This window comes from Phascolarctos cinereus, unplaced genomic scaffold, assembly GCF_003287225.1.
Source record: "Phascolarctos cinereus isolate Bilbo 61053 unplaced genomic scaffold, phaCin_HiC Scaffold_4;HRSCAF=312, whole genome shotgun sequence".
Classification (NCBI taxonomy): Eukaryota; Metazoa; Chordata; class Mammalia; order Diprotodontia; family Phascolarctidae; genus Phascolarctos; species Phascolarctos cinereus.
The window spans coordinates 457,603,205-457,722,635 of record NW_027555847.1 but is presented as its reverse complement, the minus strand read 5'-3'; the positions used below and the strand labels follow the sequence as shown (position 1 = coordinate 457,722,635).

The following is a 119,431-nucleotide window of genomic DNA, read 5'->3' as shown; positions in this document are numbered from 1 at the left end:
CAACTTACTAATCAATTGGGCTGAATATGAAGAAGCATGAATATGAAAAAGTTAAATTACAGGTGGGTTTCATTTACCAGAAAAATTCATTTAAATGACATTTTTCATCCCCCAATACCAGATAAATATTGTGTAAAGGAAATCCAAACTAATATTGAATTTCTAGCATTCAGCGAAGGTGGAGAAAATAAACTAAAATCCAATAAAAACTGAAGTCAAGAAATATAAGCAGCAGGAATCATAAAAACTTAGGACTAGTGACACTGAATTCTTTATTTAAAACAGATTAAACAAACATTACCTCTCCTTAGCTCTTCTATTTTTAGCAAGAAATTCCAACAATTTCTCTTAATTCTTGGAAACAGGTGTTTAAAGTTGAATTATCAGCAACAAGTTATAATAAAAGTGTACATAAACAGTGACAGTCTGCTTCCAAATAACTTCAATGATTCCATTATCTTTGGTGTGGTTTAGGAGCAATTATGCAGCCATGGGTCCCTATTTTAGAATCTAAACAGTATGTGCCCAACACAGGCATCTGACCTTTGGAAATATTTTTTGTAGGTATAAAAAACCCAGAGAATTACTCATGAAATATTCTAGTTATTCTTTGTGCCAAATATTGATCTATTCAGAACAATGGAAGACATTCCCCCCCACAGTTACATCATACTTAAAGATCTCAGCCTTTTCTTCTAAAAGAAAAGAAGCAGCTTTCTATACTCTTTGATATATTATAAAAGGTCCTTTAGTTGCAAAAATTAGATCCTTATAGAACAGTCCCAAAATGTACTAAAAATATTTTCTTTCCCAGGAAGGTGAATGCAACCTCACTCTTTACCATCTAATAGCAATAATACCTATTTGACATATTTAAAATGTTTTTTGAAAGGGTACCATGCTCATGATTTAAGCATGCATAAATAATGTATAAGTTGAAAGTAGCACTAGCTAAATATTTGGCAATCTAGAAGAATGTTCCAAAAATATATATATGCTAAATAAGAAAGTATTATTTCTACAGGTTTATGCAACAAATAGTGCCTTTATCTTGTAGTAGATGTGGAAAGGTGAGGCAAGCACATTCTTTAACATTATATACATTTTCTTGGTATTCTGGTAACAGCATCCGGATATGAGGCTTCCAAATAATGGGTAATTAAATTATTAACATTAGTAGCTATTATTTTCTACCACAAAACAATCAATTATTTAGCTCTAGTTTAGGACAGTGATGTAAGTAAACCAATTCATTTCATCATACAGCAAATACAAAATATTCGTGAAGCCAACTTGTCAACAACCAAATTTGCAAAGAAGACGTAAAGAAATTAATGTTTTTGCTCTTTAAATATTTTTAAATTCTAAACCAGATCGCTATATGTTATTTTGTGGGCGGCTGGCTTTTGACTATCCTTCTAATATTTTACCATATTCTTCTTTCTTTAAATCATAGTTTCCATTTGCGACTATGTCATTTAAAACCTTTTTTTTCTATTTACACTTTAAACCATTTCATGGTGACTGTAGGTGAAGAAGTAAGTATACCTAAACATTGCTTATACCAAAAGGCTACTATGATCCTATATATTACCTCAATCTACAATACAGCAAGCCTAAGTCCTTTGGTGAATAATTTTCACAAGAAATATTTCTAACATAGGAGGGAGAATCCAGCAGAATGGAAAGATTTTTGGGGAAATGATGGGTCAAGTCACCCAGTACTATAAAGCAGTTGGATAAAATATGAAAATACATACTTTAACTAATTTACAGCTGCAAAATTTTATATTAAAAGTAGTTAAAAACTAAATTATAGTAGCTCCAAAGCATTAAAAATAATTGGCTCTAAAGAGGCCAACTGGTTGAAGTATTATAAAGATCACTGAGAACTTGTGTACATCTAGCTTCACCACACAGTTTTAAGTGTTAAATGAGATCTAAAGCAAACTTTTAATAGAAAAGGTGAGAGTTGCAAACTAGCAGTGTTGCTAAATTAACAACAGCCATAACTTGGTGGCCATATTTTTTCTTAAAAATTCAACACTTCTACAGCAAAAATACAAGGCCTACCCACCCCTGAGTTCAGCAATTACACTTTTTAAAAGTGCAAGGTTTTATGTAATTAACAGTATGTACAATGCTACAAAATATCATTACTATACACAAATTAAAAACAGTACTTAGAATATCTTTTGCCAATTCTAGATTTAGTTTTTTTGGGGTAATATTTCAATTACTTTCAGCCAAGTCCCTATTTTTTTTTTAAAGCTCCAAATTAAAGCGAATATTCACTGTAGGATTTATTTTTTCAAAGTGCAACCATAAGGCAGTAGTAAAAACATTGTAGTAGAAACTGATTTTGCATAAGTGTTAAAGGTAGTTTATAAAATACATTAAATGCTTTCTTAAAAGAGAACCTAGTTGCAATATCATTAAATTACAATATTGGTGACAATAACTAAACCTATCTTTCAACATTTTTTTATGTAGAAAAGTCATCTAAATGCAAAGGCTTCTGAAGAAGCACCATCAAAAAAAAAGGGAAAAACTAGAGCTGTGTGAGACAGACAAGCAAAAATATCATATTATATTTTAGTTGTTTAAACTTAAATAAAAATGTCCACACTTTTTTTGTCAAAACATTAAGCCTCTGTCAAAAATGTATTTCTTTCTTTATAGTACAGGATTAAAAGACAAGATGGTGCTTACAGATAAAGAAAATTTACAAGAAAATATTTTGACAAAGTTTTTCAATTAAAATATTCCAACATTCAAACTCAACTTACAATAACAAAAGAAATGAGACCACAAACAAAATGGTGTATGGATTTTTCAAACACATAAATAAAAGAAATATTATGAAGGCAGCAGGGCTCATGCTGATGGCTAGCAGGAAGTAATAGAATGTAATCTACTTGGAAAAAGCTTTTAATGTACAAATTATAAGCCCAATTATGGACTGCAGCAATTCAATGATCACTGCCATTTTTTCTTACTTCCAAAATAAAGCCTTGATTAAACCATTCATACCCTATATTACTCATACATTTACTTCAGAGATTGAGTAACTATATACAACAAATGTATTTATTTTCACCATAGGGATAACATATTGTACCTCTCTGCCAATGTTACTCGAAAACCTTTCATGTCAAAACAATCTGACAGCATATAAACAATTCAATAAATATGCAATGATCTTTCATTACAGTCCTTTATAAACAAGCATGTTAATTCATGCTGCTAACGTTAGGATCACAGTGCATAGAATCCAAATATTAAATGGTTGGGGTGACTTTCAAAGTTATGATGGATCCTTCACTTTATTTATAATCCCATTATAACTGATAAACTCATTTCATAGGCCCTTTCATGCATTTATCATTTGGTGGCAGGAGTAAAATATTTCCTGCTAGCAACGTCCACTGCCAGCAATGAACGTCTCAAAACTGCCAAGAAGTCATTGTTATTGCACAATACATGGAGGCCCTGGACATTTTCCAAAAGCTTTAAAAAATAAAAATAAAAAAATGGAATTATTCTGACATTTCCTGACACCTGCATTAATACTTGTATGACTAATAAAGCATGTCAGTTGCCTGGAATGAACCAGCGATCAACACGTGCCCAGAATGCACACGAGTAAAAATGCAGAAAAAGGAAGTAGTCTTCATTGCCTATAGGTCACTTCCAGTCAAAAGTTAAAGTTCAAAGACTGAATGATCAAAGTGCTCATTTTCTCAGTAGGGGTATCTTCTGCTAGGAGGTTCACAATGGCGGCATCAACATGTATCATCTTAAAAGAAAAAAGAAGAAGAATATATTTAAAAAGCATGCACAAATATTTACAAAATATTCTAGTACAGAAATAACTTTATGAGGCAAAAAATATACTTTTAAAACTTGTAGCCCTACTTTGACCCTATGTCTCCAATCAATATGATTTTGCAACAATCTTTAGTTTAAGTCTTGATTATATTAATTTGACAAATCAAAGAGTTACACAAAGATTCAAAAAGAAACTTGTTTTGTGTCTTTTGAGAAATGGTAGCATATGCCCAATCAATTCATGATTTACCATCAATATTCACTCTAAACTAGGGGTGGGGAACCTGCAGCCTCGAGGCCATATATGGTCCTCTAGGTCCTCAAGTGAGGCCCTTTGACTGAATCAAAACTTCATAGAACGAATCCCCTTAATAAAAGGATTTGTTCTGTAAAACCTGGACTCAGTCAAAAGGCTGCACTCGAGGACCTAGAAAGCCACATGTGACCTCAAGGTTGCAGGTTCCCTAACCCTGCAAACAATTAAGTGAAATAAAAATCCAAATGATATGTATTACTTTTCTATACAAATACACAAATATGTATATGCACATAACAGGAAAAAAATCATGTATTTGTCAAACTGTTAATGAAAAAGTGGAAGTTGCCTAAATTCAGAGTTTACTAACCTTTCTTTAGAAAGGTCTCTTATTCATTAAAATTTGCACAGAGTTGGGGTACTATGGTGTGAAACATTAAATATACTATTAAGACTCAGTTATTGTACTGATTGGTTTTCCCGAACTGCTTTTTTCTCCTCTGTTTTAGTCTTTGTTATAAAAAGGAGAAATTACTTATGTACACTAAAAAGATATAAACAAAACAAAAAAAGTCCTTAGAGTTCAAAGGCCAGAGAAATCAATTTGTTTATGTATTAAAGATAAATAAAATAATTATAAGACGGCATAGCACCAAAGAAATTCAAATAATTCAAGGGTACAACTGCGAAACTATTGCTCCAAATATATCATCTGTTGTCACCAGCTTGTCAGGATTGATAGACTGCTGACACAGCCAGTCTTGGTAGGAATGGTTTAGTGGCAATCAAAGGATCAGTGAATCTGCACCTACCTTCCAGAAAGCCTAAGAAAGTCCTGTGAACCAATCCTCTAGAGATTCTGATCCTGCTGATGAGTGGAGGGAGTATAACTATTGGAAGGAAACTAAGTTGCTCTCTTCAGTCAAGTTTGTAAAGGAACCAATTTAGCCCTATTCCTCTTCATATATGCTATGATCTCCTCAAATGAACTACTCATACTTTGCACTTGGTTTGCACTTTCTAATCTCTCAGCATCTGCATATGACCCTCCTGGAAAGCATTCATTCTCTCTTTCATAAATGCTTTTCCTGATCCCTTCCCTCCTCAAATCTCTCAAAGCACTTGAAAGCATATATTCACATTCTTGTTATAACATGTATTTTGGATTAAAGAGTATTTACATACATTTTATCTCCCCTTGTAAGCACTCTGAAATCAGACTTTTTTTTAAAATAAGCTGAAGCATTTAATACAGTGCCTTCCACAAAGGTATTTAAAAGACATTTAATAAATTGAGATAGGAGTTGTTGGGGGGATACACACTTGGAGGATAAAGCTTACATTTAACAGAGTCCTTCAAAAATAAAACTGAATCATCTTTCATAAATTGAATTGGACTACTAATAGGTAAGAAATGAGAGGTCAAACAGAGAATATTAGTTGTAAGACCTAAATGAGATTCTTTAGAAGTCTAAGATATGAGTTTTTCAGTATGAAGAAGATAGAAATATCCTTTTGATTCTCCAAAGCTAAAGAGTATGAATATGAAGGGCTGGATGGAATGCAGCCTACAGACTCTAGACATTCCTAAAAACTGAAACCATGGACATCCTACCCAGAATGAATAGTCTATAACATATAGCAGATGTAGTCTAGTTTCATAGTTGAAGACAAATCTCTTATTTCAGTTATTTGTTGGATCAATGAACATACACTGTAGTAGGAAGGAATTATCCCCATCAGCTTTCAAAGTAAGGTCACACATCAAATTAAGTCTGTCATGCATGACTAGCAATATTTTGAAAATCCCAAGAAAGAGATCCAATCCTTTGGTCAGATAATTTTTTTTCCTTGTTGTTTGTTTTTTGGAGTGAGGGTGGATGATGAGGAGAAGACAGAAGTGATGCAAAATATCCTAGTAGATTAGTATCTATCTTCTAGAAAGTAATGGTAGCTTCTACCATCCTGACTTAGTGCTTAAAAGCTAGTAATAGGATTTAGGCGGTATTTGGTAAAATGAGATAAAAAAGTCTTACTGAGGTATAACTTTAGCTTATAGCAAAAACTAGTTAAAGACTTGTGGCTTAAGAAATTAGATATCCTTCTGAGGGAGGCTATTTCTAGATCACAGTTTAAAAAATAAGAATAATAATCTTTGGGCCAAAGAAAGAATCCCTTCAACGAAGGCTGGTAAGAATTTACCTGGAATCTTGCAAATCTAATCAAAATGACTTTAATTTGGAAAAAGGCTGGGGAAAGGGGAAAAAAACCTGCCTTACCTTACTTCACCGAAGTAGATAATACATAGATAACGTAGGAAGAATAGCAATAGAAAACAAAAATCCAAGTAAAGAACCCTTAAGAACAAAAACCAAAAAAATTCATGATTTATAATGAAAACAAATCAAAGTGAACTAGAGAGAGTCTAAGCAAGAAGACAAATTTGATTTCAAAGATATCACTGAGACTATTATTGTTTGTTTAAAAAAAAAACAGGATATGAACAGGGTGAGGGATAGTGTCAGGACTGGAAAAAGGCAAATGCACAGATTTTTCCAAAATAAAGTGAAAAGAATGGATGTCTCATATATAACCTATATCAAACTGCTTGCCAATTTTAGGGAGAGAGGAGGAGAGGGAGAGAAGGAGAAAAATTTGGGACTCAATTTTTAAAAAATAAATGTTAAAAACTGTCTTCACATGTAATTGGAAAAATATGAAGAAGAAAAAAAAACAGTGGATGTCGGAGTACTATAGTGAATCGGACTTTGATTCCAAGAGAAATTTTCAAAGGCATTATTATATTCAAGGTGTAATGGTAATTGAACCATTCAGAAAAACGATAAAAAGAACTAGCTTGGCTTTATCAAGAACAGATAACATTAAGCAAGACCAAGATAATTTTGTATGTAGTATCTATAAACAATGTACAAGAACAATAACACCAAAATAAAAACTAATTCTGTGTAATTATATGATCAAGTCTGGTCCCAAAGAGAAAAAAACACACCTTTGTTTGCAGAGGGCAGGAACTATGAATGCATATAAAGTTCCACGTGGCTATTTGATTAACTTCGAAGAGCCACTCCCCATCCCACCTGCACCCCATTCCCCCAACCCATCCTTTAACATTTTGTTGCTGTTGTTTAAAAAGACAGAGAAAAACGAAGGTGGTGGTGGTGGGGAGGCTTTCTGAGGAAAAATGAGGGTAGGAATACACTTGGAAATGAAACATAAAACAAAAGATGAATAAAAACTTTTTAACAATCCAAATCATGCTAGACTAACCTAATTTTCTCTTCTTTCTTTCTTTCTTTCTTTCTTTTTCTTTTTTTAACAAAGTTACCAGACTGGGAAATCAAAGGGTATAGATACAGTAATCTAGATTTTAGCAAAGCAGCTGACAAAGTCACATTATTCTTGTAAACTCCAGTGGTCCCTACTACCTCCAGGATCAGATATTAAATCCTTCTGTTTGGCTTTTAGGCCCTTCATAACCTGGTTCCTTTTTGCCTTTCTAATCTTTCTTCCCTATACATACTCTATGTTTCAGCGACTCTGGTCTCCTTTCTGTTCCATACATTTCATCAGTTGAAAATGCAACTCTGTGTATTTTCAATGGCTGTCCTCCATCCTCCTTTTTTTCTACCTCTAGACATCTGCAAGAAGCCTTTTCCAGTACTCAATGTTAGTCCCTTCCCTCTAAGATTATCTTTAATTTATCTTATTCTTTGTTTGACATAGTTGTTTGCTATTCTCCATCCCTACCCCCCCACCTCCAATTAGATTGTGAACTCCCTGACGGAAGAGACTATTTTTGTCTTTCTTTGTATCTCTAGTGCTTAGCACAGTGCTTTGTCCTACTCTAGAGTCCAACTTTATTAAATGTTGACTGAGTCTATTTCAAATTATCAAACTATCCCATTTGACCCAACATACCTACTACTGGCTTACCCTGGATACCAGACCATGCTTCAGTTTCACATCCTATCTAGTGATCCATCTACTCTCTCTGCCTACTCCTGTGGGGAAACCTTCCTATCAGCTCCCAATTCCCCCCACCTCCCACTCCTCTGGCATGTTCCAAAAACAAAACTCTTTTTCCTGGTCACCTTCCCCTACAGATACTGCCTATCCTTGGAGTAAGTTTCTAGAAAGGAGAGACTATTTCTTTAAAAAGAAAAAAAATTTTTTATTGCTGGTGCTTAACATAGTACCTGGCACACAGTAATTCCTTAATAAATGCCTTATGACTTATTCATTCAAGTCATGACAAACAGGGCAATTTCATTTCTTCCTTGTTAAATTTAATATACATTTTTAAAATTACATAATAATTTCACAGTTTCATATATAATCCTCTTTTTTGTTTTCTGAATAATGGAATGTTAGTGCTGATGACTTTTCACAATAAAGCTTAAAATAATTAAATTTTATTAAATAAAATTATTAACACACTAATAAATTTAAAAATAAGAAATGTAAAAAAAAGATCCAAAAAAAATTCAAAATAATAATAATAAAAATAATAATAAACCATGCCACAGAAGACTCATTTTCTTTAAGATAGGAGAATGCTGATGGGACATGTCACATATTTGGGTTTCAGCAAGGTATTTATCAACTTGCTTATGAAATTGCTTTGAAAAGCAAAAAGAAATGAACAGGGATAATGCAATGAGGCCAGTTTGGAACTGGACGACTCAAAGATCCAACGAGTGCTGATTAATGGATTTATATCTACATGGCAGAGGGTCTTGAGGCAAGTTACATGGTCCTGTTTTCCCCAATATTTTTAAAAACAATAATCTGAAGACATCAATGACATGCTTATCAAATTTAAAAAATGACATGGGGCTGAAATGATTTAACTAATACATAAATAGCTTGACAGAATCAGGATCCAAAAGACGGAATGGTTGGAATAACGGACTGAAAGATGAAAGAAATTACAAGCACAAAAATTAAGTCCTACACAATCAGTTTCAAAGAACTGCACAAAGGATGGGGAAAATGTTCCTGAAAAGAAAGTTACATGAAAAAAAAAAAGATCTAAGGGGTTTGCCAAACCAAAAGCTCATGAAAGTCAAAGCAATCAAAGCAGCTAATGTAATCTTCATCCGCCTTATGAAAAGTATGATGTCCAGAGCAAGGACTACTAAAAGGAAGATGCTTTGATGTAAATGTTAAATAAATTATTATGACAGTCTCACTGTACTCTGCCCTGGTCAGACCACATCTGGAACAGTGTATGCAGTTCTGGACACCATATCTAATAAGAGGTATTAACAATCTGGAGCAGGTAGAGAACAGTGTGTCATGGCATAAAAAAAAATCTACTGAAGGAATTATGGCTGCTTAGCCTAAAGAGAAGGTTTTAAGAAGGATGCTTATCTCCAGAGGAAATAACTACTATCAATGGATAGAAGTGATATGGAGGCAAATTTTTGGTTCAATATAAAGAAAAACTTACCAGAGGTGTGCAAAGGTCATATAGGTGGCCTTAAAAGGACTAAGTTTTTTTGCCACTGAAAATTTTCAGACCCTAGATAAACTCTTCTCAGGGATGTTAGAGCTTATTTATAGCTAACATTTGTGTTTGGCCTAAAGGATGGACAAGATTACCTTTGAGATCCCCTTTCAATTCTGTAGTTCTATGATCATAAACAGACTAAGACTAAATATAGCCGGCTAAGAGTAAAATATAAAGACTTTTCAGATAAACACCAACAATTTCTTTCTTTCTTTTTTGAGGCATTCAGGGTTAAGTAATTTGCCCAGGGTCATACAGCTAGTAAGTGGCTGAAGTCATATCTGAACTCAGGCTCTCCTTACTCCAGGGCCAGTGCTTTATCCACTGCGCCACCTAGCCACCCCAACAATTACTTTCTAAACAGGAAAGACAATAAAATCTGGAAAAGCAGGCATAACTTTCATACCACCTTGATATCCTTATAATTATCTATACATAATTTTTATACCAAAATCTCAACACATTTGAGCACTAACTGCTCCACAGAAGCTACAGTTCTGAAATGGTACCAAAGAAGAAAGAAAGGACTGTGATCTCTGAATCGGGTTTTTTAAAGTAGAAATCCCAACCTTGTGGGTGAAGAACATAAAAATTTACTCAAGCAGCAACAAAACCATATTGACCTAGGTTAAGTGTAATCCACGGGCCTGGAATCAGGAAGACTCCTCTACTTGAGTCCAAAGCTGGTCTCAGACACTTACTAGCTGTGTGCCCTTGTGCAAGTCACTTAACCTTATTTGCCTCAGCTTCTTCATCTATAAAATTAGCAGGAGAAGGAAATGGTAAACCATTGAAGCGCCCCACAAGGGGACATAAAGAGTCAGATACAACCAAAACCCACTAAAAAACAATAACAAAGTCTAATCCCAAATGATGATATCCTCCTTGTGAGGTCCCTGACCCAAGGGAGTTACAAGGGATAGACTGGCTCTATGAAACTGTACTGTCTCTCAAAACAGCAAAAGATGGAAGTTTATCTTAACAATAATGCTATTAGTCTCTCTCCTCCAAAATGGACAGTTAACTAGTGCCCAGTTAAGAGACATTTTAATGTAATGTGAAATGGAGCTATGAAGGACAGTGAACACAGACACAAAGGTCATCCCGGAAAGATTTTTTCAAATGTATTGGAAGAGAAAAGGCTCTTTTCTTGGTGCCACTTTTCTTACCCCTCAGAAACTATTTACTCATCCACAAAACGGAGATAACAACTGAACCACTTACCTCACAGGGCTGGGAGGAAAATGCATGGTGAGCCTTATAGTGTGATAGACATATAAGTATATTACTACTTCTGACAAAATTATGACCCATTCATCTAAGCACACCTATTGGGCAAAAAGTTTCCACTCAGTTTAGCAGATTTTTAAATAAAATAGTTGTGTCAATACTTTGATTCTAGACTCTCCACTGACTTTTAGCTTAGTAAAGAAGACTATACTATGAAGGAAACTAACTACAACAAAGTCTGGTACAATACAAAGTCATTATTAGATTTTAAATAGATTATCATATATTAGATAATAAATAAGTTTCTAAAGGTAATTAAGACAGAAGAACACTCAAACATTAACACAATCCTATCAACCTGAACAAAGAGAAAAAGAAGAGAAAACTTAAGAGTTATGGAAATTATAAATAATTTAGAAGGTATGACACCTAGGCATCAATTCCTGAGGGAAGCAGTAGGATAAAGAAAGCTTATATTTAATAAATTACCATAAATTGATTGTTTTTTCCTACCAAAATTATCTACTTTAGACCAAAGGAAAACACATAGCATCAATACTTATACTAAAAAGAATTAGTTTGACTTATAAAAGCAAAATTTTCCTACCAACATTATTTCTGAGCTGAAAATTTACAGAGATTTCTTCTATTTTTACATATACGGTAAGTGCTCAAAATATTAACATCATTTTATTTGTTCATAATAGCTAGCATTTATATAGCATTTTAAAGTTTGCAAAGTGCTATACAAATACTATCTTATTTGAGCCTCATAACTCTGGGAAGTAGATGCTATTATCATCTCCATTTCAGAGATGAGGAAACTGAGATGGCCAGAGATTAAGTCACATAGTGTCAGCTAGATACGAACCTAGGCTTTCCTGCACTATCCACTGACCTAACTTAGCTCCTTTGGATGGTAGTCATCTATTTTTGCTCACCAATTGGAATCCAAAGTTGTTGGTCTTTTTTTTTACCCCCACCATGCAAAAAGATAACTTAATTAAAATTGCTAAAAAAATTCCTTATACAACACGGAACAAGGATTTCAAACCATAAGCCCCCTCCCACTAACTTGACTGTATGCAATATAATTCTTCTTACTGAAATGTTATTTTTTTAAAAAGTCATTTCAAATTGAATGCTTACCATGATACCACCACTTTGTTTTCTTTGGATTCTTGTTACATGTTCTTACATAGAAAGAATTATCTGGTGGTCGCCTCTGAAACCAGAAAGTTTAAATGGATAAAATAAATAGCTAAAAAAAAAAGGAAATTAAGTGAAATATTCTAAATAATCCTTAGTTATACAAAATCTTCGTGTGTGTAATATTTAGAGAATGGACAGGAAATCAATATGTATCTGTATGTGATGTCAATGACATAGCAAAAAGAAAAGAAAGCTTTATATTGTGGGAAATTATACTATTGGTAACTAAATTGTTTAAATGTCACACATGGTTATATGTGTTCTGTGGATACAGAAGAGCCAATATGGAAGAGAGAATCAGATTTTAAACATGTATGTTTAAACATATAAACACACATACACATGTTCATCTATAAAGGAGGAAATCAAAGATTGCAATGACAATTCCTTATGGCCCCTTTGTAAACAACTGATTTCGTTTTCTCTTTCTTTTTTTAATGACTTTTAATATAATTAGTGTCCTTAAAAAACTAATTTAGTAAACACCCAATCATCCAAAGAATTTGGGAAATTTGAGAACCACTTAAATAAAGTGGTACTACAATGTAATGCTATTAAGAACATGTCATAAGACATCAAGGCTTCCATACTGTGTTATTTTTATATATATATATATATATATATATATATATATATAATATATATATATATATATATATATATATATATATATATATACTATGTATGTATGTATATATGTACATATAAAATAACCTATGCTGGAATTTCCACATTAAAAAAAAACCTTCAAACGGCAGACCAGGGGCACATGTTCCTGGGGCATAGGGAAAAATCAGCAAAGCCAAAAAAGTTACAAGAGAAACAGTGAATCTAAGAGCAATTAAGGAAGAGGTGAACATGAAAAATCTAACATTGAGCAGAAGAATTATGTCCAAGTTCAAGGCCATAATTATAAGGCTCTGGGAAATGGCATTTATAGGCAATGATGGCAGTTTGGGAGAATGTTCTTCCTCCTCTTCTCTCTCCTTTCATAGCAACTATCTCATCCCTTCAATTTAATCACTAAATATTAATATCTTCCCACCTACAATCTTCTGTTACAAACTGCATATTTAGACATACTATCAAATCAATTTCTCTAAGCTAATAAGGGAATACACACACACACACACACACACGCACGCGTGCGCACTCTTAAAAATTTTAAGGAACAGGTAATCAAGGTCCTTTCTTGTTATGTGAGAGTTAAAGATAGCAGCTCTGTGTGGCATCAATAATGAAATGGGAAAACACACTTGGGAAGCATATTGCATTCACATAACTAGCTATAAGGGAAAAAAAGGAGAAATATCCTCACTCTCTGAATTAGCATAATATGCTTTTACTTTTAAAGCACTCACATTTTTCTCTTTTGATACTTAAGAGAAATCATTTTAAAGTGTAGGATTGTAAAACATAAATGGATAAAACATCTGCCCTAACTTTGAAAATTAGGAAACTTAACAAGGGTTAAATGACTTGTTCAATAACACTAAGTTGATTGTGCAATTGGTTATCATTCAACATAATTATAGAAAAAATAAGAATGAAACTAGGATATGAAACTACTTCAGAATGAAAACTGACTCTTCATATTAAAGTTGTTATTCAGGTAAATACAGTTTTACAGAAAACCACTTTAAAGAACTATAACCACCTTTTAAAGTATCAACATTTTGATCATTGTTATGGTAATCCTTATATAATCCACATTTTCCTAGACTTGGAAGAGATGTATTTAACCTCCTTTGAATGACTCAGTCATCCATTATGTCTTGGGCTTGAAGACACCAGTTTTGCCTACTCTTTAGTTTTTCTTCTTTCTTCCTTCTTTCACTATCCATTATTATGGTGCCTTCCTCTAACAGTTCTCTTCCTTCCCCCCAAACTCCTCAGTTTAAGGGCTTTCAATTTGCTAAGGAAGGAGATGGAAATCTGAAAATCAATCTTCATAACAATTCTGTATTAAATGAAGGTAAATAAGGCTTTGAGTAAAAGGCCTATTGTGTTTCCTAAGGAGCAAAGTGCTTTAGTCCCAAAACTTGCACAGGTATTTAGGGTATTTGATGCTCAAAAGCATTCTTGCTTTACTTGGTTTGGGGCCACCATTCAGAAGTCTGATGATGCCAGAAATCTGAACTCCAACTAAGCTGGATGTTATTGAACTCTTAATCAGCTGTCCATGCCAGAGCATGAAAAGATTATTTTGGTTAAAAAACAACAACAACACAAAACAAGCTTATATTAGCATATGTCACACCAAGGAAGCAAGTAGGAAAGATTAATTTTGGGGAGTGTCAAATGATCATACGAAATGAATGCTGAGGAAGACAACAAGGATTAGAGAAAGATAGATGAGTTATAGGTCATTGTTTTCTGGTTTTTAATGGCAATGATGATTTCTCTTCTGATTTCTTAACAGTTAACAAACGACTTTGAAGTCCCAGTAGCACTTCTAAGCCAATGTAACCAACTGCTTATTGGACACCACAAATTCAACATATCTGAAATAGAACTCATTTTTTCCCCCAAACCCACTCCTCTTATTAACTACCCTATTTCTATCGGTGGCATTTCACTATTCTTGCAGAGATACCTAAGTTTGAAACCTCCAAGTTACCCTTGACTTTTCCTTCTACCTTATCCCCTTTATAGCCAATTAGTAGCCAAGTTTTTAAAATTCTCTCTCTCCATTATCTCTCCCATTCAATTCCTTCTCTCTACTCACATGGCCAATACTCTAATTCAGGCCTTATTATCTCTTGCCTGGACCACTCCAAAAGCCTTCTCTGATTAAAACTTCTCCCTTTTTTAATGCATCTTCCACACAGCTGCCAGTGATGTTTTGGCAGCAGAGGTCTCCCTATGTCACTTCCCCCCTCAAAAAGCTCCAGTGGCTCCTTATCGCCCTCTAGAACAAAATAGAAATTCTTCTCTTTGGTCTTTAATGTTTTTCACAATCTGGTTCCTGCATATTTTCCTAGGCTTGTTCTATGCTACTCCCTCCTTCATGCACACCACACGTCAGCCACATTGACACACTTGCTGTTCCAAGTATATGACAATCTTCCCACTCTATGACTTTGTATGTTATAGAATTCACCCCTTCCTCTTAGAATCCCTGGCTTCCTTAAAAGCTTGGCTCCAGCACCCTTTCTTACCAGAGACCCTGTCTGGTCCTCTCAGCTTCTACTGTCACATTAAATTACTTTCACATTTGCTTATATGTATACCTATTTTGTTCAAGCTATCTCATTAGCGGTAGGGACTCTGGTTTTTGTCTTTGTATCCTAGTGTCTAGTACATTTAAGTGCTTGATAATTGCTAACTGTTTGTTCCACTTCTCTCAGCCTTTCCATCTTCAAGCTTCTACCTGGGACTCCCTTCTATCAATAATTTCATCTTCTCACATGACTTCAACTATTACCTTTATTTGGATGACTCCTAAAGTCCCCTATGTCTAACTTTTCCTCCAAGCTTTAATGTCTTACATCTGTAATTCCTCACTGGATATTTCCAACTAAGTAATTATACAGTCCAGATCTCAGGTTCAACATGAGAATAACTCAACTGCTTTCCCCTTTAACCTGTCCTTCCTATCGTCCCTAATTTCTGTTAATTACACTGCTGTTTTCCCAGTCAAGTATGTTTAACCTTGGCATCACCCAACTTTTCTTTCTCTACACACATTTATCAGTATTTGTCAAATCCTTTCATTCCTGTCTCCTTTCTTGTTTTCTGGACCATCCTCAGCATTACCACCACTCAATATTTGTCCTAGTCCTTATTCTTCTCACTTGGTACTACTTTAGTAGCCTCCCAAACCAAATTCCCTGCCCTTAAGTTTCTTTCTTCCTACACACTATCCTACCCCACCTCCTTCCATGATCACATCTCTGGTCATCTCATTCCCCTACTAAAAAAAACCCTGTAATTCAAATCAACTGGCATTCATTAAGCACATCCAATGAGCAAGGTACTGTGCTAGTACTGGGGATACAAACATGAAACTTAAACAGTCTCTGCCTTCAGAAAGTTCATAGTCTGCTGGTTTTTAAGCGCTTAAAGAGTGAAGTTTAAGTGCCTTATTCTCTACAATCTGACTCCAACTTACCTCTTCAACTGTCTCTCTCACTATGCCCCTTTACATATTTTATGGTCCCTTAACCAGGATATGCATCTTGACTTTTCCCAACTCTGTGCCCTTGTTGATACTCTCTATCACCCCTAGAATACTCTCTTTTCCCTACTCCCATTTCTACCTTTTGAAATCCTCAAAGCCCAATTCAGATGTCATATCTGTTCTGAAGCTGCCTTTGATCCTTCCACTAAAAGTAACCTTTCTTTAAAACTTCCACAGCCCTTAGTTTGCACCTCCTCCCAAGCACTTGTGATTTCTATATCCTATTTCAGAAAATCATAGGATCACAGATGTAGAGCTGGAAGGAGCCTTTGTCCATAGAGTCCAATCCTCTCATTTTACAGGTGTGGAAACTAAAGATGAAAGAAGTTAGATGACTTACCCAAGCTTACATGGGTAGCAAAGAGGTGATGCCTGAGCTCTGACTCCAAAGTCACTGCTATTTGTACTGCACTATGTTCTTGTGCACATATCCATTTCCCTTATTATACTACAGGAAATGGACTACATTATTTATTTTTCTACCACTCACAACATTTAGCATAGTATCTTGCACAAAGCAGGCATATTTATGAATTTGACTCCCTCCGATTTTACAGCTATCAAAGTGGTAGAAGAGAGCAAAAATCAAAAGTAACTCCAGTCGCCAAAATAATGTTATCCTTCCTTTGAAATTTCACTTGGTTCTCTTGTTCTATTCCCATTCTCCATACTTAGGTTGCTCCCTCTTCAAGATAAATTCTCCCCACAATTTGCTTTTCAGCATCAGCCTATTAAAATATTACTATGGCTCCCTATTGTTCACTGAGTGATCAAGCTAATAATTTTGCTTTGGTCCAAAGACCCTCATTCAAATAGTCCCATAATTATGTTTTAACTTTATATCCCTCTACTTACTAGGTCATGAAAATTAGAACTGCAAGTGACTTTAGAATCAACTAGTCTAATCCCTCATTTTAATGATGACTTAAATACATCCATTTTTTTTTCCATCAGGATGTTTTTGTTCCTTGCTCTCTTCTCTACTACTCAAAATCCTATACTTTATGGTAACTATTTATATAGTTAACTACCATCTCAGCATATGCTGATCATTTCCTGCTTGTAAGGCTGGTATCTTATTCAGGATATGCTCATTTCAAATGCAAAATTCTTTAAATAAAAGGGAAATTGGCAAGCAATTGACTTTGGGCAGGCTTGAAGAGAATTTGAAGGACTTGAGGAGAAAGACAAAGACATGGCTGGTAAGGCAGAGGTAAATAAGAAGCTATCAAGATAAGGGAAAGGAAATTCAATGTGCTTAAGGAGTTAAGGAGAAAGACATCTAAAGTTAAGGCACTCACACAAGCAGTTGACCATAGCAGTTCTGTCGGAGGAACTAGCAAGAACACAGACTAAAGAACTCACTTTCATTAAATAGGAAGAATTCTGCAGTAACCTGCATCAAATGTGATGTTTGTATTTTGACATAGCTGAGTGGCTCAAAATGCAGGTTAATTACCTACCCTCTAAGAAGATAAAGTAAAAAAGTGTAAGGAACCCTCCACTCTCCAACTTTAGAGAGAATGAGGTGCTCCCTTAAGAAAAAGAGAAGAAAGGAATATGGAAAAGCAGAGGGGAATCCTGAATGCAACAGAAGATCCACCAGCAAACACTTAGAACTAATCAACAAATAGGAGGCTATTCTTAAAGAAGATTCCTCTAGAAGAAGCAAGTGCTCAAAATAGTTATGATGCCTATCCAGTGGTACTGTTAAGTGACAGACAAGCAAGGGTGAGCAAAGAGGGGAAGAGAGGAGGATTGATTTATTAAGCGCCTATTATGTGCCAGGCACTGTGCTAAGCACTTTATAAATATCTCATGTAATCGTCACAATAACTCTGCAAGGGAGATGCTATTATCATCACCCCCATTTTACAGTTGAGGAAACTGAGGTAGCGGTTAAGTGACTTGCCCAAGAAACAGTGTCAACAAGTATCTGAAGCCACATTTGAACTGAGGTCTTCCTGACTCTAATCACCTCCAAGAAGTGATAGCAGACAAGCAGGTTTCCTGCTTTACTGGAGTACACAGTCAATATATGACTTAAGTTTCCAAAATCTGTCATATCTGGTGCTTCACATGACCACAAATGATACTGACAGAAGTAACCTAAAATACACTGCCAAAAATTACAAAGTCTTAGGCAACAAACTGAAGATCGTGGGGGATGGAGGGTCGTAAATAATGTTTTCATCACTACTGCTCACTAGAACCAAGGAAAGCAGAAGAGAAAAGGAAGATTTGGGAAGGGAGAAGCTAGTTAAGAATAGCCTAAAACAAAGAAATAACAGACTCCAGGGTAGAAATAAAGTACATCTAACAAGGTCTAGAAATAATGTATTTGTCTGGAATTTTGGAAATATAATCAAAATACTTTTCATTGGAAACAGAAGGGGGAGACAAATAATTACCCATGTCAAACAAGAAGGCTAGATAACAGAAAATAGCTGCAAATAGCTTTGTACATACCAAAAGTTTCAAGAGATAAAATCTAAGAAAGGAGCCATCAATAAAAGCCATGTTTTCAAATGCCCACATAGAAATGTACACATGTGGTTTAACATGCAATAAGATTCATGCCTAGAATATGGTTCTGGGAGGTTATGCTTATTCCAAAGGAAAAAAGACAGGTAAGAGATATGGAGTACCTTTAGAAGACATACTCACATTAAGAAATCCAGGAACTGGAGAGGGAAACACTACAGAGTTATTTGGATTAAGATCAAGAGAGGTAGAAAGAGAAGATATTTAGGCATCAAAATATACTACAGACTATTTGATGAAAAAGAAATACAGTTGTGGAATTCAACAAACAGATCACAAGTCTGACAAAGAGATTTGATAGGGGACTTCAATTATTTAAGTATCTGCCAAAAAGCAAAGCAGATAATTTTGTGACCTGCCTTAATTACAATTTCACCTTCCAAAGGCAGAAAAACTAAAAAGAGGAAATTCTATTCTGGACCTTATTGTTACCAAAAATGGAGGAAATGAATGGTAGAGATGACAGAAACCTTAGAGTAAAGTGACCCCTCATCTTAGTACCTGTAACAAAGCTGCAGTCAATTTATGGTGGAGAGGCAGATTTCAAAGAAATTGGAGAAAGAATATGTAGGATCTCATAAACAAAAACTCGATCTAAGAAGAATGGGAATCCAGCTCAATAAAGTCGGGAATTTCTCAGGAATACAACTGGAAGTTACAAGAAGTATTCTAATGGGACAATAAAAGGTCTTTAAAAAATGGATGTGGATGAATAGGAAACTTGCCAATTAACTTAGGTTTTTTAAATGACATATAGAGAAGATGGAAACAAGGACAGGTAACTAAGGATGGATACCAAAGTACAAAATGGTACTGTAAAAATGGTGTCAAGAGATTTGGATCTCCAGGCTCTGACCCAAAACAAAAATGACAGGACCTTGGCTAGGGATGGAATATACCCAAAAGAAACCGGTAAGAATTATTTGCCTGGATTTTGAAAACAAAAACAAGAACAAAAACCTCTCAACTTGGCAAGTATAAGACTAGGGAGGTAAGGATAGACAGTAATTTGTCAGAAAAAGATCTGAGGATTTTAGTGGGTTGCAAACTCAAAAAATGCAACAGGAAAGACAATGTGATAGGCTGCATTAAGAGAGACACAATGTTCAGGAATGAAAATGATAGTACTGATCTATTTTACACTGGTCGGTACTGTGACCACAATCCGAAGTATTGTGTTCAGTTCTGGACACCACATTTTAGGAAAATATTAATAAGGAGGGCCAGGTGAGTAGAGGGCCTCAAGTTCCTGCCATATCAGGATCCACTGAAGGAAATGGGGATGCTTAGCCTTGAAAAGATTTTTTGTTGTTGGCGCGAAAGGGTTTGGTGGGAAAGAACATGATAATTTTCTTTAAGTATTGGAAGTATCATACAGAAGAAGAATTAAGACTTACTTTATTTAGTCCTTGAGGGCAGAACAAGGGGCAACACGTGGAAGTTGCAGAGGCAGATTCAGGCCTGATGTAAGGGGAAAACTTCCCAACAATTAGTACTATTCAAAATTGGAAGATGCTGCCTCAAAAGATAATGGTTTCCTTTTCATTAGAGGTTTTGCAATGAAGGTCGGATTACCACCTGCCAGGTATTCTATACAGGAGATTTCAGTTTAGGTATAGACTGGACTGGTCCTAAACCCCTACAACTCAGACACTGTGATTCTCTTGGGGTCCTATGTGTAATGTATTGTTTTGAGGTATTGAGATAGATAAGATTTCATGAAGCCCATGAGGATCATATGACACATCCCACAGATTAACTAATTACAAAACATATGAGGACAATGGAGAGGTGCAAACATACTCTGAACTAGAATCCATTGCACCCTTTATCCTACTGCCCACCATGCCTTGTCAAATCCCAACTTTAGTTTACTCCCACAATCTGCAGTTTTCAATCATATACATGTACCCCTCAATGGTGCTGGAAAAATCATGAAACCAGACTACCTGAGGTCACTACAAATTTATGTTACTTAATTTCAACTGGGCCCTCATTGCAGCAAGGCAAGCCTTTTATATCTCCCTAATTAACTCACTGTCCATTCACCAAGATGGCTATTCCAAATCTTTTCATCCTCTTCATGCCTCCCATAGCTTCTTCCTTCCCTCTAGGCTGAGGGTACTTTGCCTCATGCTTTAACAAAAACAGTGAGGGTCTTCTCATCTCATATAATTCAGATATCTTCTTCCACTATATTCTGCTTCACCCCTGTCTCACATGAAGAGGTTGCCATTCTTCTTGCCAAATACTTCCATATACACCTTTGATCCCATACCATTCTGTCCTCTCCATCAGAGAATTCCTAACTCTATATTTAATCTTCCACCTCTTTCTATGTATTAGCTATTTCCTTACTGTCTACAAACATGCCCATGTCTTCCCCCATCATTCTTTAAAAAAAAAAAACCTTCATTTGATCAGACCATTCCCACTAGCTATATATAAGCTATAAAAATGATCTCTCTTTTTATGGCTAAACTCCTTAAGAAAGTCATCTACATTCGTATCTCTACTTCCTTTCCTCTCATTCTCTTTCAAAACCTCTGCAATCACATTTCCAAATTGTTCATTCAAATGAAACTTATCTCTCCAAATTTACCAAAGATCTTTTATTGCCAAATTTAACACCCTCTTCTCAATCCTTATCCTTCTTCTACACCACCTTTTCTTCTACAATCTCTCATACGTCAATCACCCCAGGATATCTTGGTTCTCCTCCTGTGTCTGAACATTCCTCAGTCTCCTTTGTTGTATCATCCCAGTCATGCCCACTAACCATAGATGTTTGCTAAACTATTGTCCTGAGCCCTATTCGCTTCTCCCTCTATACTATCTTGCTTGGTGATATCATCAGCTCCCATGGATTCAATTATCAGACTTATCCAGCCCTAACCTGACCTCAAATTTCAAGCCACCAGCTACCTATTGTACATTCAAACTACACATCCTATTAGCGTCTCAACATGTCCAGAACAGAACTCATCATCTTTCCCCCAAAATCTCTCCCTGCCAAACTTTCCTATTACTGTTGAGAGCACCACCATACTCCTAGTCACCCAAACTAGAAAACTAGATGTATTCCTCAACTCACTTGTACTCACCCCATACATCCACTCTGTTGCCTAGTCTTACAGTTTCTACCTTCATAAACTCTCTCATATACATCCCCTTCTCTACATTTACAAAGCTACCACCCTTGTGCAGGCCCTCTTCACTTCACACCGGGACTATAGCAATAGCCTACCAGTTGTTCTCCTTGCTTTCAAAACTCTTCCTGCTCAATCCATTCTGCCAAATTGCTCTTTCTAAAGAATACGTAAGACCATGGCACCCCTCTACTCAATGAACTCCAATAACCTCCAAATATATATACAGAGGATTTCTTTATATATATATATATATATATATGTATACACACACACATATATATATATATGTGTATATATATACATGTATATATATACACATATATATACATATATATACACATATACATATGTGTGTGTGTGTGTATATATATATACATATACATATATATATGTATACATATATATACATATACATATATGTATATATATATGTGTATATATATATACACACATATATATATATACACATATACACATATATACATATACGCATATATATATATACATATATATACACATATATATATATATATATATATATATACACATATACATATATACATATACATATATATATATATATATATGAAGAAATCCTCTGTTTGGTTTTTGAAGCCCTTCAAAACCTATCCTACCTTTCCAGTCTTCTTATACTTTGTCTTCCACATACATACTCTGAGATCCAATTACACTGGTCTTCTTGATGTTTCTCAAACACACTATTTCCTGACTCCTTTCCTTTTCACAGTCCATCTTCCATGCCTGGGATGTTCTTGCTCCTCACCTCCACTTCCTGCCTTCCTTTAAGACTTAGCTCAAATACTGTCCTCTTCCAAAAGGCCTTTCTCTATGCTACCTCTCACCTATCTCCTTCCCTCCTCCCATCCCCTCTCTCTGCTAGTGACTCTACTATGAGATTATCTCCCACTTACACTATATATCTTATATGTACTTAGTTGTTTTCAGCTGCCTCCCCTATTAGAATGTGAACTATTTGACAGCAGTGACTGTATTTTTGCCTTTGTATCCCAACTCTTAGCACAATAACTGGCACATACTAAGTAAGCTCTTAAACATTTATTGATGTTAGTGATGATGAAATAAAGTGCCATTCCAGTTGCAGAGAATGGGAATGAGAGAGAAGACAAAATCAGGAAAGGCTTTGTGGAAGAAGTGGCCTTTGCATTGGAATTTAAAGTATGAGTAGGAATCCAACGTATAAAGAGAGACATTTTGGAAAAAAGAACACTGAACAAAAGGACAGAGGTTAGAAAGAACAAGATGTGGCCAGAGGATAGAGTATTTCCATCTGATTTGAATGTATGATATGTTTACATGGAAGGGAGAAATTATGAGAAGCATATTGATCTAGAAATGAAAGGGATCTCAGAAGTTATCTAGTTTGACCCTCCCCTACTCCATTTTATAGCTGAGAAAAGTGAGGTTCAATGAGGTAAAAATCAACTTGTTCCAGATTACACAGATAGCAAGCATAAGAGGTGAGATTTGGACCAAAGTCTGACTCCTGGGCTAGTGTTCTACTGACTGTTGTACCATGATTGCCCTGGTGCCATATAGCAGCACATAATAAAGTCAAAAGATCACTGGACTTTAAATGCCAAGCAAAGGAATATGAAAATTAATGCAAAGGCACCAGAGGGCTAATTAAGATTTTGAGAAATGAAAATTCTATGAATAAAGAAGATTAGTCTCATATCAATATAAAGGATGGAGTGAGGGGAAAAGAGACAGGAAGAGCTACTGGAGGCTACTGCTAGAGTAAAGACATTTGATCACAATGGCCTCTATCAAGGTGGTGGCAATAAGTAGGATGGAGGCAGGACTCTAACCAAAAATGATTACTTATAAGAGGAAAGAAAGAAGAAAGTGCCCAAGACGAATACAAGGTTTTAAATGTAAGAAACCAAGTACATGGAGATACCACTCACAGAAATAATGAGGACAGGAGGAAGAGAGAGAAACATTACATTGATTTTGGACATGGTGTGTTACTGATACTTCCAAATAGATTATGTCCTATAGACATAGGAGATGAGGATTTGGAGCTCACAAGGACTAGAGATAGAGTTCTGTAGTCATTAATGTATAAGTGAGAGATAAATCCATGAAACCTATTCTTAATATAAAAAAAAGATTAAAATTTCTTTTCTCATATAAACAAAAGAGTGTGTGTGTGTGTGTGTGTGTGTGTGTGTGTGTGTGTGTGTGTAAAATAGCAGTCTCCCCATTCATGTGGGACACATGGGGGAAAAAAATCTATGAACATCGTGTTGTCCCCTTATCTTCAAGCAGAAACAAGTTAGAAACATAAAAAACTGAGATGGGGGGGAGAGAGAGACAATTCCTAGAGCTGACTCAGAAGGTCTTCGAGATGTAATTTCTTAATTGGCCCACTTATTCTTCCCTTAGCACTCCTTTTACTACTTTCTCCCTGTGAGTCAAATAGGAGAATGAGAAGAGGAAAGAAACAGAGAAAAGGGGGCTTCCAATAATCTGTGTAGCTATGGGCCAAAAAGGATCTACCTTGTCCATATCCCCCCATCCTCCCTCTTACCCCTACCCAAAGAAAAAAAGTTGTGGGTTCAGGGTAAAAGGAGTTTTCCTCTCTGTGTAGTCATAAAGAATTGTGGGAAGGAGTTAGCAGAACCAAATTGAAGCTAGGGGTTTGGGGGAGCAGAAAGAAGGAAAAGAAAGTGTCTGACCTCCTCATTAGTGGGGAGAGTGGGGAGCTATACAGCATGACTTTTGGGAAACTTGTACACTTTGCTCTTCTAAGCATGTTTTAAGGAAGTAAAATTCAATATCATGATTCAAGAGCACCAGTATAAAGCCTGTTTAAAACAAAACATTCCAAACCATTTAACCTTTGACTTGGAGCAAAAGGTTTGGCAAAGCAAAAATAAAGAATTTTCAATTTATTCCTCTATAGAAAAGCAACATTCCCTATAGTTTATAATCAAAAGCATATTTTCTTCATTAAAAAGCTAATTAGATATTAAAATATTTGATTTACCTAATCTGAAAGCAGATGTATTATCTTGAATAATACTGAAAAGTCCTACCTTTTCTTTGCAGCTGGAAAGCATGCTAATAATGCTAAGACAAACTGATTGCACTGAGAGCGCTGGGGACCAATCTTCTGTTAGAATGGATAAACAGATATGACCATTGCTATAAACATGAGGATGTACAGGAATATTGTCACCAGTAAACATGACCTAAGAAAGAATAAAATTCCATTAACACTTATGATTCTAAAGGACACCAAAATCCAAATCAAATTCTCCATTTATGCCTAGAAATATTGACTTATAACATAATGTCAAATAACAGACTTCAAACCTTTCAGTAAGTCAGTGCCAATTTAGGTATAACAACCATACAAAATAGAATATACAAATAATCTGATCTATGCTTTTTACAACATACTGTTTTCAAAACCCTCTTAAGCATTATCATAAGGGACAGGGATTAGACTTGTAGTTTCATTAGCATAGGGAACTTCCTGATGACAATTTCCTTTACCAATACAAGATGGCACCGTCTCTGCCAACTCACAGTCTGAGAAAGTTACCTAGAGCACTGAAAGGTTATTTGACTTATCCAGGGTCACAAAGACATTATGTGGCAGAGGCAGGACTTGAATGTAGGTCTTCCTGGCTTCCAGGCTAGCTCTCTATCCACTATGTCATAATACTGCTATTTTTAAAATTCATCTAAAAATAATTTTTCCTTTAAGACAACTTCCTATGAGAATTTTTCAAATTCTACTCATTATTCTCTATACTAAGTGGAATTCACTTAAATTCCAAATGAAAGTTCTCCATTTGGGAATAGTACCCTTATTCTCCCTATCTTTACACCCACTTCTTCCCTCACATACCTACTCAGAAAGACAAATTGGTTTTTATTAAATCAGCAAGTAATTATGTGGCTAGAATTTACAACAAACAGGCTGAAAAAATAAAAGCAGGAACTACACCAAACTTTTAAATAGTGTTTTTGACTTCTCTGTTTGGTCACATCTCTCAAATGTTAACTTTTTCTTTAAGGTACTGTCTTTTTCTTAGCTTTTCTTCTAGTCTAATTTCTTAACCTTTCTTCCTCTCTGGCCCCCATATCTCTTCAACTTTTTTCTTCTTTCTTTTCAACTTGACTAGTTTTATCATAATAGGAATTTTTATTAGTTTGCATTATGGAATTAATGGGAACAATGACATTTTCCCCTTAATTAAGCAGTAAGGAAAGTAATGGGATAATTGATGATAATCATAAATAGCAAAGGATTTGGAGCAAGAAAAGTCCTTAGAAATCATCTTAGAAATCAGCACCCTCATTTAAGAAGGAACTCAGGCTCAGAGAAGTTCAATGACCACCCCCAAAAACCAGGAATTGAAGTCAAATTAGAAGTTTAATTTCCAAATCCAGGGCTCCTTCCACTATACTATACTCAATATAGTTAAAATAATACATCTGAAATGTAAAATAGTAGAAAACAACAGGTACAACACTTAAAATTAAACAAGGACAAGCAACATTAAGATGTTGGTACTTAGCAGGAAATGGTCCTAACTAAGCTTCAGTTTCCTCATTTATAAAATGAGGAATTAGACCAGATGACCTCTGAGATCCAAGCTCTAACTCTATGATACTATGAAATATTATTAGAGAATGAACATTATTATTATTAAATAGAATTTCACATTTATATAGTGCTTAAAAGATCTGCAAGTACTTTGATAACGTATTATCATGCCCATTTTAGATGAGAAAAATAGGTTCACTAGTTAAGTGACACACCTATATGATCCACAGAGTTTACGTCTCAGTTAAGATTCAAACCCAAGTCTTCTAAGTTCAAAATACTTTCCATTATACCCTAAAAAGGACTTTCAAGGCCTTATTTAGGAGACTGATGACACAAATGCTTCATGAAGTCTAATTTCAATTTTTAACTTAATAGTATTTCTTTTTCTTGGCATACCTATTATAACTTGTACATCAACTACCATAATTAAATTTCTTGGCTTACAAAGAGAACCAATTTACTAGAGATTATTTACTGAATAGAAATTGAGAAGTAAGAAGAAGATTAATAGCAGCTCACATTTATATCTGTAAACCATAAAATGATTTCAAGTGAGATAACTGAATTAGAGTTAAGTTTAGGGTCATACAACTATTAAGCATCAGAGCTGGAAATCAAATCCAGAAACGATTTGAAATCCTGTACTCTTTCCATTATCTAATACTTTGATCAGAGGGTGATCATATTTCACCATATTGGTACCACACAGTTTGGACATACAGTCAGTTTCTCTCATTGTAGTTCAGAACCCCCAAGAACAAGTGAGACACCAGCTTCAGTCTCCAAAGTCATATGGTCGACAAGCATGCATCACCGCACTCAAGACAGCTAGATTTAGGAGGGGGGAAAAAAAGGGAAATGCTGTGCCTAAGAGGGATAATGTAAAAAGTCCTATACTTGGAGTCAAAAGGGGCTCAAATCCCATCCCAGATACTTAAAACATGAACATGGACAAATCATTTAACCTTTCTGTGTCTTAGTTTCCTCAATAGAAAAACGGGAATAACAATAGCTGTAGTTCTTACTTCACAGGATTATATGAGGATCACATGAGATAATGTATGTAAAATGTTCTGCAAACCTAAGTGCTATATAAACTGTCAACTATTATTAAATTATACTTGGAAAAAAATTTTTTTAATAGTATGTTATATTTCTGGCCACCTCAAACACATCAGCATTTGATAATAATATCAAATACAGAAGACAAAAGAAGAGCACCTCCGGCTTCAAGGAAGCATTACTGATCAATCCTATCACCAACAAAAATAGCTTAAGAAAGCTGAAAATTCTAAGTATTATGCTACACATACTTCTGGTCAGTTTGCAGACCAGAAGGAAAAGACTGGCTGATAACGGCTAAAAAAAATTCAAGCCACTTGGCATATGAAAATCAAAAAGCATGAGAGAAGCAAAGGGAAAAGGACATAGAAGAGAAGGAAAAAAGTAAATAAATGGAATAAGAGTGGCGAAACAACAGAGCCAAAACACAAAAATGGCTGTCAACTGTTAATAGAAAGGCAGCCACAAAAAAGGAACAAGAGAAACCAAATCTGAAATATGAAGGGGCAAAAAAAAGCATTTAAGTCTCATTAGGCTTGGAAAGTAACACCATACCTTTTTAAAGGCACCATTCACAGGATATTTCTTTAGTTATGGCCTACCAGTACTGTTTAGATATCAGCAAACTAAGGGCATCACTTACTTCAGGCCATGCCAAGGGGAAAGGCATGCCAACATATACAGTTTAGCTGTCAGGTGAAATACTTGATGATGGCAAATGAAACCATAGAATGATGCAATTTATACACCTAATATTGACACAAGCAAAAATAAGCTACCAGGCATTATAGAAGCCATAATTTGATATGCATTCTAAAACCTCTAATAAAAAGGTCATACTCTTCCCTATAATTTAAGGTATAAGATGACTAAATTGCTGAAAGCACAAGTGTCTTATCCCAGTATTACAGTTAGAAGGGACCCCAGAGGGCAATGAGTCTAAACTCTATTTGAGTAGGAATCTCCTTAATAATACATCTCACTCCCACGCCATTCTAGGGACACCAAGCATTAGAAAAATGTTGTCTACATCACCTAAATTTGTCTCCCTGAAACTTGCCTAGGGCAATCTTTAAGATATTTGAACATAATGGTCATGTCAACCTCAAAGCTCTCATCTCCAGGTTAAACACCTTTAGTCTTTTCAATTGACCATAACTGCCTTCTTCTGGACACTGTGATTTACTAAAGTCCTTCCTAACACATTGCTCCAGACTAGGAAACAATCTGAGACATAATCTGGTTAAACCTTTTCTTTGTTCTATTCTCTCCACTGAACTAATTTGAGAAATTTCAATTGTACAACCAATCTTCAAACTTAACAGATCTAAAAAACAAACAAACAAACAAACAAAAACAAAAAGGGGCATCTAGATGGTGCAGTGGATACAGCATTGGACCTGGATTCAGGAACACCTGAGTTCAAATCCAGCTTCAGATACTTGACATGCACTAGCTGTGTGACCCTGGGCAAGTCATTTAACCCTACTGCGTAGCAAAAAAACCAAAACAAACAAAAATACTTAACAGCTCTACATTCTGTTCTACAATGATGGAGGGTTCAGTGGATTTATTTCAGGAGCGTGGAACTCTCTCTCAGTACTCTCAGGAAGGGCGGGTCTTAGGTGGTCATTTCTTCAATACAATTACCTCTCATCAGCTTTCAAAAAGTTTCCCTACTAAGGGAATGACAGGTAAAGTGCCTCTCTCCATCAACCTATAATGAACTGCGCTGTTATCATCATGAAAATGAAACCCATGTTCACGGCCAACTTCTTGTTCCTAATTATTACCCTTCAAAAAAATATTGGTAGACTGCTTTCAAGGTATTTAGAACTAAAAGGGGCATTAGAGATTAATCAGTCCAAGCCCCTCATTTTACACGGAAAAATTTTAGCCTAGAATGATTAATCATAGATCTCAGAGCTTTAAAGGTACACAATGATCATATTTCTATATTGTTTTCAGATTATAGGATTCAGAGCCAGAATGACCCTTTAGATCACCTGGTCCAAGTTTCATCATTTTGTACATGATGAAATATGTCCAGAGTGGAAGAAATTTGCCAAAGTATCTTTTACTCCAAATCACACCAGAGACTTCAGAATAGGAATTAGAAGACTTATGTTCATATCACATGTGCTGATAATTATTATCTGTGTGGTCTTGAGTGAAAACTTTTTTATTATCCTTCATATAAGATATGAGTGTCTCCTTTGATTTCCATTACATTCTAATGCCTTTATTTATTGTAAGAAAAAGTCAAAACAGTATAGGAATGGGACTATTTATTATTACTACTCTTACACAAAAGTTACTAATAGAAATAATTATAGATTTAAAGTCAGAAGTCCTGGGTTGAATTTTACACTACTGAAAGCATAAACAAAGCTGGGAAGGACTGGCATTTTTGTCTTTGTGCCCTAGGGCCTACCACAGTACACTGCAGAGAGGTTTAAATAGTCATGAAGTGAATTGTATAACCTTAGGCACATCCCTTCTCCTCTCTAAGGCCCTGCTTTAAAAATGATGAGGCTGGCCTACATAAACACCAAACTGCATTCTAGTTCTGACAGTCTATGTTTCAAAGGTTCTTTCCAGCTTTCAGGAAGACCAAGGTGAAGTGATTCTTCCAGTGTCACATAATTAGAAATATCACAGCTGAGTCTCAAGCATAAGACCTTTCCACTGCCCCAGCAATCCCCTTAGAACCTCGTTGAGTTACTTCCATGTGGCCTTGTCATATTTCTGGAACTCACTTTCTTCATATAATAAAGGACTTAACAGCTGGGGAAAGACATGTCAACAAGTATTTATTAAGTGCTTACCATATGCTGGGTAGAGTGCTAATAAGCATTGGGATCAGTCTGTGCCTTCAAGCAGCTCATATTCAAAGAGGGGAAGACAACACATGAAAGTACAACCCATCCAAGTCACCTTAATCTCTTTTAACACAATTTCCTTGTCTATAAAATGGGATAATACTTGTAATATCTATGGAAGTTGCTGTAAGGAAAATGAATTGTAAACTTTGGAACGCTACAAAATAGCTGTCATGGTACATACCACCACCTCCTACCAGAATCTCAGCAAAAAAAAGAAATAAAGAAACCCCTCCCCCCAAAAAACCCATTATCTCCAAACTATATGAATAATTAAATTATAAAGCCATGCAATATCAAGAGATACCAACATGCCCTTTCAAAAATACATTCAACAAATATTTTGAAAATCTTATGCAGGAAGCTATGCTTGGTGCTGGGAAAATACAAAGTTTATAAAAAACAGACAGGCACTACCTTCGTGGAGGTTATACCTGAATAAGGAGACAAATACAGATAACTACTGCATACAAGATTGACACAGCATATTTAAGTTTGTTGTTCCACAAAGTGCCCAAAGAAGTATGAAAGAGGTAATTTCCAAACAGGGGAGAAGATAGAATTTGACAGGGGATTAGAGTGAGGGAAGGTGAGATAGTATATAACTTAATCAAAAGCACTGAGTGGAAAGAGTACTATTCAGAGCGCAGGTAACAGTCCCACCTGACTGAACTGAAGTAGAGAGATTAAGCTAAAAAGGAAAGCTAGAGACCTCTGAAGACCAGGAAAAAGAGCTGAATTTTAATTCAAAGCCAATATATAGTCACTGAATATCTTTTCTCCCCTCAAAGAATGGCATGAGCAAACATACATTATTAAAGAAGACAGATCAGAGGTATACACTACAGATAATAGTGTACTTAAATTTCTTAGCAAAGCATTCATCAAAGACTGAGCCTATCCTTATGGAAAAGATGGAGACATGACATGGACCAACAGACTCTACATTTTTTTTGATTATGCACCTAATCATTTTAAATTATGTACATTATAAAGCTTACCAAAAAAAAAAGAAACAGAAAATATGAAAAAAATCATCTAAAATTTGAACTTAAGAGTCAGTGAGGGACTATTGGAGCTTAATGAAGTAGGTAACGGGGGTATGGCTATATTTGAGCAGCCCATGATTATCAAGATTAAATCTTGTAGGGTGGGTAGAATACAACTTATGTTCCACACTCTAACTGGGTGACCAGATATAAGAACACCAACTTAAGAAAGACTATATAATCAAGTGGAGTTAGAAATGATTGATCAGTCAGACCCAAAGAACAGACACAGAATGGTAGAACTAGAAAGAAATCAAATTGAAACCTAAACAATTATCTTTTGCAACACCCCCCCCAAGTGATCAACCAGCCCTTGCTTGAAGATGTCCAGTGAGGGGCAGCTAGGTGGTACAGTGGATAAAGCACTAGCCCTGAAGTCAGGAGGACCTCAGTTCAAATCTGGCTTCAGACCAAACACTTGACACTCACTAGCTATGTGACCCCAGGCAAGTCACTTAACCCCAACTGCCTAAAAATTTAAAAAAAAAAAAATAAAATTAAGATGTCCAGTGAGGTCTATGGAGATATCCCATTCTACTTTGCGATACCTTTAATTGTTACAGAGGCTTTCCTTACAAAATCCTTATAAAATTCAAAAATTCCTTAAAAAATCTAAACTTCTGTCCATTGTTCTTACCAACTTCTACCCTCCAGGGTCAAAGTCTTTTTCCTCTTCCAGACTGCAGCCCTGAAAATATCTGAAGATACCTATTATATTTCCCCTTGTCCCTCTAATTCTCTATTCTTTAGGCTGACCTTAAAACAGTCTTCAAAAGGCATGAACTTGAAGCCCTTCACTCTCCCAACTGGCAGTGCTTTCCACCGGGAGATTCTAGTATAACATCATCTTTTCTAAAATAGGATGCCATAAATTGAATATAATCTCAGATATGTGTGGTCTGACTAAGACAAAGTACAAAAAAAATAGTACCACCTTATTCCTGGGTACTCCATGTCCCTTAAAGCAGCACTAAGTTTTCTTGGCTTCCATATCACCCTGTGATTTGCTGAGTTTGTTGCCCCATAATGTGCACCCTCTGTCCCAAATAAAATGTCTAGCCATATCTTCACCATGTTTCTGAACATAAGTGAAGTGATTTTTTTTTCTTTAAACACAAGTGAAGGACTAATATTTAACTCTAAAGTTACCAATGGTCTCCTGCTTGCTAAGTCTGATGGCCTTTCTTCAGCACTCGTCCTTTTTGTCCTCTCTATAGTATCTGAGTTATAAGAGATGGCTCTCTGGGGGAGAGAAGCTAGAGGGGGAAGATCTAGGCCACATAGCAAAAAAAAAAAAAAAAAGCAACAACAACAGTAAGCTCTATGAAATAACACCTCCCACAACTTTACCAAGAACTGGAGCCTCACTCATCTCCATTCTCTCAACTTTGGAGGGCAAAATGGAGCCAACATGTGCCCTTCTTCACTATTGTTGTACTGCTCCGATTCTATGTAATCCTTCATATCATATCAAACATATTGCTAATTCTCAGGACCTCAAGTTGTTCTTCTTAAAATCTAAGTTGCTTGGCAAGTTCCCTGTGTATTTACATTGGTCTTTTTAGACAACCACCCCACTTCCTCACCCACTGGAATTGTTCTCTGTCTTTAGAATTTCATTCCTCCTGGGACAAACAAAAGATCAGACACTACCAGCTTTACTAGCTTTTCCTTTCTTCTCTATTACAAATTCTAAAATAAATGATCATTTTCCTTCAAGATTCCATCAATAACCACCTTGCTACCAGTTCATTCTCCTTTAAGAGGATCAAACTCTCCAGAACATAATTCTCCCTTGCTGATCTCTCCACATGTGGAAAGATTAAATCATCAAGAAAGTAAGACAAGAAATAATTCATTTTCTGAACTGCTTTTGATGAAGTTCTAGCAGATATCTGGATACCTGAAGACCCCCCCATCATCCACATTAAAATACCTTTGTACTAGGTTTATGATCTATTTCCTGAACTCCTTGATGATTTCTGCCATCCTTCCAGTTCAGATGTGGCATTGTCTAATCATTCCACCATAAATTTTAACCCAAATCATTTGCATTATATCTCTTTCCTCTGCATCACTTTCCTGAACTCATCACATAACTATTATGAATACACAATGCTATTCTGCCCTATCTTTTCCCTCCCTATGATACCCCAAATACCCCCCTTTTTCCCTCCTTCAACAAAGATGTATCTTTCCATAGTTAATTTCCAGTTGTATCTCATCCAAGTCTCAGTGAAACCAATGAGGTCTAATTTACCTTTTTGACTTAGAATTTCTAGTTTACCTGGTTTGTCACTAAAACTTTTCTGTAAATTTATGTACAGGGCATCTGAAGCCAGGCATTATTACTAGATCCTTTCTTGGATTTTGAATACTGTGAAATAAGTATCTCTATTGGTATTCTTTTTAAACCATATAGCTGCTCTTTAGACTGGCTACCTTAGTGAATATCCACATTTTTTTTTACTCCCTACTCCCTTTATTTTAAATTTAAAGACCTCTTGATTATATTTGCAAGATTCCTAGAAAATATTTTCTTACTAACCTCTGCTGGGTACCTTCCATTCTTGAACAGATCTTTTAATTTCTATGTTTTTAGCTATAGTACAGAAATCCAAATCCCATTCTCAAATATCTTAACTAGCTGTTCACTTCTCAATTCAAATTTTCTAAGCTGTATTTCCTGCTTTAGATTGACAGTAGTGATGAAAACACTTTCTGTTCTATGAGCTTCAGTTCTAGAGAAAGGCTTTCTTAATCTTTAATAAAGTTTCTTAAGTTCCTTCTTGAAAGTCATGTGTTCCCATGTGAAATTACCAAAAGTAAACACTAACTAACTAGTCTGAAAAGTTTTTGGAGGTTCTTATGTAACATGTTAAATATATGCCCAGGAAGGGATGGTTAAGAAGATCTCTATTATCATCAAGGAAACTGTAAACAGTTGCCTCAGGTAGACTGCCAGCAAGGAGTCACTAACCTCTACTACTCATCTTTTCCCTTTGACCTTTCATTTTTCACCTCAATAGCACACCTACATCCATATCATCATCACTCCTCACCTAATGACTAACTACTTCTTTCTCAGAATGTCCAGCTCCCTCCAACTTGGGAAGACCCTCATATCTGTTTCCTAACTCATATGCAGTGGGTCTTCTATTTGTCCCCCTCAAGGTCAAGATTCTTGCCTTCAAATTCCTTTCCTCCTTTGTTTTCATTGTGAAACCTTTCTTCAGAGCCTCAACATATTAATAATTTGATGTTGAGTTGGATGAAGGGTTTTCATAGAGGGACCCAGGGTTCTGTGCTGGGATTAGTGCTAGTTAACATTTTAAACAGTGACTTAGATAAAGACATAGATTTCATGCTTTTATCAAGTTTACAGATCCCAGCACTGAGGGCCAACAAGTAAATGACAGTCAATTTGAAAAGATCTTGTCCAGTTAGAACTAGAGCTGAATCTATGAAGATGAAGTTTAACAGGGATAACTGTATAGTCTTATGCTGTGATTAAAAACATGAACTTTATAAGTTTAAGATGGAGACAAAACTAGACAATGGCTCATCTGAAAAAATATCTTTTAAAAGTTCTCTTTGTTTTGTTTTAATTTGGAATTTAAATCCATTGGTGGATATAACCAAATTGAGAAGTGAACAAATGGTTAAGACAATGACATATGAGAATGGGTCTTAGATTCCTAGAGCACAGCTAAATTAAACATTTTTATATATAACATAGATCAGAGAAAGGCCTGTACATGAAACTGCAAATCTCTATCACATTCAGCTTGCTTTTCCTTTTATAATAAATCCAACATTAACTTTCAAAGCTATCTTGCTTATCTGTGTTTCTTTTAGGCCTTTCCTTCTGTTCTCTCCTTTATCTAGAGTTCTTTAATGTCCTGCAACTTCAATGAGTCAATGGTATATGGCAGACAAGAATAATAGTGTGAACTGAGGTTGCCTTAATAGAAGCAGAGTTTCCAGGACTATGGATGTGAAAGCCTTGCTGAACATTGTCTTGGTCCACTTCCTGCAATACTATGTTCGATTCTAGACATGTGTAGGAAGAGTGTTGTAACCCTGAGCGTATCAACAGAAGTGAAAGTGAAAAAGCCTCAAGTTCCTGCCATATAAACACTGGTGGAAGGACAGAAAGAGACCTAGAAGGGATATGATGGTGCATACGAATCTGAAGTGCCATCTCATGGGGAAATAATTAGACTCATTCTGCTTAGCCCCAAAGGGAAAAACTAGTAGCAAAAAAATAGAAGTAACAAAAATGAAAATTTATGTTTGAAGAAAATACTTCATAACAATGAGACACAGCCAAAATTAGACTGGACTGCCTCAAGAGGCATGAGATTTCCTTCCTCACTGAAGGTTTTCGAGTAAAGATAGCATGAGCACTTGTTGTAGAGCACTCGCTCTAGAGCAGACTCTTGTTCAAGAATGGATTGGACTAGATAGCTTTTGAAGTTCCTTTTGATTCTGAGATTATGTAATTTTTTAATTCTGTGGAAATTTAGTCTGGCAGCCATACACATATGGCATAAATTTGAAGGGACAGGGGAGGGGGAATAAGATCTAAAAGGAAACCTGTAAGTTGAGGTAGAAGTTAACAAGGGCTTGTCCTAGGACATTGGTAATGGAATGGAGGAAGTGGATTAAGCTATGACAGACATGGAGGTTATCGACTAAATAGAGTCAGAGAAAATCCTAAAGTTACAAATATAGAAGTCTAGATAAATGGAGGTACCACAGATGGAATATACAAAGCTAAGAGGGATAGATCTATGAGGAAAGGTAAAGAGTTCTGTCATAGACATTCTCACCATTATACATACTTCAAGAACACAAAAGGTTTTTTTTGTTGTTGAATTGTTTCAGTTGTGTCTGACTCTCCATGACCCTGTCTGGAGTTTTCTTTACCTTAGTGGTTTGCCATTTTCTTCTCCAGCTCATTTTACACATGAGGAAACAGGGTTAAGTGACTTGTCCAGGGTCACACGGCTAATAAGTATCTGAGACTGGATTTTAACTTAGGTCCTACTAATCCCAGGCCCACCACTCTACCCACTGAACCACCTAGCTGCCCATTACCCGAGTCTAAATGCCTAATCACTGGACTTTACTTCCTTATGAATACCCTGGATGTTTTAAGGCTGAAATTCCTATGTTCTGCTCATATGCTCTTCCCATCCCTGAGAGCTCATCAATAATTTACTGCAATATAGTATAGTGACTAGACTGCTAGACAGAGTCAGCAGTTTGAATCCCATCTCAGACATTTACTAGCTGTGACCCTAGGCGAGTCACTTAACATCTCCAAGTCTTTGTTTCCTCGACTATAAAATGAGGGGGTTAGACGTGACAGCCTCTAAGGTTCCTCCTAGCTCTTAATCTATGATTCTATGACCTATCAAGGTACTCAAGTGCTTGAGGCAGCAAAGCCTTTGGGGTCACTCATGATGTGTGAATCTTTGAAGTTGTTGACTATATGATTACCATGCTGCAAAAGCAAAAGAAAAACCAGGCAGAGTGATAATATATAAGAGAAAGCATATGACTGAGATCCAGCAGAAGTGTAGAAAAAGAAAAGGCAAGATAGTCAATCTTAGGTATGCAAGAATTTCTGACAAGTCACAACCTTGATTAAACCATGGAAAGGAAAAATATGAAAGAAGTTCAGATGATGACAAAGTTCTAATGATGACAAAGAAACTGAGGATTTGTTTCATAATTATGTTAGAGGCCTGTCTTCCTTGCAAATACAAGTTCTAAGGAAAAGCATTTTACATCCTGTATGGTAAGCACATTAGGAGAAACTATGATCAGAGAATATATTCTTACATTTGGTCAAAAATTAAATGAAAAGGCAGAAAGTTGATAGAACACAACTGACTGATTCTAGTACTATTTTCTCTTTGGTGGATTTGTCATGACCAAAAGACATTAGTACATTTTTATCAATAACCTGAAGATAGATACGGCAAGTTTATCTAATCTGCAAATGACAAAACTGGGGTAACAGCTATTATCCGATAATGGAATCAATAACCATTAAGAAGGAGAAATAACACCTTGCCTCTTAAATATTTCTATGAATATGAGCACTCCCGTCAATGATACTGATCACAATCTACTCATCCTAGGAAACACATATCTATGTCCTCCTGTACACCATCCTCAGGGACATCAACCAACGCACTGAGGGTACTTTCTTTAGTTTTCTTGACGTTGCATGGATATCCAATGGAGCACACAGGCTGTTCATTAGTTATGCTTTGCTCTTGTCAAATAATTGTCCACCCTATTGTCTGGAAATATATCTTCTTTACACTGCTTCTCTGGTGCAATTTTGAATGAGTACAACCACTATACATTGTTCCATTGGCTTTTGGAGAATCCTCTACTTTAATTCTTCTGAAACTGATATTCCATGATTTGTAGCCACAAAGCAACAGCTGAAAAATGTTAGTATTAACAAGATGCACTTTTGTTAGTGAGAAGGCCAGGATTATTAAAATCAACCTCTGTCTAGTTTTCCAAAGGCAATTCAGCTTGCCATCTTTCTGCTAAATTTTAGGCCCAGTCTATTACCATGTAGGGAGAGAAAGGGAGACAGAAGGAGGGAGAGGGAAGGAAAGGGGGATAGGGAGGGAGAAAAGGAAAGAGGGGAGAGGGGAAGGAGAAGGGGGTAGAGAAAGAAAAGGGAGGAGGTGGTGGTGGTGGTTGTTCTTACTGCCATTGGTACAGCCTTTGAGAATCCAGAGTTATCTCCATGCCATAAGGAAGCACTAGGACTGAGCCTTTCCATTGTCTTGTATGCAGTATGACTGCATACAAGACAATGGAAAAGCTCATAGTGGGTGTGAGCAAACCATAACAAGAACTTAGAAAGAATAAAAGCAAAAGATGTTTTTATGGAATTACACGACAGGAAAAAAAGATGAATAAGAGCCTAAAACGGTCCACTGGCATACCTTCATGATGTCAAAAGAAAGTGAAGAAGGTCTCTAGCATGTCTGGTGGTTTCCCCCTTTTCCTCCCTTTTCTCTTCCCCCCCCCAACCTCACCGTGGTGAACTTATGGAAGGAAAAGGACAAAAAGGGCAGGGATGGATAGAAGTTGTGATTTGCATTCCTGGAGGGAACTGCTAAGTTGATAAGATTTAAAAAAAAAAACCAAAGATCTATTTGAGTACTGAATCTAGACAACAGCAGCTTTCAACCACTTTTAAATTCTTACTTAGGAGGCCCTGAATGTTCCAGGGCTTAATGCAATTAGCACAATGTCAAATATACATAACAACACCAGGAGTTTCTCACCCTTTATAGGAAATCACTCTTGATTCATGCTTATGCTGGTGATTCATGCTGATTCATGCTTAACACTTAATGTCCAAGGCAATTATCTGAAAATCTATAAAGTACAGAGAAAGTGCTAATTTGCACTGGCAGAGGATGTTTCCTAATCCAGAAGTTCCCTCTATACCAATGAAATTAAAATTTTACTGTCTCTATCTCTTGATATTAATAATCAGAGGATCAAACATGTTATTTTAACTTTCAAGGAATCTTATATGATCTGACATATGCATGATGATTTTCATTTTTATTTCTGCTTGACACTGATTTTGATTTCTGTCCTAAAAAGCAAATTGTCATGGTTAATTTGAAAGTGATTTACCTTGGTAATTGTTTTCTATTAAAATAGAATCAGCTGCATTATTTGTCATGTCATGTGCTTGTCACACAACCAGTGCCTTCTAATTTTACATAAGTATTCGTGATGTAAATGTGAGGCTTCTGTATATTCTATGAACCTTTTTTTGACCTCTCTTGCTTCCTACTCCTGAACTGTATTTGCCACATCTTTTTTCCTGGCCATAGTATATTTAACATATCATTCCCTATGTCCACTTTTGAACTGACATCGATGAGTATCAAAATACACACTGATATAACTTGGAATGTTTTATCAAGTTTTATAGAATTTCTCCACTTCCTCATCCACACCAAGAATAGTCACATAAGTTACAAATATTTTCATGGTATTCTTACTGCAAATTCTTATCATGATCCTTGGAATACAAGATGACCCTATATTCCATGTAATGATATTTCCTGCTGCCCTTGTACACATGATAAAACCAGCTCCTCAAACTCCTTCATTTGTATCTCCAAGGAAAACGTATGTGTAAAGTAACTTTTGTCTCATTTCATTTCATGAGCATCTCAAGATTAATATACTTAGTACTTACCAGTACAAGTGTATTCGTATAAGAAGGATTTAACATTTAAATAAAGCTAACGGCAACCCAATGCAATGTGACAAAATTAAATACGTAATCCCATGCTCAGGGTCCAAAAATCAGCTGTAAGAGTACAGGATTGGGAAGGAGGAAGGGGAAGATAGAGTTAAATAATTTTAATGAAAAATTACCTAGGAGTCTCAGCAGACTGAAAGTTCAACGTAAGGCAGAATATATGGCAAACAAAAAAGCTAGAGATCTTAGGCTGCAGAAACAGAAGCAGTATCTAGAAGACAGGAAGTTATAAATGACTACCTACATCGGGTCAGAACATATCTGAATACTATGGTCTGTTTGGGGTGTGATATTTTAGAAAGCACACTGATAAGCTAAGATTCATACTGAGCAAAGTTAGGGAACTTTGAAACCATGCCACAAGAGCATCAGTTGAAGGCACTGGGGATGTTTAATCTAGAGAATTCTAGAGGATAGGAGGGAAAACATACTAGCTATCTTCAAGTATTTTAAGAATTGTCATGGTGAAAACAGGGATTTTAGACTTTTTCTGTCTGGCCCTGAACAAAAGTACAAAGTACAGAAAAACAGATTTAAATTAGAAGTAAAGAAAAACTTGCTAACAAAACTACCAAAAATGGGATTGACTTGAGAGATAGTGAGTTCCCTCCATAACTAGAGATCTTAAAGAAGAAGCAGCAGCTTCATGGCCACCTGCCTTCCAGTGATTCCAGCTCAGTAATTCAGCCTATAACACTGGAGTAATATTTAGAATATGAAATACTATAGAACAGATTTAATGAGATGGCTTACTCTTCATCTAGGTTTCACAAAGAACTTTCAAAACTTATGACAATACTATACAAGCAATTTTCAAAGTTACGTGTACTTGGAATTCTGTAGAGTCAAACTGCAAGGGAGATTTAGATAAAACTGTAGCCTGTCATATCCTCAAAAGTGTCATCTTCTGACAACAAATTTGTAAGCACTGTACCAAGCACCCCCAAGACGGCTTAACCCAAATTTTTTAAATGGTGAAGAATACTTTATACCCCACCCCCCAAATATCAGGAGTGATATGGAATTACAGGCAAGACATTAAAAAGGAGGTACCAATGGGCCAAAGTGATAATGATACCTAACTGAATGTTCTGAATGCTTCCAACAAGTCAAGACACTGCCAAAAACAATGACGTCTTTACAGAGGATGAAAAAAATTGTGAGCTAGCCACTCTGACTTTTTTTTATCCTATTTCATTTTTAACCCAAAGTTATATTTTACTGCCCTGGATGTTATGTAGCAGTCTATTTTTCATTTCTAAGAAATCTAAAAGGTAAAATCTGGCTGACATTAGGGACTATCAAGAAAGCCATTTTCATGACAAATCCTAGAGTTTCTATTTATCTGGAGCTATGAGCTACACCGTCTAACATTTATACCTATAGTGCAGTATAACAATATACCAAGGATCTGTGACTTGTCAGTGTGTGTGAATGGCCTTTATTGACATAAGACTACAACCTATCCATATAACATAATAGAGAGGTCTTAGAGAATTTCCAGAGGCTAAGAGAGATTAAATGACTTGTTCATGATTACAAAGTGGGTGACCATCAAAGAGGGGTTGTCTTTCTTACCTCAGTCTAATTCCACTTTGTTTTGAAAAACAAATAACCAGTAGATAGAGCACCGGCCCTGGAGTCAGGAAGACCTGAGTTCAAATCCAGTTTCAGACCAGATACTTGACACTTACTAGCTGTGTGACCCTGGGCAAGTCACTTAACCCCAATTGCCCTCACCAAAAAATAGAAAAAGAAAAAAGAAAAACAAATAACCAAATTGTAGAAAAACAAACAGACTGTTAGTAAGAGTTTAAGAGTCTATCTCCTTTGGAAAAGGACCTATATGTACAAAAATATTTATAGCAGCTCTTTTCTGGCGGTAAAGAATTAGAAGTTGAGAGGATGTCCATCAGGAATAGCTGAACAAGTTGTGGTATGTGGTTATGATGGAATACTGTTGTACTATGAGAAATGATGAGCAGGATGCTCTCAGAAAAACCTGGAAAGACCTGCATGGGGTGATGTAAAGGGAAATATACTACGTACAAAATAATAGCAATATTGTAAGATGATCAGCTGTGAATGACTTAGCTATTCTCAGCAATACAATGATCCAAGACAACTCTGAAGGACTTATGAAAAATGCTATCCATCCCCAGAGAAAGAACTGATGATGTCTGAATACAGATTGAAGTATACTTTTTTTTAAATTTATTTTTGAGGGTTTTTTTTCCTTGTCTATAGTTTCTTTCACAACATGATTATTTTGGATACGTTTTGCATTACTACACATATATAACTTATATTGAATTGCTTGCCTTCTCAATGAGGTGAGGATAGAGGAAAGGAGAGAATCTAGAACTCAAAGTTTTAAAAACAAACATTAAAAATTGTTTTTACGTGTAACTGGGGGAAAATAAAGTAAATAAATAAAAGCTTTTTTAAAAAGTCTATTTCCTTTGACTAGAATGTAGGAGCTTTAATGTATAGACCTGTAGCATTTATTTTGGCTGCCCATAGGCCCTTTCTTGCCCCACATTTTGTATGCTTTGCTATTTCTAGATGAAACCTTAATGGTGACTAGACTTTTGGAATATAAATACTACGTTCAATAACTAAGTCTTGATCAGTTTAAGTCACTAAATTATAACTGGTGAAAAGGTATATGTATATATATATATATATACATATATAAAATATACATATATATGGAATGTATGTGTCTCTGATCTTATAAGGCACAAAAGCCCACACAGTGATATCACAGTATTTTAATCAGCATCAACAGCAGAAGCAAAAACATCAATCTTCATCAAAGGACAGTTCTAGTCAGTCAAAAGCAGGATTACCTCTCACTAAAAAAATCTAACATTTCTAAGGAGTCCATCTCACAGGCTCAGGCCAGAGTTCCATTTCTTTTAATCCTAGACTCCAAAAATAAAGCAACAATGGGTGTGAGGACTTAAATACAGAGGAAAGGTAAAAGAGAGTGACTTTAGCAGATCCTATAAACTAAAATGGCGATAAGCTGTTCTGTGACTACAGATGAGAAATAAAACCATTTTTTAAATTAATTTATTTTGATTTATCAACAATCATAAGCTTTTGAGTTTTAAATTTTTCTCCCCCTCCCTTCCCACCTCCCTCCCCAAGATGGCTCACAATATGATACAGGCTATACATATACATTCCTATTAAACATATTTTCACATTAGTGATGTTGTAAGTAAGAATAAGAACCAATTGGAGGGACCACAAGAAAGAGGAAAAAAAACGCAATAGAAGAAAAAATCGCAAATAGTATGCTTTGATCTGCATTCAAACTCCATAGTTCTTTCTTTGGATGTGAATAGCATTTTCCATCATGAGACCTTTGGAGATGTCTTAGATTCTTGTATTACTGAGAAGGGTTAGGTCTATCAATATTAATCACTGCACAACGTGGGTATTACTGTGTACAACATTTTCCTGGTTCTGCTCACTTCACTCAGCATCAGGCCATACAAGTCTTTCTAGGATTTTCTGAAGTCTGCCGGCTCATCATTTTGTATAGCATAATAGTATTCCATTACATTCATACACTACAACTTGTTCAGCCATTCCCCAGTTGATGGGCATCCTCTCAATTTCCAATTCTTGGCCACCACAAAAAGAGCTGCAATAAATATTTTTGTACATGTGGGTCCTTTTCCCATTTGTATAATCTCTTTGGGATATAGCCCTAAAAAGCGCTATTGCTGGGTCAAAGGGTATGTACATTTTTATAGCTCCAAATTGCTCTCCAAAATGGTTGGATCATTTCACAACTCCACCAACAATGCATCAGTGTTCCAATTTTCCCATATTTTCTCCAACATTTATCCTGTTGTAGAGTGTTTTGCATGGTTTGTCATGTTAGCCAATCTGACAGGTGTGATATGGTACCTCAGAGTTGTTTTGATTTGCATTTCCTTAATCAACAGTGATTTAGAGCATTTTTTCATATGACTACAGATGACTTTAATTTCTTCATCTGAGAACTGCCTGTTCATATCCTTTGACCATTTATCAATTGGGGAATGACTTGTATTCTTATATATTTGACTTAATTCTCTACATATTTTAGAAATGAGGCCCTTATCAGAGGGCACTGGTTATAAAAATTCTTTCCCAATTTTCTACTTGGTTGCATTGGCTTTGTTTGTACAAAAACTTTTCAATTTAATGTAATCAAAGTTATCCATTTTGCATTTCATAATGTTCTCTATCTCCTGTTTAGTCATGAATTCTTCTGTTCTCCATAAATCTGATAAGTAAACTATTCCTTGCTCTCCCAGTTTGCTTACTGTATCAGCCTTTATATCTAAATCATGAACCCATTTTGACTTATTTTGGTATGTGGTGTGAGATTTTGGTCTATGCCTAGTTTTGCCATACTCTTTTTCAGTTTTCCCAGCGGATTTTGTCAAATAGTGAGTTCTTAACCCAGAAGCTGGGGTCTTTCGGTAAGCCATTCTCTTGATAGAAGATCATATGTTTAGAGCTGGAGGGGAACTCAGAGGCCAAGTCAACAGACTTTACAGATAAGGAAAATGAAGCACAAACAGGCCAAGTAAGTTGCCCAGAATCATAGAGCTAGTAAATGTCTGACGCAAGATTAGAATGAAGGTCTTCCTGACTCCAAGTCCAGTTCCCTATCCATTATGCCATACTGCCAAAGTCAGAACTAAAATTATCATTACTCAGTCTTTTGGCTATGATCAAATAGGAAAAATATACATTAAAACTAAGTAAAATTTGAATATAATCTAAAAATAAATAATAAAAAAGTGATTACCTGAGGAGAGTCAAAAGGATATCGACTACTAAATTTAAATAGAAGTTGAAATTTCTCCCCTTCATATAAAGTACCTGGTGCACCCTCCATGTCTACAATCCACCTGGAATATAAAAAAAAAAAAGCAAATTAAAATCTTGTTAATCATTTCTTTTCCCTTCATAGAAAATAAGTATCACCATACTACTCAAAAAACAAGGTAGTCAGTTGTCTTTTTACTCTTAGGCAGCTAAGTGACTCAATGCATAGAGCAGAGGGCTCAAGAGTCAGGAAATTGAAATCCAATCTCAGACACTTACTAGCTACGTGACGCTGTGCAAGTCACATCACTTCTTTGTGCCTGTTTCCACATTTGTAAAATGGGAATATAATAGTGCCTCACAGAGTAGTTGTGATCAAATAACAATATGTATAAAGCATTTTGAAAATGTTGAATAAATGCAAGCTATTGTTGAAGTCATAGAAGAAGAAAACTACAGTTTGGGCAACAAAGCAAGACTAATCAGAACAGCAGTGACACGTCATTTTGTATATTAAGGTTTGCAAAACACTCCACATAAACGATCTCACTGGACCTCACAATACGCAGGTACTACAGATATTATCCTCATTTTACAGGAAGGAAGCTGAGGCTCAGAAAGGTTAAGTGACTTTTCCAAGGTCACAATATTTGAAGTAGAATTTGAACCCACATCTTCCCGGCTTCATGTTCAGCTTTGTCCACTACATCTGCCAGATGTACTGTCCTCCTACTTATATTCCCTCATGACCATATGAAGACTCAACCATTACCTCATATTTTCACACAACTATAAAGATGACCATACAGACGGACACTAGATCATTCATCAGATTGGTTTCTGCTAGCACCTCTGCCCTCCTTCTCCAACCCCTCTCTCCTGTTCTCTTTCCCTGACTACCTCAATGTAAGTCTGGATGGATTAGCCCAGTAGGACAGGACTGGACATTTTTCATCTGGAAGGCAATTAAATTTATTAACATTTACATAGAATTTTAAAGTTTACAGAGCCCATTTCATACTTCATTGCATTTGATTTTTACAACTCTGAGGCAGATAAAGGTACAATTATCTCTATTTTAGAGATGTACAAACTACTATAATAAATATAGGAATCACGAAAGAAATAAGGTCACCTTCATACAAGTTATAAAAGTACACATAGATTAGAAGAACAGTAATAAGCAAAATGGAAAAGAAAGGTCTAAGAGATAGGTTCTAGTTCCAAATCTATCACAAACTAAAAGCTAAACCTTGGAGACATTAAAATGTAAACTCTTTAGAAGTCAGGACTATTTTGGCTTTGTCTTTACATTCTCAAACCTAACACAGTGCCTTGCACAAAGTAGGTATTTAATGTCTGAACTGAATTGGCACATTACTATTCTGAGCCCCAATGTTTTCACTTACCTTGTTTATAAGAAAAGCACTTTATAACTTGCAGAGTCTAAATAAATTGTATTATCATCCATAAAGTCAGGGGACTACACGAAAGTCTTTAATGTTCTTTCTAGCACTATGATTTTAAGTCTGGGGAGTATAAGAATTGGCAAAGAAACCATAGCTGCTCTACACCAACCCACCCACCACAGAGCAACAGTGTTCCCTTCAGGGGACAGCGAAGGTGTTCTCTTTCTAAAAACAAACAACTAAGGCACTGTGGCACTTAGGATCAGAATATTCTTTGTCTGAGAATACAGTGGTCACCCAAAAGGAGTTAACTACAAAGGATCTAGCAATTATACTACATACCTGCCTGTTTTGAATAGTGACTTCTTTGAAATAGAATTGTATAAAGAAAAAGCACTGAAGAAGCTAGGAGACCTGTGTTCTATTCTTGGCTTCCTAATTAACTAGCTACATAACCTCAAGCAAGTTATAATCTCTCTATGCCTTAAGTTTCCTCATCCGTAAAATGCAGAGATTAGACTAGATAAATATTTTCTCTAAACTCCTTTCTAGTTCTATGACTTCTATGTCAGAAAAACTTTAGTGACCCTGTGGTTAAAAACAATTACTCTGGCTCCTATAGAAGCCAAGTCTTGAAAAGTTCATACTCTACCCCAGTTCCATAAATTACACCATTTGCTTTAGGGAAACATTAACCTATAGTTTCTTGCAAGTCAAGGTTCTTTAACCTTGAATGCTTCCCACTTGAAGAGTGCTTCTGTGAGAGGACACATAGTACAAACAGTAGTTACTCAATGATACTAAAGTAAAAGTCTTAAGATCTTAAAAAAAGACAACATGTGAACTAAGCAGTGACCAGTGAAAAGAGTAAAAATAGGATCGCTGTCCCCACTCTTCCAACTTGCCAGCAACCTAACCTAGGGGAAGAATCTCTTTAGAAGATTCATCAACTGTAAAAAGAGAGCAGATGTGCTCAAAGGTCCCATCTAACTTTAAAATTCTAATATCCTATAATTAAAACCTCAAGACACTGTTTGAGTGGGCCATCTGCCTTTAGGTTATTAGCCCAATGTTAAAGCTGAAACAATTAAAGGTCCCAGAGATAATGTGACTTTCTCAAGGTCATAACTATTAAGTGGCAGAAAGGGTATTAGAATATACGTCTTCTGCCTCTAGTGAAGTACTGTGCCACACCACTGCTATCTAAGGGCATAGTGCTTTACACAAGTTAAGAACCATAAGATGGCTGTGGGGCATCATATACATATTTCTGTTATATTTTGTAATTTTTATCTGTGCTCAAGATATACACTTAAATTGTCTTCCTTCTCTTAATTTCCATTATTTGTGGAGTTTTTGCAGTTATATTCCAGGGTCAACTGACCAACTGTCTGCTCTATTCTCTTCATTATTATCTGTGACAAGTAGAATCCCATTTTAACAAATGTCTGGTTCTTACAGAAACAAACCAACTTGTGTCTTGCCAAGATGGTTCATGTCCATAGAATTTTGCTGATCAAGTATAATAAATTCCATTAAGTAAAACTCTCATATGAAATGCTGATAAACAATTCCATTTGTTCTTATGATTTTGTTTTGTTTAAATATTTTCTCCTAACTGGTCTTAATGTTACTGAGATATGTGAACAGGTGACTATGCTTTTATGCATGACAAAAACTTTAAAGATAATTTTATTTGATACAGATTAACCAAACTGGCCTATCTAATGCAAGATGTAGATCACTTAATGTCAACACCTGAAGAGCATATTAAAATGCTTTTATTAGAAAAATATTCTTGCAATTAACTTGGCTACTAAAAATAACCTATCAAATGAAGGTTTCAAAAATAAAGTACTTACTGTGTAATTGAATTCTGAACACTCTTTTCATTCAAAGTCATTCCTGGAGGAGGGTCATTTTGCAAAGCCAATAATTCTTTTTGCAGTCGTTTCTAGAAAAGATCAATAGCATTTCAAGTTTTGCATAATCTTCTGTTATATTACATAAGAAATTATAAGTCTCCTAACAAAAAGGATCAGAACTGAATACTGAAATCCCTTATTTAAATGCCTCTCATAATTCATACCTTTACCTCATCTATGTCCTTGAATCTATATTGCTATATGCAATTGCTATAAATTATACTGCTTATGTATTTCTACAACTTATAAGACATTTCCAAACATCTGCACTCATTATAAGTTCTATAACTATACCTTTAAAATTTAAAAATAGCTTATAATTTCCCAGACATGCATAGCTACTATTCTACAACAATCTCATAAGACTGGTATACCTACAGAAGATAGTTAAGAGCTGCTTTTACTGTTTTCCACCAAAATGCTTATTATATGGAACCCTTAGGGAACAAATAATTTCAGATAACTGAGTTTTCAAAAAGCTAAAGGTTTAGGCCTTGAAGTACCAAAACTTTCTATTTGGGGTGGAAGTTAAAATGTTTTATATAATTTTCCTGTTTCCAGATTATTCTCTTCTTCCTTTATACTATTTCACTTGTTGATTTCATCAAGCTCCCACAGAACCAATTATCATCACTATGCTGATGAATCTCAAATCTATTTATCAAGCCCTAACCTCTCTACTGACCTTCAGTCTCACATCTTCAATCACCTATCCCAAAGAGAATATCCTACAGATATCTTAAACTCAACATGCCCAAAACTGAACTCATCTCTTTCCCCAAAAAACTTTTCCCTCCTCCTAACTTCCCTATTACAGTTGAGGGCACTACCATCCTCCCAGTCACCCAGGCTCACAACCTCGATGTCATCTTTGACCTCTCACTCTCTGATAACCAATCTGTTGCCAAGGCCTGTCAATTTTTACCTTTGTAACATCTTTGCATCTTCTTTCCTAACACTGCTGCCACCATCTTGGTGCAGGCCCTCATCACTGGATTATTTCAATAGCCTATTGGTTGGTCTACCTGCCCTAAGCTTCTCCCCACTCTATCAACATGATAAAGAGCAAGTGTGACCATATTACCTCCGTACTCAAACTCCAGTGGCTGTCTCCTTATCACCTCCCAGATGAAATATAACATATCTGGCATTTAAAGCCATTCATAATCTGCTCCATCTTTCCAGTTTTCTTACATCTTGTAAACCGCCCACTACCCCCACACATATATTCTGAGATCCAGTGACATTGTCCTCCCTTCTATTTCTTACACATGACACCATCTCTAAGCTCCAGGCATTTTCGGCAACCAGCTCTCATGCCTGGAATGCTGTTTCCCCTGCCTTCTGGCTTCCTTCTGTCAAGTCTCAGTTAAAATCCCACCATCTAAAGAAAGCCCTACCCAACCCCCTTTCTATGCCCTTCCCTCTGTTGATTTATTTCCAATTTATCCCATATATAGCTCATTTGTACAGAGTTGTTTACACGTCTCTTCCATTAGACTACAAGCTACTTGACAGCAGGAACTATCTTTTACTTTTCTCTGTATCCCAGTGCTTAGCACAGTGCCTGGCATATAGCAGGTACTTAAATGTTTACTGATTCCCAGTATCTTTCCTTCTGATCCTTCAAGGCATTGCTGAGCTCCATAAAACTGACTGATCCTATATTAAATGGCCTCTGATTGTTATGACTAAGAGTTCAGTATCTCTTTTAAAAACATTTTCCTATCTTCTCACTTATTGTTAGGTGTCACTTTCTATCACAGTCAGCATATCTGCCAGTGTCAGCCTCTCTCTCCTCACTTGCATAATTTATTGATTCTAATCTGCTGGCTAAAGAAACTAGATAATCAAGTTAATTAAAACTTGTTATAACAACTCCCTCCCTTCTTTGCAGAAGTGGAAAACTATGGGCATAAAATACTATATATAACATCAGACTTAGTTAATCTATTGCTTAGTTTCACTGAACTTATTTTTTCTTTTTCATTTCTGTCAAAAGGCATGACATTCTGGGGAAGGAATATATTGGGAAAAGTAGGTGATATAAAACCAAAATAATCAATAATTTTTTAAACTTCATAAAATTAACCATAGAGGACTTCTGAATAAAAAGCTTCTGTGGGGCTCTCTTATATGAGCAAAGCTTATAAACTTTAGTATATGGATTTTTTGACAAGGCTAATGCTCTGAGACCTCTTCTGTTTGTTTACTCCTCATTCTTGGCTGGATAGGTGAATTATCAAAACAACTCATTTGCTCAGAACTCAGCTAATAAAGGAAAAGGAATGACTGAATCATTCCTCTGAAATGACTATACTGATTGCCAGCATGAACAAAGTTGTTGTACACTTGCAACTATTAAACAATATGGCAAGAATTTCCTTCAATTTTACTTTCTCCCTACTTACATTTCTTTCTCTAATTCCGCGATCTGATCTAGGTTCAGACCTAAGGCACCTTAGAGGTTTATCCAAATACTGGGAAGGACACATCTAGTAAAATATTTAACTTGTTGAATACTATACTCCTATTACTCCCCCAAATCAGTTTTTACCTGTCATATGCTAGTAAGAAACTAGAACTCCTTCCAGTCATGTCCCGCTATCCTGGGGGACCACCACTACCACTACCTACTCCCCCAACACTCTCCCCCACCCCAGTAAACTCACTTCTCTATCAAATTTTGGGTTCTCTATGACAACAGAAAATCCATTTCACTAATATCTGTACCATTAAAACTGAACAATAAGGGAGAAATACCAAGAGCACAACAGGAATTAAGGGGGGGAAATCAGCAATATGAGAAACACTGATCTAAACCTTTCCTACTTTTCCCTTCTTGTCATATCATTCTCTTAATTGGAACTACAGGGGAAGAGGATACAAAGATTATAACCAATGATCTCTTATACTTTATACTTTCCATTATTATCCTCAGAAGCTAACTGAACCTGCCTTACATATGCATCTAGTTTCTGTTAAGAGTTCATCACTGAACCAAAAAGATAGTAAAATATATAAAAACAAACTAATGTTTTATAGACCTGGGGGGAAAAGAATTTTCAGCACAGTATAAAAATTTGAAGCATTCTTTTCTTTAATTTTGTAATTCTTTACTGTTGAAAAGCTCAGAATATCACCACTGTTTTAGATAACAGAATTGATAGCTGAGCAAGGAAATGTAATTTGGATTATAAAATTCTTGCTTTAATAAAAATTCCTTAAACAGTGGGAAAAAAAAGTTCATCACTGACTCACTTTATCCTCTGTGCCACTTAACTGCCCTGATTCCCAACTTACTATTGGTTAATACTGATAAGATTGTCAAACAAAAGAAAACTTACAAGGAAGCAAAGAAAAGATTGGACGGCTCTCAACCCAATGCACAGTATTTATTATATTGGCTTCTTGAAATGGGAACCTATTGCTGCATGTTTTGAGTCCTCTTTCACATTCTGCTGTACAATGCTTTTTTTTTTCTTATTTTTATTATTTTAGTTTTAGTATATTAAGTTTGCTTCTTTTTTCTTTTCTTATTTTGTATCTAAGTTTAAAATAAAAACAATTACAAATAAAAAATACTGATAAGATCATTTAGTTCTATTCATAAAGTTATGTTAAAACTGAAAGTGCCTTCAGAAGTTTGTTAGGAGTAGAAGTTTCAAAATGCACCTGATTTTCGGCCTTCTTTTATTTGAAATCTTTTAGCTAAATAATGTTCTTACAGCACAAGTTTTACCATGTCCCTCCCCTACTCAAGTAACTCCAGTGGCTCCCTATTGCCTTAAAGATTCCATACAAAGTCCTCTCTTTGTCATTTAAAATCCTTAATAATCTGACTGAAACCTACCTTTCCAGCTTTATCACACAGTCCTCTGCTTCATTCATTCTTTGACTTAGCCAAACCGGCCCTCCTATTGTTTCTCACACACTACCTCTATATTCTGTCTCCATGTCTTTGCGTTATCTATTTTTTTTTTTAGGCAATTGGGGTTAAGTGACTTGCCCAGGATCACACAGCTAGTTAAGTGTCAAGTGTCTGGTCTGAGGTTAGGATTTGAACTTAGGTCCACCTGACTTCAGGGTCAGTGTTCTATCCACTGCGCCAGCTAGCTGCCCCTATTGTCTATTTTCCATAAGTAGAACGCTCTCCCTTTTCACCTCTGCCTCTTAACATTTCTTGTTTCCTTTAAAATTCAGTTCAAATGCCACCTTCCAGGTGAAACTTTTCCTGATTTCCACCAGCTATTCATGCCTTCTCCCTTCACTCCATGATCTTGCACTTATTTTGTATAGTCTTATATGTGTACATGTTGCCCCCCCTCCCCATAGAACATAAACTTCTTGAAGGCATTGGCATTCATTTTTTGGAAAGATCTTGAGTTTCAAATTTTTCTCCCTTCTCCCTCCACAGGGCGTCAAGCAATCTAATATAGGTTATATATGCCAGCAAAGTAAAACCTATCATCATTGACTCTCAATCAGAATGCCAGTTCTCTAGTCCAGGAGGAAGAGAGAGTAAAAAGTATTTAATTTATCTAGCATGTTCTCTGTTACCTTTATATTTGTTCCCAGGCTAACCAGTATAAAAACCCTTGAGAGTATGGGCCACGATACAAGAAACTATGACAAGCATTTAAAGAACTCCAACAGTCACTAAATCCACCCTTTCCCTCTTTTCTACCTCACTCTCCATCAGACATTTATCTTAATCTGATAAAAAGTTACCTAGATTGTACAAGAAATTAGTGTTCTGGCCAAATTGTGTTTTCTAATCCTTTTAAGCCCAAGACTTTTTCTTAACTATTTTTCTAGGAGCCTGAAATGTACAGTATATAGTTCCCTAAGATAAACAATACGATAAACATAATTTAACCTTTTCTTATAGATTCAAGAACAAAACTGATTATATTGTGTTATAATACAGACATCCTCAGAAATATGCAGAGAATGTAGGTGAAACCAAGATATTTACTATAAAGAAAAATAATTGTTAACTTTTTAGAATTCTGAACCAGAACATCAAATACGAGCATTTCAATATACAAAGTAAAACACAAAACAAGTTTGTTCTACCAGCTTTCATTCTGCTATTTTCTGTGCATTTTTTAAAAAGCTTCAATATCTCTCCCCATTTATTTTTTTTTAAATGTGGTAACCCTATGCCTAATCCAGATCTCACCCTCCCTAAATTCTCTCTCCATTTCAAGAAAAACAAAATCCTTGTATCAAATATACATAGTCAAGCAAAATAACTCCTTAGATTGGTCATTCTAAAATGTGTCTCTTCTACCTTGAGTTCTATCACCCCTTAGCAAGAAAATTATAGCAGCTGACATTTGTACAGCATTTTAAGTTTTGCAAACGCTTTACATGGATTCTTATTTGATCCTCACAACAACCCTGTGAGGTAAGCATTAATTATAATGAGAATTATTCCTATTTTATGGATGAGGCAGACAGATTAAGTGACTTGTCCACAATCACACAAAGGCAGAAGCCCAGCATTCTGACGGCTGTATCATGCTATTCCTCAAAAAAAAAAAACCCAAAAAACTGTATTCTGATATGCATTTCTAGTTGAATTTATTTTCTTTCCTCCCTAGGGGATAGCAGCCCTCTGTCATCAGTAGTTTTGCTTCTTACCATGTTGTTATCACATGTTAACTGCTCCTCCTTTCTTCTTTTACTTTTAAAAAGAAAGCAAAACTGAAGCCCTAATTCAGAATGAATGGGAATGCTATCCAGCTTCTGTAACCAATTTCCTTCCCTCCAAGTTATGCAAAGGATTAATAGGAGCAGTCAGATTAATCAGAAGCACAAACCTAAAGAGAAATTTCTCTCTGGTTAAATTTGGCATGTGATTTAATAGTCTCCAGAGCTGAGCAGAATAATTGGGTGGTCTGATTCAAATGGAAGAAATTTCAAAAGGTCCTTACCTTACAGATCCCGCTAGGCTATGAACAAAGATGGCAATAAAGGAATTATTTAGGCAGAGGAGCTTAAGTCACAAAGTTGAAAGATTTCAAGCAGGTAAGCAAGCAGTAATAAATAGTAGTGACAACACTTAAAAGGCTGACAGAAAAATTTGCATGCTTCCTTCTGTGCCTGTCTTTCACACATGCGCACGCACACACACACACACACACCCCTGCTTATCTATCATAAACCTTGCTTTCAAATTTGTGACTTCAGCCCCTCTGCCTATATTATACAGACACAAGCATACACACATTGGTGGCACTGTGGTAACTGCTGGGGAATATAACAAAGATTAATCAGAGATGGTTTCAGCCTCAGGGAACTTAAAATGAACATAACCTTGAGAAAGCTGTAATTTCTGGGTCAGTTTCTTCATCTCTAATATGCAAATATTATAACATGACCAACTCCCTAAACTAAAATGAAATGTAACAGTAGATGTAAAAACATTTTTAAAAGCATAAAACTTTAAATGGCAGTATCAATCGACAAACATTCACTAAGCATCTACTACGCTCAGGAATTGTGGTAGGTACTGGGGGCAGGGGTGGAAAGAGAGAAAGACAGAGAAACAGAAAGAAAGAAGAATGAAAAAGAAAGAATCCTCAGGGCAGCTAGGTGGCATAGTGGACAGAGCTCTGGCCTTGGAATCAGGAGGACCCAAGTTCAAATCTGGCCTCAGACATGACACTTATTAGCTGTGTGACCCTGGGCAAGTCACTTAACCGTGATAGCCTCACCATAAAAAAAAAAATCCTCAAGGAGATCACAGGGGTGGTTATACAGGAAAAAGAAAAATTACTGAAACTTAAAAAAAAACACAACAACAGGTGAACCAATCTGATAATCTTATATCTAAAAAGAAGAGAAACTTTAAGAGATGTCCGAAAATGAAGTAAAATTTCAGTCTAGAACTATTTCAATTTGTCACTATAGAACATGTAAATAATATTCAACTTTGGCTTTCTCTCTAGTAATTTTGTAATTACCTAAGCAAAACTGGAATCTGCAACTAAAAAGAATATAAATTCCATAGTAGTTCCTCCTTTCTGAGTTTGAACTATCACATGCTTTAACATACCACTGTACCTATAGTATCAGTCTAACTTTCCAGGTTCTTTTTTAAATTTTTTTTCTATCAAAAATCAACCTTCTCTCCTTCCTAACCCTCTCCCCACAAATGAAAAAAAAAAAGGAAGGAAGCTTCTGTTATAAATATGTAAAGCAAAGCAAAACAAATTTCCTCTTGTTCATGTCAAAAAAAAAAAGACTCATTCTACACTGAGTCTTTCTCCTCTCTGTAAGGAGGTGGGTAGGATATTTCATCATTAGTCCTCTGGAATCAAGGCTGGTCATTAGAGTTGCTTAGTCTTTTAAAATTCTTTTTTACAGTATTGTTGTCATTGCATAAATTGTTCTGCTGGTTCTGGAAGGCAAGCAATTTGATATCAATTATGAATGTGAAGGCATACAAAATATATTTCCAAACCAGCCAGACTGCAAAACATAGATCTATCCCACCCTCACCCCCCCCAAAAAACCCAAGAAAAACAAAGAAAGTTTAAAAAATCTGATTCAATCTGCATTCAAATTCCATCAACTCGGGACAGCTAGGTGGCACAGTGGATAGAGCAGCGGCCCTGAAGTCAGAAGTACCTGAGTTCAAATCCGGCCTCAGACCAAACACTTGACACTTACTAGCTGTGTGACCCTGGGCAAGTCACTTAATCCCAACTGCCTAAAAAACAAACAAACAAAACACAAAAAATTCCATCAACTCCTCTGGAAGCAGATAGCATTTTTCAATCACAGGTTGGAACTGTCTCGGATTCACTGTGTTTCTGAGAACAACTAAGTCATCCACAGTTGGTCTTCGTAAAATAGTCTTACTTTGTTCTCTTGGTTCCGCTCACTTCACTTTGCATCAGTTCATATAAGTCTTCCCAGGTTTTTCTGAAACCATACTGCTTATTATTTCTTACTGCACAATAGTATTCCATCACAATCACATACCACAACTTATTCAGCCATTCCCCAACTGATGGGCATCCTCCGCATTTCCAATTCTTTGCCACAACCAAAAGAGCTGCTATAGTTTTGTACATATAGGTCCTTTTCCATTTTCTTTGATCTAATAGTGTTATTGCTGGGTCAGAGAGTAAAAGCAAGTTTATAATAACCCTTTGGGCATCGTTCCAAATTGCTCTCCAGAATGGCTGGATCATTTCACAATTATACCAACACTGCATTACTATTCCAATTTTTCCATATCTCCTTTGTCATTTTCCTTTTCTGTAAAATTAGCCAATCTGATAGATGTGAGATGCTACTTTAGGACAGCTTTAATATACATTTTTCTAATCAATACTGATTTAGAACATTTTCTCATTTGGCTATAGCTTTGATTTCTTCTTCTGAAAACTGACTGTTCATATACTTTGAGCATTTATCAACTGAGGAGTGACTCATTATTATAAATTTTACTCAGTTCTTTATGATTTTCTCATTTTATTTTTCTTGCCTTTTTAACTAAATATGCCTAACATGGAAATACGCTGAATGATTTCATGTTATAACTGATTATGCTTGCCTTCTCAGTGGGTATGGGAGGGAGGAAGATAATTTGGAACTCAAAATTTGAAAAGAAAATAAATAATAAATAAAAATAAATAACAAACTGAAATTTTTTTTAAAATCTATTATTGGCCACTCCATTACCTGGTTTGCTTTCAAAGTCCTCAATCCAACCACACCTCCAACTACTATATAACACCAACGGCCTGCTCCAGTGACACTAATCTCAATAAAAGCCCATTCCTACTTTTCCTGATGTTCTTTTCCCCACCATCTGGAATGCCCCCCTTATTTCTCTCCCAAGATCTATATCCTACTCCTTTAAGAGACAGGCTTCCAATTTCTCTTCCAACTACTCTAATCCACACTAATCTCTCCCACTATGAATTCCTAGTGCATTTAAACATGGAATTTTAAAGCTAGAACCCATTATCTAACCTATTAATTAAAGTGGCTATTCTAAATCTTACTAGCCTCCTCAAGCTGCCCATTACATTATTCACTATCCCCACCCTCTCAGCTGAGGACTTCACTTTGTACTTTACCAAATAAACTAAGGTTTTTCAAGAGTTCCCTCTTTGCTTCTCTTTTCACTCAGACATCTTCCTTGATTATTTCTTCCTTTACTCATCTCCAAAAAGAAGTAGACTATCTCTTTGCCAAGGCAAACCTACCTACTGGCGTACATTTTTAATCCCATCTTTTCCCATCTTCTCTAGCAGATTGCTCCAACTATCATCCTCACTCTTTCTAATCATCAATTTCTCCTTATCTACTAGTTCCTTCTCTGATGCCTCCAAACACACTAACCTCTCCTTCATCCTTTGGGGGAAAAAAAAAACTCACTAGATCCGACCACTCACTCCCATTAGCTATCATTCTATAGCTCTCCTCCCCTTATCAGCTAAACTCCTTGAGAAAACCATATACAAACAGCATATCTACTCTTTTCTTCTCATCAATTCTAAACACTGCAATCTAGCTTCAGACATCATTTGACTGATACTACTCTCCAAGTTACCAATAATCTCAATTACAAAATCTAATGGCCTTTTTTCAATCTCCATTGTTCTTGACCAGCTTCTGACACTACTCTCTCCTGATTCTCCTCTTACCTATCTAATCACTTTTCTCTGTCTCTTCTGTTGCATCTTCAACCAGGTCACATCCAGACAGGGAAGGGAATAAGCATTTATTAAGTGCCTACTGTGTGCTGAGTCTGTGTTAAATTTAAATATTCCCCCGATTCTCACAACTCTGTGAGGTAGGTACTGTTACTATCCCCACCGAAGAAACTGAGGCAGAGTAAGTGACTTGCCCAGGGTCATACAACTAGGAAATGTCTAAGGATCAATTTGGACTCAGATCTTCCTGATTCCAGGCCCAGAGCTCTATGCCACCTTGCTGTCTCACTAACCCTGTACTACTCCCTCACCCAAGGCTCTTTCCTGTTTTCTCTTGTCCCTATACTATCTTGCTCAATTTCATTAGCTCCCACTGATTCAATTATCTCTAAGCATATGATTCTAGATCTACATAACCAGCTCTGTTCTCTCTCCTGCACTAGTCCTCCATCACTACTATCTATTGGACATTCTGAATTGGATGTCCTCTATGCACCTCAAGCTCAACATGCCCAGAACAGAACTCACAGCCCTTCATCCCAAACTCTCTCCTGTTCCTGGCAAGGGCCACTGTACCGATCACAGACTCAAAGCTTTGGCAAAACTCTTGACTTCTCACTTTTATTCACCCCACATATCTCATCTGTTGCTCCAATTCTGTCATTTCTACCCTTCATAACATCTCTTATATATGCCCCTTTCTCTCCACTCACACAGCTATCAACTTACAACGACCATCATCACCTGAAGGCTAGACTATTCCAATAGTCTTCTAGTTGGTCTCCATGCCTCAACTGTCTTTACTCCAATTTATCTTCCACTCAGCTTCCAGAGTGACTTTCCTAAAGTGCAGGTCTGACCATGTCACTACTCACTGAAATCCAGTAGCCCCCCATTACCTACAGGATCAGATATAAAATTCTCTATAAAACCTTTCACAACCTGGCCCCTTCCTACCTTTACAATCTTATTACACTTTCTTCTTCTCCTCCCTATCCCACACAAGCAGGGACTTCTCTCTAGGTAACTTTCCATTTACACTGAATATATCTTATATGTAACATAGTTATTTGCATGTTGTGTCTTCCATTAGAATGTGAGCTCCTTGAGAGCAGGGACAATTTTCCCCCTTCTCTGTATCCCCAATACTTGGCACACTGCCTGATATATATTAAGTGCTTAGTAAATGCTTGCTGATTAAGTGGCCTTAAAGATCTAATTCAACATCTTCATATCAGAGACAAATAAACTGAGATCAGAAAAATTAAATAACTTGTTCCAAGTTCACAAATAGTTAACATCTCCAAAATGTTTATTTCTAATTAGATCATAAAACTCTTTTCATACGGTCTGCATTTAGGGGACATGAAAGCCTGGTGTAAAAACCCAGAAAAATTAATAGGGTAGGGAAGAAATTAGAAACAATCTGTCCTCTTCCCAGAATTTTTGACAGAAACATAATCATACTGCTGAATTTTTCTAGGTCTACACATCAAAATGTTCCAAAACAAATTATACATAACATATGTTTTGTTGCTAAACAAAAAGTGATTGTAGATCAAGGACACTTAAATTTGGGAGGGGAAACTGCAATAATTCTTTTCTTGCCCCACTTCTCCCAAAGTTTTAACATAACTTCAAAAATACCAGAAAGTTTCTTAACACTATCAGAATGAAGCCAACTGTACAAGGATAGGATGGGTAAATCATCTGCAGAGCTCAGGGGCTCTTTTGCCTTTCATTTTATCCCACTGCTAGTTCATAAGAAATTCTTTGCTGTTGCTGCTGACTGACTGACTAGCATGTGAAAAGGACATGGGGTTTTCAGGGAAATCAGTGAATCAATGTTACCCAAAAAAGCTAATGAAAGCTTGGGTATTTGGCAAGCACTGTTTAAAAAGACACTGTACCATTCACATGCAGTGACTACTGGAGAAACCAACTACAGACTGTTCAAGAAGTTCTATATTCCAACCCAGAAAACATTCTCCACCATTATTACCATTTTGTGAAGAGTCTACTTTAGGTAAATTCCTTTAATGAGTTCCAACTTCTCCCCAAAACAAAGTCTTCTTTTTAATACTAACTTGCTATGGAACTTGTTGTATAAGAGTATGGATTGAGAGACATGGAAAAAAAAATCTCTCAAGAAACAAAAATGAGTATCACACAGGGAGCAACAAAGAGGCACAAGGTGAGTGTGAGTAGACTGTCACACATAAAAAAATAAGGAACTCTGAAGAACCAGAATAAAGAGTGTTAGGGAACTATGTCAAAAACATTTTTAAAATACAGGCTGGCCACATGACAAGTGGTGGTAACAGGTGGAGAGACTGGGTGATCCACTAATATCTTGATGTCTGAGGAAAGTGAAGAAGGCCCCCAGGATGTCAAGAGCAGTCCCTGTAATGAATCTATAGAAAGACATGAACAAGATTTGCACAGGATGGGCAGGCATGGATGAGTTAAAATCTGCATCATTAGAAGAAACATTTAAATATATTAGATATGTTTTTCTGAGTAATTTTGATAGTATGGTAGAAAGAACATAAGACTATGGTTCAAATCTGGGCTATAGTCTCAACTCTACCACTAAACATATAAACTTAGGCAAGTCATAACCTCTAGTAGAATAAGGAAGTTGGGCTAGGTGATCTTATAGATAAGCTCTTAAGTGCAGAAATTCAAATTAATACTCAAAAAAGACATATCAAGTTTTACTATATATCATTCATGTCTTTTATTCTAGATGTCCTTTTTTTAATCTTGAAAAATGCATAAAATATAATTATAAAACAAAAGCTATTTTCTCCTCTTCTCAGTTATTAAATAAGATATTAGGGATACACACAAAAGGAATCCCCAACTTCAAAGAGCTTATTTTAACTGCAGCATCTGGGGAAGGAGAAAACTAATGAAGGGAAAAAGGATAATGTATTACTGCTATTCAACAGCTATTTGGTCTATAAATTACAGTATTAAAGAGGATTTTTTGCATATTGTTATAATATTTGGTTACTTGACAATACTGATCAGACAATTAAAAAACTGTAGAGCTATTTGTATTTTCATCCCAACCTCATTTCTGAGGCAGAGTGGTTCATACATCGTAGCCTACAATAAACACAACTATTTAAAGAGTAGCTAGTATCTGGAGTGTAAGTCAATAAACGGATTTTCATAAACAAAGGCAGCAAATTAATTCACCTTCCTTTTCTCGTGGAAAGAATAGTGGCAAGCTATTCACACCATTTTATCCAGCAATCTTAATACCATTAAAAGATAAACAGCCCATGGAGATAAACATTCAAAACAGAGTTTTTGTGGTAGCAAAGATTTTCAAGTTGAGGATATGCCCAATGACTGGGCAATGGTGGGATAAAATGTAGTATATAAGGGGCAGCTACGTGGTGCAGTAGATAAAGCTCCAGCCTTGGAGTCAGGAGGACCTGAATTAAAATCCCACCTCAGACACTTGACAATTACTAGCTGGGTGACTGGGCAAATCACTTAACCCGTGACTGCCTTACCAAAAAAAAAAAGTAGCATATAATACAAAGGAATATTACTTTACAGTAAAAAAAAAATCTGAGAAATTCAGAAAATTTATTTAAACTTGTCTGAACTGATAAAGAATGAAACATAACCAGGAAAATAACACTCACAAAAAAAATCATGTGAATGAAATGAACACTAAAAGTTAAATCTAAGAAACTAATAGCCAATCTTGTTACTGCAGAACAGATAAAGAAGTACATCTCTCCTCACTGATAAAAATAAATTTCCCACATACACCATTTATGGCAGCACTTTCTATAGCAGCAAAGAATTAGAAACAAAGTAGATGCTCCTGGTTAAGGAACAACTAAACAAATTGTGGTAATATACTATTACTATGCTGTAAGAAAGGACAGATATGATAAATATGAGGAATAAAAAGATTTCTACGAGTTAATATAGAGCAAGGAAAATCATATACACAATATACACCGAAAGAACCACAAAACAATCAAAATGCTGCAAAAGTATTAAGAACAAGTAAGGCTGCAAAGAGGAGAGATATGAGAAGACACTTCCACATCACCTCTTTGCTAAAGTGAGAGATCCATAAGCTTGGTATATTGCACATATTTTCAGATTTTTGAAAAAATTATGCATTGATCAATTTTGCTGATTTTTCTCTTCTTTTTCATTTTCCTTTAAAATATTTATTATAAGGGATTAGGGAGGGGAGGGGAAGAGTACTAGGAGAAATTTCAGTGATGTAAAAAACCCAAAAGGCAGAATACTATTGTGCTATAAGAAATGATGAGCCGGCCGACTTCACAAAAACCTGGAAAAACTTGTATGGACTGATGCTGAGTGAAGTGAGCAGAACTAGGAGAATGCTGTACACAGTAAAAGCCATGTTGTGCAATGACTTTGATAAACTTGCCCCTTCTCAGCAATGCAAGAATCTAAGACATCTCCAAAAGTCTTAAGATGGAAAACGCTATCCACATCCAAAGAAAGAACTATGGAGTTTGAATACAGACGGAAGCATATTATTTGCTCTTTTTTTTCTTCTCTTTTGTTTTGTTTCCTCTTTCTTGTGGTTCCTTCTATTGGTTCTAATTCTTCCTTACAACATGACTAATGTGAAAATGTTTCACATATGTATATGTATATAGGAATGTATATGTATAGCCTATATCAGATTGCACACTGTCTTGGGGAGGGAGGGGGAGAAAAATTTATGGAAGTGATTGTTGATAAATCAAAATAAATTAATAAAAAAAGGCATCAATAAAAATTTATATTATCTCTTTAAAGAGGCAGAGCACTGTTAGATATGGTCACTTCTTTTGATAGTTACTTTCTTTTTAACAAGAGGAAAGTTCAATGTTTGGAGGAGAGGAAGAGATAATACATGGAAATGACTGATGAAAACATCTGACACCATCAAACCTTATGGAAGGAGGGAAGGAAAGAAGGAAGGAAGGGGCAGAGGCTACTGGGATTAGAAATTCACCAAAAAAAAAAAGTTGTAGCTCTTGTCCCCAGGAAAAAAAATCAACTCAACAAGCATATAATAAGCCTCCACCATTTGTGCTATATTAAAGGCTGGGAATAGAAAAACAAAAACTAAACAATTCCTGTATTCAAGGAGGTGTGGAATCTACTGGTAGAGAATACAACACAGATACAGATAAATGAATACAAGATACAAATATCAAAATAAATGCAAAGTATTTGGAGCAGGGTAGGTTTGAGGGAAAATACTGCAGGTTTCAGGGAAGACCTTGTGTAGGGTCTTAGGCAAAGCTGTGCCCTGAAAGGAGTTAGGGATTCTATGGTGGAGAGGTGAGGAAGATGAATTCCAGGTATATATCTAACTTGTATTGTTTTTCTTACTTTACTAATGGTCTCCTGTTAAGAGACTGGAAGCAGCATGTGCCAGGCAAGTCAAACCACTACCACCTGACCCCCATTCTCCCTTTAGAACCTGAGGGAGACAGCACAGGGCCCTGAGTTTGAGAGCCTTGGGAATAGCTTTGTCCTCCAAACCACCAGACCTGCTTCCAGCCCAGTTCCCAAGCCATTATTAAGGAGAGAAATCCTTGTGAAAAGAGAGCCCACCTTCCTCATCATCACTAGTAACCAACTGCGATCAAAAGGCAAAGAAACACAGATTACTTTGATGGGGCAATGGAAAGAGTGCCAGGCCTGGAGTAAGGAAGGCACAAGTTAAATCCAGTCCCAGACATTTACTGGCTGTGTGACTCTGGGCAAGTCACTTAAGCTGTTTGCCTCAGTTTCCTCGCTTGTAAAATGAGGATAATAACAGTACTTAGCTCCCAGGGCTGTTGTGAGGATCAAAAAAGATCATAGTAAAGTAGCATAGTGACTGACCCATATAGTAAGAACTATATAAATGTTAGTTATTATCATCATCATCATCATCATTGCTGTTGATAGTGACAACGACTCTCCTCCCCACTCAGCCAAGACCACCAGTTCTACTTCCAGCCTAGCCTTCACAGCCATCACCCAGGTAAGCAACTCCTGTGCAGAAGGGGGCAGCCACCCTCACCAACTGTCAATTAACTGCCACAGAGAGAGGTCAGGCAAGCCAGCATGGCTGAAGCAGCAGGGCACCCTGAGGGAGCTAGAAGGCAGCATGTGTAAGGCAAGTCAAACCACCAGCACCACCACCTTAACTACCGTCTTCCCTTAGGCTCTGGTGTAGACATCCCAGGACCCTGAACCCAAGACCATTGGGAGTAGAACTGCTGCCAGACCAGGGCTCATCCTAGGAAGCAACCCCTGGGGAGATGCAGCCTGGCAACTGCTCCTGATGGTACTCCAGCCACACCTACTGAAAACCCAGAAAGGAAATTCTTGCCACCAACATCCTTGGTCCAGTCAAATAGTTCAACCCCAGAAACTGACATTTTATCAGTGGAAATTACATTAAAGAAGCATTAACATCTGCTTTGCCACTGCACCCCAAGGACCATGGGACTTTTTCAGCTGAAACCTTCCATATGCATTGTCTCTCCCATCAGAATAGGAGCTCCTTGACAGCAGGGACTGTCTTGCTTTTTTACTTATATCCAAAATGCTTTGGACATGAGATGTACTTCATAAATGCTGTATTACTTCCTTCATCCAGTCACCTTAATATTTCTGTAACTTGAATGGATCCAGTCAACTATGTTTTTCCAAGGGTCAACTGTAGATCTGTCACAGGATAAACAGATACCTTTGGCATTTGGGGCACATTTCTAACATTTAAGATTTTAAGGTTATACATATTAAAATATTTAGTAGCTTCATCACTCATGAATAATCAGGTATTACTTCTACTAAGTTTCTAAAATGACTAGAATGGTCATCTTCAGTAATGAACTCATCATTAGATGGGGCAGTTGCCAAAATTCTAGCTGAACTATGATCATTCTTGGCAATTTTTTTTTAAGGGTCACACAGCTAGTAAGTGTCAAGTGTTTGGTCTGAGGCCACATTTGAACTCAGGCACTCCTGACTTCAGGGCCAGTGCTCCATCCAATGTGCCACCTAGCTGCCCCTGCATTCTTGGTAATTTATAAAGACAGTCTATCATTTACTAAATCAGACATTATTTCCCTGCACAAAGTCAAAAGAAAAACTTGGTTAAGTTAAGTTCACTGAGTCAAGTAAACATAAGACAGAAGTATATTTCAACCTTAAGATCCTGAACAGATTAAACTGGCCACCAGTTAGTAAGATTGGGCAGGAAGTTTAATATAATTGGGTACTCCATAACCAAAAACAATAGAAACAATTAACATCAGTAAATTATGTGTGTAGGTAACTGCAAAATTTGTCTTAACAAAAAATATGTTCTGATTTGTGTTGCAAACCACATAAAGAATATTTAATGGCTACAACATATGTTGATTTCCTCACCCTTGTTTAGTGTTGCTTTTCCAAATATTAATATAAAACATTTTAGGTGTACAAGATAATGTAACACAACCTAAGGAAATTTAATAACTGACCTTTAGAGAGTACTTTCAAGACTGCAAAGTATTTTCTATCAACTCATTTAAGCCTCTCAACTCTGAAGTGGAGATTATCCATACTTCACATATGAGAAAACTGAGACTCAGGAAGGATAGGTTAATTATAAATATTCTCTACTATCTGGCTTTTAAAGCCCTTCACAATCTGGTCCCAACATAAATTTACAGCCTCATTACACATATGCCCCTTCTTCTACTCCAACTTCCTGGATGCTCTTTACAAATGGCATCCTATCTCCTATCTCCATTTCTTTGCACTGACTGGCTATTCTCCCATCTCCATGGCCTGGAATGCACGCACTCTCCTTCCTAACCTCTACTTCAAAGAATCCCTTGCTTCAAATACTAAACTCAAGCAGATCAATTCTATGTGAAACTTCTCCCAGTCCACTCAAATTCTAGAGGCTCCTTAAACTACCTTGTACTTACTCTTTACATGCTCTCCCTACCATGGAATACAAACTCCTTAAGAGCAAGGATTGTTTCAAACCTATTTGTTCATGTTTGACATATAATCAGTGTTTAATCAACATTTGATTGAACTGACCTTACAGACTGCCACAGGAAGATTTTTATACTTAGTTTTTAATTTAATAAACCTTTAATACTTTAATATTTACAAATACTTACAAAATACTTAGCACAGTGCTTGGCATGTCATAGGCGCTATATAAATGCTCGTTCCTTTCCCATTTCTCTTCCCCTTATAAATACAAGACACAAAAATGAAACAGGCCCTGCCTTCAAAGCAAAGAGTATACTCTAAAAGGGAAAAACAAGTACACACATTCACATTTTTGTGAAAAAAAAATTTTTTTTTGGACAGGGGAGAAAAATCAGGTAGAATATGAACATTATATTCATCATCTTAAAATGTGTCAAAGCAATAACTGGGGAGACACAGAAAAGAGAAATAACCACTAGCAAATTTTTTTTTCTTTTCTGACTTCTCATCTCTAGACTGCTTCAAGCAAGATTAATTCATGTCTGCCAGTGCTATTTGCAAGATAAATGCATCCAAAGGAAAATGAAAAAGGGAATGGGAAAGGGAATAGGGTGGAGGAGGGAAAGAAGAGAAGAAAGGGAAAGGAGAAAAGAATTCTTTACTTCCACTCAGGGACATCCATTTTACAAATAAATAAATAAATAGATAGATAGATAGATAGATAGATAGATAGATAGATAGATAAATAAATAAATAAATAATATCATACTTGCTGATATAATTAAGTAACAGAACGATAAGGAGGAGTCCTGTTTTTCAATTTCACACGTTAGGACCCAGATTAATGTACTTGAATGTGAGTATAAAATATATATTATAATGTACATATATATAATATATATACACACACACACACACACACACACACACACACACACACACACACACACACACACACATATATGTATAGTCCATTCCTAGAAAAGGTGATGATTCTCCTCTGGTAGAAGAAAAAAATTTACCTCAAGTTATTGTATTAGCACAGAGATTCTGGCCAAGTTTATGTGAACAAGTTAATATAGTTAATACAAAGAGGAAAGTTTGACATCAGGTTCTTAAAATATGACATAAGATATATTGAAACCCTAAGTATGAACTATACTACATTAAACAATTAATTAAAAGTTATGCTAAAACCTAAAAAAAAAGTCACTGTGTTATTTGCTATTTTTTTTAGGGAAAAATCCAGAAGTAAATTTCACATGCTTTATAATGATCATATGATATGAAACACAGGTATTCCACTGGTAGCATATAATAAACCCAAGCAAATAAACTTCCATTAGATCTATAAGAGGTCAAATCTGTGTCAAAACTATTTTGTAGCAGCTGAAATTTAAGTCACATTAATGACTATTTTTACTATTGGAGAATGTTCTTAGAAACTGAACATTTAACCATTTACATACTGGAGCCAATGTCATATCTAGAATATTCTCAAATGACTTGCTGTTCCCTAATATTACACACAATCTCCAGGAGTTTTTATTTAGTACTATGAAGACTTGGAGCTACAAAAGTAGGTCAACCTAACTATTCCAGGATTGCAGTAATTTAGTCAAAGATAAGGAAGCAATCATGCACTCCCCTACAAAAAAAAAACCTTCCTCATGAAAAATTAAGCAAAAGAGATTAAAATTCACAAGCATTTGTTCAAACAATAGCTTCAATTGCTTGAACATGATTTTTTTAAACTTAAACATAATTCGAAACTAAAAACATCTTTAAAATTTAGCCATGTCATCTGAATTTTTTACCTAACTTCTTATGTGGAAATACTATATCCATGAAGTTATTTATGATGGGAAATATGAAGATACATCACACACTATAGATTAACAAAGTTAATTATCAATAAAAGCCAATATTTAAATCTTACATTCATTCAACAAACATTTAAATGGGAATTGTGTGCCCAGAAAACCATATTAGATATTCTGGGGGATTAAAGGTACCAAGATTGTCAAACCTCCTTTGAGAAATTCTGCTGTGAAATGAAGGGGGAAAAAATGGGTCAGCAGTAGGAAGAGAGGGAGGAGTCAATGGCAGCTTGGTTGCTTAAAAACCCAAAGGAGACCTGTGGATGTCTTAAAAGTAAAAGAGGAAGGGGGCAGCTAGGTGGCGCAGTGGGATAGAGCACTGGCACTAGAGTCAGGAGGACTCAAGTTCAAATCCGACCTCAGACACGCTAGCAGTATGACCCTAGGCAAGTCACTTAACCCCACTACCTAGCCTTCCTCTCCCAAAAAAAAGTAAAAGAGGAAGAAAAAAAAAGAAAAGTAAAAGAGAAGTCAGTAGAGGGAGAAAATGACTTGTCTAGAAAGAGCACACTTCGGAACAGCTAGGTGGCATAATGAATAGAACACCGGCCCTGGATTAAGGAGGACCTGAATTCAAATCCGACCTCAGACTTACACTCACTAGCTGTGTGACTCTGGGCAAGTCGCTTAACCCCAACTGCCTCACAAAAAAAAAAATAGAAAGAGCACACTCATTCACAGTACAGAAAATGATGATTTGATATTGCAAATTATAATGAGAAAAGCTTCAACATCTGTATTTTCACTGGTGTAGAGAAGTACTAGTGAGAAAATTCTACCAATGAAAATCAGCACCTCCTTCTTTGATCATTACAACAAACCTTGTGAGGTTAAGTGCAATTATTATCCCCATTTTACAGTTGAGGAAACTGAGGCAGACAGGTTAAATGACTTTCACAAAACCACACAGCTATAGCATGAGGCAGCATTTGAACTCAAGTTTTCCTAACTCAAAGTCCAGCGTTCTAGGCACTGAAAATGACGAATGTTAGAGGAGCTTGGGAAGACTGGCATAGTAATTCATTGCTCATGAAGGAGTGAACTGGTCTAATTCCTCTGGAAAACAAGTAGGAACTATGTCCCCCAAAAAGTCAACTAAATTGTTCATTCTTTTTGACTCTGCAATACCATTAACTACTGAAAAGATCTATATGCACAAAAATATTTATAGCAGCACTTTTTGTCATAGCAGAGAACTGGAAAAAATGGGTACCCATCAAACGGGACATGGCTGAAGATGTTGTGGCATATGATTATAATGTGATATTGCTGAGCTGTAAGAAATAACAAAAGGATGGATTCAGAGAAACTTGCATGGGATACATGAATTCTTGCAGAAGGAAAGGAGCAGAATCTGGAGAACAAGCTACACAGAAAAATAACTTTCAGCGAAATAACAACTATATTCAATGCAAAAGTCAACCATGATTCTAGACGACTGATGAGAAATGATGGTGAACCACACTAGTGAGTTGATGGACTCAAGGTGCAGATGTACATTTTTGGACAAGGCCAATGTGGGGCTACAGTTCAACTGACTTCAAATTTAACAAGGGTTTTGTTTTTCTCTTTTTTTCAAATGGGGAGGGGAATGGAAGGGAAAGCAGAGCTGGCAAACAGGTTTGCCAAAAGAAAAAAGTCATTGAAGCATTTTTTTAAAAAATACACATTAGAAAACAGAAAAAATCAGGACATCTGTGAAAGTTACACCCCAATTTTAAACTTACATGGGAAAGCAAACTGTATGTTAACAGCCTCACAACTTCATGTACAATCTTCTGTTCTGCTTGTAAGGTAATGCTCCTTTTATCTGGTATTTCATTGCAGAAGAAAAAAAAAAGAAATGGGCAGAACCAGAACAATTTACAATAATGTAAAGGGAATAAATGCAGTGATCAATCATGACTTTGGAGGACTTAACAATGAAGCATACTTCCCAACTTTTAGGGGTAGGAATGGCTAGAGTTAGTGAGTGATGATAAGATTTCCCCCCCCCAAAAAAAATACACAAAAGAAAATAAAGTCCCAGGGGGAAAAAAGAAGGCAACTGATAATTATCTTGTTAAATAATTTAATAAAAACATAATAGATGAGAGTTTATTGACCTGCATTCCACCATTAACTCACTGTGACACCTACTGTCTATATCTTCTATAAAAATAGGATTAATTTGGGGCAGCTAGGTGGCACAGTGGATACAGCTCAATCCAGCCTCAGACACTTAACACTTAATAGCTGTGTGACCCTGAGCAAGTCACTTAACCCTGACTGCCTCACCAAAAAGCAAAAAAAAAAAAAAAAAGGATTTTTTTGGAAGGATCAAACGAGTTAATGTGAAAACATTTGATGAAAATGTTGCAGTAATTAGCAGTATTAATTACATATAAACAAAATGCTAATGTCCTTAAAACATAGCCTTAAGGATATATGGGGCAGTTAGATGGATCTGTCAATGAAGCACTGGGCCTGGAGGCAGGAAAACAAATTCAAATTCTGTCTCAAAGACTTATTAGGACAAGTTACTTAACCTGTTTGCCTTAATCCACTAGAGAAGGAAATGGCAAAACACTCCAGAAAATTTGCCAAGAAAAGCCCAAGGATAGTACTGGCTTGCTATGGTCCACATAGCAAGAAGAGTCTGACACCGCTTAACAACAAAAGGATATATAGCCCTTTTCCTACTCATTCTATATAATCTCATCTCTCAACTGGACTCATTTATTCCAGTCTTTGCCCTCTTTCACAATCTTTCACATCAATGAAAAAGAAACATCTTTTTTTGGTGGGTTGGGTTTTTTTTTGGGGGGGGAAGCAATGGGGGTTAAGTGACTTGCCCAGGGTCACAGAGCCAGCTAGTTAAGTGTCTGAGGCCGAATTTGAACTCAGGTTGTCCTGACTCCAGGGCTTGTGCTCTATCCATTGCACCACCTACCTGCCCTGAGAAATAAACATGTTAAAAGACAGATATGACTATATCATGCCTTGCTCAAAAACCTAAAATATCTCCCTATTGTCTCTAAGAGAAAATACAAATGTCAAACTAAGTGTGGCTTATTTAAGGCCCTTCACTGTCTGGCTCCAGACTCTATAGATAGGCTTATTTCATATTACTCTGCTCCCTCTACCATCTCCCTGCTTTTGCACTGACTATCCCAAATGCCCGGATTTTTACTTCCTCTTCACCTCTGCCAATTAGAATCTTTAACTTCTTTCAAGGTTCAATTCTGGTGCCACCTTTAAGGGGAGGTCTTTCCTAATCCCCCAAATTGTTAGCGCTCTCTTCCTCCTCAAATTACCATTATTTGCTCATCTGTTAAGATACGGTTTCCTTTAACAGAATGTAAACTCCTTGGAAGCAGAGACAGTTTTTCATTTTGCCTTGTATTTCCAGCAACTAGTACACTGTTTTGCACATGAGTAGAAACTTTTAAAAATGCTTGTTGATCTGAACTGTGGAATGGCACAAAACTGAAAAGAACCTTTGACAAAGTACGTATCGGGCTTAATTTTCTTTCTAGTACATGCACTAATTAGAAAACTATTCTAACATGATACCTGTAGCAATCATGGCCTGGTATTCCTTTATGTACACAGAAATGGCCAAGATAGTTTTCCCAAATATCAACTATAAACATATAGCATTATACACTCATGATTTACATATATTTCCCCAATGGCAAAAAAAAGGGATTTGAATCAGCTTTCTGGATAAAAATACTTAACAAGCTTCCAGTTATTACCTATATATCAGCCAAAAATTTGAACCTAGCCCAAGCTATGCTCTCTTCTACAGGACTCAGAGAAAATACTCTTATAACTACCCCCCCAGCTGATAACAACCTTCCCCTCCACCCCCCACCCCCATGAGAATTAATTCATTTGGACCCCTATTCTATTCCAATCCCTATTAATCATATAAGGGATAGACAGGTTCTTATAGTGTGCCTCAAACCTTAATGTAATGTTCACTACCTGTTTATTACCAAGTTAAGAGGCTCACTTGCACAACCTCGAGAATGCTGACAAAGATATCTCCAACCTGTTTTCCGTGTCCAAAGTCAGCATGGGTAGGATGCCTTGATGCCCTGGAAAAGTCCCCCAATTTATTTTTGTATCTCTGGCATTCTCTCTTGTCCAACATGAGCAAATGACCATATTATGACCACTTAATCAGTGCAGATGCCCCATGCTTCACTCAACCTGTGACCCTTTCCTGCTAATATGGCATTTTAGGCCCTCAAGAGCAAGGTCTATCAACCAAAGAGATTCTGTATTTTGCCATGCCTCTTGCATATTTGGGTATCAAACCCTATAAAAACAAGGTAACTGGAAGAAGAGGGCATCTCAGATCGTGAGGGAGGTTCTGGGGTCCATTTGATTAGAGGGGACCATGGACCTTTAACAAAGTGCCACTGGCTCAGAGTTATACCTCAGTCTCTTACTGTAGCTTGGACAATTTTAATCTCCACACACCCTTAAACTTCACAGAGCACCTTGTTCTCCAACATCCTAATGCATATCCCTAATGCCCTATATTATAGTTATAAGAGCGTATCAGTCCTCAACTGGATTAAGTTCCTTGGAAGAAAGAGACTTTCTTATTTACGTTATGGATCTCCCCCAGCAGAATAGGAACCAAATAAATATTTACTGCATTTTGCTGTATATATATGTATGTACACACATGTATATACAGCAAAATACAGTAAACAAAAGAGAAAAATGGTTCCTTCTAGGACTCAGTCACATATGAGGAAAAGAGAAAAATAAATACAATTCACAGAATCTCAAAACAGATTCTGTGCCATCTATATCAAAACAAACCTGGACAAGGAGTACTTCTATAACACACCACAGAACACAATGCCTCCTGAGAATTCCCACTGTTAGTTTTTCCTTATCACAAGTCTAAATTTACACTTCTGCAATTTCTACCCATTGCTCCCAACACTGCCTCCTGCATTCAATTCTTCTTTCCTAAAAGAAGGCTGCTCAAACACTAAGGATAGCTATTAAATTCCCCCAATCTTCTCCAGGCTAAAAATCCTCAGTGTCATCAACCAATCCTCAGAGTATGATGTCAAGACCACCCTAGTAACCTTCCTCCAGATTCAATGTCATTCCTAAAACGTGAAGACCAAAACTGAACACAGCATTTCGTTCAGAGTCTGCCCTCATCAAACCACATTTGAACTATTATCTCCCTAATCCAGGACACTATTCCTCTCTTTAATATAGCCTAAGGCTGTATTACCTTTTTTGGTTGCCAGATCATACTATGACTCATAATGAGCTTACAATCCATTAAAAAACTTCAGATCTTTATCTACCCAGTCACATTTCTCCATTTTATCCTTGTGAAGCTAACTTTTTTGAACCCAGGTGCAGCCTCCCTGGGGCACCCCACTAAGGCCCTCCTTCCAAGATTAAATCATCTATTAAATGATTATCCTGAGTCTGAATATTTAACCAGCTCAAAATCTACCTACCTGTAATATGGTCTAATTCAGAGGTGTCAAATCCAAATAGGACCAGGATCCCTGAAGCACACATATTGACTTAGAAAACACAAATTAATATTATCTATGGTTGTTAGCTTGTTTTTTTTGTTTGGCCAAATACTTCCAAACTACATTTTAATCTGGTTCTGGAGTTTTGCTCTAAGGGCCCCAAGTTTGACACTTCTGCTCTAGTTCACATCTCTCTCTTCCACAAAAATAGTATGAAAGAATCTATAAAACACCTGGCTAAAACCTAACTAGGTAAACCAGATCTACAGCATTACCCTCATTTACTAGTCTAGTAATAACCCTGTCAAAGAACGAATTAAGGTGAGTTCAGAATGACTTGTTCTTGATGAAGCTACGCTCTTTATGATTATTTCTCATTCTAGATGCTATTCCATTATTTCTCATTCTAGATGCTATTCCTTTAATTATACTTTCTAAAAAGGAATTTAAGCCAAAGCCAAATTTAGAGTCAACAGATTCTACTCCCATTTTAAAAAATGGAAAAATATTTCTTGTTAGACAATATTACCAGAATAATTTTTCCAGTTGGCAATTTAGTGCCAGGCTCTATATACATTCTTGTTTACTAACACTGACAATTAGCCACCAAATGCAATGAACTAGAAAAAAGGTTTAAGGTGCTATAACAGTGACCAAATAAGTATAGCTGTCTTCATACGTATTTTTAGCTCTCTTTATTACAAAAACATGGTAATGAGGCTAAGATCATAGGTATGATCCTCATGTGACCCAATTAGCTTCCATCTACTTCATATCCAGATTCTAACTCCAAAGCCCTAGCCAGCTATCTTGCAAATGCATGCTGATGGTTACAAGGGGGACAAAATCCATTCAACAAACACTTCCTGAAAAACACAACTCAACCTACTGATGAAAGATCAATTATTATCTTCATGAATGTAGAAATGGTCACACATTATAAAGAATTAAACTTAAAATGAATAAAAATTTATAATTAAAATTATCTTTAACAATTATGCTATATCAAACAATAAGCTGTGCCTACACAGTTACAACTTAACTCACATGAAAACTCAAAGAAAGCCAGTTTATCAGATAAAGCAGAGCCAGATGTGCTATTTTCAAAATCTGCTTTTATTTATTATAATTAAAACACTTTCAAGAAAGATAATACAAATATATCAGTATCATTTCAAGTGATTAACTTAACACATGAGGGAAACATGTTAAAATGTGACCCTAAAGAGAAGCAGCATTTATTAAGCACCTACTATGTGCCAGGCACTGTGCTTTACACATATTATCTCATTTGATCCTCACAACCCTGTGAAGTAGTAATGTTATTTATCCCCATTTTATAGTTGAGAAAACTGAGGCAGAGATTAAGTGACTTGCCCATGTTCACACACCTAGGAAAGTCAAATTTGAACTCAGGTCTTCCTGATTCCAAGCCCAGAGGCCTAACTTGGATAGCTAACTGCCTATAGTCTTCTTAAAGTAACTATTGTCCCTAATAATGACTGATTTTTAGATTAATTTTGACCAGAGAAAAAATATTACCTTTTCATGGTGGCAAAGAACTGGAAATTATGGGAATGCCCATAAATAAAGAAATGGCTGGGAAAAAATCACGTTATATGAATATTATGTAATATATAAATTATGTTACATGAATATGAAGCTGTGTTATATGAATATAATGGAATACTACTGTACCATAAGAAATGAGGAAAGAGAATTTCAGAGAAAACTTATAAAACTTGTATGAACTGATGCTGTAAAATAAGTAGAACAAGGAAAGTAATTTATACAATAACATTATAAAGAAAAATAATTTTGAAAGACTTAGGAACTGTGATCAACACAATTGACTAATGACAATTTCAGAGGATCAATGATGAAGCTAAGGAAATTAGGGTTCTTGTTCACAACTCCATGGATGTATTTGGTCAAGTAGCTTGATCTTCTTTGGGCTTAGTTTCCCTTATCTTTTACTTGTGATAGTAATCATGGCCTTCCTTTTAGGGTCGATCTGATTATAAAACAGTGCACAAAGAACACATTAGCACAGACTCTAACATATTTGAGGCAAAAAGAAACTAAGTCCAGCCTTCACCATAGCCTATCCCTTAAACGACTACACTTCTTTGGACCACATTTTTTACAGAGTGGTATCTTTTTAGGAACTTTTCCACAAACGTGACATCTGTAAGACTGAATTTATTGGGTGTTAAGTAAAATGACTGACTTGTTGAAATGTTGACTACCTTAGCCTAATAACATTTATTACCTCGACTTATCACTGGTTATCAACTTAGGTAGATATTTCTTTAAAAGTTCAAAATTTTTACATTTCTTTATGCAAAACAATGACTGCACTGCAGTCTCAGGCAGAAAAGATATTTATTTTTAAAGCATCAATGTCGACAAGATAAGCACGTGAGATAAACATGATTCACTATGTACATTTCAGGAATTAGTTTTATTAAAAGCCTTTATTCAGTACCAAATTACACAAAACATAAACTTATAAAAATGACAAGTAGGCAAAATACAACAGCTTTCTTTTGACCTGCTACCTCTGAGGAGCATATGATCTAGAGCTAGAAGACATTCTAGAGATCCCTCATTTTACAGATAAGGAAATTTAGCTGAGACAAGGTCACACAAGAGGTACTGGGGTTTGAACCAGTCCCCTGCCTCCAAATTCAGTGTTCTTTCTTTCCACTATAACATGCCAGTTTCTTTCAGAATATTAAAGAGATGAGGGCAGCTAGGTGGCACAGTGGATAGAGCTCTGCCCTTGGAGTCAGGAGTACCCAAGTTCAAATCCAGTCTCAGACATGAGACACTTACTAACTGTGTGACCCTAGGCAAGTCACTTAACCCCGATTGCTCACCGAAGAGAGAGAGAGAGAGAGAGAGAGAGAGAGAGAGAGAAAGAGAGAGAAAGAGAGAGAGAGAGAGAGAGAGAGAGAGAGAGAGAGAGAGAGAGAGAGAGAGAGAGAGAATTGAAAGTAAATTTCCTATAATTTGTTGTTGCTGTTGTTTAATCATTTTCAGTAATGCCTGACTCTTTGTGACCCCATTTGGGGTTTCCCTGGCAAAGATACTGGAGTGGTTTGCCATTTTCTTCTCTAGCTCTTATAGATGAAGAACTGAGGCAATTAAGTGATTTGCCCAGGATCCCAGAGCTAGTAAGTGTCTAGGGCAGGATTTGAACTCAGTCTTACTGCCTTCAGTCCCAGCACTCTATCCACTGTACCATTTAGCTGCCCCTTTCTCATCATAGGTAGCTCTAATACCGGACTTAATCCGAAGTTTAAATTGCTTTTTGTAAGTTGAAAGCCTACGTATTTTTTTTCTGAACTTAACTTTAACTCAAATTAATGATAAAAATGAAACAATGAAAAAGACACCAACAATGCAACTTTAAGTGCTTGCTACCAGTGGCCAGACATGCTTAAAATATGTTGTCAGATGTGTCTTTTGCTATGGAGTACTGATCAAAAATGTTCCTTGAAGCCACTATCGCAAAGTACTGTGGGAGATACAAAGTATAATACATGTTCCCTATCTTTAAGAAGCTTATAATTTAATTAGTCAGATAAGACAAAGGAAACAGCTGAACAAAAGATAAAGTAGTTCAAGATTGCAAGGCAGTCTACATGAAAGCAGGGAGATGTTTTGCTGTTGTACAGATGTTCAATCATATCCAACTCTTTGTGACCTCATGGACCATACCATCCCTGGGGTTTTTCTTGGCAAAGATACTGGAGTGGTTTGTATTTCCATCTTCAGTGGATTAAGGCAAAAATAAGTTAAGTGACTTGCCCAGCATCACAAAGTTAACAAGTGTGGGAGGCCACATTTGAACTCAGGTCTTCCTGACTCCAAACCCAGCATTCTATTCACTGATCTACCTACAAGCCTACAGTACCTGGTATTCCCAGGCAGTCTCCTATCTAAGTACTAACCAGACCTGACCCTACTTAGCTTCCCAAGATCAGAGGAGATCAGGTTCATTCAGCGTGGCACAGCCTCAGACAGAGGGATGTTTACCATAGCTCCAAAACTCTAGTGCATGTAAGGCATCTGATAACAAGCCTTCATGTAGAATGCCTTGAGCTTGTACTATCCTTAAAAAAAGCACCCAGTCCTCTAGACCCTTTCAAAACTTTTCCATCTCCCATTAATAAATAAATTAATGAAAAAGCATTTATTAAGAGCTTATAGGTATGCCAACCATAGTGCTAATGACTCACAAAAGCAAAGCTGGTCCTTGTCCTCTAGAAGTTTATATTCAAACTGTGGGAGGTAATACATATAGGGGGAAAATTGGCCAGGGAAAGATATTTTGATTTAGAAAGTTATCCTGGAGAAAACAGATTGCCACATACTTTCCAGGGACAAAGAGAATTGACTTTGATTACAGTCCTAGAACTGGTAGGAAGGAAAGGGCAAAGGGGATTGTGCAAACTCAGGGAAGTATGAAAGCTAGTGAGAAGTTCAGGGAATGAAGTATATCTAGCTGAAATGGGTGACTATGGCAACCATCTATCAGGATAATGAGACCCCAGTGCAGGCATTCAGGAAAGGGAATGGTTAAGTTCTCCAGGGCTTAGCTTCTGGACCAAGCAGCATTGGTGGTTAGTAAGAAATCCTTAGCCTAGGATATGAAATTGAGCATTATCCTGATTCTGATCTCACAGTCATATCCTCATCCCTAACCAGGGCATTCAAACAAGTTTCCTAGGTTCCTCTTTAGGACTCAAATCCCACTCCAAGTTACTATATTACCAAAGAAGGATAGAGCTGGTGAGAGTTACCATCACTACTGGGAATGTAACACTGAGGATATGAAGGTAAAAGCTTTGGACTAAGGATGGTTTTAGGGTCTTAATGATTCTTATTCAGCAGAAACTTGAAGTTAAGGCCCTGAACTGAATCTCATTTTCCTATTATTTGTTTTAATAGGTTAGGAAAAGCATGGCTTGCCCACTCATTCTAGTCAAAGCTACATAAGCTTCTGAATCCAAGTTACATGGAACTTTGAATTCAGATAGAGGACACTGGTCCATGTGGGAATGAGTAGGTCAACAGCAGCAGGCAGATGGTGAGATGGCCTAGCTGGAGAGTACGTGAAGCTCAATCATAGCATGTTGTTTAGGGCCAACCAAGTAGCTTCAGGAAGACCAGAGTTCAAATAAGACCTAAAACATTTCCTAGCTGTGTGACCGTAGGCAGTCACTTAACCACTAATTTGCCTCAGCTTCTTCATCTGCAAAATAGGGAGAATAATAGCACTTACCTCCTAGAGTTGTTGTGAAAATCAAATGAGATATCTGTAAAGCACTTAAACACAGTTAGTTGCTTGGCAATCAGAAGCACAATATAAATGCTAGCTATAATAATAACAACAATATTTATATAGCATCTATGTGCCAGACACACTGTGCTAAACACTTTACAAATATTTGCCTCGGTTTCCTAAACTGCAAAATGGGGATAGCAGCACCTATCTCAAAGAGTTTTATGAGGGTATAACATGGTGCTTGGCACACAGTAGGTGCTATATAAACGCTTATCCCTTCACTCCCCTGACACTGAAGGCACCACCATCTCCCAGCCACCCAGGCTCAAAATCAGGTGTCACCCTCAACTCCTCAGTCACACTCAACCCAAATAACCAATCTGTTGCCAAGTCTCATCCTTCTACCTTCACAATAACACCTCTCACTATACATACGTACCCTTGTCTTCCTTGACACAGCTCCTCTCTGGTACTCATGCCTGGACTATTGCAACAGAGTGACAGTTGGTCTCTCTGTTTCAAGTTTCTCCCCACACCAGTCCATCTCCCACTCAGCTGCCAAAGTGATCTTCCACTAATAAAGTTCAGATCTTGATCACATCATTTCCCTACTCAATAAACAACAGTGGGAGCTATAAACTCCAAGACCAAATATAAAATTCTCTGGTTTTTAAAGGTCTTCACAATGTGGTCTTTTCCTGCCTTTTCAGTCTTCTTACACTTCACACCCCTCCAGTAACAATGGCTTCCTTGCTATTTCTCAAACACAATCCTCACACATACGCTCCACTTTTTACTTTATCTTTTCACTAGCTGTCCCCAATGAATGAAATGTTTTCTCTCCTTGCCTCAGCTTCCCTGCCTTCCTTAAAGACTCAGCTAAAATACCACCTTTGGAATGAGGCTTTCCTTTCCTCCTCACTACTACTGCCTTCAACATAATTTGTTGCATATTGCCTCCCCCATTAGAATAAATACCTTCAGGGCAAGGGCTGTTTTTGCCTTTCTTTACACCCCCAGCACATGGCCTGTATTCCTAATTTTGAAATGCCATGGGGTTTTATCACTTGTTTCGGATTCTCCATATGCTTCAGCTTCACTTTTCAGTCAGTGATCTTAGCCATCTCACTCTCTCCCTGCTGCTGTTGATCTGCTTCTGCCCACCTGAAGCAGCACCCTCAAGTCAACAAGCAGTTATTTTTATATGTGTAGACACACACACTTTTCTGTTTCCTATGCCTAGCTTCAACCTCTCCCAGCTAGACCACACAGTTGTCAGGAGTCTGCAATTTAGTTAAGTACTTACCAGGAAGAGACTACAGATAATTCACAAAATGAATAACCAATACAATCAGATTTTCAGTTTGCTTTTTCAGCTAGCAAATGATAGCACATGCATATATAATTGCTAGAGAGCTAAGATACAAAATCACAGACTATCCAAAGCTGTAAAATATCTTAAGAGATCACCTAATCCAATTCCCTTCTTTTATAGACGAGGATACACAGAGAGGTGAAGTGAATTGCTAAAAGTAACACAACTAATTAGTGACATAGCTGAGAGCAGAACTCATCTCTCTCCTGTTTTGGAAAATGAGAAAGCAATAAGCAGAACATTTTTGGCCAGTCAGATTTATTCATTAGTGAACTTCGGCATTTCAAGGATATGTAAGTCCAATCCTTCTATCTATGCATACTGGGCAACCAACCCGGTCTACAGCCTCTTCAGAAGGAGACAAACACTGAGACCATATTTAAAATCATCATAATGTCCTGCTGACACTGCTTTAAAGAATCCAGGATCACCGTGAGGTCACAATAGGCAGATGACTTTACTGGCTACCTTACTGAATTTTAAAGTTAGGTAAATACACATACGGGTATGCAAAGTAATGGTAACAGAAAGAAAAATGTTAGAAAGGCTCAAAATAATTAAGGAAAAGAAAAAATAGGCAAATCAAAGATCATTAATAAAGGAAATACAGTTCTACAGGCTAACTGGGAAAAATTCTCCACTTTATTTATACTTAAGATATTTGGATATTGAGAATTATAGGAATAAGAAGTTGCAAACGGCATATTTACCTAGTCACCTCCTAAGAATTTCAAATTTACAGATACAGAATTTTAATTTGGGGGCTGATTCTTACCAGGAATTACTCTATTCTGAAACTAACCACCACTTTGCTTATTATTAGTCCAAGAGTTCCTAATCAAAAAGAGTGGTCCATCAGCAATGATGACCACACACAAAAAAAGGAAATTTAAAAAATTTTTGTAGTAAATTTCTCTGATAAAGGCCGGACTTCCAGGATATACAAGGAAGCTATACAAATACACAAGAAGAAAAGCCATTTCCCTGTGATAATTAGCCAAAGGACATGCACAAGCAATTTTCCAAAGAAACGTGAGTTATCAATAACCATATGAAAAAAGACAACAAATGCCTACTTAAAAAATGCAAATCCACCTCAGAGTCACCAGACTAACAAAGAGAAAAATGAACACTGTTTGGGGGGGAGTAAGGGAATAATGGGAAGACAGGCATTCAATGCAGTGTTAGTTGAGCTGTGAATTGTAGAACAGAACTGAACACAAAGCAAGTGCTCATCAATTTCACAATGGTTAAACAAATTCTAGTACATAAATGTAATGGAATATTACTGTGCAGAAAAGCCTAAGAAGACTTGTACAAACTAACGCAGAGTTAAGTGAGTAGAACCAGAAGAACAATTTACCTACTACAATAATGTAAAGGAAAACAACTTTGAAAATATGTCAGAAAATGAATAATAAAGTGAGTTTCTCCCCTCTTGACAGTGATGTGGACAAGAGGTACAGAATAAGACTTAACACTTTCAGATACAGCAAATGCATTTATTTACTTTGCTTGACCATGTACTTTTTGGTTACAAGTAGCTTTAGTTACTAAGGACTCAAAAAAGAAAGTTCTTGCCACCAACATCCTTGGCAGAGTCAAATGGTTCAACATCAAAAAGAGATGGTTTTCTCAATAGAAATGACACTAAAGATGCATTACCTGGTGCCTTGACAGTAATCCCTAGGGACCAGTGGGTCTTTCCATCTGCTATATATACTTGAAATCCACTATACTCGTTGTCTCCTCCTATTAGAATGTGTGTTCTTTGACAGCATGAATAGAGTCATTTTTTTCTCTGTAACCCCAGTGCTTGATACATAGTAAATACTTCATGTTTTTTCCTCAACACATCCAGGTATTATTAGCTATGCCTGTAAATGTATGCCTATCACCTCTCTACCAAGAAAGCATTAAGTATGCTATACTGGCAGTGACTGATCAAAGTACTTTAGTCTTTCAAAGTGAGAGCTCTCCATAATTAGCAGGTTGCACCATGTTGCCTGCTGCTCTCTGGCCACCTTCATGCCCTACCTCCTCACCTGCTGGGCTCTCTACTCTTGCTGTGGGATCATGTTTGCTCCTGATAGCTGAGAAGTCTCTGTAACTAACTTGCTTCAAGCTGTGTCAATACATAAGTACCACCACCTCTCTCCTCAACCCCAATATAGCTCTTGGAATAACTAAATCAATACTATCCTGGAAAGGATACTTCCCTGAGGTTCCACTCACCAACCAGTGACTTCCCAAACCCTAACACTCCTTCCTTATATATACACTATCTCTCCTTGGTAGAAGGTCAATAAAGACTTTCTTTTGTTTCACCAGAAATTAGCAGTGTCTTGCACATAATGAACACTTAACATATACTTTTTAATTCATTAATTTCATTCAAGAGAGGGCAGACTGGTAGGTAGTTATAGTGATTTAAGAAAAGAGTATCAATGAAACTTTTTTTAAAAGAAAAGAAAAAGATAAAGTTCAGAAGGGGACACAGATAAGAAAGGCAGTTTTGTTACCGTAATGTTAAATTTAATATACTCGTGGAGACTGGACCTACAATTTCATAAGCAGGCCTAGTTTCAAATCCTATTTGACACTGTGTGATCTTGGGCAAATCAGTCTCAGTTTCTTTATCTATTAAATGAAGGGACTGGGTTTTGTGACCTATGAAGGTCCCTTTCTAGTTCTGAATTACTGATCCTGAAAACTCCCAGATTAGGAAACTCCTCACACAAATGTACCTTCTCTGCAATTTATAGTACTAGAGAGTTGTTTAAAAGGTTAGAGGAACTTGCCCAGGGTCACACAGCCAGTATGTGTCAGAGGCTGGGCTTAACTGAAATATTCACGATAATGTTTAAGTTCATGATACACTTTTTTTTAAAGACAGAAAAAATGATGGAGGCATTTCTCCAAAAGGAACCGCAAATAAGGATAAGTTTGAAAACTACTGCCTCATTTAATAGGAAGCATAAAACAGGCTGTGTGATCAGGGGCCCTCCATGCCAGTTTGGGATCTTGGAAGTCAGGCTTTCATTTCCATATCTGTAAAACAAGTTAGACTACTTGATCTCTAAGGTCCCTATCAGCACTTCAATTGTTTTAAATCTATGAATAGTAATGCAATATACATTTGAGACTGAACAGAATTTTTTTTAAAGATTCAGATTTAATCTTTAGGAAATAGTACTCTTAAAATAGTCTGTTTACCTTTAATTTTATTGCACTGGTTCTAGAAACTAAATTTTTTCATGACTATTTGTGTTTATGCCCTGTTACTTTAATATACATTTTATGTCAATTTACAAACCTGTAGAGTGCTTTAACCTTTTAATTTTCAGAGGCAGCAGTATGTTCAGATAATGACAGTGACCTTTATATCAAAAAAGCTAAAGAACCTGTTCACGTGACTTAAATGCTAAGACCATCTATCACAACTCAGCAAACAAAATATTCTTTGATATTGCTTACTTTTCCAGTAATTTTAGTCAGCTAGAATAATGTATTATAAACTAATAAATCTTTCAGAAAAAAATCTAGTCACCAAGGAGAACATGAGAATAGACTTGCATAATATCCAAGATACATCAGGAAATGACACAAATTCTAAGAGCCATTTCCCAATAGGTAAGCGGTCAAAGATAAACAATTTTCAAAAGAACTGCAAATTATAAATAAACCACTTGAAAATATTCTCCAAAATACTAATAGTAAGAGAAATACAAAATTACAATTGCCGAAGTATTATCTGACATCTTGCAAATTGGCAAAAAGAAAAAAAAGTCAGTATTAAAGGGGCAGTAGGAAGGCATGCACTTTAATACTCTGTTGGTAAAGCTGTGAAGGGAAAGGAATAAGTATTTAAGTACCTACTGTGTGTCAGACACTGTGCCAAGCACTTGACAAAACAGCTCATTTGATCCTCAGGATACCCTTGTGAGATAAGGTCCTGTTATTATCCTCACTTTACAGTTGAGTAAACTGAAGCAAAGAGATGTTAAGTGACTTGCTCATGATTACATGGCTAATAAGTGTCTGAGGCTGAATTTGAACTCAGGTCTTCATGACTCCAGGCCCAGAGCTCTTTCCACTGTACCAAGTAGCTACCTTGTCCATCAAATGGTTCAATACAGGTTACCAATTTGGAATTATGAAAGAAAAGTGAACTTTAACTGTCCAGACTCTTTGACCCAATGATCTCACCACTGGAGATGTGGTCTAAAGAAGTCAATGACAGAAACAAGACATACAGCAAAACATTCATAGCAGCACCACTGCAGTAGCAAAAGAGAAAAAAAAGGAAACAATGTGGATTCCAATGACTGGGAAATGGCTGGAAAAAAATTATGCTATATGAATATTATGCACAAGAAATGAAGTTCAAGGAATTCAGAAACAAGAGAAGATTTATATGAACTTGGAGCACAAAACAGAACCAAAAGAGCAATATTTACCATGACTACAACTATGGAAATGAAAAGATCACTTAAAGAAAGCTGAACTGAGTACAATAACTGAAAAAGCAATGAAGGACCCAAAGATATTGAAATATAGCTCCCTCTTCACAGAAGCAGGGAAATACTACTAGGCCAGAATATTGCATTGTCAGATATTGTCACTGTTATCAGATGCTGTTTCCTAATTGTTTTAATTTGTTACCAAGGGCTCAAAGAAGGCTCAATCTGGAAGACTTCTACACTCTAACCACCCCACCCCACCCTTCCTTTAAGAAATGACTAATGTAAAAGACAAAAAGCATGAATAAAATTATCTTCTAAAAGAATAGCCTAGTAGACTTAAATTTCAAAATTTCAAAGTTCTACTGTTCAAGAAACTTGACTTTTCTTTATGATCAAAATCAATGAAAAAACAGTGTTAAGACTTGCAAATCAGAGAATGTATATTAACATTTCAGAATTCCAAATGCAAGGGAAAATTTTAGTGTTAGAGATTCCAAAATAAAATTTAAAATATATTTCTAATTAAAAACTAAATCAGTTTTCTTCCCCAATTATCTAAAGTCCCCAAAATCTGTAGGTCAAGGAGTAATGCTTGGAACACAAAACATGTATAACACATACTGTGTGGGCTAACAGTTTTCATACTACATAACTATGCCTGTCCAACTCTAAGCTGATAAAAATTGAGTTCTGTCCCAACTTGGTTTCTGTTCACAATTCAATTTTCCCTTCTCATTCTGGAATGAAAAAAAAAAAAGGAGTTGTAAAGAAGTCTCACCATTCAAAATCTCAAATCTGATTTTACTGGTAATATTTTCACTGCAAGCCACTATCCCTGTAATATACTTTACCAAATAATCTCACAAAGTTTTTTTCCCCACAATAAAGGTTATTTAGATATTTAGTCCAAATCCTTTTTAACATGGGATTTCCCCCTACATTTCTCCTTCTGAGTCTTAAATGATAGATGGCCATTCCATCTATTCTCTGTGGTCAAACTTACTTCTGACTGGAGTATACTTACTACTACGAATTTTTTCCACATATTGCACTGACACTTTTCCCTCAAATTAATTTAATTACATCTTTCCTTATATTTATTCAACAATAAATACATAACCTTTTGTGTGCAGCAAGAAAGAGTAGGGAATTTTGGAAAGGCCAGAGAAAAGGCACAGGGATAAAAGGGGAATGAGGTAAATGGAACAAAGATAGTGTGCACAAAAGGGGAAGGATGCAGAAAAGGGAAGAGGAGAAAAGGAAGATCATGTCACAGCTTACAAAGGGAAAAAGCTGGGAGGAGTTTAAATTTTTCAGAAGCCAAAAAACAAAAGAGCTATTCTTAATGGCATGAAGCCGTTTTGTTCACTAAAGAGTTAAGTCCTTAAGCTCCAAAACTACTGAGTTGACACTAATACCCTGGACTTAGTTTCTCTTCAAAGCAACTAAAATTTTAGTAATTCTAGCCACCTTTGAATTAACAAATGTGCACTCAACTTCAACGAACTAAAACACTACCATCTTTCCAGGCAGTCTTTGGACTGTACAATATCAAAAAGGGTATATAAGTTGGAAAGCCAACGACTCCTCATCGAAAACTCCAGTGGAGATGACATTAATAAACTCCAACTAAAAAGAGTTTCACTAAAAGGTTTTGAGAAATGAAAGCAAATCGATGTAATATCACGACGAAGGTTAAAAGTAGGGTATCTTGGAAAGCTCTGGGGGCAAGATGGACTCGGGTGATGAAGTAGCAGAGGAACCGGTAAGTCAAAGTTTCGGGGAGACCAAGGTAGCAAGAGTGGAGCATTATTGGGTGATCTTAGATAAATATTTGGGTGAGACTTTAAGTAGTGGGAGGATAAAATAAGGTTAAGAGGCAGGGAAGAGCAAGAGGCGAAGGCAGCCGGTCAAGGGAGTGACCGTAACTAGAACGAGTAATGTATTCAAGGGCGTAGGGCTAGGAGAGTATTTTATTTAGAAAGGTGGGGAGGGGAGAAAGTGAGGAGAAGGGAAGGCAGCCAGAGGAAGGGCACAGGAGGCCCGCCCCGAGCCGGCTTCCCCAGGGACCGACCTCCGTGTCTCTGCCTCTTAGGTCTCTGTATCTCTCACACTCAAACTCACACTTACACACTCACATACATCCTCACTCTCACTCTTCTCTGGACACTCAGGCGGTAGCGAAACCCACGGTGAAAGCAGCTGTTTCTTTTCGGGACAGGGAGAAGGGCAAGAAGGGGACCGGGGGGGAAGGCCGGCCGGCCACGAGGGGAGAGGGCGCAGCCAGGGAGCCACGGCTCGGGGGAAAAAGGGCCACCTCTACCCCCCTCCTCCACACCCTCCCCGCCATCCACCCAACTTCTCCGGCTCCGGGGTCAACTAGGGCGGGCCAGGGACCCCGCCTTCCCCGCGGCCGCCGGGGGCGAGGAGAAGCGGAGCCGGCCCGGCCGCTCCAGACCCTGCCCGAGTCGCAGCCCGCCGCTCCCCCCGTCCGAACCCCCCCCCAACCACCTAGGCTGGTCGCTCGGATGCCGCAAACTCCGCTCACCTGCATTGACGCCATGATGGAACCATCCCCCCTGCCCGGCGCAGCCAGAGACGCAGGAGGAGGAGCCGCCGTGCTCGCGTCACGCCGCGGGATCCCAGTATCCGGGGTTGGGGCCGGGGGGGTCGGAGACTGCAGGAGGGGGAGCTAGGCAAGGAGAAGGGAGGCCGAGATCCGGATTGGCCGGTGAGCCCACGAGCCCAGTAAAAGGGGCGGGCCTAAGGGCCCGGCGCTAGGATGGGGGCGGGGGTTTAAGCCCCGCAGGTGCGAACAGTTCCCTCTCCTTTGGTCCTCCCCCCGCCTCCCTCTCACCCCCGCCCTCCCCGCTCACAGTCCGAGTCGGCCCCGCCCAGAACCACCAGGGAAAGAATAAGGTGGGAGAGGGGCAGGGGAGGTGGAGACGGAAGAAGGGGGAGGTCAGTCTTAGGCTTCGGGAGGGCTTAGAGGTGAGACGCTGCGAAACTTCTCACTTCACTCCGGGATTAGTTTCTTGTCGTCCTTCCGGTCTCTGGTTCGGGCGTGACTTTATCTCTTGACCAAACATTCTTCCTAACCTTAACAGTCTCGCTGCCTCCGCCCCCAGGACCCCGCTTTGGAGTTGAACTGGTCCTGGAGTTCTCCAAAGCCCTGCGGGTTGAGCTGGACGAGTTCTGATAAGCGGAACCGGTTCAACCGTGGTTAGCTCGGTCCAACATTGATGTTACTGAAGATGCGATCGGTGCGATTCATCAAGCGCTGATGAAGCCATTGTTGTGTGCCTGGCACCGTGCTAAGGGCTAGGGAGACAAAGAAAGGCAACCCCCCCCCCAAACACACAAAACAAACAAACCAGATCCACCTCGACCCACCTCGGTGCTGTCCAGCGGGATTCTCCACGCTTTCCAAACGGAGGCTTCCCAGAGAGATGAAAACTGAAGGGATTCCAAACTTATTTCAAATCCGTTCACGTGACTTTCCCCTTTAAGTTTAGACTTCCCAAGTATTAGCACTATTATTGGCTGTTTAAATAGATTGCAAAACCGGCTTTGGGAAAAGGAGGGGAGCAGAATGTGAACAACTTTTTAAAATAATCTTACTTCCATTACACATACGCTCCTGTGTGAAGTTCTGAAGTCTAGGGTCCCAGTAGGGGAAGGGAGGGAGGGAAGAGGAGGGGCGGCGGCATATAATCCTCAAAATCTTCCTAAACATCAGAGATTCCAAGAATGAAAGATGCTAAGATAACAACCTTATTCCAAATGCCACCTTCACACAGTAAAAAAGCTTTTGAATGGCTTGGTGAAAGCAATACATTTACATTAACCACCTAGGTAATGCTGTTTAAAGCAAATATGAGTATTTAAGATTTAAAAGTATGCTGGAAAAGTTAGAATATTTTTTACTTCTTAGATTAGTCTTTATTTTGGCCAACAAAAACAAAAAACTTCCCACTAAATTTCAAAAGTGACTTTGAAAAAAAATTTGGAAAATATGCTAATTATTCTTCATTAGAGTATATGGTTTATGACTGTTCATATTCAAGGGTGCCAGCTCTAAATCTTATGAAATTACATAGTTTTGATGTCAAAATATATGTTTTTCTGCTAGACTTTTCACGGTCAACAGAAATGTTTGCTTTTACTTGCTAACTTTCCTGATGGGGTAGACTAGAGAAACTGGTTGGTTTTCTGTCAGAGAAAAAATTAGTCAATTCTATCAACAATAGTCCATAAGACATGTAGTGTAAGCTGTGAAGAGATAGTTTTGTCCGGTCAAAATTACTAGACTGAGGGGGGGGAAGCTATTCAATATAGAAAAGAAGCTTATAACTTTGCATCTTACTCATTGCATGGACAAGTACTCTACACACCGTAAGCCTTTAATAAAGGTTTGTTGGATGTTAGTCCAACAAATATGCTTCCTTCCACACAGGCTAATTGATTTGAAAATTGTTGGCCAGTTGTGTCCAACTATTTGTGACCCCACTTGGGGTTTTCTTGGCAAAGATACTGGAGTAGTTTGCCATTTCCTTCTCCAGCTCATTTTACACATGAGGAAACTGAGGCAAACAGGGTTAAGGGACTTGCCCAGGGTCACACAGATAGTGTGTCAGATGATTCTTCCTGACTTCAGGTCCAGCACTAATTTGAAAATACTATATTATACTATACTATTTGCAAATCAACTAACAAGAAACTGGAATTCCCTGATTATCCAATTTGAATACTAATTCTAATTTTATCACTTTGTTGTCTTGTCATAGTCAAATTAGACTGATCAGATTGCACTGCTGTGGTGGGGAGGGAGAAAAAAAAACAAAGAAATCAAAAGAAAAGAAAAGAAGTTCATACAGAAGAATCCTGTATAACAATTACAGCTGAACTGTCAAACGTGAATACTTAGATCTAACACTTTTTAAGGCATTAAAGTGATATTTGATGATTCTATGTTCACACAAAAGGATAGCGCCATTGTTAATGCCTTGACCCCAATCATTATGAATATCAATAAGGAAGAGACATTTTATAAGAATCAGGACAAAATCATAATATCAATATCAACATCTGAAAAGTTGTTGGTCATATGAATTCCAATGTATTTGTTAGCAGTGAAGCAAAATGCAATGGAGAAGTCATTGGAAAGTTCAGAAAACTACAGAACCACAGAATTTTCTAGCTGGAAAGGTCCTTAGAGATAATTTAGTCCACCTATTTAATTCTTTAGGCCAGCTAGCTGTCACAGTGGTGAGAGTGCTGGCCTGGGAGTCAGGAAGACTCCTCTTCTTGAGTTCAAATCTGGCCTCAGACACTTATTAGCAGTGTGACTATGGGCAAGTCACTTAACCCTCTCTGTTTGCCTCAGTTTCCTCATCTGTAACATGATCTGAAGAAGGAAATGACAAACCACTACAGTATCTCTGACAAGGCGGGCAGCTAGGTGGCACAGTGGATAGAGAATGGGCCCTGGAGTCAGAAGGACCTGAATTCAAATGCAGCTTCAGACACATAACACTTACTAGCTGTATGACTTTGGGCAAGTCACTTAACCCCAATTGCCTCAACAAAAAGAAGGAAAGAAAGAGAAAGAAAGAAAGAAAGAAAGAAAGAAAGAAAGAAAGAAAGAAAGAAAGAAAGAAAGAAAGAAAGAAAGAAAGAAAGAAAGAAAGAAAGAAAGAAAGAAAGAAAGAAAGAAAGAAAGAAAGAAAGAAAGAAAGAAAGAAGCTCCCAAATGGGGGGTGGGATGCAACCAAAAACTGAACAACAATCTTTATAGATGAATATAGATGAACAACAACAACACAGCAAATGCAAGCCACATGTTTTGCCTATGACTTGAAATCTAAGGAACTGACAAGGCCAAATGGTCCAGTTAGAAATTCAATGTACATTCAGTGTCTGTAGTCATGGTTATGTAATATAGAGACCCAGAATATGGATGTAGGTGGCATAGAATATTATTTCTTGAATTAAGTAATGAAAAAGTATTTCTTAAGTTAAATAATGTTATACTATCTGCCAAGCACTGTGCTGAGTGATTGGGCTACAAATAGAGAAGCAAAACAGTCCCTGCTTTCAAGGAACTCACATTCTAACCACGGAGACAATGTATAGGGGGGTTTACTTGCAGGATAGGTGGTCCTTAGGGTACAGTGGTAAAGCAGATGGTAATTTGTGTTCTTTAGTGTCATTTTCAGTGATAAACCGAATCCATTTCTGATGTTGACCTTTTTATTTTATCTTATTTTTATTTTTTTGGTGCCAAGGATTTTAGTGGTGAAAACTTTCTTTTCTGGGTCTTCAGTAGCTTGGAAACAAGTAGACCACTCAAGTTCCAAATTAAGTAATAGAATCCTACTGGATTAACTAAGTGCACTAAGGCCTTCTTTTGGTGATGTGAGGAACACCCCCCCCCATACAAGTACTGAGAATAGAATATGGTTTGTTGGACCTAAAATACTTCTCATCCAGGACAGGACTATTGTTGCTACCAACCTAAGTGTATCCCCATGGGGAACTTGAGGTATCTGGAGAATTGTGTTCAACAATGCATTATGGATCTTCATTAAGTACCTTTGTGTATCCTTGCTTTGTTATATAGTAAAAGAGTTTCTCTAATTTTTGTTTTTGCCATTTACCTTATTGACCCAATCTCACCAGATCCCAGCGCTGCACTTCACTTGGGACCAGTATGCGCTTGTCCCAGAACCAAGGGAAACAGAGAGCTGGAATGTCTTATCCAAGGACACACAATGGTATTCAGTGGAACTTGGATTAGAACCCAGCTCTCTTTCATTCAGCATTCATTCAGGAAGCCTGTTTTAAGTGGTATCTGTGTTCAAAACAGACCTCCTCCTTAATGACATCTCACAATGCCAACTGACAGCACATCATTAATTATAAACATCATTCTCTACCTGCCAAACTACCTTATTCAAAAAACTCCAGTGGTTCCCTGTTGTCTCTAACTAAAATGCAAACTCCTCTGACATTTTAAGCTCTTCATGCTCCGGCTGATTACTCTCACAAAGTCTCTAATATGGGTCTCTCCACTCACACAGACACCTGCTTGGTTCAGGCCCTCATTACCTTTCCCCTAGAATTCCTCAAGTCTCTCCTGGCTGTAATCCATTCTCTGCTCAGCTGCCAAACCGATTTTTCTAAGGCATCCATCGTGCCACACTTCATACCCAATAAACCCCCAGTAGCTTCCTATTATCTCTTGAATCAATTATAAAATCTTCTGTTTGGCAGTTAAACAAAGCTCTTCATAACCCCTTCTTACTTTTCCAGTCTTCTTACACTTTATTCTTCTCCATGTTATTTTGATCCAGTAACACTAGCCAATCTGCTGTTTCTGGCATATGACCCTTCATTTCCAGCTTCTGTTCCTTTGCCCTGGCTGTCCCCCCCCACCCCCACCTCTGCTCCGGCCCTCACCCCCATTCCTACAATGTTACTTTTCCTCACCTCCTTTTCAAATACCTGGCTTCTTTAAAGACTCAGATCAAATTCTACTTCTTCAGGAAGCATTTCCTAATCTTTCCTCCCTTCCCTCCCCTCCCCCAGATTCTCTATCTACTTTCTCTCTCTCTCTCTCTCTCTCTCTCTGTCTGTCTGTCTCCATACACACACACATAAATTACGTACCTGGTTATTTACATGTTACTTCTCCCAATTAGATCATGAGCTCCTAAAAGCAGGAACTGCTTTTGCCCTTCTCTCAATCCCTAGTAGTTAGTACAATGCCTGACATTATAAGTGCTTAATAAATGCTTGTGGACCTATCTTTTAAGACTTATTGCTGCTATTCCCCTTATCACGTTCCACATGCATTCATTCAACAAGCATTTATTAAGTTCTTGTAAGAAAAAAATTTTTAATCAACTGTTAAAGGATATAAGACACTACCACTGTTGTCAGTGAACAACATTATGATGCCTTAAAAGGAACAGAAATGAGCAGGAAAAGAAGTTTGTTTTAATTTCTTGTTGTTCAGTCACATCCGACTCTTTGTGACCCCGTTTGGAGTTTTCTTGGCAAAGGCACTGGAGTGGTTAGCTATTTTCTTCTCCAGCTCCTTTTATAGATAAAAAAGGCAAACAGGATTAAGTGACTTGCCCTGGATCATACAGTTAATAAATGTCTGGGGCCAGATTTGAACTCAGGAAGAGGAATCTTCCTGACTCCAAGCCTGCCAGCACTCTATCCATTGCACCACCTAGCTAAACTATGATGCCTCATGCATAAACAGTTTGAAAGTTTAAAGGGACAGAGAAAGATCTTTCTATTTATTAAAAACTGAAAAAATATGAGTTAAAAGAAATAATTTCAAGATACAAAACGAGTTAGAAGAATGGGTTAAGAAGGTAAAGCTTTCAACCATCACAGTTTCTCAACTTACATATACTTTTTATAACTAATAAGTATAAAACTAAAAAAAAATGATAGCTCATATAAACATGTGGCAACTGCAGTATGAGATCAAGAGGACCATCAATTTCATAGGAGGAAATTTGTGAATTGTTTCCTTTAAGTGAAAGTTGAATCTCAGAATCAGGAGACACAAATAGAAGTCACTGAAAGTTGTGGGGGGGCATAGGAGATAGAAGGCTGAAACAAAGTAAGATTGAAGCAACAACTAAAGGTCACCCAAACAGCTTTCTCAGATCTGTCTGAAGCAGCAGTCAGCAGTCAGCTAAAGGAGGCTTCAGCTGTGTGATTCCTGATTCACTGGAGATACACCTCACCGAACCAAAGCTTTAATCCCAGACATTCCCCTTCAGGGTCACTTAAAGTTTAAGAAAGGTGAAGCCTCCTGTAAATGCATATTGCCATAAAACTGTGCCATAAAAAAAGTGAATATGCACATAGGAAAAACATCCTAAAAATCAGAACTCTCAAAAAAATAGAACAGGCTGCCTCAGAAAGTAGGGGGTTGTCCCTCAGCTGAAGCCCTCAAGTATAGAGAAGATGACAACTCATTTGAATGTTGTAGAGACAATGCTTCTTCGGGTATGGGTCAGACCATCTGACTTCCAGGGCTTTCTTTCTGAGATGCTCTGGTTCTGTTCTTTTCCCTCCTCAGGAGAGAGTTAGAATTGAGGTTTCACAAAATAAATCATATAGTATCAGACTAGTCATGGTTGTCCACTGACCAGATTTTACAAACGAGGAAACTAAGCCCAAAGAAGAAGAAATGCATTCCCCAACATCACAGAGAAAATTACTGGGAAAATCAAGACCAACACCCCCAGTCCTCCAAGTTGTCACTCCCTCTTGTTAAAAACAAAATAATTTTTATTGATATCTCTTGTATTTTACATCACCAAAATTTCTCCCAGTATCCCTCCTCCTCATCCCAGAGAGCCCTCCTATATAATAAATAACATCTTTAAAGAAAAAAAGAAAAAGAGGAGAAAAAATTAGCAAAACTGATTAAGACAAAAAAATCCAGTAATATGTATAACATACTACATCCATAGACCTTCTACCTCTGCAAAGGATTTGGAGATGGGGGCAGATTTCCCATATATCTTTTTTTTTTTTTGAGCCATGCTTTGTAATTTTGCAGCATTCACTTTTGGTTGTTTTGTGGTGGTTATTTCCATTTATGTTGTTGTAGGCATAGGGTATATTGTTTTCTTGGCTTTCTTACTCTGCATCAGACTGTAAATCTTTCCATGTTTTTATGAATTCATTATATTTATAATTTCTTACAGCACATTAATATTCCATTACATTCATGCAGCACAATTTGTTTAGCCATAACCCAATTGATGGGCATCTACATTGTTTCTAATTCTTTGCTGTCACAAAAAGCACTACTATAAATTTTTTACTGTATATAGAAATTTTCTTTTTATCAATGGCCTCTTTGGGATGTAAACCTAATAGTGGAATCTCAGGATCAAATAGTATGGACATATTAGTCATTTTATTTGCATAATTCTAAAATGCCTTCCTAAATGGTTATACTCATTCACAACTCTACCAACAAATGAACCAATGTACCTATGCCAATTCGTGGGGTGTGAGGTAAAACCTCAGGGTTATTTTGATTTACTTTTCTTTTATTATTAGAGATTTAGGGCATTCTTTCACATGGTAATAGTTTGTAATTTTCTTTTGAGACTTATTTGTTCTGTCTTTCAACCATTTACCTACTGGGAAGTAGCTTTGGTAATGATTCCTTTTTGTTAGAATTTCTGCTTGACCTCTGAAGCTCATGCTGAAACTCAGTCACTGGGGTAGAAGATTCCTGTTCAGATAAAGGTTAGAGTACATGGCCTCTAAGGTTCCTTGCAGCTCTGAGATTCTGTGAGAGATAAGAAAGTATTCCTTATGCTCATGGAACTTCCAGTCCAAAAGATGGACAATGCATAGGATCATTACCTTCCTCATTCTATACATGTCTACTAGTATTAATGTGTCCTAAGATCCCATTAGATTTTTCTGGCTGCTTCATTAAATGCTTGTGGATTTTTTTTTTAATGTATGAATCAAGGGAAAACTAGCTCATGGACAGCTAGGGGAATGGGTGAGGGTTAGGCTGGTAGTTTGGGCACTGAGAAATGCCTTCAGCTTTTTCTTGACAGGTAGCAGCTATAGGCTGGGAGTTGCCAGCCCACCAAACAATATGTAAATAGTATGTAAAACACTCTGCCAATAGAGTGAGCCTGCATTTCTTGAATCAACAGCGGAGGTACTTTTCCTGAGAAGTCCTTTACCCTGCTATGGCTGCTAAAAGTGATAAACTATGAGATCAGACATTGTGAGCTGGTTTTTCTGCTCCCCTACAAACTTAGTATGTGATCATAGATGTATCACTAAAGCCTTCTGGGTCTCAGTAACAATAAGCCTTACATTTGTGTAGTCTTGGCCAAACTTTTAATACCCTCTCTGACAAAAAAAAAATTGTTTTCATTTAATTTATGTGTGTTCTGTATTTATTGATTTGTATATGTTGTTTCCTCACAATAAAATGTAAGCTCCTTGAGGGCAGGAAGGACTTCATTTTTGTCATTATGTCAGCACCTGGCACACCTGGCATTAGGAGGGACTTAAGAAACACTTGTTGAATTGACTTGGACATTCAGCAATGCCTAGGATTTAAACAGTAGTATTTAAATGATAAAATCTTTGAAAATGATCCCTTTTTTCCCCCAGCTCCTCCCTGAAACCTAGTTTAGTGCTTTATAGAGTGGGCAACCTGAAGGAAGTTAAGGTTATTACAACTATGTAATAATCTCATTACAGACGGTTGGGAATGCCAGAATGATCTTTTCCTGGTTTGCTCCAAATTCTCACTAACAATACAACAAAAGTTTTGGAAATTGATATCCAAAACCATCTCAGCTGCTTACTATGGAAATTCTAGAGAAAGAAGGCCTCTGAAGGAAATATTACAATAATATCTCTTAAGTCAATCTCCAAGTACTATTAATAATAAGAAGAAAAGTGACTTTTTGAAATAGCTAATCTACCAGGCAATCATAAATGTTATGGGCAGTGTAACTTGATAACATCAGAACAGGCTGGACAAGGACAACTTGGAAATCTAAGAGTGACTACTTTCAGCAAAGTGACTTATGCATTATTAACACTATAGTTCTTCAAGATGACGATGAAGGGTTCATATAGAAACCTGGATAAAATGTATGCAATCTGAAATTTAAAAAAAAACTGTTAGAGAATTTCTATTAGAAGAACAGAATTTAATTGAATTGGAGATTTGTATGGAAACCTGGATCAAATGTGTCAGATATGAAAAAAAGAACTGAGTGAGAGAATGAATTTTTGAAAAGCAATTCTATTATTAAATCCACTAAATGGATTTAATAAGTTGTATAAAAATCATGGGTCAAGTATAATTTGTATGTTGTATTGAAAATAAAATGAATCAAGAAGCAAATCCAAAATGAAATCTATTTTATATACCAGCTCTCAGGCAAAAAACACTTTCTCAAACTTAAGATTATGTGAAATTCCTGATTCAAATCCTTGATTACCCTGACTGCTCTGGAGTAGATAGGACCAGATGAGGGAGATACAGGAAGTAGTAACTGGGAAGAATGGAAGTTAATGTTAGAGAATGGCTGGGAGCTTAGGAATAGACCTCAGTTCTTTCCTTTTATGGCGCTGTTCAACTACATTTAAAAGCTAATGTAGTATTCTTATTTCACTGAGTAGCTAGCTAAATTGTATTTCTATAGCTTTTATATTAAGGAATTGTGTTAATTTGTAATCTTAAAATATAATAGTAATGTAACAATTCAACTTGGTAGCAGAACTTAGTTAAAGTAAAGCTCCTCAGTCAGCAAACATATGACTTACTTGCCAAAAGGAAGGAGATGGAAACACTGAAGTAGAGTACAAACACGTTAAATCTTATGAAGAATGATGATGATTACAAGTGGTAACAATTCATAAAACAAAGGCAAACAGAGGAAGGAAAAACCAGTTTAAAGAAAGCATAATAAGATAGCCAACTAAGCAAAGTCATCCCAGGGACACTCAAGGATGAAAATAAGATTACAACAAACAGAAGGAAAAAATGGAAAAAATTTGCAAAAGACATTTTAACAAATTGTCTTCTCCATGAAGGATAGTGAACTCATTATATTTGGACCCTAACTCACAGTCCTCAAGGTGCTTTTGGAAGAGGTAGAAATGGCAGTTAAGTAGAATAAAAATGGAAAAGGCAGCTGGATTTGAATGAAGAAGATCTGTGCTGGAGATGATACAACTGTGAGGGCAATGCTGGCCAGATATGCAGTGTATCTTAAGGAGAGGGATAAACCAAAGGAGTAGAAAAAGTCTTAGGCCTTGGTCACTCACTGTCCTCTCTAAAATATGTTACTCAGAATTTAACACAGTATTCTCTATGTAGTCTCACCAGGCAGAGTAGTATCACCTCCCTCTTTCTAAAACAACTTTCTGCTTCAGTACTTTGAAGGACCTATGGTTTTGTCCAGTGGGAACTCCCTTTCCTAATACAGATTATAACCCTTTGACTTTTAGTAAATAGTCTCAGAGTTGAGACTGAAAAATTCATTACCTTGTAACCAGTCTGGTGATGAGACCCTCTGAACTTATCTAGGCTGTTCCTCAAAAAAAAAAAATTAAATAGCCAGTCCATTGCTAGTCCCACACTTAAATTCTTTCCAAATTCATAATAAAAGTCTCTTTGATGATTCTTCCACCTTTGAAGTATGAAATTATTATTGTCAGGGTAAGAATTTTATCATGTATTCAGCTTTTGGTGGCAGTGAAATTCCAGCAGATGGACCAATCAATAAGTGTATATTATGTGCCAGGCATTATGCTAGGCTCTAGGAGTACAAGAAAGACTAAAATGAAATAATTCCTGCCCTCAAGGAGCTTACATTCTATCAGACAAGATAACCTATATACATACAAACAAATGCAACTTGTGTTTGTATGTATATGTGTATTTTTCTTCTAGGTGGGGAAGGGCAAACAAGAGATCAGAACAAGGCTTCTGAAGAAGGTGGCACTTGAGATTAATTTTAAAGGAGGCTAGAGAGGGTAATGGGTGACAGCTTGTATAAAGGAGACTAGAGATGTAATGTTACATATGAAGAAAAGCAAGTAAACTAGTTTGAAATATAGAGTGTACAAAGAGAAGTAATATGTAATAAGTCTAACATGTAATAAGATAGAAAGCAGTCATATTGTGAAGGACTTAAAATACTAAACAGAGGTGTTTTTATTTTTACCTAGAAGCAACAGAGAGTCACGGAAGCTTCATGAGTAGGAGTGACATTGTCAGACCTTTGGTTTAGGGATATCACTTTAGTGGCTTGTGGAAGATGAACTGAAGAGGGGAGAGTCTAGAAAGAAAGAACCCAATTGGGAGGATAGAAGAGAGAATAGATCATAGAGAATTTTGTGCATTCATATCCTTTGACCACTTACCCATTGGAGAATGATTCATGTACTCAAATACTTGTATTATTATTTCTGTATCTTTGACATCAGACCCTTAGCAGGAATATTTGATTCAGCAAGAGAGAACAAAACTTATTCAAGATAATAACTAACATTTACATAGCCCTTAACTTACATCACATGTATTTTGAACTTGTCAAAAACTCTGAGGTCACAATGATTACTTTCCTCATTTTACAGATAAAAAAAAAATGGAGACTCATAGAGATTATATTACTTGCCCATGGTTATATGGCTAGTGACAAATTTAGAATTTGATCTCAGGATTTTCTAACTCTAAATTGAGTGCTGGAGCAGACTGCAAACCATCCATGTCTTCTCATGCTCTTATTCACATCCTTACCTTAAAAATCCTCCACAGAGTGTTCACCCAACATAATGCACACTTTTTTTTTTATCTCAACACTGCATGGATACAAATAGAGTGTGCCAACTGTCCATTGGTAATGTCTTAGTCTTGATATATGATTGACCCATCTCTTTTTCTAGTCATTTATCTCTCTGATTTCTCTTATATTCATTTTGTAAATGTGTCCTTTAATAAATTATTCTAAGATGATATTTTCCTTAGCTTCAATATCTCCCTATTGAAGAAATCAAGTATTTATTGGTTTTTAGGACAAGGTGGTTTTTTGTTTCCTATTGTGGTAAATTGATTTTCATTTTCTTAGGAAAGGATAGTTTATATAGATTATTATAATTTTATCTATTTCTCATTTTTTTGGGCATCAACAATTTATTTAGTAGGTCAAATTGGAGAGAAGCATCATGGCATAGTGGATGGAATGCTGGCCTTGGAGTTTGGGAGACTTGAGTTCATTGAGTCATCACTTCCCCATGTATATGACTTCTGCCAGCAGAATGTAAGCTTCTTGAGGGCAGGAACTGTTTTGCTTTTGTATTTGCATTCCTAACATACAGCACATAGTCAACATTTTGTGAATGCTTCCCTATTCATTCCTTCACATAGACAACACCAGCAGAATATATGTGATGCTTATTTTGTATGTAATCCTAAAGTATTATATGATGCATTTTCATATAACCTTTCTATTTGGTCCACTGTTTGCAACTTTGTGAGGCACAGTTGTGTGCATATAGTTTGCCATATTGTTTGATATTTCAAGTTCTGTACTATTGTAATATGTATGTAACATTTCTGTGCACAAATTAGTACACGGCTTAATATGTATCTACAAACTATACTTACGCGTCTAGTAATTTGCAGGGATTGTAAATTTTAACTGTGGAGGGAGCATAAGAATGACAAGAGATTTGCTGCAACAGCAGAAATGCCACAAAATGGCTCACTACTTCTGTCCCTTCTTGCCAACAGTGCTTTGCCTCCTTTCAGCTAATCAAAACTTCAGGACAATTTTTACTTGGCTGGGGATGGTAAAAGTAGAAAGAACTAGTAAAAGGGGTAAATGTGTTTAACTTTCAGAAAAATTCAGCCAGAAAGCATAGTGTTGCAAGGCATGCTACCTATTCTCTGAGGTAGGTAAGAGGTAAGAATTTATTTTCCCTAACAGAGACAGGAGTCAAGGCTGGAGAAACTCTGTGGAGAGGAGTGAAAAAGTATAGTAAATAGTAATAACTTTTACAAAGTGCTTTAAGGTGGGCAATGTACTTTATATACCTTATCAATCTCATTTAATCCTCACAATAACCCTAACAGGTAGGTGCTATCTTCCCCATTTTATAGATAATGAAACTGAGGCTATGAGAGATTAAGTAATTTACCCAGGGTTACATAGTTAATAAATTATCTGAAGTTAGATTTCACCTTAGGGCTTCCTGACTTCAGATCCAGCACTCTAATCCACCCTGCCACCTAGCATTGCCAGCATGGCACCATTACCTCCTAAGCATCTTACAGAAAGTGTTTAAAAGGCCCTTTTTAGGTAACATCTAAGTGGAGGTGAAGACCAAAGAATGTGATGAATAACCTATTATTTCTACATTTGAATACTTGTACTTGTCCATGTAAATTAAAATAAAATAAAATACAAAAATATATAAACTGCATGATTACAAAAGGAGTTGGTGTCAGCATATGAGATGGCATCAAGTGGTGATTTTTTAGGTAGAGATTCCAAGCCAAACAAGTAAAAAATTATCTCTAAAGTGAACCTTTCATGTTTTAGACCCTCTAACACAAGGGTTACATGTAGAAAGTTCAAACTCTTTTGCCTGATATACATCTCATCTGTCTTGTATCCCCAAACCCTCCAAACTAGCACTATCTTATCTTTCTAGCTTTATCATGTATTACTCACTTCTACACATTCTACATTCCAGTCAAACTGCACTACCTTCTGTCCCCTGAATACAGGCCAAACATGCTCTATGCCCTCAAGGAAGTTAGCACCATAAGGTGGAAAGGTGTCTGGACTTGGAGTGAAGAGAGACCTATTTCACTAGCTACTACTCTAGAATCCCTTGCCCCCATGACTTTCTGTTTTCCTAATCTTTGAATGCTTATTCCATGGAATTCCCACTACCTGATTTTTCTGGTTTCTCCCAGGTTGCTAAGCATTGTTGGGAGAAGTGAAATCCAACTGGTTTCACATGCTAAAAATTCAAAGTACCTAATTTCATCAGGGCCCTGACTACTTACTGCAAGACAACCTTTATTAATTCTATTTGTAATAAAGAATGTCCAAAATTTTTTCTCCTTTTGCCACCGGTGGTATTCTACCTTCCCATACTGATTTACCTAGTTTCATACAGAGTAAGACCATTATAGGAGACCTCTCTTAGTTCCCCTCCTCAATTTCTTAAAACTCAGCACATTCATGATTTCTCTTTCCCTGGAGTCACAAACTGATCCCATTCCTTCTTCTCCTCCCATCCCCCTCCCCCATCATGGCTCTAGCAGTTAGCCCCTTTCATTCCTCAATCTCTCACTTGCCTCTGGCTACTTCTCATCAGCCCAAAATCATGCTCAGGTCTCCTCAACTCCTTTCTCTTCATCCTTCTATTTTATAACAATAAATGTTCCTTCTTTCTTCTCCATTCATTATTTCACTACTTCCTTCATTATGCCCTCTCAATCTTCACTTTATTACTTCATTCTCTTCCTTTCAGTATTTCATAACTTTTTCCTCCATACTCCCTTCAAAAGTCTTGAAAAAGCTGTCTCCACCCTGAGACATTTACTAGATAGATTTGTCTATCCATTTACTCTGTCCCTATTTGCCATTGGACTTTCATTCTGACTGCTTTTTAAATTTTTTAGATGCAATGTCCTTTCTTTAGTGTTTGCTCTTGACTTTCCTGTAGCTTTTGACACTATTGTCTGCTCTCTCCTAAAAGTCTCTCTTTCTGTAGATTTGGAATATCACTGAACTCTGGGATCTCCTTTTCCCTTTCTTTCTTTTTTTTTTTCTTTTTTTCTTTTGGCAATTGGGGTTAAATGACTTGCCCAAGGTCACACAGCTAGTAAGTGTCAAGTGTTTGGTCTGAGGTAGCATTTGAACTCAGGTCCTCCTGACTTCAGGGCCAATACTGTATCCACTGCGCCACCTAGCTGCCCCTCCTTTTACCTTTCTAATTATTCTTTCTCTGTCTCTTCTGGCTCCATGTTCTCTTCATTATCCCTTAATGTGATGTACCTCTAGAGTTTGTCCTTGACCCTCTTATCTTTTTCTTCACTCTGTCTTTGAGCCTGTGATCTTTGCCATTCTCATTTACTTCCATAGTTTTTATTACCACCTCCATAGAGAAGGGAGGGGAATAAGCAAGTATTTACATAGCACCTACTATGTGCCAGGCACTGTGCTAAGTACTTTTCATTATTATTTCATTTGATCCTCACAACAATCCTGTGAGGTGAACACTATTATTACCCCCATATTGCAGCTGAGGAATCTGAGGCAAAAGTTAGTAATTTGGCCAGGATAACACAATTGGTATCTGAGATTCCATTTGAATTCTGGTCTTTCTGACTCCAGACCCAGCTCTCTATCCACTGCACTATCTAGGTGCTCCATGAAGATGACTTCTAGTGAGTGTGTAATGGCTCATTCTTCTGGAGCAAGTCTGGCTACATTTTGTTACTCAGGGAGTACCCTGAGAATCTGAGGGTATCTTTTCTCTATTGCTATTGGCTCAAGCCCCATCATCTGTGGTTACCCCATTGTTAGGTGCTGAAAACTGGCACCTAGTATCATTTATAATTTAATATTAATTAGGTTTTACAAAAGGATATTTACTTTTGGGGGCAGCTAGGTAGAAAGGCAGGCCCAGAGTATGGAAACTTCTCATCCTGAGTTCAAATCTGACCTCAGATACTTATTAGTTATGTGACCCTGGACGAGTTACTAAACCCTGTTTGCTTCAGTTCTTCATCTGTGCAATGAGCTGGAGAAGGAAATGGCAAACCAGTCCAGTATCTTTGCCAAGAAAACCCAAAGGGTCATGAAGAGTTGCACATAACTGAAATGACTAAATGAACAATTTCCTTTGAAAATATAATAATAATGACATTACAAACAATTCTTTAACACCTTAGAGGCACACTCTCCTCTATCTACTTCATTCTCTGGGGAAAGTAGGCTCAAACTTAGCTTAGTTCCTTTATAACACTGGTCCCACCAAATTCGTGTCCAGTTGCAATATGACTAGTGAATGAGTCTTCATCTCATTTACTGCTTGGCTGGGTCCAAAAGGTTACTCCTTGCTTCTTGGAGCATCAATTCTGAGCTGGCTGAAAACCTGGGTGTGGGATATCTCCGTTCCTTTATCTGAGACAGAAAAATAACAAATGCCAAGCAGGAAAAGAATCTAGACCTACATTCACAGAGGCACATTGGCTTAGATGGAAAAAGCCCAAAGTCTCTCCTCTTATAACATTATCTCTCACCAAAAGACTCAAAGAGAACCATACAGGTTAAACAACTTGACAGAATGCCAGAGAAGAATGGATGAAGCCAACTCAGGTCCTTTTAAAGACAACTGCATTTCAGCTACCCAGATAATCAAAAAGGTGTCTCCTAATCACCATGGTTAGAAGACCAGAACCAGTTACAGAGGGTCTACACATGCTCCAATGCCTCTCCAAGGCACTTCTATTACATGCTATTATGACTCATTATCTTTCCCCTATTCTGCCTTCACTATTTTTATCTGTCTTCCAAGTTTGTAACCTAAAAGATATCTTTAGTTCTCTCCTCTCACTCATTTCTTAATCAATCAGTTCCCATGTCCTGTTGATTTCAGATCTGTGAAGTCAATCAAAACTATTCCTTCTAGTACCAAAAGCACAAAAGGAAGTTGTCCATGACATCAAGTCAAAAGTCTTGACAGCCAAGAAGGCAACAGTCAAAAGTATACTTAGCTACAAAAGGGAGAAAATCCAAATGTCCCCTATGTTCTGGTGACCTAAGACAATTCAATTTCAAAGGAAGCCAAAAGCATCCCTAGAAAGAACATTCTTGATCATGAAACCATTATCATGATCAAGTTTTCCTTAACTATTGAGTTTCTATACAGAAGACTGAGAACAACACCCTGGTATTCACTTTGAATATCAAGGCCAACAAATTATCAGACCAAGCAGGCTCTAAAGAAGTATATGACATCATTGTCACCAAGGTCAGCACACTGAGCTGGCCTGATGGAGGGAAGAAGGCCAACATCTAATGTTGCCAAAACAAACTGGAATTATTTGAGCTACATTCAGCTAGCCTGTTCTATATATGAAAACATTTTCCACTATGTAAAAACAAACAAAATCTGTCCCTTTCTCTCTGTTTCAAGTAGGTAGCACAACAGCTAGAGCACAAGGCCTGGAATCAGTAAGACAGGAATTCAAATATGGCCTCCAACACTTACTAGCTGTGTGACCCTGGGCAAATCACAGAACTGCTATCTACCTCAGTTTCCCCAGCTTTAAACAGGGATCATATTAGCACCTACCTCCCATGGTGGTCGGGTGGTTGTGTGAATCAAGTGAGATAATATTTATAAAGTGCTTAGCACAGGGTCTGGCACATATTAGGTACTTAAAAAATGCTTGTCCATTCCCCTTCTCCTCTATTCCTGCCACTACTTCTTAGAAGTATGAAAACTTACAGAAATGAGAGACATTAGTGTACCCTTCATGGAAAATTTCCGCAAAATCTCAAGCAGATATGTTGGCAGCTGTTTGGTCTATATAGGTTCTTGCTGTTTCGCAGGAGGGTCAAGAAGTAGTCTCTGGGCTGATAGATGTTGTGGTGGTTTGGGAGACCTGAGAGCTGCCAGGGAGAGTGTTTGTGTAAGATTAAGGAGCTAAAAATCAGTGCAGGTGATGAGTGAAAAGATTGGAAGCCAAAGCAATAAGGTTGAGGTTTGGCTTGAGAGGAGAGGAAGTGGCCTGAGAACAATTATGAGTATGGTGAGAACTTTAGTAATGCAGAGCTTTTTAGAGAATATCCAGAAAAGGCCAGTAAAATGAGGAATTCATACTATCAGTAGTTGTGAGCCTCTGATTTGGTTGCTATTACATTACTCACTCTCAACCATAAAAGACACAAAAAGAGAGTGAACTGTGATGAAAACTTTCAAGATCCAATTCTTTCAGGTACAGTAGATCAGAATTCTGTGTGTCTGGGTTTCTTCTAGATTCTATTTCAAGATTCTATAGTTAGGAAGGTAGGGAGTTTTCACGAGAAAAGGAGGAAGGAGAGAACCATGGAGTCTGAATGCAGATGGAAGCATATTATTTGCTCTCCTTTTCTTTTGTTCCTTTGTTTTATTTCTTCTTTCTCCTGGTTCCTCCCATTGGTTCTAATTCTTCTATACAGTATGACTAATGTGAAAATATCCTTAATATGAATCTATAAGTACAGCCTATATCAGATTACACACTGTCTTGGGGAGAGGGGAGGAGAGCAAGGGGGAGAAAATTTAAAATTCAAAAGCTTATGGGGGTAGCTAGGTGGCACAGTGGATACAGGTCCAGCGTTGGAGTCAGGAAGACCTGAGTTCAAATCTGCCCTGAGACACATAACAATTACTAAGTGTGTGACCCTGGGCAAGTCACTTAACCCCATTGCCTAGCCAAAAAAAAAAGCTTATTGATGTGAATATTGAAAACTAAAAATAAATAAGTTATTTTTAAAAAAGAAAAGGAGGAAGGAATGAGGAAATTATGGATGATAATAACTGAAAGGTAGTTGTGACTGTGTTGGAGAGAAGCACTATGATTGGCTATCACAAAGAGCTATCGTAGCCTAACCACCCTTCCATTGGTTGATCACATATCCCTGGGGTCATGTCACAGCTGCTTTGGGATCATGCCATGGTACCCTATGGAGCTGGAAGAGCTGTCCCACCACTTGAGACCACTGCCCTATGGTAACTAGCTTGGTAGATAATATGAAGCCAGTTTTTCTCCTTCCTCTTCCTTTTCAGTTTAAATACCTTTTGATTAGTTTTGTAAGATTCCAGGCAAATATCCTCAGCGGTCATTATTAGATATACTATATCCCTGGCCAGGAGTCTGTCATTCCAGTTTTAAGCAATCCACAAATCTAAATTCTATTCCCACCTTGTTCAGTTTTTTCCAACTTTTTTTTTTTGCTTTTAGGCAATTGGGGTTAAGTGACTTGCCCAGGGTCCCACAGCTAGTACTGTCAAGTATTTGGTCTGAGGCTGGATTTGAACTCAGGTCCTCCTGACTTCAGGGCCGGTGCTCTATTCACTGCGCCACCTAGCTGACCCCAGTTTTTTCCAACTTTTCATGACCCCTTTTGGAGTTTTCTTGGCAAAGATATTGGAATTATTTGTCTTTTCCTTCTCCAGTTCTTTTTACAGATGAGCAGACAGAGGCAAACATTGAGTGCCTTGCCCAGGGTCACACAGCTAGTAAATGTCTGAGGCCAGATTTGAATTCAAAAAGAAGAATCTTCCTGACTTCAAGCCCAGCACTCTATCCACTGAGGCACCTAGCTTCCCTACCAACCTGTTAACCAGCTATTCACTACCCAAATCTGCCTTCTGCATCTGGAGGTCTTGCCTTTGATAAGCAGCAGTAATGAAAACACTACCCTGTGTCTTAAGACCTCTTTGCCCAGACCTGCATAATCTTTTAGCGTGTTTTGCACTCTTTGTGTGGCTACATGAATCACCAGAAGTGGGTAGTAGTCATTTGGTTTGACAAACCTTCCAGGATTTTTCTTCATGACTTGGATATCAGTCACCAGAAGACGGCAGACCTCTCTATTTTTGCTAGCAGAACAACAAATAGCCGTTTCAAAAAAGTTACCAATCAGCACTACTCATCTTTCTTCCTCTAACCTTTCTCTCACTTGCAAGATCTCCCACCTGACAGCACCTACAGATTGATATCACCATTCCTTGTAGGACAAACACCTGCATCCTTTTCAGAGCACTTCGCTTCCTCCTCTTCAGAAAGAGTTCAGTTGTCCTTTTTCATTTTCCCCTTTGTGGGAGCCTGACATCGGTCAGCATTCTCTTATCTCTTCATCTCTCTTTTCCTCTTGGTTGTCACATTGATGCCTTTCTTTAGATTATTTAAAGGAACATTTCATTCTCCATAATAATCCAGGAGAGTGAAAAGGTGTTCTTTAAGTCCCCTTTCCTTCTCTTCTGGAAGACCAGCATGCATTTTGAGCATAGAAAGCAGTCTTTTGGCCATGACAGAAATAAAAATATAGCCGTGACAGAAATTAAAAAAAAAAACCACCAACAAAAAAAAATTGCACTCTCTACTTCCTATGATGGGCTTCAGCCCCTCAGGGCAGTTTTAACATAACTGGGCACACCCACAGAGGCTGTGGCAGGCTCTCCTGAGGGTGGGCTCTGCCCTCAAAGGCAGTGACCAATGAGTGAGCTCTCTGGTACTAACCCTTCTCAAGTGGAGGAGGGAGGAGTCAGAATAAATTGCACAGAATAAACAAGCACAAATAGGTTGCAATTTGTATCATGTGTTTAACTTTCAGACTTCAAGCATTCTGTGATTTTTATTAGTAACCTCATTTTCACTTTGGGGCTGGGTAACCCGGAACATTTGCTGCTATGCACAATAGAGAGGAAAAAAAAATGAGAGGCTTGATGCCACAAGTTTGTGGAGTGGCTGGTATCCTGCTAGGAACCTTGCTGGTCTTGTTCATCCTACAGCTGTAAAAAGCCCCTGTGCTGTGCATTCGTTTCATATTTTCTTTCTTTTTTTTTTTAAACATGTGTTTTTAAAACTTTGAGTTCCAAATTTTCTCCCTTCCTCCCTCCCCCACCCATCCTCATTGAAAAGGCAACTCAATATAGGTTCCACATGTGCAGTTATGCAAAACACTTCCTTAGTAGGCATGTTGTAAAAAACTAACTCTATTTCCTTAATCCTGTCCTGCCCCCCATTTATTCTATTCTTTCTTTTGACCTGTCCCTCCTCAGAAGTATTTGCTTCTGATTACCCTCTTTCCCAATCTGCCCTCCTCTCTGTCACCCCCTGCTCTCTTGTCCCCTTCTCCCCCTATTTTCCTGTAGGGTAAGACAGATTTCCATACCAATTGAATGTGTATGTTATTCTCTCCTTAAGCCAAATCCTATGAGAATAAGATTCCCTCATTCCCTCTCACCTTCCCCTGTTTCCCCTCCACTGTGAGAGACTTTTCTTTTCTGTTTTTTTTGTGAGATAATTTACCCCCTTCTACCTCTCCCTTTCTTCTCCAGTATCATCCTCTCTCATCCCTTAATTTTATTCTCCAGATATGACCCCTTAATCTTCAACTCACCCTGTGCCCTCTATATATCTATATATACATACATACAATTTTTTTCCTTCAACTACCCTAATACTGACAAAGTTCTCATGAGTTACAAATATCATCTTTCCATGCAGGAATGTAAACAGTTCAATCTTAATAAGTCTCTTATGATTTCTCTTTCCTGTTTACCTCTTCATGTTCCACTGGAGTCCTGTGTTTGAAAGTCAAATTTTCTGTTTAGCTCTGGTCTTTTCATCAGGAATGCTTGAAAGTCCTCTATTTCACTGAATGACCATTTTTTCCCCTGAAGGATTATACTCAGTTTGCTGGGTAGGTGATTCTTGGTTGTAATCCTATCTCCTTTGCCCTCCAGAATATTATATTCCATGCCCTGCGGTCCTTTAATGTAGAAGCTGCTAAATCTTGTGTTATCCTGATTGTGTTTCCACAGTACTTGAATTGTTTCTTCCTGGCAGCTTGTAATATTTTCTCCTTGACCTGGGAACTCTGGAATTTGGCTACAATATTCCTAGGAGTTTTCCTTTGGGGATCTCTTTCAGGAAGAGATCTGTGGATTCTTTCAATTTCTATTTTGCCCTCTGGTTCTAATAGATCAGGGCAGTTTTCCTTGATAATTTCTTGAAAGATGATGTCTAGGCTCTTTTTTTGATCATGGCTTTCAGATAGTCCAATAATTTTTAAATTCTCTCTCCTGGATCTATTTTCCAGGTCAGTTGTTTTTCCAATGAGATATTTCACATTGTTTTCTAATTTTTCATTCTTTTGGATTTGTTTTACAGTGTCTTGATTTCTCATAAAGTCACTGTCTTCCAATTGCTCTATTCTAATTTTTAAGGAAGTATTTTCTTCAGTAATCTTTTGGACTTCCTTTTCCATTTGGCCAATTTTTCTTTTTAGGGCATTTTTCTCCTCATTGGCTTTTTGGACCTCTTTTGCCATTTGGGTTAGGCTGTTTTTTAAGGTGTTATTTTCTTCAGTATTTTTTTGGGTCTCCTTTAGCAAGCTGTTGACTTGTTTTTCATGATTTTCTTGCATCACTCTCATTTCTCTTCCCAGTTTTTCCTCTACTTCCCTTACTTGCTTCTCAAAATCCCTTTTGAGCTCTTCCAAGGCCTGGGACTGATTCATATTTTTCTTGGAGGCTTTGGATGTAGGAGCTTTGACTTTGTTGTCTTCTTCTGGTTGTATATTTTTCACCAAAGTAAGATAATATAGTCTGACTCTTTTTGTGCTGCTTGCTCATGATCCCAGCCAATTACTTGAGTTTTAAACTCCTTGTTAAGGTAAGAGTCTGCTTCCAATATGGAGAGAGTACTGTCCCAAGCTTCCGGGGTTTGTGTAGCTGTTTTCAGAGATACTTGTAGGGACCTGTAAATTTTCATTTCTTCCAAGGTGGTATGATAAGGGGTGAGGTGTTTACTCCTTTCCTGGCCTGTGAGCACAGGTATTCCTTTCTGTCCTGTAACTGTGGGGAGGGGCTCCTCTTCACAGCCACTACAAGCTCCACCACGCCAGCCAGCGCTTTTCCTCACCCCAGCACTGCCGCCCAGAACTGTGACCCAGATCCACACACGGGCAAAGCAAGAGATTCCTGCCTCAGCACTGGCAAAGAGATCCCTGCAGTCCCTCTCTGATCAGCCACTGGATTCCCCCTCAGTCTGTGGGCCGGAAGCTCGGGAAGTAGCTGCCCCCCCAGGACCAGGCTCTTGGGGAATGGAGCTGAGACCCCGCCTTCCTCTCTGACCACTGACAGAAACAGACTTTTCCCACTGACCTTCTAAGTTGTCTTTGACATTCATGGATTGAGGAGTCTGGGAACCTCCACAGCTGCCCGCGATTCAGTCCTCTGAGGCCTGCTCCAGGTTTGCTGCAGCCTGCGCGCCCACGCCATGCTGCGCTCCCAGCCTGGCGTGATACACCTTTCTGATCAATCATCCAGGTTGTCTTGGGCTGGAAATTTGTTTCACCCTGTCTTTTTGTGGGTTCTGCTGCTTCTGAATTTGTTTAGAGTCATTTTTTATGAGTATTTGGAGGGGTTTGGGGGAGAGCTCAAGCAAGTCACTGCTTTCACTCTGCCATCTTGGCTCTGCCCCCTCGTTTCATATTTTCATTGTTTACTTTTAAAACTCAGCTTTGTGCTGCAATTATGCCCTCAATGCCTAGTGAGAGTCCTTTGGGTTCTAAGCCCAAACCTGCAAAGTCAGTAATGTTGCTTAATGAGAAAACAGTTTTTAGATACTTTGTGGGCTTTGAGTTTGGTGTTAACGAGTGAACTATTCTTTATATCTGCAAAAAGAAGGAAAGTATTCGTAAAAGTGTACGTGAATCCACTCCAGAAAGTGCTAAAGTAACCTCTCTATAGTGCTGGATGAGGGAATTGAAAAATGGAAAAGTGGCTAAGTTTGTGGGTTAATGAGATGACAGCCCTCTCCTCATAGTCAGCCGAGCTAGCATCCCGCCTCCTCACTCTGTACCTGCCAGCAAGAGTTCAAGCTTGGACTTGGAGGCAGGGCCTCACCTTGAAGCATGTGCTTTTCATCCAGGAACAATTCAACCAGAGAGCTAAAGGGAGTTTTGAGACTGCAGATTGCCCCTTTCTGTTTTTTTACATCAGGGTTCTTCTGACTGACATCACTGCCTCTGCCCTTCCCAATTACATCCAGCATTGCCTCTCCTCTCCTCTCCCCTGCATTTTATAGGTTGTTTCATGGTTACTGTATTAAGGAAAGTGCATGTTATCAGAGTTAATGTTTTATTATGAAGAATTGTATGCAGAAAAGTGTATTTTTAGCAATCTCTAGCAAAAGATTATAGTTTTTGGTGCTTGAGGGAACCAAACCCCCTATTTTCCACAGATTCAATGTATCAACATTCACATTTTTTTTACTTTTGCACCCGTTTTCTAGGAACATTACCCTGGATAAAGTTGAGGATTGACTGTATGTTACCTTCTCTCCCTCCACACACTCACCCTTCATCCAAACTTCCCTATTTTTGCCAAGGACATCATCATCTTTCCAATCATCCAGGTTCGAAAACTTGAATTGAAGTAACATCAGTTAATTAACTGAATACCTAATTATTATTCATAAGACTGTCACCAAGGACGTATACAAAGAAAATAATGAAGCACATTCAATTACATTGTTCTCAACATTAAAGATTGTCAATAATTGTTATTAATAATAATATTTGTTACTGACAGCAAAATATATTTGTCATGGGAATAAAAGAATTTTAAATATTTATTTCACTTTGTCTCGTCTCATTTTAATTTCAATTTTGCATATGCTTTATAATGCACATAATATGTTATTTCAGTAGAACACATATATAATTTATAAATAAATATACTTATATGAGGGGGTGCATGCTCAAACATTTTTCCTTGATAGGGGAAGTATGATTAAAAAGAGTTTAGAGACCACTGGTATTACTACAAACAGTAGCAATAACATAGGAAGAAAAACAGCAGTGGAGACATCCAGAAGACAAAATCCAAGAATGATACCAGTAATAAAAACCAAAGCCTTAAATATCTGTTTAGCTGGGAGTCTTCAATAGAATTAGGGAAGTTTGGGAAATGATCAGGTTTACTAGGGGAAGATAATTAGTTCTGTCATGGACTTATTGAGTTAGAGATGTTTATGGAATATCCAGGAGATGACGAATAGCCAGACATACTGGAGTCATGTTGGAGAATAACTTCAATGCCAGGTTAAGGGTTTGCTATTTTATCACAGATGAACTAGGGAGCCACTGAAAGTTTTTGAGCAGTAGAATGACACAGTTGGACCTATGCCTTAGGTATGATTTTGGCAAGATGTGATGAGGATTGAACAAAGATAGCCATGTGGAGAAAAGAGGATGGGTATGAGAGATGTTTGTGGAAATTGAGTTCATAACATTTGGCAAGTGATTGGATGGAAGGTAGAGTGAAGAAGAGCCAATGAATCCTCAACTCAAATAAAGAAGTTTGGAGTTGTAGTTTTAGGGAGAAAGTTAATTCATTTAATTATGGACATGATGAACTTGACATGCTGATTGGATATCTTGTTAGAGATGTCCAATAGTCAGTTTGGTGATGCAGGATAGGAGTTGAGGAGAATGGTTAGGGCTGGATATAGATTAGATAGAGTCAGCTGCATAGAGATGATATTTGAACCCATAGGAGTAGATGATGAGATCACCAAAGGGGGTGTGAATATCAAGAGGAAACATAAGAGAGCCTCTGAAGGAGCCCTGGGGGAGACTTATGTCAAGAAAGTAGAAGGTGGATGATGATCCAGCAAAGGAGGTCGGCTGGAAAAGATCAGTCCAACAGGTAGGAAGAAAACCAGGAGAGAGCAGTGTTATGAAAGCCAAGGTGAGGGAGAGTGTCCCGGAAGAACTGGTGTTCAGATGTATCAAAAGCACAAACAGAATAAGGACTGAGAAAAGGCAATCAGATTTAGCAATTAAAATATTGTTGTTAGCCTGGAGAGTTCATTATTATTGTATAATAGTGACTATTATAGCAGTTAGGTGTTTTAGGTGTCTAAGTCTTGTCTGAACTATGTATCTCTCTAGTACCTAACATAGTGCGGTGCCCACAATTTATACTTAATAAGTACTTGTGTGCAGACACTGATTAGCTGAATGATCCCAAGTAAGTCACTTAACCTTGGAGCCTCAGTTACCTACTGTGTAAAATGGGGACAATGTGCTTTTATCATTGTCTAACATAGTATAAGGAAAGTTTTTTTTTTTCGAGGAAAGCATTTTGTAAACTTGTAGAACTCTTGTAAAGAGTTCTATATAAATGTGCTATATAAAGCGCTATATAAATGTGTCATTATCATCATTAATCCTTCTTCCAAGTCTTTACTCACACCATTTCCTAAGCCATGTATATCCTCATTCTTGCTCTTAACTGTCTGAATTCCTACCCTCCCTTTAAAACCCAACTCATATCCCACCTTTCCCATGGAAACTTCCATGATTCCCTACCTTCTTGCTTGGACCACAATAATTTGTCTGATACATCTTTAATGCCTGTATAATGGGTATCTTAAGCATCTGCATTTTTGTACATCTTTTTTATTTTTTAATTAGCTTATTTTGATTTATCAACAATCATTTCCATAACCTTTTGAGTCATAAATTTTTCTCCACCTCCTTCCCCAAGATGGCACACAATCTGATATGCGCTATACATATACATTCCTATTAAACATTTTCATGTTAGTCATGGTGTAAGAAAGAATTAGAACCAACAGAAGGAACCACAAGAAAGAGGTAACAAAACAAAACAGAAGGAAAAAAAAGAGCAAATAGTAAAGCATCTACGTTTTCACAACAATCCTATTGCATTGCCTCATTGTGGAGAGGAGAATGTGAAGGTTATGTCATCAGAGCACAGGCTCAGGCAAGCCCTAGCGAACTGGAAAGGCCTCATCTATGGACTCAGTCACAAACCACATCACCAAAGTCCTGAGTAGTTAAACACTAGAAGGCTGACCATGAAGTGACCTTGGCTGAGGTAATCTATAGAACACATACTTCTCCAATCTCCAATGTCACTGCTGTTGGTCCTTCCTTCATTGGGGTGGATCGCAATGTAGCCATACTTTCTCATTCCATGCAATTCTTGTCAATGTCTTCTCATAATTCCTCAAGAGGGTCCCTATCCTACACAGTGCAGGCCTTTGCTCAGGCCTCTTAATATCACACGAGTACCAATACTTTCCATCTGTTAACCTGCCCTTTTGTTTATCACCAGCCCAACTTCTTTTCTGTTTTTATCATTCAACTGAAATGGCTTTCTTTAAAGTTACCAGTGATTCCTTAATTGCCAAAACTTCTTCTTCTCCTTTTTTTTTTTAAGGCAATTGGGGTTATGTGACTTGCCCAGAGTCACACAGCTAGTTAAGTGTCAAGTGTTTAGTCTGAGGTCTGATTTGAACTCAGGTCCTCCTGACTTCAGGGCTGGTGCTCTATCCACTGCGACACCTAGCTGCCCCTTAATTGGCAAATCTAATAGCCTTTTCCTATTCCTCATCTTTCTTGATTTCTCTGTAGCCTTTGATACTGTCAATCACCCTCTTCTCCTGGACACTGTCTCCTCTCTAGGCTTTTGTGATACTGTTCACTTCTCATCTCATTCTCCTTCTACCTATCTGACCATTACTCAGTCTCCTTTGCTAGATTTTTTTTCCAGGTCATGTCTCCTAATGATAGATATCACCCAAGACTCCATCTTGGGCCCTCTTTTCTTCTCCCTCTATAATATTTTACTTGATGATCTCATTGGCTGCAATGAGTTCAGTTATCATTTCTGTGTAGGTGATTTTCAGATCTATATATCCAACTCTAATCTCTCTCTTGACCTCCAGTCTCGTATAACAAACTCCCCCCTAGATACTTTAAAGTAAATGTCTTGTAAACTTCTCAAGCTCAACATGTCCAAAACAGAACATATTCTCTTTCACTCCAACCTTCCCATCTTCTGAACTGTTCTATGACTGTTAATATTCAATGACTATCCACCCTATCGCCCAAGCTTGAAACCTTGGCATCATCCTCAACTCTTCACTCGCACTCACCGTACATATCAATCTGTCGCCCAGTTTTATCATTTCTACCATTTCAGCATCTGTGGTATAGGTCCCCTTCTTTCTACTCACACTGCCAGCACCCTGGTGTAAGCCCTCATGACCTCACTTCTGGATTATTACCATATTCCTCTGACAGGTCTCCCTGATTCAAATCTCTTCCTGCTCCAATCCATCCTCCATTCAGCTGCCAAAGTGATCTTCCCAAAGTACAGGTCTGACCACATCTCCTCCCACTCAATAAATTCCAGTGACTCCCTACTACTTCAAGACCAAATATAAAATCTTCTATTTGCCTTCACAACCTGACCCCTTCCTACCTTGATAGTTTTCTCATACTTTTTTCACCTATTACGTGCTCTGCAATCCAGGAGCACAGGCCTTTTCACTGTTCCTTATGCAAGACTATTGCCCTACTTCATTCCTTTTCATTGATTACCAAAAATGCCTAGAATGTTCTCTTCTACTTCCTGGTTTCTCTGGCTTCCTTCAAGACTCAGCTGAAATCTCACCTTCTGCAAGAGGCCTTTACTGCCTTTCCCCTCAATCCTAAGGCTAGTGCCTTCTTCATGAGATTACCTTCCATTACACTTTATATACAGTATGTTATATGTACAATATTTTTCATTTTGTCTCCCCATTAGAATGTGAACACCTAGGGGTCAGCATAGTACCTGGCACAAAGTAAGTGCTTAATAAATTCTGTTAAATAACAGACTGATACTTTTTGTATGGCAGAGGAAGCAGATAACATTTAAAATGAAACAATTGAGAAACAGTCATTCCTGTGTATTACCCTTTTTAAAATTTGTTTTGCAATGATAGTGATAAAGTAGGAGAAAAGTAGTTTGAGGGTACTAAGAATCACACAGTGGTTTGTTTGTTTTTACTCCCCTCTCTCCCTTATACTATATATCCAGTCATTCAGCAAGTCTTGTCAATTTTGGATTCCCCAATATCTTTCACATCCCTTCCTTCCTCTCTATTTTCACAATCCTCTCCTTAGGATAGCACCCACATGGGCTATTGCAATAACTTCCTAATAAATTTTCCTGCCTTTACTCTTTCTTCTCTCCAAAACATCATTTATACTGCTGCCAGACTAATCTACTCTATACATAGATATTATTATCTTACTTTTCTGCTCAGAGATCTTCAGTCATCCCTATTGATTCCTGTGTCAAGTTTGGCTCCTTTTGCCTGTCATTAAATAAAGGCTTTGTACAATCTGGGACCACCCAACTTTTCCAACCTTATCTCCTATCACTCCTCACCACAGTCTGCTTTGGCTAAACTGAACTCTTTCTGACTCCTGACCATATGTAGTGGACTGTAGTCCATGCTTTTTTTTTTCGTGTTATTCTCTATACTGGGAATATCTTCTCCCTCCTCTCTTTGCCTGTGAAATTCCCATGTATCCTTGAAATTGAAGTTCAAATACTACCTGTGTAGAGCCTTCTCCAATGCTGATGATCTTTTAAAGCCCCTCAGAAGTCTTGGAATGTGTTATTTTGCACCACTATAATAGTAGAACCTAAGAATTAGATGGGGCCTCTGAGGCCAATCTAGCGTCACCTGTGTATAATAAAGAATCCCTTTCATAACATCCCCAAAAGTCAGTCCTTTGGGCTGTACTTAAAGATTTCAAACAAGGGTGAGCCCACTATCTTCTAAATTAGCCTATACCACTTTGGGAATCACCTTTACTCTTGTGATTTTTGCCCTAACATCAAGCCTAAATCAGTTTCTTTTCATTTCCCATTGCTTCTAGTTCTGTCTTATCAGGGAAATCAAGCACAATAAATCTGATCCTTCTTCTACAAAATAGTCCTTCAAATGTTGAAGATTTGCTAGTATGTCTCCTCCAACCCTTCTCTTTTCCAGGTTAAAGTAGTTCTAATTCTTTTAACTATTTCTTAGATAGCATGTTCTCTAGTCCATCCTCCTGGACTATCCTGATCACCTTCTGGACCTGTTGTAGCGTTTCAGGGCCTTTCCTCATTTAACCACCAGAGTGTGTTACTGACCAACTAGTGGTACCTATGCCCAAAACTAGAGAGCTTTCTGGAGATAATGACAACCCTACTCTAGTTCTCAGAAAACTGGCTACCTCTTTCTCCCCTGGCTTTGTCCCTTTGTGTATGTCTTCTTAGATTAAGAGGTTAGTGTGCATATATCCTATTCAGATGTTGGCTTGTGGTGTCCTAGCATAGTGGGGAAAAAGTATCCCATCTCATTTAATGGAGAGTTTACTCACAAAAGCATGGAATAGCTGTATACAGTTCTTTAATGGAAACAGTAAGAAAAGAATAAAATCAAATACACTAACACAACTAATGTTATCTGGGAGCCCATACATCCCTTCCAGACCAGGAAGTCAAAAAACCAGGTTGTCTATATGCAAGCCGAAACCTAAGAGCTCAGGTCCTCTCCCCAGCTACTCCTACAGGGAATAGCCAGCACTAACATTGGGATTTTCGCAAATATATCAAAAGTTCCTAAAGGTCATTATTTAGCCAGTGGAGATGGCTCAGGAACTCAAAATCTGTCAGTCTTTCTCTTGCGGCTTGGGCTCTTGGCAATAGGCAACGTGGAAACTGGATCAATGGCTAATATCCTCTTCAGGGTAATTCTACCTCTATCTCGGCTCTTAGTTTAGCCCAGGCTGTATTCACTGCTTGCCCTGGGTCTGGCTGTTGGCCAGAGGGAGGTGACCTTGCTAATAAAATCTTATCTCAAGAAAAAACCTGGAGGGTCAAACATAGCCAGTGGTAATCTCTGGTGATTGATTACTGGGTCTTTCACTACATCCCCTCTCACTTTCACCAAAGTTAGCATTAGTCTGATGACTTTCATATCTGATACTAGATATTCTTTCTCCTTGTTCTTCATTCCCACCCACAGTTTCTCTCCCTTGCCTGGATTGCTTTTGTTTTGAGGTGGCTGATTCAGGGGGTGACAATAGGGGAAGGGGACAAGGAAAGAAGGGTATTGCATGCAATGTGGTACTCAGAACGGAAAATGACACTCCAGATGTAACCTGACCAGGGTAGAGTATAGTGGGACTCTCACTTCCTTTGTTTTGTACACTAATGTAACCTTGGGCTGCCATATTAGCACTGACTCACTTTGAGCTTTCAATCCACTAAGACCCTCACATTTTTTCTGCTTAAACTCTTGTGTAGCCAAGACTCCCCTATCTTATAATTTTGCTGTTGATTTATTGGACCTTGGTGTGGAATTTGCATCACCACTATTAAACTTCATCTTATTGAGTCCAAACTGTTCTAGGCTGTTGCTACATTTTTGGAACTTGATACTATCATCTAACATTTGACCTATCCCTATTAGCTTGGTATCACTGGCAGATTTAACAAGCATGCCTTCTATGACTTCATCCAAGTAATTGATAATGTTAAATAACCCTGAGACAAGGATTGATTCCCAAAGTACTCCACTAGAGACTTCTTTTCAATTTGATATTGACTGACAAATGACTAACTATTCTGTGGGTTTAATTATTCAAGCTGTTCTGAACCATCCTCTAGCCCTCATGTCTCCATCTTCTCTACCAGAATAATTGCATAAGCTACTTTGTCAAATGTTTTGCTAAACTCTAGGAATATTATGTCAACAAAATTTATATATGTTCCTTCACAAATTCTGATTTACCAATCTAATTAACCTTGTCTTTTTTTTTCTTTTTTTGCTTTTTGGTGAGGCAATTGGGGTTAAGTGACTTGCCCAGGGTCACACAGCTAGTACGCACCAAGTGTCTGAGGCCGAATTTGAACTCAGGTTGTTAACCTTGTCAAAGAAGAAAATGAGGTTAGTTTGTCTTGGCTTGCTCTTGATGAGCCATCCTGGCTTTTAAGTGATCACCACTGCACATAGGCTCAGAAACCATCACTTTAATAATGAAGGTACTTGCCACCAAAGTCCTTTCTCTGTGTGTGTGTTTTCTTTTGCTAATATGAAGATATTTTGTTTGTTTCTTTTGCTAACATGGCTAATATGGAGATGTTTTGCATAACTTCACAAGTATAATCAATATGTTGCTTGTCTTCTTAAGGGTGGGGGAGGAGTGGGCGGGAGAGAATTTGCAACTCAAATTTTTAAAAGATGAATGTTAAAAATGTAATTGGGAAATATACATATACATACATATCTGTGTATGTACATACATACATATATATATGTATGTGTGTGTGTGTGTGTGTGTGTATATATATTTGTATGTATGTATGTATGTATATGAGCATTGGCAACTTTGGAGAGAACAAATTTAGTCAAGTGATCAGCCAGATTCCAGAGGTTTGAGGAAGGAGGAAGGCAGTACGTATAAACAACTTTTTCTTGGTGTTTGGCTGAGGGGAGAAACATAAGGTGATAGCTTGAGGTGATAGTAAAAGGTTTTTTTTTTTTAAGGACGGAGGTGACTTGGGTAGGTTTGAAGTCAATAGGAAAGGAATGAATAGAGGATAAAGACTAGAGAGAAGATGGTTGAGCTTACAAACTGCAAACATGGGAGAGGATAGGATTAAGGACACATATAGAGAGGTTGTCCTTGGTAAGAAGAAAGGTCAGCTCATTGCCAAAGACTAGTGGGGAAAGGACTGGGCAATGGGGGACTATGTCAAGGGGTTTTGATATGGAGTGGAAGAAAAGAGATCAGGCCAAAATTTGATACTGTAAGCAAACCTGGAAAGCAAGGAATAATTTACCTGTCAGATTTATGGAGAACAGAAGAATTGATGACCAAACAGGAGATAGAGAACATTGTGAAATGCCAAATGGATAATTTTGATTACATTACATTGAAAAGTTTTTGCATGAAGCCAATGCAACCGAGATTAGGA

At 37.3% G+C, this 119,431-nt stretch overlaps 1 protein-coding gene across 2 annotated transcripts; it reads right to left on the bottom strand.

Moving 5' to 3' along the window:
• Positions 1-248: 248 nt before the first annotated feature.
• Positions 249-86,908, bottom strand: UBE2W (ubiquitin conjugating enzyme E2 W). 2 transcript variants are annotated; one of them, XM_020971029.2, is made up of 6 exons: positions 86,799-86,908; positions 47,986-48,077; positions 44,695-44,797; positions 25,025-25,180; positions 12,000-12,075; positions 3,687-3,799 (listed from the first exon to the last, which is right to left on the bottom strand). In XM_020971029.2, the coding sequence occupies exons 1-6, from the start codon at positions 86,811-86,813 to the stop codon at positions 3,786-3,788; spliced, it is 456 nt and encodes a 151-aa protein (XP_020826688.1). In that variant the 5' UTR covers positions 86,814-86,908; the 3' UTR covers positions 3,687-3,785. The 2 variants fall into 2 exon arrangements, with proteins under 2 accessions (XP_078009482.1, XP_020826688.1); XM_078153356.1 differs by lacking the exon at positions 12,000-12,075 and having other exon boundaries at positions 249-3,799.
• Positions 86,909-119,431: the final 32,523 nt, after the last annotated feature.

Coding starts and splice junctions, on each gene's coding strand:
- UBE2W (XM_078153356.1), bottom strand. Junction 44,798..47,985: donor GTTCAGAATTCAATTACACA/GTAAGTACTTTA, acceptor TTTATATTCCAG/GTGGATTGTAGACATGGAGG. Junction 25,181..44,694: donor ATCCTTTTGACTCTCCTCAG/GTAATCACTTTT, acceptor ATTCTTTCTTAG/GTCATGTTTACTGGTGACAA.